At 40.1% G+C, this 144,179-nt stretch overlaps 1 protein-coding gene and 1 pseudogene across 2 annotated transcripts; both read left to right on the top strand.

Moving 5' to 3' along the window:
• Nucleotides 1-62,792: 62,792 nt before the first annotated feature.
• Nucleotides 62,793-62,944, top strand: LOC112447632 (uncharacterized; annotated as a pseudogene).
• Nucleotides 62,945-65,425: 2,481 nt separating this feature from the next.
• On the top strand, nt 65,426-138,124 carry PJA2 (praja ring finger ubiquitin ligase 2). Of its 2 annotated transcripts, XM_059888080.1 has the most exons (12): nt 65,426-65,520; nt 66,452-66,539; nt 67,424-75,161; nt 85,709-85,826; nt 88,859-89,059; nt 90,734-91,784; nt 104,226-104,411; nt 114,013-114,198; nt 120,178-120,289; nt 131,825-131,939; nt 132,300-132,421; nt 134,987-138,124. In XM_059888080.1, the coding sequence occupies exons 4-12, from the start codon at nt 85,796-85,798 to the stop codon at nt 135,110-135,112; spliced, it is 2,130 nt and encodes a 709-aa protein (XP_059744063.1). In that variant the 5' UTR covers nt 65,426-65,520; nt 66,452-66,539; nt 67,424-75,161; nt 85,709-85,795; the 3' UTR covers nt 135,113-138,124.
• The last annotated feature ends 6,055 nt before the right edge of the window (nt 138,125-144,179 follow it).

The raw sequence follows: 144,179 nt of genomic DNA, 5'->3' as shown, positions 1-144,179 counted from the left end.
CATGGCTACAGAGACCATCCACAGTGATTTTGGAGCCCAAGAAAAGAAAGTCTGTCACTGTTTCCACTTTTTCCCCATCTATTTGCCATGAAGTGACTGAACCGGATGCCATATCTTCGTTTTCTAAATGCTGAGTTTTAAGCCCTCTTTTCCACTCTCCTCTTTCACTTCATCAACAGGCTCTTTAGTTCCTCTTCAGTTTCTGCCATTAGAGTGCTGTCATCTGCATATCTGAGGTTGTTGATATCTGCTTAGGCTGAGCGTGGGTGACTTAAACTACAGATGTTTTCTCGTCGTTCTGGAAGCTGACAGCCCAGATCACGGCGCTGGCCAGTGCAGCTCCTGGCGAGATCTCTCTTCCTGACTTGCGGAAGGCCTGCCTTCTCTCCGTGTCCTCATGAGGTGAGCAGAGAGAGAGAACCAGCAAGTGCGGGGAGCGAGCTCCGCTCCTGGCAAAGGTCATGAGGAAGGAGGCTTGGCATACGCAAAGGCGGGATCAAGCCTCAGGAGTCTCCCTGGAAATTCTCGAGCAATCTACCCCCAAAACCAGAGTCTGCCTACTTTCTGCTTTGTGCTTTCACCTACACCTCTGACTTTACGGGGGGCTGTCCCCCACTACCTCTCTGAAAAAAGAGTTAGCTTACAGCTCCAGTTAATAATTCCTGGGTGTGACAGTGTTTCAACCTACAAACTCCCTTGGAAGTCCTCTAGCCTGCCTGAATAGGTTTTTCCGGCCACATGTGATTGCTCAGAGCCTCCAAACTGAGAGGCATGAGATGTTCTAAACTGTCTAAATACAGATTCCTTTGAGCAGTTAAAAGATTGATTAGAAATTGTATTGGTGAAGGGATTTTCACTTGTTGGGCCAATGTTTGCTGCTAAGTCTCCATATCCCCTACCTGCTGTGTCCCTGGCAGTGTATTGATTAATATAATTGGTGTAAATAGTAGCTTTAATGTTTGTAACCTGGGACCCTTGAGTTAATTCTTTTTCTTGTTGTAACCCACCACACATTTGCTCTGTAGGAATGCAACTTTATCTAATGCTTTTGGAGGGTGGCTCCTGACCAATCACCTTTAGAGAAAAATAAGTTTTCTGAAGAAAAGGTCTTAAAATGTTAACAGGCCTCCGGGCCAGAAGATGATGCAAATCACCTAAGCTTTTGCATATGATAAGTTTGCAGGAAGAAAGCCTGGCTTGCTGCCTGACTCTACCCCTTCCCCCATTATCCTCTATGCATAACTTAAGGTATAAAAACTACTTTGGAAAATAAAGTACGGGCCTTGTTCACCGAAACTTGGTCTCACCATGTCGTTCTTTCTCTTACCTTCTGGCTGAATTATTCAGCCTCTTTTCTCCACTGAATTTCTTCACTGAGCTATCCTCATTCTATTACTCTTTATATCCTTAATTAACGTTTAATTAAGCAGTTGTTTCCTGATCCTTGCCGACGCCGTCCCCGCTTCGAATACCCTGGATCCACCGGGGCTGGTCCCTGGCAAGCAAGCTCCCTGCTGTCTCCTCTTACCACCCCAGAGGCCTGCCCTGTGACCTCATCTAACTTTAAATTACCTCCCACAGGCCTCATCTCCAAATATTTTCACACTGATATATAAGGTGGGGGTACACATCACAGTTCAGAATATAACTCCTGTTGAATATTTAAATTCTGGGTTTTTTTCCATAAGAACAAGAAAGTTTGAGGAAAATGAAAATGATTGATAAGTCTCTGCTTGTCATTTAATACTATTCTGAGAGTATCTCCCCTTTTGTGTGATTATATAATTAAATATATAAAAATATTTCAAATATCTTCAAATGTTATTTTGTAGCATTAGGGTTAATAGTAACATAAAATTCTACTTTATGTATATATTCTAATTAGTTTCTCAATTCACCTAACAGACATTTATTTTTTATAATCTGAAAATATTTTAAATACTGCTATAAAGAATATTCTTATAATCATTTCTATGTTGTATGCCTATAATTATTCTGGGTAGTATAATTTCTGGGGTAAAGGTTTCTAATGCTTTGTCAAATTTCACTTGAGAAGGTTTATTCCAAATATATTCTCCACTAATAATATAAGGAAAGCCTGTTTTTGATGTTTTCATCTTTAACCGGTATTAACACAGGGAATCATCATTTTAAAGATTTTACCAGAGATATGACAGTGTTGTTTTCATTTTTTATTTTCTTATAAAAGGTTTTAATCAACCTTTTCTCGTAGAGGTTCTGTCTATCATTAGAAAGGTCTTCTCTACTTCAAACTTAGTTCTCACAAGTATTTTAATGTTACACTTTAAAAATGTTATTGTGTGTATGTTTTCATTTTAAATACATCTTGAATTCATTTGAGTTTAAAATACTTTTTTGAATTATTAGCATGTTGTCTCAGTGTTTTCTGAAATTGAGTACAATTATGCATAAAATTTTGTTATGTCCTACAGAAAGGAAAAATTCTAATTAGTGATATATAAAACTAGGCCTCACTTTAAAGGGTCCTTCACTATAAAATAGTCCTTTTATGGGTTAGACTCTGAGGATCAAGTTATTATGAAGGTCATATGGATTGACACTAGCCAGCTGTTGGCAATGTCATTTTTAAAACATTATGTGAATGTGACCTATGATAATCCCCTGAAGAGCAATCCTGAAGATTAAATCCCCACATATACTATTTGGCTCCAGCATGGGAGGTTGTGCATAATTTTCTCTGTAAGCCTACCTCATTCTAATCTTAAAATCAGCAATACAAGACTACAAGCATAATTAGTTTTGATGTCAAATTAATCTTTGTTATTTCTTAGCATTTACAGCTAGGATATTGTTGCTATTATAATTCTTTAAACAAAAATAGCTATCTAATAAAATATTTAAGTGCTTTTTCCAGTTCACTTAGAATTTCAAACTGCCACTAGATGGGGTCATTAAGTCTTACCAAACTGGGTCCAATATAATGTAATGATCTTGAAGCAAAAGATGTGTAATGTTTTAGCACTCCAATGCAGGTAATTACTAACTCATCTCCAGATAACCATGATTTTAGCTGAATTGGAATGAATGCCAAATTTATTTCTTTTATAAAAAGTTATGCTAGTAAATGTTACAAGTTGGCTTTAAAATCTTTCATCTTAAGATGAACATACAAAAACCACTAACATGGTTATATATATATTCACAATAACCAACTGGAAAACTTTATACATGAGATAATCCCATTCACAATAGGTACAAAGACTATAAAGTACTCAGGAATAATGCTAAGAACAGATATGCAAGGCCTTTATACAGAAAATTATCAAGCATTATTAAATAGCATTAAAAAGTCCTTAAAAAATGATGAGATATACAATGTTCATGGATGGAAAAACTAAATAAGATAAAGATGTCAGCTTCCACAGATTGCTCTATGTATTATCAATATATTACAGTTTCGATCAAAATACTAATACAATTGCTTGTGTAAGTTAAGAAACTGACACAAAATCTGCATATTATAATACATGACTTGATACATAGTCTGTTCAATTTGAAAAAGAACCATATGGGAGTAACTTGCCTTACATGACTAATGGAACAAAATAGAAATCCAATTTTTAAAAAATCCATGGTGACATCCAGAAATCAAAGAAGAGAAAATTCATATTGGAAAATATTAAATCTAAATAAAATAAAAATTTTATTTTACATGAGTGAGATAAATTCCAGGACAACTAAGAACCTAGGATAAGGAAAATTCTTTTTTAAATAAGATACAAAAAGCACAAGACAAAATGTGATAAGTTTTCCCAAATTAACTTCTGTGCATTGAAAGATAACACAAAGAAAAAGGAAAGGAAAGCCCTGAACTGAGATATTTGCAATGCGTACACAAATGCATGTATTCTTCCTACAGATAAAGTTTTTAAAAATAAACAATCCTACCTGCTTATTTAACTATATGCAGAGTACATCATGAGAAATGCTGGACTGCAAGAAACACAAGCTGGAATCAAGATTGCTGGGAGAAATATCAGTAACCTCAGATATGCAGATGACACCACCCTTATGGCAGAAAGTGAAGAGGAACTCAAAAGCCTCTTGATGAAAGTGAAAGTGGAGAGTGAAAAAGTTGGCTTAAAGCTCAACATTCAGAAAACAAAGATCATGGCATCCGGTCCCATCACTTCATGGGAAATAGATGGGGAAACAGTGGAAACAGTGTCAGACTTTATTTTGGGGGGCTCCAAAGTCACCGCAGATGGAAATTAAAAGACGCTTGCTCCTTGGAAGGAAAGTTATGACCAACCTAGATAGCATATTCAAAAGCAGAGACATTATTTTGCCAACAAAGGTCTGTCTAGTCAAGGCTATGGTTTTTCCTGTGGTCATGTATGGATGTGAGAGTTGGACTGTGAAGAAGGCTGAGCGCTGAAGAATTGATGCTTTTGAACTGTGATGTTGGAGAAGACTCTTGAGAGTCCCTTGGACTGCAAGGAGATCCAACCAGTCCATTCTGAAGGAGATCAGCCCTGGGATTTCTTTGGAAGGAATGATGCTAAAGCTGAAACTCCAGTACTTTGGCCACCTCATGTGAGGAGTTGACTCATTGGAAAAGACTCTGATGCTGGGAGGGATTGGGGGCAGGAGGAGAAGGGGACGACAGAGGATGAGATGGCTGGATGGTATCACTGACTCGATGGACGTGAGTCTGAGTGAACTCCGGGAGTTGGTGATGGACAGGGAGGCCTGGCTTGCTGCGATTCATGGGGTCGCAAAGAGTCGGACACGACTGAGCGACTGAACTGAACTGAACTGATGTAAGTATGACAATTTACAGAGTAGGAAACCTGAGTGGCCAATTAACTTAGGAAAAGATGTTTAAATTCACTGTTATTGTGGTTTTGTTGCTAAGTTGTGTCCAACTCTTTGCGACTCCATGGACTGTAGCCTGCCAGGCTCTTCTGTCCATGGGATTTCTCAGACAAAATGCTAGAGTGGGTTGTCATTACCTTATCCAGAGGATCTCTCCAACCAGGGATCAAACCTGGGTCACTGTTGTTAAGGAAATGCAATTAAAACTACAGAAAGTCGCTTGTCAAACTGGTGAAAGTTTAAAAAGCTGTTAGCTTTGTGATAATGTGTAGAAACTGTACCTCGTATGCATTCAGTTTACATCCTAGTAGGATGTAACTTGGTCATTATTTTCTAGGACAACTTGTGAATATCAAGTAAATGTCAAGATTCTCATCTTCTACTACCCTGCAATTTCACTTCAAAATGAACATTATAAAAGCAACATATTTCATAAAAACAAAAATTTGGAAAAAACTAAACATACTATTGGTAGGTGAATGGATGAATAGTGTGGTTTTTACTGTGTTACATTGTTTAACAGTTCACATGAATTTAGCAATGTGACAAGCAAGCAGTTGTTTGTGAATAGTTATTTATTTATAAAACTATAAAGAAATTCAGAGCAATAAATATTAAGCTCATGATCATGTTATTTCTGGGGAGGGTGGAAAGGGAGACACAAGAAATGTCCACTGTTTCATTCCATTTATAAAAAAAATTAAAACAAATAGGGAAAATGTTGAGATTTGATAAGATGGGTAACAAATACATGGGTATTATTCACTTATATATTTAAAATATATCATAATATAAACAAAGCATTTTCCTTCAACATTCAAGTTTTATTTTTAAGGGAATAAGAGGATTCTGACATGTCAGTTCAGCTATCTTACAGTTAGACCTGCTTTTCAATGCCAGCTTATTTTGGGGGTGGTAGTGATGCAGTATGAGCACTCTAAGCCCCCTGATGGGGGTGGGGGCGGGATCAAACCCATGCCCCTGCCGTGAAAGTCCACATTCTTAATCACTGGACCTCCAGGAAAGCCTTATTTGTTTTTTGCTTTTTAATGATTACTTCCAGCGTTTTCTCACAAGAACTAAAATTTTCTTTCATTTTGGTCTTCCTTTTTGAGAGGCAGTAACATATCTTTCTATCTCTAGAGGCATGCAACCTATTAAAATTTTGTTTCCAGAGCCCTGAAATATCACTGGAAGCTTTTTACCCAGTATATTTTCTGTTATCTGCTTGGTTAACAGAGCCACTCATCTTGCCCTACTTTAGCCCAATCAAAAAAAGAGCCAAAATAAAGAAATTATAATTGTATCCTTTGTACAACAAAGATACAGTCCGTATAATATCTGTTCTGTATATCTGTTCTGCTGAGCAGATTCCTCCATCTCACGCTTCATTCTCTTTCACACCACTACCTGCCATTTTAATGTAGTAAATTTTGAACCCCATTTACAAATAATCTTATTAAATTATACACTGAGTAAGTAGAAAAAAATTTTAACCACAGTTCTTCAGGAACTTGGATCAGATGGCAAGAGCTACTTCTCTCACGTTGTCATCAGTCTTCACCAAACAAAATTAATTTGCAAAAGGCATTTTTCAGAATTTTTTAATCGGTGGAAAATTGCTTGACAACGTTGTGTGGATTTCTGCCGTGCAGCAATGCACGCCAGGCGCGATCCTCTGCGTCCCGCAGGCTTTGAGCTGTGTCTCTTCATCGTCATTGGTTTCCGGGCACTTTTTCTTTCCTCTTTGATTTCTTCGGTGGCCTCTTGGCTATTTAGAAATGTATTGTTACCCTCCAGGTGTTTGTGTTTTTTATAGTTTTTTTCTCCCTATAATTGATATCTAATCTTACAGCTTTATAGTCAGAAAAACTGCTTGGTACAACTTCAATTTTCTTAAATTTACCAAGGCTTGATTTATGACCCAAGATGTGATCTATCCTGAGAATGTTCCTTGTGCTCTTAAGAAAATAGAGTGTTTCTGGATGGAATGTCCTAGAGATAACAATTAGGCCTGCTTCCTCCAGTGTGTCATTTAAAGCTTGTGTTTCCTTATTAATTTTCTGTCTGGATGATGCGTTCATCGGTGTCAGTGGGAGTATTAAAGTCTCCCACTGTTCCTGCGTTGTGGTCAGTGTCCCCTTTTACAGTTGTTAGCATTTGCCTTGTGTATTGAGGTCCTTCTATGTTGGGTTCATATATATTTATATTTATATCTTCTTCTTGGATTGATATCTTGATTGCTAGGTAGTGTTCTTCCTAGTCTTTTGTGATGGTCTTTATTTTAAGTCTGTTTCATCCGATATGAGTGTTGCTACTCCTGCTTCCTAATTTCCATGTGTGTGGAATAACTTTTTCCAGCTCCTCACTTTCAGTCAGTATGTGTCCCTAGGTCTGAAGTGGGTCTCTGGTAGACAGCATATATAGAGGTCTTGTTTTTGTATACATTCAGCCAGTCTGCATTTTTTGGTTGGAGCATTTAATAACTTACATTTAAAAGTAATTATTGATATGTCAGACTTTATTTTTGGGGGCTCCAAAATCACTGCAGATGGTGACTGCAGCCATGAAATTCAAAGACGCTTACTCCTTGGAAGGAAAGCTATGACCAACCTAGACAGCACATTAAAAAGCAGAGACGTTACTTTGCTGACAAAGGTCCATCTAGTCAAGGCTATGGTTTTTCCTGTGGTCATGTATGGATGTGAGAGTTGGGCTGTGAAGAAGGCTGAGCGCCGAAGAATTGATGCTTTTGAACTGTGGTGTTGGAGAAGACTCTTGAGAGTCCCTTGGACTGCAAGGCAGTCCAACCAGTCCATTCTGAAGGAGATCAGTCCTGGGTGTTCATTGGAAGGAATGATGCTAAAGCTGAAACTCCAGCACTTTGGCCACCTCATGCGAAGAGTTGACTCATTGGAAAAGACTCTGATGCTGGGAGGGATTGGGGAAAGGAGGAGAAGGGGACGACAGAGGATGAGATGGCTGGATGGCGTCACCGACTCGATGGACATGAGTTTGAGTGAACTCTGGGAGTTGGTGATGGACAGGGAGGCCTGGCATGCTGCAATTCATGGGGTCGAAAAGAGTCGGACATGACTGAGCGACTGAAATGAACTGAAGGATCACCAACCTCAGATATGCAGATGATACCACTCTAATGGCAGAAAGTGGAGAGGAACTAAAGATCCTCTTGATGAAGGTGAAAGAGGAGAGGGAAAAAGCTGGTTTAAAACTCAACATTCAAAAAACTAAGATCATGGCATCCGATCCCATGACTTCATATTAAATAGATGGGGAAACAGTGGAAACAGTGATATAATTTCTATTCTTGGGCTCCAAAATCACTACAGATGGTGATTGCAGCCATGAAATTCAAAGATGCTTGCTCCTGGGAAGAAAAGATATGATAAACCTAGACAGCACATTAAAAAACAGAGACATTACTTTGCCGACAAAAGTCAATCCAGTCAAAGCTATGGTTTTTCCAGTTGTCGTGTATGGGTGTGAGAGTTGGACTATAAAGAAAGCTGAGTGCCGAAGAATTGATGCTTTTGAACTGTGGTGTTGGAGAAGACTCTTGAGAGTCCCTTGGACTGCAAGGAGATCCAACCAGTCCATCCTAAAGGGGATCAGTCCTGGGTGTTCATTGGAAGGACTGATGCTGAAGCTGAAACTCCAATACTTTGGCCACCTGATGTGAAGAGCCAACTCATTGGAAAAGACCCTGATGCTGGGAAAGATTGAGGGTAGGCAAAGAACGGGGCAGCAGAAGATGAGACGGTTGGATGGCATGAGTTTGAGCAAACCGCGGGAGATAGTGAAGGACAGGGAAGCCTGCTGTGCTGCAGCTCACGGTGCTGTAAAGAGTCAGACATGACTTACAGTGACTGAACAATGACAACACGATCTTACTACCATTTGCTTTTTGATTTGGGGTTTTTTTTGTAGGTCTTTTCTTTCTCTTGTGTTTCCTGTCTAGAGAAGTTCCTTCAACATTTGTTGTAGAGCTGGTTTGGTGGTGCTGAATTCTCTTAACTTTTGTTTATCTGTGAAGCTTTTGATTTCTCTGTCAAATCTGAATGAGATCCTTGCTGTAGAGAGTAATCTTAGTTATAAGTTTTTTCCTTTCATCACTTTCAGTATATCCTGCTCCTGCCTTCTGGCCTGCAGAGCTTCTGCTGAAAGATCAGCGGTTAACCTAATGGGAAGTCCTTTGTGTGTTATTTGTTGCTTTTCCTTTGCTGCTTTTAATATTTTTTCCTTGTGTTTAATATTTGTTAGTTTGATTAATGTGTGTCTTGGCGTGTTTCTTTCTGGGTTTATCCTGTATGGGACTCTCTGGGCTTCCTGGACTTGGGTGGCTATTTCCTTTCCCATGTTAGAGACGGTTTCAACTGTAATCTCCTCAAATATTTTCTCATACCCTTTCTTTTTCATTTAAGTTCAAGCACATTCTGAAAGATCTACATTTTTTACTCCCATCCCCACATTTTGTGTTTTTGACGTGACATTTTACATCTTCACGTTTATCCCTTCACTGTTTATCGTAGTTATAGTTGCCGCTACAATTTTTGCATTTTAATTTTCATACCAGCTTATGTTAGTGATTGAGCCTAGCCTTTACTATTTATTTGCTTTCCCTGGTGGAATTTTCACTTTCCTATAGATTTTTCCTTCTTGTTATAGCCTTTTCTTTTCCACTTATAAAAGACCCTTTACCATTTCTTTTAGGGTAGGTTTAGTATCGATGACCTCTTTTAGTTTTTGCTTGCTTGAGAAGTTCTGAATCATCTTTCAGTTCTCAGTTGTAATCCTGCTGAGTAGAGTATCCTAAACTGTATGTTCTTTGTCCTAAACTGTATGTAGCACTTTGAATATGTCATGACAGTCCCTTTACTCTTGCAAAGTTTCTGCAGAAAAATTAGCTGATAGCCTTATGGGAGGTCCCTTGTATATGACTTTGTTCTTCTCTTGCTGCCTTTAGAATTCTCTTTAACTCTTGTCATTTTAACTGTAACATATCTTGCTGTGGGTGTGTTTGTGTTCACCTTGTTTGGGATCCTCTGTGCTTCTTGTACTTGGAGATATATCTTTATCTATATATAAGTGTATATATCTTTACAGGCTTCCTTGGTGGTTCAGATGGTAAAGCATTTGCCTGCAGTGCACGAGACCCAGGTTTGATTGCTGGGTCAGTAAGATCCTCTGGAGAAGGGAATGGCTACCAACTTGGTATTCTTGGAGAATTCCATGGATACAGGAGCCAGGCAGGTTTTTATATATATGTGTATATACATCTGTGTGTGTGTGTGTGTCTCTGTGTGTGTGTCTGTGTGTGTGTATCTGTGTGTGTGTGTGTGTGTGTGTGTGTGTGTGTGTGTGTATCTGTGTGTGTGTGTGATTCTTCGGATTTGGGGAGTTTCAGCCATAGTTCGGCAAATGCATGTTTGATAACCTTCTCCCTCTCTTCTTCTAGGATTTCTATAATGCAAAGATTCATGTGTTTGCTATTATCCCATAGATTGCTTTGAATGTAACTATTTTTTAATTTGTTTTTCTTTTGCTATTCTGATTCAGTGATTTTCATTATTCTGTCTTCCAGATCACACGCATTCTTCTGTGTCACTTGCCCTGCCTGCGTGCTTAGTCATATCTGACGCTTCACAAGACTTTGCACTGTAGCCCACCAGGCTCCTCTGTCCATGGGATTTTTCAGGCAAGAATCCTGGAGCGGGTTGCCCTTTCCTTCTCTACGGGATCTTTCCAACCCAGGGATCAAGCCCACATCTTCTGTGTCTCCTGCGTTGCAGGCAGGTTCTTTACCTGCTGAGCCATCAGGGAAGCCTCAGTCAGCTATTAATACCTTCTAGTTTGTTTTTGTTTCAGCGTGTACTTTTATTTTATTTATTGTATTCTTAGCTCTGACTGCTTCTTTTGTCTTAGTTCTGAAGCTAGTTCTTTATATCTCTTTCCCTGATACCATTCTCACTGTGTTCACCTGTCTCTCCTGTAATTTACTTAGCATCCTTATGACTAATGCTTTGAATTCTTTATGTAGTAAACTGTGCATTTCTGTTTCATTATTCATTTTTTTCAGGAGTTTTCTGTTGAGCTTTCAATTGAGATCAGTTCCTGCATCTTCTCATTTTGCTTAACTTTCTCTGTCTTTCTGAATTTAGGTAAAACAGTTACCTGTTGCGGTCTTGAGGGCGTCTCTTTTTGTACCCTTCTCACTCCCCAGTGCCTTTGGTGGGAGACCTGGATTTGACTTGAAAATAAGTCATGTCTTTGGTCAGGGCTTACTGGCATCCGTCATGTTGGTAGGAGGCGAGGCTGGCGATGGGCTAGGGCTGAAGCCAAGTGTGGATCAGGGTTTGTCCGCTGCTCGGTGGTCATGACTGCTTTACCGGGGGTAGGGTCTGATCCCAACTTGATGGAACAGAATCTCTGAGGGTCAGGTTCGGCCCAGCTCTGTTCCTTTTGTTAGGTAGTTAGAATAGGAAAAAGAAGTCCAGAATGGCAGTGGCTAAAAGTTAAGGAAGGGAAAAGCCTGCAAAAATAGAGCAAACAAGGACCAGAGTGAGGACTTCAGGTAAACAGCACTCCTGGCCCAGTCTACACAGGGCAGGCCCGGGGTGGGGGCGGGAGCGGTGGTAACCTAAAAAGAGGAGCCAAAGTTGGGCCAGGGCCTCTTTCTTCTCTTCGCATCTTTTGGGTCAGCATGCCCTCAAACCTCAAGGATGTATTTTCCTTTATTTTTGAAATAAAACTGAGCTGTAACACTGGTCCATCGCTTCAAATTTTTGTCATGATGAGACAGAACCGAGGAAATTACACACTCCCCCGACACTTTCAAATGCATGCTCTCCCCTCCCCCAGTGCCCTTGCCCCTGAGGAAGCGTTATTGGAGCGAAAAGGGTGTGTACCGCTCTTGGCTGATTAAGGGGTGAGGGCTGTCGTGGGCCAACAGCAGACAGAGGTCCAGACTGGCTCCAGTGTTTCACTTGTGCAAGTGCCAGCAGTGGCTGCCCCTGCCCTGCTCACACACGGCGTGAGGTTGAAGTGTCCTTTGCTGCTCACGAAGGATCACTTCCCCAGCTTGTCTCTGCTGCCCCTGCGCTGAGGGACAGGGGCCCTGCACGGGCTCCCAGCGTGTATGTGGTATGGACTGCCTGCAGAGAGGGCAGCCGTCTGCCCTCCCTGCATCAGCTCCAGCAGTGGCTGCCCCCATCCCGTCAATGCCTTCCCAGGTCTCAGCCACCTCTGCGTCCCCTGGCCAAGCTCCCCCCGAGATGCTATAGCCCTCAGCCCAGTGCTGAGCTGTGATGTGAAGTAGGCAGGGCTGGAGCACTTGCCCAGCTTAGGAGGGGCATGTGCTGGGGCTGGTACAGGACGCCGGCAGCCCCTGAAGCAGTCCACAGTCTGCCCTGTATGCTCTGCCTCAAAGACAAGTCAGGGCAGAGTCCAGGCCTCCCCCAGCCCTCCTGTTATTCCCAGAACCCTCCCAAATACCTAGGGGAGGGTTCCAAATACTCATCTTCCCTCAGTGAAACCCCAGGAATCATGGGCCCACTATTTGGCTCAAACCACTCCCTCTCTGGGCTGGATCTCCTGCTGTGTAATTTCACTTTCCTTCTAAGTCCCCTCCTGGGGCAGATGTCCTGACGGGATCACCTCTCTTCCCTCCCCACCCTTTGCCTTGTGGATCTTTCCTACAGCCTTGTTTGTACAGGAGCCTTTCAGCCAGTTTCCAGTTTAGATTTCAGTGAGAATTGTTCCACAAGTAGATCTGTTTTTGAGGTGAGTTCCATGTCCTCCTACTCTGCCCTCTTGATCAATCTCCTTCAATTGGTCTTGATGAAGTTCAGTAATCATTTATTGAAAATTAAGACTCAAATTGTTCTTGCCCTTCCTGTCCTCTCCAATTCTTTCTGTCACAGGATTGAGGAAAACAATTAGCCCCCTCTAGAAGACTTCCCTTGTGGCTCAGACGGTAAAGCGTCTGCCTACAATGCAGGAGACCCGTGTTCGATCCCTAGGTCAGGAAGGTCCTCTGGAGAAGGCAATGGCAATCCACTCCAGTACTCTTGCCTGGAAAATCCCATGGATGGAGGAGCGTGGTATGCTACAGTCCATGGGGTCGCAAAGAGTTGGACACGACTGAACGACTTCACTTGGTCTTGATCTAGAGACGTAAAGAAAGGGAAGTTAGGGAGCAATATGTCAAACTCCATTTAGCGCTCTTCCCCAGGTTCTATTAGAACCTTCCCTTGTCTTGTGCCCTTATGCAGTGCTTGGCTGCAGGGTGCTTCTCGACGTTCCCTCAGATGTGTAGTTGTGTTGTTTTCTCTTCCTGGAACAGTACAGACTGTCCCTGTTCCTGTCCACAGTGCGTTCCTGGAAACCTTTCCATATAAGGCTCTGTGCTAACACAGATCCCTCTACCTCATAAGATTGGCATCGTTACTGAGGGTCATAGTCCTAAAGGGCTTCCCAGGTGCTTCGGGTGGTAAAGAACCGGCCTGCCAATGCAGGAGATGTAAGAGACTCAGGTTTGACTCTGGGTCGGGAAGATCCCCTGGAGAAGGAGATGGCACCCCACTCCAGTATTCTTGCCTGGAGAAGCCCATGGGCAGAGGAGCCTGGTGGGCTATAGTCCATGGGGTTGCACAGAGTAGGACACGACTGAGTGACTAACACACTTCAGAATAGATTCAGCAGAACTTGGATAGAGACAGGACATGGTAGATTAAAAGTACCTTCAAAATCTTTGTTACTCCTTCCATTAAGAGACTCCGGCCTCTCCTTGAATCTCAAAAGTCTTAGTGCCTTGCTTGATCAATGTGGCAGAGGTGTCTTACTGAGACTCGTGAAGCCAGCTCATAAAAAGTCTTGCAGTTTCCTCCTGGGTCTCTTGGAACAATCCTTTTTGGTACTCAGTGTCTGGGCTGTGATGAAACCCAAGAAACCCTGCAAAGAGATTCACATGGAGAGGAACAAAGGCAACCCCCGCCCCCCGCAACAACCAACAACCCAGCTAAGCTTTCAGCCACCAGCCCGCGCCAGCAGCGTGACTGAATGTTCAGCATGACCGGACTGCCCTGAGCCACACCAGTTGACACCAGGTGGAGCAGAGAAAAGCTGACACTCTTAGGTCTTACCCGTGTTGCAGATTTGAGAGCCATTCATAAAGTAATGATAAATTATTGTTGTCTTATTAAATTATTTATTGAGGTATAGTTGATTTACAATATTGTGTTAGTTTCAGGTATACAGAAAAATGATTTAGTTATATATTTTTTGTCCTTTTTCATTAAAGGTTAGTTGAATATAATTCCCTGTGCTATACTTTGTAAGTCTAATCAGTGTTCTGAAGAGGTCATTTTTATGAGAATGTGCAATCCCAAAAATAAATCTCAAGGGAGAATTCTTTTATTTCAGATAAAGCATTATATATTATCTATAAACAAGTGATATATCTATTTAAAGTGTTGGCTAGAATTATGCTATATGTAGATTGCATTTAAACACTTTATTTAGTCTTACAATGTAGCATATGAAGACCTCTTTTTTCTCTAAAGTAGGTAAACTCCTAAGCAAATTGTCACTTTAATCAATAAATTTGGAGATAAACTATTGCTGGAAAAGCATGAGCCTACTAGCTTGGTAGAAGTACAATTTTACACTTACTTTTAGGTCACTGCTGCTAAGTCACTTCAGTCGTGTCTGACTCTGCAACCCCAGAGACAGCAGCCCACCAGGGTCCCCCATCCCTGGGATTCTCCAGGCAAGAACACTGGAGTGGGTTGCCATTTCCTTCTCCACTTTTAGGTCACACTGTTAAATAATTTTGAATACATAACTTTTATCAACTCATTCCTTTTGCATTCCATCCATTTCATAAGGGAGGATTATGGCAACTATTTTAAAAAGATTTCAGTAAATAGACTCTGAAGTTGAAATTGGAATTATTTATGCTTAGTCTTTTCATGCATCAAAAAGTTTTAAAGACATAACTCATGGCATTTCTTTAGTGACTCAAGAGTGTGTATTTTTACAGCACTTAACGTTTCATGCGATGGCTTTCGTCTTTTCCTGAGTAGCTCAAAATAGAAAAAATACTGGAATCCCTTTTGTCTGCTATCCAGACAACTGTAAGTGTTCCTTATACGCAAGGTGCCTGGCAAGTCTTCAGGAGGAAAGGAGAAATGAAGGGGGAGAGGCAGGGAGGGCTCCCTTGGAGACCCGCTTTGGCATCACATTAGGAGACAACATGAGACTGCTCCGCTCAGCCTCTGCTGTGATTTACAAAACGCAAACACAAACTTGTATGTGTAGCACGATACGTCCTAGACTGGGGAGATGTCGTTCCAGCAGGGAAGGCATGGTTTGAATTACAAGCACGCCTCTTCTCCCACCACCATTAATGCTGCCTCGGGCAGCCACACCAGTCTCATGGCATGACTTTTACTAGCCATCTCCCATTAGCTAGGTCCTCCTGCTGAAGATATGATGGAAAAAGGAACACCATCTGCCATTCTGCAACACCGATGAGCATAGCACTGGGCAGAGTTTGTCTTTAACTTACTAAATTATAAAGTTTGGGCTTATATGTAACATTTATATATTCTGACCCTGGAACGGGGTCTTTTCCAGTGAGTCAGTTCTTTGCATCAGGTGACCAAAGTATTGGAGTTTCAGCTTCAGCATCAGTCCTTCCAATGAACACCCAAGACTGATTTCCATTAGGGTGGACTGGTTGGATCTCCTTGCAGTCCAAGGGACTCTCAAGAGTCTTCTCCAACACCACAGTTCAAAAGCATCAATTCTTCAGCACTCAGCCTTCTTTATAGTCCATCTCTCACATCCATACATGACTGCTGGAAAAACCATAGCCTTGACTAGACAGACCTTTGTCAACAAAATGATGACTTTGATTTTTAATAAGCTGTCTGCGAGTTACCACAAATACCATGCACTTGACTAAGAATGTTTTTATTATTGTGCTCAATTTATTACAACAACCTTGCATGGTAGTATTGTTCTGCCCATTTTGAAGATAGGGAAATCTAGGTTAAATAACTTTGTAAGGAGTGAATCCAGAATTTCAACTCCATCAGTCACCAAAGCTCCTTCTCTTTCGACAACCCCCACACTTATATTCAAAACCAGTATGTTTACTGAAATGTTTTTGAGTGGCCTCTACTGTAAGTGGTATTTGGTGGGGATTACATGTGAGCTCCCAAATTTATTTAGAGAGAACGTCTCATCGAAGTTTTCCTGTGGAAATCCAAGCCTTAGAACTTACTTCTTCTTTATCAAAGTCAACGTTATGGTGTTATGATTTATGTAAGACTATTCAAGATGCCTGAATTTGAAGACTCTAGAAGAAAGTGTTGGATCTCAGAATTTCAGGACGGGATTGATCCATTCATTCTACACGGACTGTGTAAGCACTGACTTTGACCCTTAGAATATGGCAGTACTGAAACACAGACAGCCGTGACCTTGACGAGCCCACAGTGGCACCTCTCCTTTCGAGTCCAGTGAGACCGAGTGCGGTGAGGTTATGCGGGTGGGGAACGCGTGCTAAACAGAACAATGACGGCGCTCACTGGGAGGCCCTGAACTGCTGGGTCTGCACGTGGCCGAGCTGCTAGATTCAGCCCCAGACTATCTTGGAGCAGGTAAAAGTACTGATCTCTCCCAGGACTGACCCTTAGGCTCCCTCTTTCAAAACAAATGTCAAAATATCTTTCTGTTATGAATTCCCAGACAGAGATGGAAGCTCACTGATGCACATTAAATTCCATCAAAGGATTAAAAAGGAGAAAAAATGTAAGAGAAGTTTTGGACATGGTTGGGTACCGTTAAATATGGTTAACACATCTTAATTCCGCTTGCAAACCCTCTTGATGTTGAATAACAAGGAGAAATTAAGATGTGGCATAGTGCAGCATGCTTTGCCAGAGGCTGTTTAACCCGTAACCTGTGACATGGACTTTCTCGTCTAGTACTTCTTTTTGAAGCCTTTCTCTGCTGTACCCCCAGAGAACTATAATGCGTCACGCTAGTTATTCCTCCTGCTCTGTGCTTCCAATCACATGTCTCCTTCACGTTAAGGAAGTAGGCTTCCCCTGGAGGAAAGAAGCTGCTGACAACTCCAAAGTGAAGACTGTTCCAATGGAAGTGCCTCGGCACCATTGCGGGGCTGCCAGTGCGGCTGTTTCTGGCGATCAGTTAGGAACTGGCAGATGTTAAATTGACATATGTTGGGAAATAGCTTTCAGAGACTCATGTTTCAAAACGTATAAAGAAAAAACAGATGATACCACTTTTTTTTTTGGCTTAAACTGGATATCTAGAAAATTACACCAGATGTGTTAAGATGTTTCTCTTTAGAAACATTTTCTGTTTCCTGAGAAGGAATGAGCAAAAGCAGAAGTGAGATATATGCTCCTCAAAGTGAGCTTTGGTCTTCTTTTATAAATTTTAAATTTCAATTGTGATTAAAATATTTGAACAGAATTAACAGGGGGGAAAAAACCAATAAATTCAATATTTTTATAACTGATATAGATTTTATAAGCTGATGAATTATTCAGTTCTTCATATAGATGGGTCAGTGGGGGAATCTAAATAGAATCCTAAGGGCAAACACTTCACGGAGAAACCTGAAATATGAAAAACAATTGAATGAGATAACTTATTCAGCTCAATAATAACTGAAATGTTAATCTCACCTCCCTGACGTTTTTATCTTAAATGATTCGTTCTCACATAGGAAAGGTATTAACACAGAAAAGCATGCTTAGGAGGCTGGGTTCTCACTGCACAGATTCCAGTTTGACAAGGACATGGATTGTTCCTGCCTGTCTTGTCAGTCTTCTCCTTCAGGTGACAGCAAGTGTGACATATATTTGAGGAACCATCCTTTTTCCAAACTCTGTGTAGCTGCTCTCCACAACTGGGCTGGCTGGTCTCCAGGCTGAGTAGTGATCTTCGATTGGCCAATCAGTGGGTTCTAATCTCATAGCTGCAACGACTAACTTAGTGTTGGGCACATGGCTCGAGTTAGGCCAGTGAGACACACTCTTGGAACGCTTGGGGGTGCGTGTGTGTGTGTGTGTGTGCGTGTGCGCGTGTGCTAGGCCGCTCAGTCGTGTCCGACTCTTTGCGACCCCATGGACTGTAGCTCACCAGGCTCCTCCGTCCATGCGATTTTCCAGGCAAGAATATGGAGTGGGTTGTCATTTCCCTCTTCAGGGGATCTTCCTGATCCAGGGATCGAACCCACATCTCTGGGACACATGGCGGGTCATGAAAAAAAATGGACTTCTCCTCCTTTAGGAATTCAACTTGTTGGATAAAACCATTGATCTCCTAAAAGACATTTCACCACCATGAAAGCAGGGTCTATTTAAGAATTAAGCAAAAACAGAGGAAAGCAGGGGGTGGAAGGGGCAGAGACTGAGAGACTGAGTCCTGATGGTATCTTTTTAGCCTGCGCACCTAACCTGTTCTTAAACCTCTCAGTTAACTAAGCTAATTCCCCCTCTTTAACACCGCTGTTTCATTCACTTGCCATCAAGAGAGCATGGCAGCTACATGAGAAACTGCCTTAGACTGAGGGGATTCAGACCGTCCCTTGGAAGAAGAAGTAGTTCTGGGCATGGACTTGAAGGAAACCAGACCGGAGCGAGCAGAGGTGGAGAGAAGCGCCTTGCTGAGTGCGGCGGCACTGGGGTCACTCTGAGATGGGAAGTTGTTTCAGGGTCACCGTCTCAGGTTCCACGAAGAACTCCAGGTTGGATCTCGGTCCCAGTTACCCCGTGTAGACTCCAAACAGCCCTGCTGATGGCTCGGCGTTTCGTGAGGTGGGGTGTGCTCTGCTAAAGAAAGCAGATGTGCTTCCCTGTGAGCAGACACACAGCCTGGCAACAGACCTGTGTACAGCAGTGATGGAGACTCGGACAGAGGGACCAGCCTGTGCGGCTGCGGAGCCCACACCCATGGTCTGAGAATCCTGCCCCACCGGGGGGAACTTCTCTGCAAGCATAGTGGTTGCTCAGGAAGAACTGGAAATCTAAACTAGCTACAAAAAGGTCACCTCTGAGGATGGTGGCTTTGTAACATTTTTGAACAGAGGAAGAAAGGTATGTTATATCAGACCACATATACAGAACACACACACACACTCATACAAACATATACAGATAAAAGAAAACAAAGATCACAAAATAGGACTTATCTTTGCTGCTGCTTATGAAGTCTGAAGTTTTTTATTCTGTCATTCTACATTCTATTTCTTTTTCTATTTTTGAGTGCTAGTTGGGCCCACTAAATTGATCTCATAGCCCACTTTCCAACTAACAGTTTTAAAAACACTGACCTAAAAGAGCTGTTGGAAAGGACCAGCCAGTGTCACTCTAGGTGACCACAGCAATGTGACGGCTGCAGCAGGTGACCATGGCAACCGCATCTCCTGGCCAGGAATTGTAGCCTCCTGTTTATTGTTATTTACTTTTGTGTAGGCCATGTAGTCATGAGATTCGACATTTAAAAAATGTGAAAGAACACGCGGTGAAAACTGTCTTTCCCACTCCTGCCTCTCAGCCACCCAGCTTCCCACCTCAAGGGCAATCAACCTTACTACTTTCTTCTGTCATCGTCCAGAGATATCCTCTGCATATACAAGTATCAGACATTATTTTCCCCTTATTTTACATATAGAATAGCGTAATTACAACATTGTTCTATACCTTTCTTATCTCCCCATAGCATATCTTGGTAATTATTACACCAATAAAAAAAGTAATATTTCACTGTACCTTACGCCATTATTTACTGAACCAGACACCTGCTGACTACATATTTAGATTGTTTCCAATGTTTTCCTCTTACAGACACTAATGTATTGAATAACTGACTCATCGTTTGCTGACGCATCTTTTTCCACATATGAGAATACCGATACTAATATCCTTAGAAATAGAATTGCTTAGTTAAAGGGTACATATATTTGCAATTCTGATATTGTCAAACTGCCTTCCAGAAACTGCTGTTCTAGTTTGTACTAGTTTTATACTCGCATGTTCTTAAAAGTAGTGTTAATAAGTTTCCCAGCGTTTGCCAATGATTGGAGGGAAATTGACATCTCAACATGGTTTTCATTCCATGTTTATTATGAAAAAGACTGAGCATTTCTGTATGTGCGTAAGAGCCAGTGGTGTGTTTCCTGCCGCCCTTTTTTCACATCCTTCGCATCTACTTTGAAGAGCAACCATCAGCTGCCAAGTAAAGTGAGCTCAGGTACTGGGCTTAGCAGGTCTAAATAGCAAGTAACTGTGTGCATATGTAACAAAAGGTATACCCTTGCAGAGCACTGTGCCACGTACTATGGGGTAGAAGAAAATGTATCCTAATTATCATTAATCTATGTGGAGGCAACCTAATTATTTCAACTGCTTTCACAGCTGACATACCCTCAAAGTCCAAGCAACCTCTAGTTCCATGTCAATTTAGATTGTAGATGAAATAACCTGCAATCCAAATCCCAAACATACTGCACTGCGTGATGCCGATGCGAAGATGAATAAGACAGAGCTTCGAGGGGAAAAATCAAGCAACAAAATTAAAGTTGTCTACTGCCCCTGGTACAACGAAGGATAAAGTTGGAAGTGGCCAGGAGTGCTGGGCTGAAAACTTCACTCAAGGAGTCATGACGGATCAGCTCTCAGAACCTCTCCTGAGGGGGCTCCTTGGCTACAAAACCCTCTCCACCTCACCATCCTTGCTTGAGTTCTTGAAACTTACCGATTTTCTCACCGTGGATCCTAACTCCGCTCATTCCTTCAGATTGCTTGCCCCCTTTGCTTTGCACTGGTCACTTTTCGTCCTTCTAAGTTGTAACCATCTGAAAGGCAAGAATTAGGTCTTACTTATACCCAAGTCTGTGCAAAATAGGCTTTCAGTAGATATTCTTGAATGGATGAAAGAAAGAGTGAACGGATGAGTTCATTCCTTCCAAAACGTCTGGTCTCGTGGCATTTATCCTACTCACCACATTATTGATCAGCCAGAGTCATTCTCTTCAGGTACAACACTCCACAGATGTCAAAGCCGGGCCTGAGCTCCACTCAAGCCACCGAGGGGCTTGCTCCCTGCAAGGGTGTCTACAGAACAACCCTGACTAAGGCATATTATCAGGACCCTAGATTATCAAATGAAATGGCTTTATCTGGGTAAAGGAGGTATTTTAGTTTTTATAATGTCTCAGAGTTATTTAATTCACAGTTTTGGAAGACTGCTAAATAATAAAAATGCTTACTAAACTGCCAGTTTAGATATATGGTTATGTATGCATGTGTATGTGTAATCAGTCACTCAGTCGTGTTCAGCTCTTTGTGACCCCATGGACCATAGCCCACCAGGCTCCTCTGCCCATGGATTTCCCAGGCAAGAATACTGGAGTGGGCTGCCATTTCCTACTCCAGGGGATCTTCCCAACCCAGGGATCGAACCCGGGTCTCCTGCACTGCAGGCAGATTCTTTACTGACTGAGCTACAAAGGAAGCCCAATTATACAATTATATTTTAGTACATTGCAAAAATATCTCTTCTGCCCATGTTTTGAGACTAGGAAGAAGAAAACTACTTTCTTACAGAAGAAAGCTAGTTTCTCTGAGTTTTTTCCCTCTTCTCTGTAAAAATTCCTTTTAGTTGCGTGATCCAAGTTATGACTTGGCAACTAAGGCTTCCATCAGGAATTAACAAACAGAAATCTTTATCTTTTGGCTATTTCTGAGTCAACGAGAGCTAAAAATTCAAAATGTCCTTTTTTCCCATGTTTCTCATTATAGTTAGATTTTGCCATCAGTGTTGTTAATGGCAATGTGAGATAAGAAATCTCTTATATGGAAATTTTTAAAGCTTTATTTCCTTGCTTCTTTGTTTTCCTATTTATTTATTATTTTGGCTAAAGTAAGTTTGCCTCACTTCCAACAATGAAGTTACTTTTCAGACTTTCACTTGTTACTTATTTGAGACTATAAAGGGTCCAGGAACCATGCTGAAACTCATAAATATTACACCAGTGCTCAGACCTGCCAGGCCAGCTACCATATATAACCCTCATGTTGTACCCAGTAGGTCAACCCACAGACCTCAAATGACAGCTATATGGTCTGTTCCAAGTGCCCTGTGTGGCAAGGAAAAGTCTAGGTGTGCTAGATATATGGCCATTGATTCTCTTCTGTACTCAGGATGTCTTCACATTAATAAAGCAAGCCAACAGCAAATATTTCAACATTCTTTGACTGCACTTCAAAGTGTGGAAGAGAAACTTTTGTTTAAAAAAAATACTCATTCTGGTGAAACTCAAAATAGCCTGAAACCATAAACTTTGGGGAAATTTGGGCTCTTATTTTAGGTTAAAAATGCTCCCAGATGAAAGAGAATTTGGGGTTATAAAAACACCTCATTTATCTCTATGACATTTATAGAGTATTTTTATTAGATATAATTTCATTTCTGTTAATGTAGGTTCTCAACTCCATCAAATGCTTAATGCAATAAAACTTTTAAGGCCATATTTATTATCAGAGGTATGCAAACCATTTTTGATGGTAATATTTTTAAAAGCTTCCCTAAAGTCACGATGAGAGATGCTCTCTGCTTGACAATACTAAAAACTGATATACTCTTACATCTGCAGTCCCATATCCAATTAAAATAAAACGAATTATGACATTAAATCTTGAAGGCAATAAGACACCGGGGATGTTCATAAATCCCAGGGTTGGAGCGTCAGTTATACGTGAGGACATGTTTAGTTGAAACATTTGCATCATAAGCACAAGGAATAGAGAGGAGGAATGGCTCTAATTTGGTTTCAGTCATGCAGCTTCTCCTTTTCCAAGAGTATTCGGTACTAGAAAAAGTACTTTCAAAGGGTTTATACTTAAAACTGTGGCAAAGGCAATGCTTTGTGTTCACCCGATCTATTTGGTTCTCTCTCCTGAACATGGCAGAACATAGCATCTTACAGCTCCTTGTGGTCAGCTGTGGCCATGCAGCCCATGCTGGCCACCAGCCCGTAACTGGGGTGGACGGTGCCTCTGACACAGCACTCAAGGCCACCTGTTGAGATGACAAAACCACAAGAGGGGAACTGCCTGAGTCACAACACAGCAGATAGTATTATTCTTGCATTATGAACAGGAAATAAACTTTTGTCGTGTTTATGGGGATTTCAGGATTAATTTGCCACTGCAAGATAACCTAGACTGTTCTAAGTGTCCTAATCAGAGAAACAAATTTTTGGTATAAATAGTGGAAAAAATTATTTGATTGGGACTTAATCTTAAAAAGAAAAATTATGGAAATCAGTTTATTTTCTCCTAATGGTTAATAAAGTATAAATTATAATGTTATATTGGGCTTCTCTGGTGGCTCAGACAGTAAAGAATCCGCCTGCAATGAGGGAGACCTGGGTTTGATCCCTGGGAAGATCCCCTGGAGAAGGGAAAGTTATCCACTCTAGTCTTCTTGCCTAGAGAATCCCATGGACAGAGGAGTCTGGCAGGCTACAGTCCGTGGGGCCGCAAAGGGTCAGATATGACTGAGCAAGTTTTACACACACAGTGTTATAGCACTAATCGTGCTTAGAATAGAGAATGGATCAAATGTTGGGTTACTGCCATTTTTCCCTTAAAGCACTCATATGTGGCTGCTAGTCTTCAAAATCTACTCTAAGGATGGAGTATGTCCCTTTATAATCTTTTAAGCTTATTAAATTGATATATAATACACATCCTAAGGATTTCTCTTAGGTAAAAATGTGAAATTTAACCATTGGAGGAATGTTTTATTTTTTAAAAGTTAACAAATGTTTAAAGTAAGTTCTTGGAAAATTCTTTTGGAAGTTTTATAAAACTTGGTACATAAGTATTTTACATATTTTTTAAAAAGAATGGGTATTATCATTTTTATTTAACTTCAGGGTATTTCTTAATTCTAATTAATTTTAATTGAGTTACAAATAAATTGGAATTTATTTCAGGCTGCTCAGCTAAAAACAGTGAAAAGCAACCTCTTGTTTAGCTACAAATCAGCCCAGAACGCAGGGTCTGACAGGTTAGATTTCACTCCATGATCCCACACAGGGGGTATGATACAGAACGAGAAAAGCAATGACAGCAAATGGCATAGAGACGTGAAAGCTTAATACACAGAGATTATAATATATAATCAATACATTAAACAAGTATCTTTACAGACAGCACTAAAAACCCATAATGATAGAGTCCTTGTTTATATGTGTTTCACGTTTCATAAAAAAGTTCTAGCCTATCTGGTGGCATATTTTGGATGCTAATACTTTGACAAACATTCTTTGGCAAGTGGAATTATTCTGTCATTTTCATTATTTCATTTCCCCAAAGGAAAGTTGTTTTTTTAAACATTCTTCATTCTTAGATAAACCTCATGACGAACACAAAGATTTTATCCTTCATTGCTGCTGCTCGTGCTGCATCACGTCAGTTGTGTCCGACTCTGTGCGACCCCATAGACGGCAGCCCACCAGGCTCCCCCGTCCCTGGGATTCTCAGGCAAGAACACTGGAGTGGGTTGCCATTTCCTTCTCCAATGAGTGAAAGGTGAAACGGAAGTCGCTCAGTTGTGTCCGACTCTTAGCGACCCCATGGACTGCAGCCTACCAGGCTCCTCCGTCCATGGGATTTTCCAGGCAAGAGTACTGGAGTGCGGTGCCATTGCCTTCTCCATTATCCTTCATTAGTTATACATAAATCTTGTATTTCTGGTGCATTTCACTTCCTTTAAAGGATTCCAGAAGTTTTGTGAAATAAGAAAATGCCTTATACAATTTTAGTATATTTTGATTTTTAATTCAAATGGATTGGAAAGTATCCTCTATTTTCCAAAGCAGTATAATTAGCAAATGCAAAAGGATTTATTGTACAAATTTCATGCAAATGTTGATTAGATCATTTGACCCATTCAACTCAATTTTAATTTCACATAAAAATTTTAAAAGTTTGTATATTTTGCTAATTTGTTATGAACATTAATGAGTTACAATTAAACTAAGTAAGTAAGTGAAGTTGCTCAGTCGTGTCCAACTCTTTGTGGCCCTGTGGACTGTACTCGGGATTCTCCAGGCAAGAATAGTGGAGTGGGTTACCTTTCCTTCTCCAGGGGATCTTCCCAACCCAGGGATTGAACCCAGGTCTCCCACATTGGAGGCAGACGTTAATTTAATATATTGAGTATGTATTACATTAACATAATTTAAAACTCAATAACTTTAGAAGGTATGCAAAATGTAACAGTCAACCTTCTGTCCATATTCCTCATCTGCCAAGAGCCTGCTGTCCTCTGTAGGCAACTACTGTTCCTAGATTTTATGAGTCATTCCAGTGTGCTGTATATGCATTGTTGCTCTTTTATTTAGTCGCTCAAATCAGCCTGACTATTTCGCAACCCCATGGACGGTACCCTGCCAGCTTCCTCTGTCCATGGGTTTCTCCAGGCAAGAATACTGGAGTGGGTTACCATTTCCTTCTATGGAAGATCTTCCCAACCCAGGGATCCAATTCGAGTCTCCTGCGTCTCCTGCTTTGGCAGGTGGATTCTTTACCACTGTACCACTACGTGCACTGAAGCAGATACGAATACAAACCAACCAAAGTTTTCACTTCTTGGTTGACTTGTCTTCTCTGCAGCAGTGGGCAAGCCTCAGTAGCCTCTGTCTGGAAACAGTGGTCCTTTGGCGTCTTTCCTGGTTTTCCCCTCTCTCTCTGGCTACTCTTTTGTTCTCACCTGCAGGCATGGCTCCCCTTGCATGTCTATTACAAACCACTTCTGTGTTCACATGCTGTATTCTTCTCCAGTGAAGATTATCTGTACCCATTTGGGTGTAAATGAAAGTATTGGCATCAAAGTAATTTGTGGACTAAGAAAGCCTTTTCAGAAGAGCTGAGTCTGCAGGATAAGGAGGATTTAGCTAGAAAAGAAAAAGAATCCCTGGGTCAGGAAGATCCCCTGGAGGAGGAAATGGCAACCCACTTACAGTGTTCTTGCCTGAAGAATCCCCTCTTGCTAGACAGAGGAGCCTGGCAGGCTACAGTCCTTGGGGTTTCCAAAGAGTCGGACATGTGCAAAGATATTTCTAGATGGAGGGAAGAGCATATAGAAAGAAATACAGATAAAAGAGGGACAAAATTTGCAAATAGTGATCAGCTCAATGTCTAACAATAAATATTTGTTGTGAATATTGATTGAAAGGATGAATATCATAAAAGGCATTTTTAACAGAAAATGAGGAATTATTTTGCTAAATCATCCATGCAAATTATACAACCTGAATGAAATTAAACAGAACCGATAAGAACTGGATCTGTGAGAAAATTGAATGGATAAAAGGGAAACCACTTGAATGTTCTAACTGGTGAACTAGTGTCTCAATCTGCTGGTCACTGTCAACATAGCACCCTGCTTTAGGTCACCTCGGTGTGTGGGGAGCTTGTCACAGCTTTGCAGAGTCTATGAGCCTCTCTCCATACGCTATAGAAGATTTTGCAGCAGAACCTTAAAGTATACTTCACCAGAGGGGAAGACCTTCATTGTTAATTGTACGGCTTTTTAAGTCTATCAACCGTAAGGGCATGTCAAAGTCCAGTTGCTTTCTTTCAGCTGAGAGAATAGAACAGTCTCCCAAAGTTACAAATTCATGTCCAAAAGCCAAAATGAAAAGAAGCCATTCAGTATCTCTGCCTCTGTGAGGACAGTATTTTGACTGCGTGAAGGTGAAGTGAAGGTGAAAGTTTCTCAGTCGTGTCTGACTCTTTGCAACGCCATGGTCTATAAAGTCCATGGGATTCTCCAGGCCAGAATACTGGAGTGGGCAGCCTTTCCCTTCTCCAGGGGATCTTCCCAACCCAGGGATCGAACCCAGGTCTCCTGCATTGCAGGCAGATTCTTTACCAGCTGAGCCACAATGGAAGCCCAAGAATTCTGGAGTGGGTAGCCTATCCCTTCTCCAGCTGATCTTCCCAACCAGGGATCGAACTGGTCATGGGAATTTTGTCTTTAACTGAATACTTCCAGTTGTTTAATCTTTTTTAAAAACTTAATTTATTTAATTGGGGGATAATTACAGTTTTGTGATGGATTTAGTCATGCATCCACCTGACTCAGCCACAGGCATATGGGTGTTCCCCATCCTGAACCCCACTCCCTCCTCCCTCCCCACCCGACCCCTCTGGGTTGTTCCGGACGGCTTTGGGCGCCCTGCTTCAGGCATCAAACTTGGACTGGCCATCTATTTCACATATGGCAATGTACATGTTTCAGTACTGTTCCCTCAGATCCTCCAAGCCTTGCCTTCTCTGTTGTTTAATCTGGATTTTTTTAACTGATTGTCTCCATGTCTGTAAGATCCCTCTAGCTGCATCAGCAATGATTGAGAGCCTGAGGAGCAGGTCCCCGAGCAGAGTCAGCACTATGACCAAGTCCTATTGCTTCGTTTCTCTGGACCCTGTCATCCTCCTCTGTGCTAATATCACAGAACTGGTAAGAGAATCATATAAAATGAAATTGCTTCTTTAAATAGAATGCTGTCATAGAGTTGCTGTAGAAGTCTCCTAAACTTGGACTTACCTCTGTTTGGGTTAAATTTCTTCTTATTGCAATGAGAAAGAATTAACAATTTACATTGTTAATAACAAATAATAGATTGAACATTTCATACTGCCTTCATTCCCTGTGAATTCCATGTTCCCATAAGAAAAAGAAAATCATCAGATGGAAATGCCAGAGGTCTCAAGCCCATTTGGAAGTTTTTAGGAAGCTCTTTCATAACAAGTAGTATGACATGATTGCCAAGGTAAGGAGGGCTGGATTCTACATCCTACTTGTACTGTGTAACGCTGACAAGTCACAGCCTTTGCAGGGTATGTTTCTTTACCAGCAAAACAAGTCCATATGATTTCCAAGACCCCTTACAATTCCCCAAAAAAACCATGATTTTTCTCATGACAGCTGTCTTTAAATGTACAAATGATGTCATATATTGGAGGGCATAACAAAATAGAATTTTAATTTCTCAGTCTATCTATTTCAATGACTTAAAAAAGTGCAGTTTTTAATTGAAAAGGCAAAATCTTTAGTGGTGCTAATAAAGGACCAATAACGATTTCTCTTCTTCACGCAGATGTATTTAGAAGGATGCTAGCCACACGGAGGCTAATTTTGCACTGAGCCAGAGCCGATCCAGTGACTAGGCCTGAACATCCAGCTCAGCGAGATTGCAAAGGGCATTGATAGGAGAGGAGGTGAGAGGGGATGAGGTCTCTGTATCAAGTAAATTATCGATTTGCATCTAAAAGCCAAGGTGTCTATTCAAAGGCCATGTTTTTGAAAAGGACAAATATTCCTTGGCTAGTTCAAAAGCTATGAAGCCATTTTGGGGTTTCTATTCAATAGACTGAAAGGGAAGAACCGAGAATTCTAAGTTCAGTTCAGTATTGAAATATTCCTGAATGTCAGCTTGCTGCTAAATATATGCTAAATGCGTAATTTCTCAGTTATCATAGACATAGAGAAAACTGACTACGTTTCTCAGTTTTCCGTTAACTTTGAAAAATTAATTTGATTCGGCATCCGACGTTGTCAATACATAATTTTAAAGTAGTGAGATCAGGGCTTTTTAAGGGAAAGTCAGCTTAGAAATGTTGAATTTAACAACAACAAAAAATAAAACCCTTGATGTCCTCCATACAAAGATAATCTTAATAAATTCAGATAAATAAAAATTTAAAAATTAAAACCACTTTCAAACCCATCAGTCCATGAATATTTTCATGTGTGTTCCTATGTATTTTTTTCATATGCAGGTGGGGTTGCTTGTTTTAATTTGCTTTTCTCACCAACACTGCATGTTGAACACCCTCATACATCCCTGAATCTCACATGTATAAACAGCCAGTTTCACGCTGGTGCTCTGAGGAGGCCCAGCGCTTTTCCTGAGGTTCCTCAGGGGTTTCCAGGGTTTGGACTGTGGCCAAGTGGACAGAGGGCCTCCACACCCCTGACCCCATCCCGAATCCAAACTTCATCAATAGCAGGCTTTCAAACACATGCTTTACTTTAAAAAAAAAAAAAAAAAAAAGCTTTTCTGTTTAAAAGATTCTGCTGCTAAAAAGAAAAATTTTTAATCACTGCTGTCTATTTTTTTTTTTCAGTTTTGTTTTATTTTTGGCTGCACTGGGTCTTCATCGCATCTTGCGGGGTTTCCCTAGTTGAGGTGAGCAGGGGCTACTCTGCCGAAGTGCATGGGCTTCTTATGAGGCAGCTTCTCTTGTTGCAGAGCACAGGCTCTGCGTGCACGGGCTGCAGGAGTTGCACCAGCTGGGGCTCAGTAGGCGTGGAACACAGGCTGAGTTGCCCCACGGTATGCGGGATCTTCCTGAACCGGGGATGGAACGTACGTCCCCGCTTTGGCAGGCAGATTCTTAGCCACTGGATCACCAGGGAGGCCCTGTATCCGTTTTAATGTCTATAATTGTGAGCATGTATGTATGTATCATGGGATTCCCTGGTGGCTTGGGTCGTAAAGAATCTGCCTGCAAAGCAGGAAATGTGAGTTCAATCCCTGGGTCCCTGGAGGAGGACATGGCCACCCACTCCAGTCTTTTTGCCTGGAGAAGTCCATGGATGGTTGAGTCTGGGAGGCCACAGTCCATGGGGTCACAAAGAGCTGGACGTGACTTAGTGACTAAGTAACAGCAGCATATGTATCATATTCCGATTAATAGGTTCCTTTTGACACAGTAGGTAAGAGTCACACTTCCTAGATCTGAACCCCAAGTCTGTCACTATGAGCTGTAACAATGTGCTTGTCTTAAAGCGCCCATAAATTCTTTGACACTCCTGCCACAAATATACATATTAATCAAGAACCTGTATTAATCAGAATGCATTCAGCTTCAACGACAAATAATCCAATCCAAAATGATTTTTGCAAAAAGAAAAAAAAAAAAAAGGATTTATCTACTTCCATAGGTATTCATTGGAGAAGGAAATGGCCACCCACTCCAGTGTTCTTGCCTGGAGAATTCAAAGGACAGTGGAGCCTGGAAGGCTGCAATCCATGGGGTCACAAAGAGTTGGACACGACTGAGCAATTTTCACAATTTTCACGTGTAGGTATTCATATTAGCTTCAGGAAAGGTCGGATCCAAGTGAAAGTGAAGTCACTCAGTCATGTCCGACTCTTTGCAACCCCATGGACTGTAGCCTACCAGGCTTCTCCATCCATGGGATTCTCCAGGCAAGAATACTGAAGTGGGTGGCCATTTCCTTCTCCAGGGGATCTTCCCAACCCAGGAATCGAACCAGGGTCTCCCACATTGGAGGCAGACGCTTTAACCTCTGAGCCACCAGGGAAGCCCCTGGTGGGATCCAGGGACTCATCAAATCTGTTTTTAACTCTTGACCGCTCGGCCATCCTTTCTTTCATGATAACTTTATTTTCAAATTTACCTTCACATCAGGGCCCCTGAAATTTCCAGATTTATATCTAGAGGTTTCACATTATGATCAGAGTTCTTACTTGTAGCTCTACACTCTGACTCTGAGGATTAAACAGAAAATGAGTTTATTAAAAGACTACTTTGTAAGCTACAGAATTGTAAAGGCAAGAACCACACCTGTAGCCAAGCTTCCAACAAGAATGGTCTAAAGAAACCACCACGAAGCTGCCACGGGCTCTCCCAGCGCCAGACGCTCTCTGTACACTGGTGTCAGAAGCTCAAATACTGATGGGAGCAAAGCCAGTCCCAGTCCAGAAACTCATCCGTGCAACCACTGCCACCCTCAAAGCCATTCATCTTAGTCATTATACTCGCCAGCCCAGCAGGACCCCCGCGCGTCCTTCCTTGAGCTGTTGACTTCCCAGTCAAAGCTTCACACGACAGAGTGACTGATGAAGGCACGTAGGTCGTATGCCAATGTCTTCACTGCTAAAGAGACTGGATTTTCTGTCTTTTACTTTGGTGAGGCAGACCTCATACAGCAGAAATTCTGTGAAGCTTGGGACTTTGGTTCAAATATGCTGGGCCAAAACCATGACAAATACCCCGAAGAACGGCTCCAGGGGAGAGTGACTGCAGAAGTTACTGGCTTAAATACAGACCCGGTTGCCCTGTTATCCGCATGCAGAGCTTCGTTTGACTTCAGCATTGCCTGCCTCCTATCCAGAGTTGAAATATTAGCCCATATGAACCAAAACCAAGCTGGAACAGTAGGCTCCTTCCCAGAATCCTTCCGGCAGACAAGCTGTTTCATACAACTAACATATTGTGAGCTTTAAAAATGCTCTAAAATAAGGGCCACGTGAGAAAGGAAGTTAACTTGGCAAATAGTCAAAACATAAAACTGCAAATGAGTTAATGACATTTCATAATTTTTAAACTTTGCCTATTTGAAAAATAATTGAGATGTATCACTACCTCATATGAATAGTTTAAGGAAAGGAGAATAATGTGCAGATGGCAGCATCTGAGCAGTTTATAGCTGATGACGTAATTCCTTTGGTATTGTTAACATGTTTCGGTCTTTCATTCAAATACGCACTATGGTCTTCACAAAAGGGTTTTAACGTTAATCACTCATTCTAGAAACAAATTTACCCTCATCTGATGCTGATCTCTATTATACAGTTAATAAGATATGAACGCATCAAATATTAAAAATCAATTATGTTACAGAAAACATGATGAATGATCGGAAAGGACTGCATGCCATTTAGACTAAGAAAAATCTTCTGCTGTGATTATTTTAAGGATACGTCTTTTATAACTGATTTAACTTGTAACTCAACATTTTCGCACCTGTCTATTGCGTTTCATAAGATAAAGATAAATTTCTAAACTATTATCTGTCAGTTTCTTACATGTTTTTCTCCATATGGCAACAAATTGAAAATACTGTGCTTGTCAGAAGCTAGATGTAATGTGAACAGAGAAGTATATATAGAGGTGGCCCTCAAGAACTTAGAAATGAAGGAAATGGATTGCTTTATGAGACAAACTGTAAAATAAGTATAATTACCATATTTTGATGGACAGGTTCTCCTACAAAAGGGATAACTTTCTACGTCTTCAGAACTATAAAGTGCAGATGATGTTTATAACCTTACCTGTCAGATCAGCCAAGAAACCCAGAAAAAAGAGGGCCATGGAGGGTGGTTTGGGGTCCTTCCCCACACACACAAAGGAGAGTTATCAAGGATAACATTGGCCATGTCCATTTCAACAGATTCTTAATGAGACAGGGTCTTAGGCATCACGTTTTGAATACCGTCCCTAGGGCAAAACTATATCCATGGAGTTTTGGACACATCAACCCTGTTAGTAACAGACCTTTGATTTATGTAATTCCTGTTATTAAAATCTTTATGTGTCGGTAAACTTTTAGTCACATAATCTTGATTGTAAGAAGGGAAAACTCTTCATTCTGACTGTGGGTCTTCTACTTCTTGTGACAGTTATTTTTCATTTTAAGCTAATAAATTTACATTCTGATACCTTCCAGATCTCCTGGGCAGCTTACCTTTAGTCAGTGTCACAGGACTTGTAGAAATTGACCATTATCAGTGGCCTCTCCCTAAACCCACTTGCAAGCGCTGATCTATCTGGGGATTTTATACTTGATCCTAAACTAAGCTATGGCTGCAATACTAGAAACCACACCAAGGTCTGTAAACAAAGAAACCACAGTTTGCTAAGAAAAAAGAACTGGGGATGAGTGATATCTCAAGCTGGATTTCAGCAGCCACCACTGTGTAGGTGGTCCAATCGACTGAAAGATGATGCTGCAGATGAGCATCTTTTCAGAGGCCGGGATAGGCGAATGTGGGACAGGAAGGCCTTCAAGTGAGACGTTCCTCCTCGCATAACTCTTTTTTAAATTCATTTACTTTTGACTGGAGGATAATCTGCTTTACAGCATTGTGTTGCTTTCTGCCGCACATCAGCATGAGCCAGCCACGGGTATACCTGTGTCCCCTCCGTCTCCAGTCTCCCTCCCGACTCCCACCTCAGCCCACCCCTCTCGGGTATCACAGAGCACTGGGTTGAGCTCCCTGTGTTATACAGCGACTTCCCACTGGCCATCTATTTTACTCAGGGTAACGCATGCTTCCATTCTACTCTCTCAGTCCGCCCCCTCTCACCTTCCCCCACTATGTCTGTAAGCCTGCTCTCTCTGTCTCCATCTCCACTGTTGTTAGTCTCGGAGTTGTGTTCAGTTCTTTGAGACCCCAGGGACTCTAGCCCGCCAGGCTCCTCTGTCCATGGGATTCTTCAGGCAAGAATTCAGGATTCTTCAGGAGTGGGGTTGCCATTTCCTTCTCCAGGAGATTTTCCTGACCCAGGGATTGAACTCAGGTCTCCTGCATTGCGGGCAGATTCTTAACCGTCTAAGCCACCAGGAAGCATGTCCACTGCTATTCTGAAAATAAGTTCATCAGTACCGTCTTTCTGGATTCCACGTATACCTTCATCGCTCTTAGTTTCATAGTGAACAATGTGTGTGTGTCCACGTGCAAGTGTATGAGAGAGAGAGAGGCTAGTAGACTTTCCCGATGTCTGGCCTAGAAGTCAAACTAATACCAAGTCAAAATCGTCACTGTGGTAGCCAGTATGGTAGATATCGAGCATCCGAGTGAGAAAGGAGGAGCAGACTCAGAGTGCCCTCCACGTAACGGTGTATCCTGGGCCTGACCTAGGAGAGGATCCTGATATATGCGTTGCTGCCTCCATAATGCCCACTGTGGTCACAATTACCCTCCTTCCAATCTCCAAGACCCAGGAAGGAACTGTGTTTCAATTTCAAGCTGTCCATGAATGGAAATTTTCTCAAACATGGATTTTGCCAAAAGTCAAATAACAATTTACTAGCTGACATTAATCACCTCACCCCAGTATTCTTGCCTGGAACATCCCATGGACGGAGGGGCCTGGCAGGCTACAGTCCATGGGGTCGCTGAGAGTCGGACATGACTGAGCGATTTCACTTTCACTTTTCACTTTCATTCCTTGCAGAAGGAAATGGAAAACCACTCCAGTGTTCTTGCCTGGAGAATCCCAGGGACGGGGGAGCCTGGTGGGCTGCCCTCTTGGGGTCGCACAGAGTCGGACACAACTGAAGCAGCTTAGAAGCAGCAGCTAACATTAATGGAGTGCTTCGTATGTATCAGGTAGTTATGACTGACTGGGTTAACTAGAACTGCAGGGATACAGTGGGGTGGAAGAACACTTTTCCACAAAAGGGAGCATTGTCTCCAAGAGAAGAAAGATATTCTGCAAAAACAAAATAAGAAATGTTTTAATTTGAGTTTCTCAGTCCCTTGGTCTACAAGGAGATCAAGCCAGTCCATTCTAAAGGAAATCAGTTCTGAATATTCATTGGAAGGACTGATGCTGAAGCTGAAACTCCAATACTTTGGCCACCTAATGGGAAGAACTGACTTATTAGAAAAGACACTGATGCTGGGAAAGATTGAAGGCAGGAGGAGAAGGGGATGACAGAGGATGAGGTGGTTGGATGACATCACCGACTTGATGGACATGAGTTTGGGTAAACTCCGGGAGTTGGTGATGGACAGGGAGGCCTGGCGTGCTGCAGTCCATGGAGTCGAAAAGAGTCAGACTTGACTGAGTGACTGAACAACAACAACAATATAATATAAATGAAATTGAGCAACTTTTCACACCTTTATGGGCAATTTTTATACTTTTTTAGGGAATTGCCTGTTTCTGTCTTTCCCCATTTTCCTAATGCTTTTTGCTTCTCTCTCCCTCTATTTTTGTGATCTTATTTCATTTTTAATATAGACTTTGTTTTAGAACAGTTGTAGAACTAGTCGGTATTGCACATGATGTCTCACTATTGGCTTCCAGAAGCTGCACACATTCATTGGCTTATAGTCCCTCTCGATCTCTGAAGCCAGCAATGGCAGATCATGTGTTTCTCAAGATGTCTTCTCTTTCTGATTCTTCTGCTTCCCTCTTCCCCATTTAATGCTGTGTGATCACATTGGGTCAATTGAAATAGTCTCTTCATCTTAAAATCAGCTGATTAGCAATCTTAATTTTATCTGCAAGCCTAATTCCCCCTTGCTGTGTAGCAGAATATATTCATGGGTTCTGGTGATTCAGATCACTTCAGTCATTCAGTCATGTCCGACTCTTTGCAACCCCATGAACCACAGCACACCAGGCCTCCCTGTCCATCACCAACTCCCAGAGTTTACCCAAACCCACGTCCATCAAGTCGGTGATGCCATCCAACCATCTTGTCCTCTGTCGTCCCCTTCTCCTTCTGCCCTCAATCTTTCCCAGCATCTGGGTCTTTTCAAATGAGTCAGTTCTTCACATCAGGTGGCCAAAGGATTGGAGTTTCAGCTTCAGCATCAGTCCTTCCAATGAGCACCCAGGACTGATCTCCTTTAGGATGGACTGGTTGGATCTCCTTGTAGTCCAAGGGACTCTCAAGAGTCTTCTCCAACACCACAGTTCAAAAGCATCAATTCTTCAGTGCTCAGCTTTCTTTATAGTGCAATTCTCACATCCATACATGACCACTGGAAAAACCACAGCCTTGACAAGATGGATCTTTGTTGGCAAAGTAATGTCTCTGCTCTTGAATATGCTATCTAGGTTGGTCTTAACTTTCCTTCCAAGGAGTGTCTTTTAGTTTCATGGCTGCAGTCACCATCTGCAGTGATTTTGGAGCCCAGCAAAATAAATTCAGCCACTGTTTCCACTGTTTCCCCATCTATTTGCCATGAAGTGATGGGACTGGATGCCATGATCTTAGTTTTCTGAATGTTGAGCTTTAAGCCAACTTTTTCACTCTCCTCTTTCACTTTCATCAAGAGGCTCTTTAGTTCTTCTTCACTTTCTGGCCGTGTAGCAGAATATATTCATGGGTTCTGGTGATTAGCTTGTGAACATCTTTGAGGGACCATTTTTCCCTTTACAAAGATCATCAGTATTCCTTGTTTACAAGCAATAGAAATTGTCTCCAACTTAAGCAGATAGAGAATTTATTAGGCGAATAAAGGTTTAGCTCATAGAATTACAGAGAAGCTGAATAACTTTGTGTTGGAATGGATGTGAAACAGAGCAGCTCTGGATCTCTAGAAAGTAGGGGATGATTGACAATCTTTTTAATAGACAATACTATCTTGATGAATAGCTCTAACTATGCTTTATTCTTATGCTGCTCAAGATTGAAATTCCAGGGAGAAATAGACTCTGACTGGCTTTTCATAAGTAATGTATCCACTCCTAAGCCAAAATTGGGATGAACACCTTGATTAATGAACCGACAAAGATTGTGTGCAATGAGAGGAGGTTCTTCCCCAATGCCAGTTCCAGGCATCATTACCAGAAGAAGAAATGTGTGTTAGGCAGGCAAAATAAGAGCTATCTACTGTGGTATGGGAAGGATTCTGAGCAATCATAGCAGAGTCAGTTAGGCTGTAGTGGCATCATAATAAAGTGTATATGGTATGAACTAGTTTCATTTGGCTAGCATGGGGCATGTAAATAGCCCTCCCCAGACAACAACAGGAAAGTAGACTCAGCTGGTAGGACTGTCCCTGAGTGTGCAGATGAGAGATTTTACCCAATGTCACAAGGCATAGGCAGCTATCAACTGCTTTAGCATTGAAGAATACTAATAGCAACTGCAGTTAAGGAAACTCAGGTCAATGGATCTGGGAGCAAACGGAGTAGGAAGTTAGATTCAAAATGTAGTTATCCCACTAGTAGGTAAGAGCAAAGCTTACCTAGCTATTTCCATTCTCTCCTTAGTGAAAGACAAGTCTGATTTCCTAGAGGTCAATTATTTCTTCAGATCTTTGCGGGAAGGAGGCAAGACACATGATTTTCAGTACTGTGCTTAGTCACTCAGTCATGTCCAACTCTTTGTGACCCCATGGGCTGTAGCCCGCCAGGCTCCTCCATCCATGGAGATTCTCCAGGCAAGAATACTGGAGTGAGTTGCCATGTCTTCTTCCAGAGGATCTCTCAAATCCAGCTCTCCTGCATTGCAGGCAAATTCTTTAGTCTGAGCCACCAGGGCAGCCCAAGAATACTGGAGTGGGTAACCTAACCCTTCTCCAGGGGATCTTCCTGACCCAATAATGACATATCTAAAAACTCCTACACAGTGACTCAGCATAACCTCTCATAATGACAACCATAGAAGCAAGAATACACAAACCTTCTTTATCCTACTCCATTCGTTTTTGTCTTTCAAACCCTGTAATTATCTGCCTCATTGTTCTTTGTACCCAGTAGCCATTCTTTCACAGTATTCAGTAAAGAAATTTATACATTCATCCTAGCCAAATCCTTGACAAGAATGTGCTTCACATAAAATTGCCAGATGATTTTCAAAGAAACTAACTTTAAAAGTCACACATTTGAAGGTTGATGTTTAGGCTTCACAAAGAGAAATCACTGAAGTAAAATGATGCTCAAAAATACTTGCAACTTACATCTATGACAAAGATAAAAAGGATTCCTGGTCAGAACTACTACTCGTCAGGAATCCTGAAAGCAATATGAGACTCAAGCTGTGAATCTGAAAAGGAACGTAAAGTATTAACAAGTACTAGCAATGTACCATCATCATTGCCTAGAAATATTTTCCCCTTGCTTCTTAAATATCATCCATTTTTATCTGGATTATAACAGCTCCTCTTCTGTCTCCCTTGTTTTGCTGGCCAGTGGAATAGATGAGTCATCTCACCATCTGGGCTGGAGGAAAGAGAGATGTATGGCTGAATAAAGCTGAATATTATCTACATAATGATGGCCCTGCAGTCCAAAATATCTCTTTCTCAGTGTCCTCATCTACACTTAGTTTTTCTTCAAAACAAAATTAGGGGGTATTCTACAAAAGCAATTTCTGGCTACTTCTTCCCACCTCTAAGTCAACATTTCCAAACTTTTGGCAATATAGACTCCAGGCAGCACTGACTTTTCAAAGGCTTGGTAATGGCTGAAAAGCCTAGATTAAATTAATTAAGCAAAATATTATAGCACCATGTTTTTTGAGGTGCCATTCAAAACTCTTCATAACGCCATTCCTCAAAAGTAAAGTCAGCACCTGAAGAGACAAATGTCTGTCTTTGCTTTGAGATAAGATTTAAGGTTGCACAAATGTTGCAGGTTTTCAGTTTATCATGTATGCCTGTCTCTCTGCGTGTGTATGTTTATATAGTCTTTGCTAAATGCCAGGATATAGTGGAGAAAAAAAAGCCGTATATCTTGCCTTCACAGAGTTTACAGATGAGTGTGATCAAACATACAGGCTATCTGTAGAACACACATGGATTTCCAAGCATATAAGACCTGTGTTTAAAACACTGCTGCTGCTGCTGCTGCTGCTAAGTCGCTTCAGTTGTGCCAGACTCTGTGTGACCCCATAGATGGCAGCCCACCAGCCTCCCTGTCCCTGGGATTCTCCAGGCAAGAACACTGGAGTGGGTTGCCATTTCCTTCTCCAATGCATGAAAGTGAAAAGTGAAAGTGAAGTCTCTCAGTAGAGTCCAGCTCTTCGAGACCCCATGGACTGCAGCCCACCAGGCTCCTCCGTCCATGGACTTTCCAGGCAAGAGTACTGGAGTGGGGTGCCATTGCCTACTCCGGTTTAAAAAACAGGTAATCAAATTCTGTTTATGTAAGATTACTTTCTTTTCATAAAGAGCTAATGCAAGCCATATGGTTCAGAGCTTTATATTGTTTATATATGTATACATATATACACGTAGGCTCCAAAATCACTGCAGATGGTGACTGCAGCCATGAAATCAGAAGACGATTGCTTCTTGGCAAGAAAGGTATGACAGACCTGGGCAGTGTGTTGAAAAGCAGAGACATTACTCTGCCAACAAAGATCTGTATAGTCGAGACTATGGTCTTCCCAGTGGTCACGTACAGTTGTTAGAGCTGGACTATAAAGAAGGCAGAATGCCAAAGAATTGATGCTTTTGAACTGTGGTGCTGAAGAAGACTCCTGAGAGTCCCTTGGATAGTGAGGAGACCAAGCCAGTCAATCTTAAGGGAGATCCACCCTGAATATTCACTGGAAGGACTGATGCTGAAGCTGAAGCTCCAGTATTTTGGTCACGTGAGGCGAACAGGCAACTCATTGGAAAAGTCCCTGATGCTGGGAAAAATTGAGGGCAGAAGGAGAAGAGGGCGTCAGAGGATGAGATGGCTGGACGGCATTACCAATGCAATGAACATTAACTTGGACAAACTCCAGGAGATGGTGAGGGACAGGGAGGCCCGGCATGGTACAGTCCATGGGGTCGCAAAGAGTCAGACGTTATAGATATAGATATAGATATAGATATAGATATAGATATAGATGATATAGATATAGATATAGATATATCCTTATGCTCTCTTTTCAGTTTCTGAAATATAACTAAGAATCTCAGTTATCTGAAGAAACAAGTCTACTAATAAAATAATAGTCTGAGTACTGGCAAGCACTGCTGAGGAGAGGGAACCAAGGCCGTGCTGAGTTTGTTAGCTTATACAAGGCACAGCTGAGGGAACTGGTAATGTTCAGTATGGAAAACAGTTGGCATGTGTAAATCTCAGAAATTTAGAGCTGAAAAGGATTTTATTAGGATGGTGCTGGTTTAGTTGCTAAGTCATGTCCGACTCTTGCGACCCCATGCCTTCCAGTCTCCTCTGTCCACAGGGTTTCCCAAGCAAGAATCCTGGAGTGGGTTACCATTTTCTTCTCCAGGGGATCTTCCCAACCCAGGGATGGACCCCGACCTCCTGCATCACAGGTGGATTCTTTACTGACTGAGCTACCAAGAAAGCCCAAGATAATTTAATCCAAATATTTCATTTTGCAGGAAAAAAATGATACAGTAACTTCTTTTAGACTATGAAATTGGCCAGTGGTAGAATAAGGTTTATGACTGGAATCTCACAAAGTTCAATGTTCTTTCTTCAGTTTCGTTCTGTATTTCCACGCACCTGACTTTTAACTTCAGAAATGCTATTACCATCAGCATCAGTGATTGATTGATCAGCCAGTCAGTCATTGTCATCACTGATATTTGTTGAATGTTCACTCTGTTGGTTACTGATCTACGCACTAAATTATTGCATTATATCTCACAGTAACTCTCCAGGGTGGATACTGTTATAATCCTCATTTTTCAGTTGTAGAAAACAAGAATTAGAGCAGTCACCCAGCTAGAAAGAAACAAAGTCAGGAATCAAATATTGGTCCGAGTCCAGTAGTTAAAATAAACTTGTACTTCACTCTATTCTGAATAACTAGAGTCATCAGATCTAGGATTCATGAGCGGATGTTGTAAGAGAGAAAGTTCATCCTATATAAAGAGGAAACTTCCCACATTACACTATTAACATGTCAGAGTTGGAGTGAAACCCTATTTCAATGAGCTCCTCAAATCCTACAAGTATTGAAATGGATCATGGGGAAAGATTTCTGCAATGACTAGGAAGCTGAACCATTGATATCAACTCTTTCTTCTAAATCCTTCATTTTTTATCTTTCAGAAATCATTTGATATAGTATTGTAGATCTCACAGCCTATTTATCTCTGCATTTTGCTGTTACTGTAATTAGAAAAATCTATTTTCTAAACACATTTAAGCATTCACATTTCTAAAAGTCATGCTGAATGTTGGTTCTGAGTATCAGCTATGTGCTTGGAGGTGGCCATGTATTCTGTCTTTTGGCTACCTAGAATGCAAACCTCTTTGCTGTTTGAGGAATTTCCTACTATACAAATCCTAAGTGGAGGCAAAACTTTCCATTATAGCAGCAGAAAATGCCAGATACCTGCCTTCCTACTCTAGTGGCACATGACTTAGGCTCTGGCAATCAGATGCCCCCTTCAGGGACTTTGACTCGGAGCCGGTGACTAAAGCAGCATAGTGAAAGAAGAATTCTTTTGGCAACAAGGACAATCAGTTTTCCAATGCAGAGCTGCCAAGAGCAAAATTCAGCACTAGTGCAGGCTGTATCATCCAGTGCTCAGTGGGACGGCATGTATCCACAACACATCTTCTTTATCCCTTCATTTGTTGGTGGACACGTAAGTTGCTTCCACATCTTGGCTATTGTGAATAATGCAGCTCTCAATGTTGGGTTGCATGTATTTTTTGGAATTTGTGTTTTTACTCTCTTTGGATATATACCCAGCAGTGGATTTGCTAAATCTTATGGTATTTTGAGAAAATCTCTGGTGGCTCAGATGGTAAAGAATCTGTCTCCAGTACAGGAGACCTGGGTTCAATTCGTGGGTCAGGAAGATCCCCTGGAGAAAGGAATGGCAACCCACTCTAGTATTCTTGCATGGAGAATCCCTATAGACAGAGGAACCTGGCAGGCTGCAGTCCATGGGGTCGAAAAGAGTCAGCACATGATATTTTGGGGCTTCCCAGGTGGCACCACTGGTAAGAAACCCATCTGCCAACGCAGGAGACATAAGGGATACAGGTTTGATCCCTGGATTGGGAAAATCTCCTGGAGGAGGGCATGGCAACCCACTCCAGTATTCTTGCCTGGCAAATCCCATGGACAGAGGAGCCTGGCGGGCTACAGTCCATGGGGTTGCCAAGAATTGGACACGACTGAAGTGACTTAGCACCCCCCCACACACACATGGTATTTTTAGTTTTTTTGAGAAACCTCTGTACTGTTTACCACAGTGACCACACCAGTTTACATTCCCACAAACGCAGTATACTAGGGTCACTTTCTCCCCAACATTTGTTATTTGTAACAAATAACAGGCATGAATTGGTATTGCAATTGGCTTTGATTTGCATTTCTCTGATGATTAGTAATGGTGAGCATCTTTTCATGTGCCTGTTGGCCATCTGTATGTCTTCTTTGGAATAATGTCTTTTCTTGTCTTCTGCTCATTTTTCAACTGGGTTGTTTCGGATTTTTTTGATATTGAGTTATACAAGCTATTTATATATTTGGATAGTAACCCTTTATTGGTCATATCATTTGCAAATATTTTTCCCTTATAGTAGGTTGGCTTTCCATTTTGCCAATGGTTTCCTTTCCTGTGCTAAAGTTCTTAAGTTTAATTAAGTCTCGCTTGTTTAATTTTGCCTTTGTTTCCTTTGCCTTAGACTTATCCAAAAAATTGCTATGATTTATGCCAAAGACGCAGGACTTCCCTGGTGGCTCAGATGGTAAAGTGCCTGTCTACAATGCAGGAGACCTGGGTTCGATCCCTGGGTCGGGAAGATCCCCTGGAGAAGGAAATGGCAATCCACTCCAGGACTATTGCCTGGAAAATCCCATGGACAGAGGAGCCTGGTAGGCTACAGTCCATGGGGTCGCAAAGAGTCGGACACGACTGAGCGACTTCACTATACTATACTATACTATGCCAAAGAATGTTCTGCCTGTTTTCTTCTAGGGATTTTATGATTTATACTCTTATATCTTTAATCCATACTGAGTTTATTTTTCTATATGGTTTGAGATGTTGCAATCTCATTCTTTTACATGTAGCTGTCCAGTTTCCCCAGCACCATTTAGTAAATGAACTGCTTTTTTTCTACTGTAATACTTACCTCCTTTGTCATAGACTAATAGAATAGGTGCGTGGGCTTATTTCTGGGCTCTCTATTCTATTTTATTTGTCTGTATGTCTGTTTGATGCCAGCACCATGGCGTTTTGATTACTATAGCTTTGTAGTATAGTCTGAAGTCAAGAAGTATGGTATTTCCAGCTTTGTTCTTTTTTCTCAAGATTACTTTGGTTATTCAGGATCTTTTGTGGTTCAATATAAACTTTAGGATTATTTGGCCTAATTCTGTGAAAAATGTCATGGATATTTTGATAAGGGTTGCATTAAATCTGTAGATTGCTTTGGGTAGTAGTGCCTTTTAACAATATTAATTTTTCCAATCCATGAACATGAACATAAGTTATATTTCCACTTATTTGTATAGTCTTCAATTTCCTTCATCAATGTCTTATAGCTTACAGCATATAAATCTTTTGCCTCCTTGGTTAAATTTGTTCTTATATTTTATTATTTTTGATGCAATTATAAATGGGATTTTTTAAAAATTCTCTTTACCATAGTTTATTAGTGTACAGAAAATCACAGATTTCTATTAGTCTTATATCCTAAAATTTTACTGAATTCATTTATTAGTTTTCAGTTTTTTGGTGGAGACTTTAGGGTTTTCCATATATATTACCGTGTTATCTGTAAAGAGTGACAGTTTTATTCTCCCTTTCAAATTTGGATGCCTCATATTTCTTTTTCTTGTCTAACTGCTATGGCTATGACTTCCAGTATAGTAAGTCCCCTACACATGAGCCTTCAAGTTGTGAACTTTCAAAGATATGAGCGTATATTTGTGGATCCAGTCACATAAGTTAGTTCACGTGTCTGGCGTACACTGTCATGGTATGTGCCTCCTCTACAGGTGGCTGTGCTTTGGTGTGACTGCGCAAAAGCGTGCCGGCTGCGACGGACCGCACAGAAGCGTGGCCAAGAGGAGCTACCACTCGCCCAAGGTCAGGGGCGGCGGCCGGGAGGAACTACCCCACGTCCAAGGAGCGGCTGCTGTGCGCGCGCAGGAGGGCCGAGAGGAGCTACCACTAGCCCAAGGTCAGGGGCGGTGACTGAGAGCTCTAGGCTGCGATGGTGCAGGATGGGCTGAGAGGAGCTACCCCACGCCCGAAGCGAGGGGCAGAGGCCAGGAGGAGCTACCCCATGCCTGAGGTCAGGGGTGGCGGCCGAGAGCTCTAGGCTGCGATGGTGCAGGATTGGCCGAGAGGAGCTACCACTCGCCGGAGGTCAGGGGCAACGACCGAGAGCGCTAGGCTGCGATGGCGCAGGAGTGGCCAAGAGGAGCTACCCCACGCCAGAGGCCAGGGGCAGCGGCCGGGAGGAGCTACCCCATGGTCCAAGGAGCAGTGGCTGCGCAGGCGCAGGAGGGCCAAGAAGAGCTACTCCACGTTCAAGGTCAGGAGGGGCGGCCCTGAGGAGATACCCCTCATCCATGGTAAGGAGCAGCGGCTGCGCTTTGCTGGAACAGCCATGAAGAGATACGCCACTCCAAGGTAAGAGAAACCCAAGTAAGACAGTAGGCGTTGCAAGAGGGCATCAGAGGGCAGACACACTGAAACCATACTCACAGAAAACTAGTCAATCTAATCACACGGACCACAGCCTTGTCTAACTCAATGAAACTAAGCCATGCCCTGTGGCGCCACCCAAGAAGGGCGGGTCAAGGTGGAGAGGTCTGACAGAATGTGGTCCACTGGAGAAGGGAATGGCAAACCACTTCAGTATTCTTGCCTTGAGAACCCCATGAACAGTATGAAAAGGCAAAATGATAGGATACTGAAAGAGGAACTCCCCGGGTCAGTAGGTGCCCAACATGCTACTGGAGATCAGTGGAGAAATAACTCCAAAAAGAATGAAGGGATGGAGCCAAAACAAAAACAATACCCAGTTGTGGATGTGACTGGTGATAGAAGCAAGGTCCGATGCTGTAAAGAGCAATATTGGATAGGAACCTGGAATGTTAGGTCCATGAATCAAGGCAAATTGCAAGTGGTCAAACAGGAGATGGCAAGAGTGAATGTCGACATTCTAGGAATCAGCGAACTAAAATGGACTGGAATGGGTGAATTTAACTCAGAAGACCTTTATGTCTACTACTGTGGGCAGGAATCCCTTATGAGAAATGGAGTAGCCATCATGGTCAACAAAAGAGTCCAAAATGCAGTACTTGGATACAATCTCAAAAATGACAGAATGATCTCTGTTCATTTCCAAGGCAAACCATTCAATATCACAGTAATCCAAGTCTATGCCCCAACCAGTAATGCTGAAGAAGCTGAAGTTGAACGGTTCTATGAAGACCTACAAGACCTTTTAGAACCAACACCCAAAAAAGATGTCCTTTTCATTATAGGGGCTATAGTGAGGACAGATGGCACCCCACTCCGGTACTCTTGCCTGGAGAATCCTATGGATGGAGGAGCCTGGTAGGCTGCAGTCCATGAGGTCGCTAAGAGTCGGACATGACTGAGCGACTTCACTTTTCACTTTCATGTACTGGAGAAGGAAATGGCAACCCACTCCAGTGTTCTTGCCTGGAGAATCCCAGGGACAGAGGAGCCTGGTAGGAGGCCGTCTACGGGGTTGCACAGTTGGACATGACTGAAGCGACTTAGCAGCAGCAGCAGCGGCAGTGAGGACAGGGCTATAGTGAAGTTGCTCAGCTGTGTCCAACTCTTTGCGACCCCATGGACTATAGCCTACCAGGCTCCTCTGTCCATGGGATTTTCCAGGCAATAGTCCTGGAGTGGATTGCCATTTCCTTCTCCAGGGGATCTTCCCAACCCAGGGATCAAACCCGGGTCTCCCACATTGTAGACAGACACTTTACCGTCTGAGCCACGAGGGAAGTCATAAAAGTAGGAAGTCAAGAAACACCTGGAGTAACAGGCAAATTTGGCCTTGGAATACGGAATGAAGCAGGGCAAAAGCTAATAGAGTTTTGCCAAGAGAACACACTGGTCATAGCAAACACCCTCTTCCAACAACGCAAGAGAAGACTCTACACATGGACATCACCAGATGGTCAACAAAAATCAGATTGATTATATCTTTATAGCCAAAGATGGAGAAGCTATACAGTCAGCAAAAACAATACTGGGAACTGACTGTGGATCAGACCATGAACTCCTTATTGCCAAATTCAGCCTTAAATTGAAGAAAGTAGGGAAAACCACTAGATCATTCAGGTATGACCTAAATCAAATCCTTTATGATTATACAGTGGAAGTGAGAAATAGATTTAAGGGACTAGATCTGATAGACAGAGTGCCTGATGAACTATGGATGGAGGTTCGAGACATTGTACAGGAGACAGGGATCAAGACCATCCCCAAGAAAAAGAAATGCAAAAAAGCAAAATGGCTGTCTGGGGAGGCCTTACAAATAGCTGTGAAAAGAAGAGAAGTGAAAAGCAAAGGAGAAAAGGAAAGATATAAGCATCTGAATGCAGAGTTCCAAAGAATAGCAAGAAGAGATAAGAAAGCCTTGCTCAGCGATCAATGCAAAGAAATAGAGGAAAACAATAGAATGGGAAAGACTAGAGATCTCTTCAAGAAAATTAGAGATACCAAGGGAACATTTCATGCAAAGATGGGCTCGATAAAGGACAGAAATGGTATGGACCTAACAGAAGCAGAAGATATTAAGAAGAGGTGGCAAGAATACACAGAAGAACTGTACAAAAAAGATCTTCAGGACCCAGATAAACACAATGGTGTGATCACTGACCTAGAGCCAGATATCCTGGAATGTGAAGTCAAGTGGGCCTTAGAAAGTATCACTACAAACAAAGCTAGTGGAGATGATGGAATCCCAGTTGAGCTGTTTCAAATCCTGAAAGATGATACTGTAAAAGTGCTGCACTCAATATGCCAGCAAATTTGGAAAACTCAGCAGTGGCCCCAGGACTGGAAAAGGTCAGTTTTCATTCCAATCCCAAAGAAAGGCAATGCCAAAGAATGCTCAAACTACCGCACAATTGCACTCATCTCACACGCTAGTAAGATAATGCTCAAAATTCTCCAAGCCAGGCTTCAGCAATATGTGAACCGTGAACTTCCTGTGTTCAAGCTGGTTTTAGAAAAGGCAGAGGAACCAGAGATCAAATTGCCAACATCCATTGGATTATTGAAAAAGCAAGAGAGTTCCAGAAAAACATCTATTTCTGCTTTATTGACTATGCCAAGGACTTTGTGTGGATCACCACAAACTGTGGAAAATTCTTCAAGAGATGGGAATACCAGACCACCTGACCTGCCTCTTGAGAAATCTGTATGCAAGTCAGAAAGCAACAGTTAGAACTGGACATGGAACAATAGACTGTCTCCAAACAGGAAAAGGAGGACATCAAGGCTGTATATTGTTACCCTGTTTATTTAACTTCTATGCTAAATACATCATGAGAAACGCTGGGCTGGAGGAAGCACAAGCTGGAATCAAGATTGCCAGGAGAAATATCAATAACCTCAGATATGCAGAGGACACCACCCTTATGGCAGAAAGCAAAGAGGAACTAAAGAGCCTCTTAATGAAAGTGAAAGAGGAGAGTGAAAAAGTTGGCCTAAAGTTCAACATTCAGAAAACTAAGATCACGGCATCCGGTCCCATCACTTCATGCAAATAGATTGGGAAACAGTGGAAACAGTGACAGATTTTATTTTGGGGGGCTCCAAAATCACTGCAGATGGTGATTGCAGCCATGAAATTAAAAGACATTTGCTCCTTGGAAGAGAAGTTATGACCAACCTAGACAGCATATTCAAAAGCAGAGACATTACTTTGCCAACAAAGGTCCATGCAGTCAAGTCTATGGTTTTTCCAGTGGAAACATATGGATGTGACAGTTGGACTATAAAGAAAGCTGAGTGCCAAAGAATTGATGCTTTTGAACTGTGGTGTTGGAGAAGACTCTTGAGAACCCCTTGGACTGCAAGGAGATCCATCCAGTCCATCCTAAAGGAAATCAGTCCTGAATATTCATTGGAAGGACTGATGTTGAAGCTGCAACTCCAATACTTTGGCCACCTGATGGGAAGAACTGACTCATTGGAAAAGACCCTGATGCTGGGAAGGATTGAAGGTGGCAGGAAAAGGGGACAACAGAGGATGAGATGGTAGGATGGCATCACCAACTCAATGGACATGAGTTTGAGTAAACTCCGGGAGTTGGTGATCAACAGGGAGGCCTGGCATGCTGCAGTCCATGGGGCTGCAAAGAGTCGGACACAATTGAGCAACTGAACTGAACTGAGCTATGGGTTTTTCATATATGGCTTTTATTATGTTCAGATATGTTCCCTCTATACTGACTTTGATGCATTTTTATCATGAATAAAAAAAATTTTATCAAAAAATTTTTCCACTTATTGAGATGATCATATAGTTTTTATTCTTCAGTTTGTTAATGTGGCATATCACACCGATTGATTTGCAGATACTGAAGCATCCATGCTTCCCTGGAGTAAACCTCACTTGATCACAGTGTATGATCGTTTTTATATATTGTTGAATTCAGTTCAATAGTACTTTGTTGAGGATTTCTGCATGTATATTCATCAGAGATATTAGCCTATAATTTTCTGTGATGTCTTTGTTTACAGTATCACAGTAATTGTGGCCTCATAGTATGAATTGGAAGTCTGTCATCCTTTTCAAGTTTTTGGAATCATTTGAGAAAGATAGTATTAGCTCTTATTTAAATGTTTGGTACAATTCCTCTGTGAAGATGTTCAGTCTTGGACCTGTGTTTGCTTGGAGTTTTTTAAATCACAAATTCTGTTTCACTACCAGTGATTGTTTTATTCAGATTGTCTATTTCTTCCTGCTTCAGTCTTGGAATATTGTATGCTTCTAGAAATGTATGTCTTCTGTTTTGCCCAGTTGTTAGCATGTAACTGTCATAGTATTCTCATGTTATTATTTTTGGATCTCTGTGATATTGGTTATTTCTCTTATGTTTAGGTCCTCTTTTCTTCTTGATAAGCTTAGATAAAGGTTTATCACTTTGTTAATCTATTCAAAAAAAACAGCAGTTGTTTTCATTGGTATTTCTATTGCTTTTGGAATCTGTTTTATTTATTTCTCTAATTTTTATTATTTCCTTTCTACAGATGATTTTGAGCCTTGTTTGTTCTTTTCCTAAGTCTTTCAGATGATACATTAATTTGTTTATTTGAGACTTTTCTTGTATCTTGAGGTGCACTTGTATCACTATAAATTTCTCTCTTAAAATTGATTTTGCTGTTTCCCTCAGACTTTGGAATGCTATGATTTCATTTTCATTTTTCTCAAGGTATATTGATTTCCTCATTGGTTTCTTCATTGACCCATTTGTTTCTTAGTAACCTACTATTTCAGAGAAGGCAATGGCACCCCACTCTAGTACTCTCGCCTGGAAAAATCCCATGGACGGAGGAGCCTGGTAGGCTGCACTCCATGGGGTCGCTGGGAGTCAGACATGACTGATCGACTTCACTTTCACTTTTCACTTCCATGCATTGGAGAAGGCAATGGCAACCGACTCCAGTGTTCTTGCCTGGAGAATCCCAGGGACGGGGGAGCCTGGTGGGCTCCCGTCTATAGGGTCGTACAAAAATCCTGACTGAAGTGACTTAGCAGCAGTAGCAGCAGCAACCTGCTGTTTAATCTCCACATCTTTGTGTTTTCCCCATTTTTCTCCCAGTTATTGAATTCTAGTTTCATAAGGCTGTGGTCAGAGAACATGCTTGATATAATTTTTAACCTCTTAAATTCATTGAGACTTGTTTTGTGCCCTAGAATGTGATCTATCTCTGAGACCATTTCCCACATACTTGAAAAAAAATTGTGTATTCTGCTGTGTGGGGATGGAATGTCATGTAGATATCTTTTGTATTAATTAAGACCGCTGTTGCCTTAATGATTTTATGTCTGAACGACTTCTCCTTTGATGTAAGTGGGGTGTTGAAGTACCCTACTATTGTCATAGTAGGCTTCTCAGGTGGCAGCGGTGGCAAAGAACCCGCCTGCTAATGCTTCAGGAGACAGAAGAGATGCGGGTTTGATCCTTGGGTTGGGAAGATTCCTTGGACAAAGAAATGTAAACCCACTCCAGTATTCTTGCCTGGAGAATCCTATGGACAGAGGAGCCTGATGGGCTACAGTCCATGGGGTCATAGAGAGTCAGACATGATTAAGCACACCTCTAGTAGTAGTATCATATTATTGGTGATTTTCCCCTTTATGTCCATTAATATTTGCTTTATGTATTTAATTGCTTCTGTATCTGTTACATATGTGTTAATAAATTAAAAATTCTCTTCTTATACTGATCTATTTACCATGATATAATACCCTTCTTTGTATTTTTTAATAGACTTTGTTTTTGGTTCTATTTTATCTTATATGTTTGCATGAAATACGTTTTTCCATCTCCTCGTTTTCACTCTCTGTATGCTTTTAGCTCAGAATTGAATATCTTAAAAGCAACATATAGGTGAGGTTTATTTTTTATTTTTTTCTTTTTTACTCAGTCACCATATGCCCTTTGTTTGGAGCATTTACAACTTTGACATTTAAAGTAATTATTGGGGACTTCTCTGTAGTCCATGATTAAGAATCCACATTCCAGGCTTCTGGTTCAAGATGGCGAAGTAGGAGGCCATGTGCTCATCTGCTACTATGAGAGCACCAAAATCATACCTAGCTGTTGAACAACCATCTACAGGAGGATGCCAGAACCTACCAAAAAATGATACCTCACGTCCAAAGACAAAGAAGAAGCCACAGCGAGATGACAGGAAGGGCACAATCATGATAAAATCAAATCCCACACCTGCCAGGAGGGTGACCCACAAAGGGGAGGACAACAATATGAAAAAGTTCTCCCAAGGCTATGGTTTTTCCAATGGTCATGTATGGATGTGAGAGTTGGACTATAAAGAAAGCTGAGTGCCAAAGAATTGATGCTTTTGAAGTGTGGTGATGGAGAAGACTCTTGAGATTCCCTTGGACGACAGGAGATCCAACCACTCCATCCTAAAGGAGATCAGTCTGAATAAAAACTGATGTTGAAGCTGAAACTCCAATGCTTTGGCCCCCTGATGTGAAGAGCTGACTCATTTGAAAAGACCCTAATGCTGGGAAGGATTGAAGGCAGGAGAAGAAGGGGACAACAGAGGATGAGATGGTTGGATGGCATCACTGACTCAATGGACATGAGTTTGAGTAAACTCCAGGAGCTGGTGATGGACAGGGAGGCCTGGTGTGCTGCAGTCCATGGGGTAGCAGAGTCAGACATGAATGAGCAACTGAACTGAACTGAACTGAACTGTTGTGAAGGTTTGGAACCTCATGTCAGGCTTCACAGCCTGGGGACCCAACAAAGGGACTGGAAATCCCCAGGAAATCTGACCATGAAGGTCAATGGGATTTGTTTACAAGACTTCCCACAGGACTGGGGGAAGAAACAGAAATTCCAGTCTTGGATGGTACAAACAAAACTTTGCATGCACCAAGACCCAGAGGAAAGGAGCAATGACTCCACAGGAAACTGGACCAAACCTACCTGCTACTGTTGGAGGGTCTGCTGTGGAGGTGTGGGTAACCAGGGGCTCACCACAGGGACAGGGGGACTAGCAGCAGCTGTCTGGGAAGGTCCCCTTTGAAGTAACCTACCATAGAGCCTGTAGACCTAAGGGCTAGGTTGCCTCAGGGCAAAATCTACCACCTATGTCAACCCTACCCATCAGCAGATAATTGGATTAAAGCTTTTCTGAGCAAAGACCTGCCCACCAGAGTAAGAACCAATTTTTCCCACCACCATCAGTCCCTCCTATCAAGAAGCTTACACAAGCCTCTTAGCCTCCTCTATCAGAGGGCAGACAGAAGAAGCAAGGAGAACCACAATCCCACAGTGACTGAAACAAAACCACATTACATTTCATCACGATGAAAAAGCAGGTGGTTACATCCCAGATGAAGGAACAAGATAAACCCCCAGAAAAACAACTGAATAAAGTGAAGCTAGGCAACTGTCCAGAAAAATAATTCAGAATAATGATAATGAATATGATTCAGGATCTTGGAAAAAGAATGGAGGCATGGATTGAGAAGATATAAGAAATGTTTACCAAAGACCTATGAGAACTAAAGAACGAATAAATAGAGATGAATAATACACTATAAGGAATCCATAGCACAAAAACTGAGGCAGAAGCACGGAAAAATGACCTGCTGGACAGAATGTTGGAAATCAATGCCACAAAACTGAATAAGAAAAGAGAATGAAAATAAATGAAGACAGCCTAAGAGGCCTCTGGGACAACAGTAAACACACCAGCATTCTCATTATAAGGGTAGCAGAAGGAGAAGAGAGAGAGAAGGGCCCTGAGAAAAGATTTGAAGAGATAAGAGCTGAAAAATTCCCTAACATGGGAAAGGAAATAATCAACCAAATCCAAGAAGCACAGAGAGTCCCAGGCAGGATAAACCCAAGGAGGAACACATCAAAACACAGAGTAATCAAACTGACAAAAATTAAAGACAGAGATAAAATATTAAAAGTAATAAGGGGAAAAGGAAAAATAACATACAAGGGAACTCCCATCAGGATACCAGCTGATTTCTCAACAGAAACTCTACAAGCCAGAAGGGAATGGCATGATATACTGATGTAAGGAAGATATACCCATTTGAACGCAGAGTTCCAAAGAATAGCAAGGAGAGATAAGAAAGCCTTTCTCAGTGATCAGTGCAAAGCCATAGAGGAAAACAATAGAATGGGAAAGACTAGAGATCTCTTCAAGAAAATTAGAGATACCAAGGGAACATTTCATGCAAAGATGGGCTCAATAAAGGACAGAAATAGTATGGACCTAACAGAAGCAGAAGACATTAAGAAGAGGTGGCAAGAATGCACAGAAGAACTGTACAAAAAATATCTTCACGACCCAGATAATCGCGATGGTGTGATCACTGACCTAGAGCCAGACATCCTGGAATGTGAAGTCAAGTGAGCCTTAGAAAGCATCACTACAAACAAAGCTAGTGGAAGTGATGGAATTCTAGTTTCGCTAGTTCAAATCCTGAAAGATGATGCTGTGAAAGTGTTGCACTCAATATGCCAGCAAATTTGGGAAACTCAGCAGTGGCCACAGGACTGGAAAAGGTCTGTTTTCATTCCAATCCCAAAGAAAGGCAATTTAAAGAATGTTCAAACTACTGCACAATTGCACTCATCTCACATGCTAGTAAAGTAATGCTCAAAATTTTCCAAGCCAGGCTTCAACAATACATGAACTGTGATTTCCAGATGTTCAAGCTGGATTTAGAAAAGGCAGAGGAACCAGAGATCAAACTGCCAACAGCCATTGAATCATTGAAAAAGCAAGAGAATTCCAGAAAAACATCTATTTCTGCTTTATTGACCATGCCAAAGCCTTTGACTGTGTGGATCACAATAAACTGTGGAAAATTCTTCAAGAGATGGCAATACCAGACCACCTGACCCGCTTCTTTAGAAACCTATATGCAGGTCAGGAAGCAACAGTTAGAACTGGACATGGAACAATAGCCTGGTTCCAAATTGGGAAAGGAGTACGTCAAGGCTGTATATTGTCACCCTGCTTATTTAACTTATATGCAGAGTACATCATGAGAAAGGCTGGACTGGAGGAAGCACAAGTTGTAATCAAGACTGCCAGGAGAAATATCAATAACCTCAGATATGCAGATGACACCACCCTTATGGCAGAAAGCAAAGAGGAACTAAAAAGCCTCTTTATGAAAGTGAAAGAGGAGAGTGAAAAAGTTGGCTTAAAGCTCAACATTCAGAAAACTAAGATCATGGCATCCAGTCCCATCACTTCATGGGAAATAGATGGGGAAAGAGTGGAAAAGTGACAAGCTTTATTTTCTTGGGCTCCAAAATCACTGTAGATGGTAACTATAGCCATGAAATTAAAAGACATTTGTTCCTTGGAAGAAAAGTTATGACCAACGTGGACAGCATATTAAAAAGCAGAGACATTACTTTGCCAACAAAGGTCCATCTAGTCAAGGCTATGGTTTTTCCCGTAGTCAAGTATGTATGTGAGAGTTGGACTATAAAGAAAGCTGAGGTCTGAAGAACTGATGCTTTTGAATTGTTGGAGAAGACTCTTGAGAGTCCCTTGGACTGCAAGGAGACCCAACCAGTCCATCCTAAAAGAAATCAGTCCTGAATATTCATTGGAAAGACTGATGCTGAAGCTGAAACTCCAGTACTTTGACCACCTGATGTGAAGAATTAACTCATTTGAAAAGATCCTGATGCTGGGAAAGATTGAAGGCAGGAGGAGAAGGGGACGACAGAGGATAAGATGGTCGGATGGCATCGTCAACTCAATGGACAGGAGTTTGAGTAAGCCCCAGGAGCTGATGATGGACAGGGAGGCCTGGCATGCTGCAGTCCATATGGTCGCAAAGAGTTGAACATGACTGAGCAACTGAACTGATTGAAGAGAAGAACCTACAACCAAGAATACTCTACCCAGCAAGACTCTCCTTCAGATTTGTTGGAGAAATCAAAAGCTTTCCAGAAAAGGTAATGTTAAGAGAATTCAGCACCACCAAACCAGCCTTACAACAAATGTTAAAGTTCTCTAGGCAGGAAACACAAGAGAAAGAAAAGACCTTCAGAAAATAAACCCAAGCTATTAAGAAAACAGTAAGAGAATCATACATATGGATAATTACCTTAAATGTAAATGTATTAAATACACCACCAAAAGACATAGACTAACTGGGCAGAAGAAAACATGTGCATGTAGGCCTTACCACAAATTCTACTTGACCCCCCAAAGTGTATGTAATTATTTTATATTGTTAAGTTAATCATGTTCCCATTATGGACTCCAATTGTAATTATCTTTTATTTTTATCCTTTCTATTGATTGTGAAAACTGATAAACATCTTTTACTATTGTAATTATGTAACTATTACTTGGTACCATTGTATCATGTTTGGTCAAGAGAAAAATTATAGAACTCTATATCACCAAAACTACCATTTAAAAGAAAAACCTGTCATCAGTTTTTAAAATCCATATGCACACCAGAATTATTTCAGAATTTTTTGAAAAATACAAATACCCAGTGCTTTTTTTTTTTTCTAGAGCTCCAGATGTTTCTAATGAGCAGCCATGTTTAGAAACAGCTGGACCATATGAGGATCTTTTAATTTTATCTGGTTTGTTTCACTTTTTCTGTTTCATATTCAGTGTTCCCGTTTCATTTAGTTTATGTTTTCCAATTTCTCCATCTCTTTTTTAAAATTTTTTTTCTCAAGCCTTTATCAAGCATAGTAGAAAAACTTTTGTATACATATATATAAATAATATGTATAATATATATATTTTAGAAAATGTATGAATTTTTGCCTAACCAAAAAAGTTATGACATTTTGATTCCACCTGTTTGACTTAGTACGAATAGAATGCTAGATTTTTAGTTATAAAAAATAGACATATAACAGGCAACAATGGTTTACTATGTAGCATAGGGAACTGTAGTCACTATCTTGTAATAACTTATAATGAAAAATAATTTTGAAAATATTATGTATGTTTATGTATGACTGAATCACACACACAAAAAATAACTTTTTGAAATTTAGTAATGTTTATCCTTTTGCCAGTTTTTCTAAATGTCCTATGGATAATAACATATACAGAATTTTAAATATACTTGTATAGGATATGATTAATATAAATTAAATATAAATCTATTATATTTAAATTATTAATGACCTCATTCAAGGTGCTCCTATGCTTATTTTTTCTGCACTTGAAAAAGTATTCTCAGAGAAATGTTAATATGTCTCACTATGATAGTATATTTTTACTTTTCCCTTATATGTCTTCTGATTTTTGCTTTATGTAGCTTTGCTTTTTTCAAGGTGTCTAATGGTTCATGCTGTCTATCTTCTTTGTGAACTGTAGCCTTTATCATTAAATATATTCATCTTTGTTTCATTTTTAAAATAAATAAAATTAAATTTGAATTGAAAAACAAAAAAGAATCCCCCTTCCAATGCAGGGGACAAGGGTTTGATGGCCGGTTGGGGAACTAGGATGCCTAAGATGCCACCTGCCAGGAGAGCACCTGCGTGCCGCCGCACCAGAGGAAGGCAGCCTGCGGACTGGAGCCAAGACCTGACACAGCCCAGCGAGCGCCGAGAGCACTCAGTGGCTGCTGATAGGCAGATCTGCTATTTTCCCTGGTTTCCTGGTTATGTTTGTAGTTCCTGGCTGCTGATAGGCAAATCTGCCATTTTCCCTGGTTTCCTGGTTATGTTTGTAGTTCCTGGCTGCTGATAGGCAGATCTGCCGTTTTCCCTGGTTTCCTGGTTATGTTTGTAGTTCCCTGTCCATCTCTTTTCGCTTCTTTCCTTGTGGTTTGATGTTTTTCTCTAGTGGTGCACTTGGTCCTTTTTCTGTGGTTTTTTGTGTATCTATTATAAGTTTCTGTTTTGTGGTTACCAAAGGATTCAAATATGTTGACCTAGAACAATATCTGCTTGTTTTAAACTGGTAGTCATTTAGGGTCAAAAATAATTGAAAACATCTATTATATCTATATTTTTTACTCCTCTCCCCTACATTGTGTGTTTTTTTATGTCATACTTTGCATCTTCATGTTTACCCTTCTGTGTTTATGGTAGTTATTGTTGATCTTAATTTTCGGTCTTTTAATCGTTGTACTAATTTATTTAAGTGGTTGATTCATAGCCTTTGGTATACATTTACTCTACTAGTGGGATTTTTTTATTTCCTGTAGATTCTTACTTCTTGTTGTAGCCATTTTTTTCCCACTTAGAGAAGACTCTCTATATCTTTTAGGGTAGGTTTAGTATTGATGAACTCCTTTCATTCTGAGAAATTCATTGCCACTTCTTCAATTCTAAATCATAATCTTGTTGAGTAGAATATCCTGGAGTTCACTGTTGGCAAAAGCAGACTTTGAATGGACCATGATAGACCCAGGATTGGGGGAGAATTGGACCAGAGCCCTGTGAGCATCAGGGTGGAAAGCAGGTTGATTGCAGCCTGATCTCAGCTTGGTTCATTCTGTCCTGTAACAGGAGTTTCTCAACTGTGGAGTTGGAATGCAAGGCCTCTTGAAAAAAATTGACCCTGTTCTTTACTGACAAAGTATGAAAGTTCTGGTTGAATCAATGCAACAAAGTTGTTGTGTAACCTGAGTGTTCAAAGCTAAAAACCTTGTGGCTGTTGTGAGGAACCAAGTATTGTATTAAATTTTGGTAAAAATTTCAAACTTTTTAGTTTTCCTATTTGGAGAAAGTATAATCCTTGAAATAAAAATATTATCAATATAGAAATTATATAGAACTCCTAAAATTCTGTTCAGTTCAGTCACTCAGTCATGTCCGACTCTTTGCAACCCCATGAATAGCAGCACGCCAGGCCTCCCTGTCCATCACCAACTCCCGGAGTTCACCCAGACTCACGTCCATCGAGTCAGTGATACCATCCAGCCATCTCATCCTCTGTCATCCCCTTCTTCTCCTGCCCCTAATCCCTCCCAGCATCAGAGTCTTTTCCAATGAGTCAACTCTTCGCATGAGGTAGCCAAAGTACTGGAGTTTCAGCTTTAGTATCATTCCTTCCAAAGAAATCCCAGGGCTGATCTCCTTCAGAATGGACTGGTTGGATCTCCTTGCAGTCCAAGGGACTCTCAAGAGTCTTCTCCAGCACCACAGTTCGAAAGCATCTAGGCTGGTAAAATGTTGTTAGTTGTATTTCTAGTAATTATCTTAAATTGTAACCTGCCTGCCAATGCAGGAGACATAAGAGACACGGGTTCCATCACTGGGTCCAGAAGATCTGCTGAGGGAAACCATGGCACCCCACTCCAGTATTCTTGCGTGGAGAATCCGCATGGACAATGAGCCTGGCGGACTACAGTCCGAAGGGTCGCAAAGAGCTGGACGCCAGTGGCTGAGCGTGCAACACGCTGTATGTCATACCGGTAACCAAGTTCCTTTTCAACTGCACTGCAATTAGATCTTTAAGCTTGACTTTTTAAAAAGTCTTTTGCCATTTATTGTTATACTCTGATGCTTTTGCAAAATTCTTTATCTTCAAGAAGACTCATGGAAAGGACTTTGTGACAAGTGCAGGTTTCTGAGAACTCTCAGATCATACTATTGAATTGGATAAGAAATTAAAGAATTCTAATGGAAAATCCGATGGCTTCATAAAACTATTAACAGAAGATTAAGATCAGGGATTAGTTAAATAGGATTGAGTGAACCTATAAGTATGGTTATAATTTTATTTTCAGTTTTGTCTGAAATATTACTGTTTTTTTACCTGTGTTTTCCAGATATAAGGAAGGCTTTAAACTATACCCCTACAAATAGAATTGAAAATATCTTTTCTCTCTACCTGATCTCTCCAGAATTTGGAAACTCTTAGGCTCCCAGAAGCTTTCTCAGATATGCATGTGTACTCTAAGTCTCTTTAGCCATGTCCAGCTCTTTGGGACCCTGTAGACTGCAGCCCACCAGGCTCCTCTGTCTGTGGGATTCTCCAAGCAAGAATACTGGAGAGGGTTGCCATGCCCTTCTCCAGGGATCTTCCCGACCTAGGGATCGAACCCATATCTCTTACATCCCCTACACTGGCAGGCATGTTCTTTACCAGGAGTACCACCTGGGAAGCCCTTTCTCAGGTATAAGGAAGGTCAACTTCTAACAGGTGCCAGAATCTCAAGGTATTTCAGGACCTCCAGATGAGAAGAAGTCACTTGAATCTATCATCCAAATTTATAGATATCACAGGTGAAACCTGTAACACATCCCTGTTGTGACTTTCCTGGCCCTGAAAGGTTTTTTTTGTGTGTGTGTGTGTGTTTTTTTTAAGTTCAATCTGATTGCTTATGAAAAGCTTCAACACAACCAATTAAAAAGCCTGTGTGATCAATTTACCACAGACTTATTTCACAAACAGATTAGTCTTAATTTGGCCATATACGGTAGAAGCAAGGGTAATTTTAAAGAGAAAAAGATGTTTTAGTGAATATTAAATTCTAGCTTTATCCATGGAGGTCTGTATTTACTGGCTAAGACTCACTTTCTAGACAGTTACTTATGACGTTTAGTTTTTAAACAGACACTCTAAGTTTGTTTCTGAAGTTTATCAAAGTAACCTAACTTTGGATAAAGATCTGATTCACCCTGACCTGCAACTGGGAGATGATGCACCCTGGAAAAGATATCAGGCAAAAGACTTTTTATAGCCACCTTGGAGACCATGCCAGGCCTCTCCTGGATGAACTGCAACTCCTGTTTTTGACGCCTGATTACAACTCAGATAGGCGCGACCACACCAGGGTGAGCAGATGGCGACATCTGAAACAGACAGACAACTCAAGATGCGGGACTAGGCCTGTATGCTGACCTTGACAGTTGCTCACACTTGTGCTTATGAACCAAATGTATTTTGTCTTTGTGCTCAATCTTAGGCAAGTTTCAAAAATATATCAAATTGCTGTTTATGGCCAAATACCTATGTTCATTACTCCTCGATCGCCTTGTTGGATTTTTCCTCTCCAGGGCCCTAACTGGATGGCTCTTGGAAATGTTTAAAGAAAAGAAACTCTAGCACCACACAAGCTAATGTTATCACCAGGATAACTGAGACTTTCTGATCCAGCCAATTAATAATGCCTATTCTCAACCTGGCCATAAATACTCCTTTTCATTAGGTGTTATATTTTGGGTAGCTCCTAACAGACCCCAGTGGATTTTTGCAACATGTTTATGACATTGACTCTCCCCAGGTTGTTCAGGAAGATATGTAATTGGTTTCCCTTGGGCTCAAGGTCACCTACAGGTAACCTTGGAAACAGCCCCAGCCAATCTGCCAATCTGCATTTAATACAGGCACACTGGGCTCAATCAGTTTTCCAAAAGTATGATCATTTGATCACAGTATTTGTTCCTTACTTGGAACAGAAGGTATTATTCATGTAGAGGCTTTAACAAAATTCACTCAGCAAGCTTTGAATGATAGTAATTAACCCATTAGGTTCTCAGTTTGGAAGTCTCCATGATGAGAAAAGCAGTCTCACAGAATTTCGTGGCCCTCAATATTTTAGCTGCTTCCCAAGGGGGAATTTGGCACGCTGCCGTCCATGGGGTCGCAAAGAGTTGGACACAACTGTGCGACTGAACTGAATGGGGAATTCGTGCTGTAACATGTACTGAATGCTATGTCTTTACACCTGATGAGTCTTCAAATGTAACTAACCTTATAACCATGTGAAGGGTCACATCTCTGCTCTGAATGATTCTCTTCCCAGTTTAGAGGAAGCACCAGGAAAATGCTTTGGTTTAGAAGGATCTTGGCTTAAGTTTTTGCTAATGATGTTGTTGATACTACAGGCGATTTTAATTACACTTTGTGGAACTTATAAGGTAATAGTTTCTTTTATGCTATGTGTCACTTGCTTATACTAAGATAGTATATTTATAGTTTCAATCAAATGAAAATATAGATTATGCCAATAGTTCTCCATAAAATAATAGGCATACACAATGCACATGTGAGAAAAATCGGTTTAAGTCTTATTGGACAACCTAGAATTGACTGTCAGTCCTTGCCAAACATTCTGCTGGTATAAGTAACCCCATAAAGACAGAGAACCAATGTATTAGGACTTGGTATCAAGGGATATGACAGACCCAGGGCAGGAAAGCAACTACCCTAGAAAATATCTGCTCACCTACTGCTTTCTATCAAATGATGAATGATCAAAAGGGGGAAACTGTGAAATAAAATTCATATTTTATGACAAGACAATAAACATTTAAATATAAAAAGGTTTTCTTTACCGTTTGGTTTCCTCTCTCCCCTCTACTGCACATTACACATTGACCAAACCTCCCCCATCAGAAATACCTGCTCAGCCAGAAACAGCAACATTTTCCTGGCATCAGTAAGACAGCTCCTTAAAAGGTAACATTGCTTCTAGACTTGCAAGGGACCATGATGATGCTTAGACATGGATTATGTAAACTGTCAATAATATGCTATTTAATGCATATCCCTCTGCCTCAAAAAACTTATATTACTGTGCCTTGAATTCAAATGGGCAGAATACTTCTCAGAGCTTTTTTTATCAACTAAAAATAGATGAGATTTTTTATCAACAGTGGTGTGCGGCCACTGAAATTCTGTTTGGTTAGCTTAGTGCTTATCTAATGATTAGACAGAGATTTCTTTAAATGCCTGGAATCAGTATGCCTCCCAGGGTTTGTTGAGTATCTGGTGTATGTGTTTGGGTCACGGTTCAACACCCAGCCAGGCAGTTGACAGTTTCCCCTTAGTCTTCATTTCTTACTTATGCAAAGCCTCAAGATCAGCCTTTGCTGTTGTTCAGTCGCTCAGTCATGCCCGACTCCTTGCGACCCCATGGACTGCAGCATACCATGCTTCCCTGTCCTTCACCATCTCCTGGAGCTTGCACACGCTCATGTCCATTGAGTCAGTGATGCCATCCAACCACCTCATCCTCTGTCATCCCCTTCTCCTCCTGTCTTCAGTCTTTCCCAGCATCAGGGTCTTTTCCAATGAGTTGGCTCCTCGCCTCAGGTGACCAAAGTATTGGAGCTTCGGCTTCAGCATCTGTCCTTCCAATGAGTATTCAGGGTTGATTTCCTTTAGGATTGACTGGTTTGATCTCCCTGCAGTCCCAAGTACTCTCAAGAGTGAATGTTTAGGGCCTTCTCAAGTCTTTGCCAAGCTTATGCACTGCTTAGCATAATCTTTGGCATGTGTGTTGGTTTCTGGATTCTTATGAATGTGTTGGAGCTTACAAAGCTCCTACAGACATTCTCCAGCCTTTCCTTTTAAGCTTTCTGTTTAACCAATTTTGCTGCTCCAAACTGTTTCCACTGCCTAAAGTGTGGCAGAATTAATCAGTTCCCTCTCAGTGTTTGTTGGTTTGCTTGTTTTTTGACAAACGCTTCTGGGGAAGAAGCTTTCCCAGGCTTGCAAGTGAGATTTTTCTGGGGAACCAGAAGATAGGTCAAATGATGACTCTTCTCTTGGAAATAGGCTCTGAAGGAGTTACAGCCTCATTCTACCTTGTCTGGACCTGCCACGATGCTCCTTTTCACCATGATTGCCAGCTATTATTTTTCAGTGCAACAGTGGAGCTGGAGGTGAGATTGGATTAGAGTAAGCTGTTTTCTTGAATAAATGCTTCCTGGGTTGCTGCAGGCCCTTGGTTGGTTTGCAGAGTTCTGAAAAAGTTGACTCTGACAATTTTGCCAGCTTTCTCATCACTTTTATGGAGAAAATAATTTTCAGAGGTGCTTGCATCTCCATTTTTGGGATGTCACTCTAAGGATATAATTCGAATTCAGGTCCTCTCCCTCATTAACCAATCCTCCACCTATTATATCTGTGGTTCTCAAACTTTACATGCATCAGAATCACCTCAAAGGCTTGCTAAAATACAGATTGCTGGACTCCACACCTAGAGTTTCCAAGTCAGGTCTGAAGTTGGACCTACCTGAGAATTTGCATTTTAAAAACATTAATGCTGATTCTGTTGCTTTGGGGATCACACCTCAAGAACTACTGCATTACATCCTGTAGAAATGAAAAGTGGTGCCTTCATTTCATTGCCATAGGCAGTGCTTCCCCCCTCTGAAGTCAACAATAATACATATAAATCATTAATACATATCTGAACTGAGGTGTTCAAGAAGACTCTTGAGTGTCCCTTGGACTGCAAGGAGATCCCACCAGTCCATCCTAAAGGAAATCAGTCCTGAATATTCACTGGAAGGACTGAGGCTGAAGCTGAAACTCCAATACGTTGGCCACCTGATTTGAAAAGACCCTGATGCTGGGAAAGATTGAAGGCAGGAGGAGAAGGGGATGACAGAGGATGAGATGGTTGGATGGCATCACTGACTTGATGGACATGAGTTTGAGCAAGTTCCAGGAGTTGGTCATGGACAGGGAGGCCTGGCGTGCTGCCGTCCATGGGGTCACAAAGAGTCAGACACCACTAAGTGACTGAACTGAACTGATATACCTATATCTATCTATATATCTATATATATAATACAATACATAAGTATTTAGTACTTACTACATGCTAGGTATTGAAATAGGGGGAAGGGGACATGGCACAACCTTTGAAAAAATGACATAGCCCATATTTACCTGACAGGGGAGATACAATGATCACAAAGGTAGTTTTTCCAAAGTGAGGCTCATCCATTGCACTCCAGATGTGCTGACCCCTGCAATTTCCCTAAATGTGGGAAACTCGACTGCATAATTTGTGGTAATGGGGAACTTTCCCCCCAGGGGGAAAAAAAAAGAATAATATAGCCCAAGGACACAACATAAATAGATTATAACCAAATGGGTCAAAGATGTCAGATAAGTCAATTTCGACTAGACCTTAATCCTCAATATATGCTCATTGTAACACATCAACAAGCTAAATGCCAAACCCAGAGGCACCATGACAGTTCCACAGGAGCAAGTATATAGTGAGTGTAGCCTTTTGATTCTAGAATACATGGAGTGTTTCTCAAAGAGTAACACAGATCAAATCTGATGCCTTGGGACATGCATGCAGGATTAAAAAAAAAAGACTCACATAGTGAGAGAGTGATTCCTATTTTGGTTCTATTTTTCTCTCCTTTGATTACATCATGATAAAAATGCCATTTCCCTGCTTGCTTTTAAAATGTTTCTAGTGCTTGGTAACCTGTTTTTTACAGGCAGTAGGCTTTAGGCTTAGAGACTTTAGTAGAAAAAATGCTCTTTAATTCCCAGATTTTAAAAACTTTGCTTTATGTTCACTTCTCCTTCAGTTGCTTTCAACTTGGGAGAGGTGATACACGGTTTCAATTTACAGTAATTTACAAAGTCTCCCTCTTAAAGAAATTGAAGGAAAAACAGATTTATTTAAAGAAAATAAATACTACTGTGAATGTATACACAGATACAATATGGAAGAGATTAAAATTTGGAAAACCCTGCCCTAACAAACAGGTTAGTGTATCCAATTGGATCAGTATACAACATCCTAAAAGGAGACAAGGGAAATGTGACTCAAGTATCAGTTCTTCAAAGAGGAAGAGACTTGGGTGGAGAAAGAGCAACACCTGTGAAGCAGAGAAATATCAAGCAGGAAATGGTTTCTTGGTAAGAAATGTACTACATCAGTGGGCTGAGAGTTTTGTTCCACAAACTGCCTAGCCAGTTCTCACAGTCTAACTTTTATAGTAAATTTGGGATAATTTTGTTTTCATCAACAGCAAAAAAAAAAAAATTAGTCTGGGTTCACTGGCAGGAGACTTTGCAGTTGCCAGGGACAGCAAGAGAAGTGGGGCTCTTAACTCTTGGTGCAGGTGATAAGCTACATGTATCCTGGGCATTGGGCATGTGTGTGGTGGGGGTGAAGGGGCTCGTGGTAAGATGGGAGGAGAGTGGGCCTGTAATTACAGAAGCAGACAGGTTCAGCATGAAAAGGGGAAACGTGCAGGGCGAAGAAACAATTCAGCATCAGGGACACGACTGACTAAACTGTTACCCATGTTTAAATTAAGCAAGGTGTCCAAGGACTACAGCTGTTGTATTTATTTTGGTTTCAAGTGATGGGACCTGGTACTTACCAGCTTGACAACCCATCAGCCCCAAGGTGCAAACTGGAAGCCTCTGGTCAGGCCATGGCTATACAGAGGAAACGCAGGCATCCCCATATGACCCGCCCCCACCCCAAGAGAATCAAAAATGAGGGGACAGACGACTGCCTGCTGGACTGCAGGGTGGGAGGGGAGAAGGCTAAGGTGGGCAGGGAGGGGGAGCTGCCCTTCCTCCTGCTATCTTCTCTCGGCCTACCCATGACGCCGGGAGACCTTCATCTTGTTAGTTAGGTCTACAGTCAAATTAGGATTGATTTTGGAAACTGTGGTGCTGGAGAAGACTCTTGAGAGTCCGTTGGGCAGCAAGGAGATCCAACCAGTCCATCCTAAAGGAAATCAGTCCTGAATATTCACTGGAAGGACTGATGCTGAAGCTGAAACTCCAATACTTTGGCCACCTGATGCGAACAACCGACTCATTGGAAAAGACCCTGATGTTGGGAAAGATTGAAGGCGGGAGAAGGGGACGACAGAGGATGAGATGGTTGGATGGCATCACCGACTAGCAAGCTCAGGGTGTTGGTGATGGACAGGGAAGCCTGGCGTGCTGCAGTCCAGGGGGTCGCAAAGAGTCGGACACGACTGAGCGACTGGACTGACTGAGGATTCATTTTGACACCTCCGTCTCGCGTGCTGCGCCTTCATTTCTCAAAGCCTAACTGCGCCAGTCCTCCAGATCTCCGCACGGCGTCCCTTCCCCTGAGACCCCGCCCTTGTCTCCCGGCTCAACCCACTGAAGGCCTTGCGGGCCCGGCCCGGCCCGGCGCCCCGCCCCCTCAAACGTCGCAGTGCTGCAGGGAAAGGGGGCGGGGCTTGGCGGGGGTGGGATTTGTCCTTCCGCTGTAGGGCCAATCGGTGAGGCTCCCCCTTGCCGAAACAGGGGAGCGGGGCGCAAAGACAGGACAAGTGTTTTCCCCTTCTCCGCCACGTCCCAACTACTGACGCGCGCCCACTCCTCAGGTTCCGATTGGGCAGGAGGCTTACCCCCGCAGCGGTCTATTAAGCCTATTGGTCGAGCCCGCTTTGGGGGCGGGGCTTGCGCGCTCCCCGCCCTCGCCTGCGCCGCGGCGCAAGGGGCGGGGCGCGCCGCCGCCGTCCGTGTTTCCGCCGCCGCCGGCTCCTGCGCGTTGGGCGGGGGAGGAGTCGGAGGCGGAGAAGAAGGCGGCGGCGGCGGCGGGTGGAGGACCGAGCGCCGTCCTCGCTCCGGAGCCGCTTCTCAGCTCGGTGAGGGGATTGCTTTCCTTTCCTTTAAATGAGGCTGGTCCCGGTGTCTGGTGTGCGAGGGTCACGGCCGGGAAGCTGCCGCCTCCGCCGCCGGCGTCTCTCCGTCCCGGCCCTCGAGCGGGGCCCGTCCGCGGCCCGCCGCGCCGGCCATGGTGGGTGGGGTCGCTGGCTGGGAGAGGCCGTCTTCGCCGCCTGGGCCCGTTCCTCCAGCGGCGGCCGCGGGGCCTCCGCAGGCCGCTCCCCCTCGCTGCCCTTGGCGGCTGGGCCCGCGAGCGCTGCCTTTCTCCGTCAGCGCGGCTGTGTGAGGAGAGCGTCTCCCCCGGCGCGCTCACCGCCCCCCGCGCCCCCGGCACCCGGTGTGGAGACCCCCGTCACCCCGCTCACGCACCCCGTGTGGAGACCCCTGTTAACCCCGCTCACCCCATTCAGTCACCCCGTGTGGAGACCCCCGCTCATCCCACACAGTCCCTCATTCATTCACCGCGTGTGGAGCCCCCCCCCACCCCGTGTGGAGACCCTCGCTCACCCTTGGAGACCCCCCACCCCGGTCAGGCACCCCGTTAGAGCCGAGCCGTCGGACGCCGCGGGCCTGCGGCAGCTCCGCGCCCCCGAAAGCCGCCGTGGCCGTCGTCCCCTGCCCCGCGGTCGTCCCCGAGGCTCGGGCGCGCAGACCTCCGCCCAGGCCGCGGCCGTCACGCGCCCCGAAAGCAGCCCCGCTCCCCCGTCAGCGCGGCGGGTCAGGGCTGGCCCCGGCCCCGGCCCGGCCCGGCGGTGACGGCTCGTCAGCGGCTCTGCGCGCGTCCAGGGCCTGAGCGCCGCTCGGACCGAGGCGAACGGGAGAGGGGCAGCCTTCTTGACTGCGAGGAAGAGCTGTTGAGAAGACTCCTCTCTCCGGGCCTTTTTTTTTTTTTCCTCTTTTTTTTTCTAACAGACGCATAGGCACTGCGTTGAGTCGGCTGCTTCCGGGAAAGTTGTTTTTTTAAAGGCCTAATATAATCTTTTTAATCATGACTTGTTTGGTAAGTTAAATTTATTTACATTGGCAGCCCCAAGGCAGTGGCACCCCACTCCAGTACTCTTGCCTGGAAACTCCCACGGACGGAGGAGCCTGGTGGGCTGCAGTCCATGGGGTCGCGAAGAGTCGGACACGACTGAGCGACTTCACTTTCACTTTTCACTTTCATGCATTGGAGGAGGAAATGGCAACCCACTCCAGTGTTCTTGCCTGGAGAATCCCAGGGACGGGGGAGCCTGGTGGGCTGCCGTCTACAGGGTCGCACAGAGTCGGACACGACTGGAGCGACTTAGCAGCAGCATAGATCATTTGCAGAGTGTGTAAATAAACACGAAGATAAACATTTAAAAGATTTTTAACGAACGTTTGGACTTTTCCCCCCATGTCTTCTGGAATTTATTATTTTATATGAAATTTTAATTTTTAAAATTCAGTTACAAACATGCAAACTAGATGTAAAATTTCAGCAATACAGAAAATGAACCATTAACTACAATGTGAACATTCCTTTTTATCCTCCAGTCTCGTTCCTGTGTCTAGAGTTAACAATACTGTACGTCTTCTAACGTACACTTTTAAACACATATGCATACATGTAAAGTTGGGAGAGTTTGGTGGGAATACACTAAACACCTTGATATATCACTTGCTTTTTTCGCCAAATTATGTATCTTGGCCATCTTTCCTTGTAAATTATAAGTCCCCTTGGTACTTTTTAAAAGCTAAATATTTAAATAATTTCAATGGGCTGTAATTTACTTAACTGTTCCCTTACAGAAAGACATTTAAGTTAGTTTCTTTTTCTAATCACAAATAATGCTTTATTTGAAGCCAAGTTTTACAGTTACTTGTTTTTATTAATATCCTTTAAATTTTCTTAAATTTTAGAACTTCAAACAGCATGGAAGGACTAAGGTGAAAAGTGCATCTCCCACTTCCCCTTCTAGTTCTGCCTTCGTTCTGAGAGTCAGCTGTTCAGTAAACTTCCTCTTTATGTGATTATTTCTGGAGCATGTATTCCTAGAAATTGAATTGCTAGATTAAAAACAGTATGCATTTAAGTTTTGATAACCTATTAAATTTCTCCCTACTTAGTACTCTTTTCCAAGTTAATCTTATGCATTCTACAAATGAACTTTAGACTCAACTTGCAAATTAGATAAAAGATCCTTTAGGTGTTTTGAGTGAGGTTATATTGAAATTTTAGATTAATATGGAGCATATTGTACTTTGTGATACTGAATCTCTCCCCTCTGATAGATATGTATAGCATGTCTCTTAATTCACATCTTGCTTAAGGAAAGTTTTATAATTTTATTCCATAAAACTCTATGGCATTCCATCTTGGTAGCTCTGGTGGATAGAAACTTTAAGTAACATTTATTTCTCACCCCCCAGTTATACCAAAGCTTTTGAATTTTTTTCTGCTTATCATGTATCTAACCACAACTGATTATCTGCAAATATTCACAGTTTTGTGGCTTTTAAATTTTATAATTTTGTGTTTTCCTCATTACATTAGGACTTCCCTGGTGGCTCAGCTCGTAAAGAATCTGCCTGCAATGCAGGAGAACCGGGTTTGTTCCCAGGGTTGGGACAATCCCCTGGAGAAGGGACTGGCAACCCACTCCAGTATTCTTGCCTGGAGAATCCCCAAGGACAGGGGAGCCTGGTGGGCTGCAGTCCTTGGGGTCACAAAGAATCTGACTGGACTGAGTGACTTAACACTTTCACTTCTTTCTCATTACTTTGGCTGGTATACATATTTCTTTCTCATTACTTTGGCTAGTAACATTTTTATACAATGTTAAATAATAGCAGTGATAGTTCACAACTTGGTGGTGTTTTAGACTTTAAGGGGATCTGATGTTTTAGCATCAATTATGATGTTTACTGAAGCTTTCTGATAAATGGAGAGTATAATAGGTTAAAATATTTTCTTGTATTCTTAACTTTCCAAGTGATTTTATTGTTGTTTTTAACTTCTGATGATATTTTAAAAAATCATAAGTGGGTATTGAATTTTATTGATGTTTTTGATACCTTTTGAGTATCTGTATAGGGCATCACCAGTATTCCCTGCTTAGTATTCTCCCAAAAGAGCTGTTTTTTACAGAATCAATTTTATTGAGGATAATTTACTTACAATAAAATACATAGATTTAAAATGTATGGCTCCGTGTGTTTTGACAGATGTATATACAGTCATGTCACCACTACCACAATCAAGAGTAGAATATTTTCATTACTACAGTCAAGATATTGAATATTTCTCTCATCCCCAAAACTTACCTTCTACCCTTTTTCAGTAAGTCACTCTTTTACCCTCGGCTCTAGGAAACAGTTTGTCCTCTTTTTCGCACTCTAGATGGGTTTCATTTGTTCTAGAATTTTATATAAATAAATTATGTAATGTATATTCTTCTGTGTCCATGTTTTTTTCTTTCACTGTGTTGTTTTTGAGGATAATCCGTGTGTTTGTATGTTTAGCTGGTTCATGGCTTTTGTTGCTGAGTAGTAGTTTATGGTGTATAGATTTACCACAATAATTGACCATTTCACCTATGTATAGGTATTTGGATTGTCTCCAGTTTGGGATTCTTATTAATAAAGCTCTACGAACATTCATTCATGAATGTGTGAACATATATTTTCCTTTCTCTTGGTTAAATACTTATAAATGGATTTGTTGAGTTGTATTGTAAATGAATGTTTAATTGTAAGAACCTGTCAAACTGTCCCCCATTTTACAGTTCCAATTGCTCTATGTTCTTATCAAACTTAGTTAATGTTAGCCCTTCTTGTGGGTATGTAGTAATATGACACTATTTTAAATTTGTATTTATGTGATGTCTAATGATGCTGAGAATTTATCATTTATTATGGATCATTTGTATGTCTTCCTTTTAAAGTATGTGTTCAGATATTTTGCTGTTTTTAAACACTGAGTTGCTTGTCTTACTGAGTTGGAGGAATTCTTTATACAGTTTTCTGTAGAAGTCCTTTGACCCGGACAGATGCATACATACTCAGTGCAATCTGAAGCTTACCTTTCAGTTGGCCCAGAGGAGCTTTTAATTTTGATTAAATTCATTTCATCAATTTTTCCTTTTATAATTTGTGTTTCTGTGTTCTAAGTTTGCTCAGTACAAAGTCAGGCATATTTCCCCTTACATTTTCTTCTTCAAATGTTACTGTTTTTATGTCGAGGGGTAGCAGTCTGTTTTGAGTTATTTTTGTATATGGTGTGAAATAAGGATTAAGTTTATGCTCCCAGTTCCAGCACCACTTAGTCAAGTCAGTTTGACCATGTATGTGAGTGTGTTTCTGGACTATCCCCTTGATCTCTGTTATCTTTCGTTTTGCCAGTGCCACTTTGTCATTCATGATAATTGTTGCTTTATAATAAGTTTTAAAATCAGATAGTGTAAGTTCTTCAACTTTATTTTCCAAAATCATCCTGGATATTTTAGTTCCTTTTGCTTTTCTGTAAAATTTTTTAGAAGTAACTTGTTGGTTTCTACAAAAAATACTCGGGATATTACATTGAATACATTGATCAATTTGATAAAAATTGACATCTTAATATTGAATAATCGTGTAAGCACATGAGCTATCTCTGGTTTTAATCAAAGGTCTTCATTTTCCTTCATTAATATTTTATGGTTGCAAGATACAGAAGTTGTTGCTCTTGTCAGATTTATATCCAGGTATTTCATCACTTCTGATAATATTGTAAATGATAATATTCCAAAGTTTCCATGTCCAGTTGTTCACTGACAGTATGTAGAAATACAGTTGATTTTGTATACTGATCTTGAACCTTGCAACCTTGCTAAACTTACCTGTTCTAATAACTTTTTTTCCTTTGTGGATTCTTGTGGATTTTCTCATGTAGAAAGTTCGCATCATTTGTGAATACAAAGCATTTTTGTTTCTTTTGTTTTCAACTTGTATGTAGCCACCTCCACTGTACCTTTTTTCCCCTTATTGCCCCGACTAGGACCTCCAGTATGATGTTGAATAGGAGTGGTGAGAACAGGTATCTTTGTCTTATTCGTAATCCTAGGGAAAGAAATCTTTCAGTCTTTGATTAGTAAGGCCACTAAGGCCTTTTATCAGGTTTTATTATGTACTACATGTTATAGTTAAGTAAAATAATCCTTTAATCAAGTTAAGGATGTCCCCATTCTGTTTTTAGATGAGAATTTTTTAATCATGATTGGACATTGAGTGTGCTCAGATGTTTTAAGTGTTATTTGTTTAGATGATCTTCTGATTTATCTTCCTTGGTGTGTTAAGATGAATTACATTGATTTATTTTCAAATGTTGAGTCAACCTTGCATTCTCTAGATATGCCTCACTTGGTTATGATGTATTATCATTTTCATAAGTTAGTAGGTTAGATTTGCTAATATTTGTTGAGTGTTTTTTTGTATCTGTGTCCATGAAAGATACCTTTTTGTGTAATATTTTTGTACCAGGATAATGCTGGTCTCATAGACTTAAGTGTTTCTTCCTCTGTATTTCCTGAAAAATTTTAGATATTTCTTTCATAAATGTTTATCAGAGTTTGCAAGCTAACTTATCTGGGCCTAGGTTTCTTTGTTGAACAGAGATGGATTTAGTTACCTTAATAAGTATAGGATGGTAAGGATATCCTAATTTTGTCTTAAAAACATTGTCAGTCTTTGACTATGTGAGTCACCTAATATATGAGTTTTAGTAGTTTGTGCATTTCAGGGAATTTGTCTCTTTATTAATTGCCATGAAGTTGTATCTTATTGTCCTTTAATAGCTATGGCATCCGTAGTGATGTCTTTTCTTTTATTCCAGATGTTGTCAGTGTGACCTCTCTCTTGTCTTTATTAGTTCATTTCCAGGTTTATCAATTGTGTTAACTTTTCTAAAGATCCAGCTTATTATTTTATTACTTTAAAAAAAGTTTTGAGTTACACTGACTTTAACTCTTTACTGTTGCTTAAGTGCTTTGGATTTAAATCCACTCAGTTTTTTCAGGTGTAAGCTTAAAAGGCTGTTGATTTGAGACCTTTCTTCTTTTCCTTCTAAGTACTACATCACATGGTCTCACATATTTTTATGTTGATATTTTCTGACTTCTTTTGTGACTTTCACATTCACCCATGGGTTATTTAGATGTATATTGTTTAATTCCCAATCATTTGGTGATTTTTGCCCATCTCTTTCTGTAACTGATTTCTATGCTTAATTTTATTGTAGATGGAAAACATACTTTGTATAATTTTGTTTGACTTCTTTGAAGTTTTATAAATCAGAATATGGTCAGTCTTGGTAAATGTCTGTGCAATTCAAAATAATGTATGTCATGCTGCTTTGGGGCAGGATATTCTATAAAGTCTGCATTCCATTTTAAATACTAAATTAATCATTTGTATTAAATATTCTGTAATTGTTAGGTCAAGTTGACTTGTGATGCTTGTTAGGTTTTCTCTTTCCTTACTGAGGTTTTGTCTACTTGTTTTTGTTGGTCATTGCAAGAAAAGTTGAAGCCTTTAAGTGTAATTGTGGATTTGTCTATTTCTGCTTCATCTTCCAACTGTTTTTACTTCATATATTTTGAATCTCTGTTCTTAGGTACATATTTGTTTAGGAGTGTTATATCTTCTTGGTGAATTGACCCCTTTATCATTATGTAGTATCCTTGTTTATCTCTGGTAATATTTCTTCTGCAGACTACTTTTCTGATATTGATAGTGCTATTCTATCTTTTTTTTGATTAGTGATTGCATGATTAAAAAACTTTCAAAGGCATTTATTTAAAAAAACACTTTGAAGACACCCATAATATGAAGATAAAAAGACTGAGTAAGTATCCAGTACTTTGGCCACCTCATGCGAAGAGTTGACTCATTGGAAAAAACTCTGATGCTGGGAGGGATTGGGGGCAGGAGGAGAAGGGGACGACAGAGGATGAGATGGCTGGATGGCATCACTGACTCGATGGATGTGAGTCTGAGTGAGCTCCGGGAGTTGATGATGGACAGGGAGGCCTGGCGTGCTGCGATTCATGGGGTCGCAAAGAGTCGGATACGACTGAGCGACTGAACTGAAGTATTGTTTGCAAGTACTCACCAAAAGTAAACTGATATGCCTGCATTAGTCATAATATTATTCAAAATAGACATAAAGGAAGAAATATTACAAGAAATAAACAGGAAAATACCATAATAAGTAGGTCAATTCATCAAGACAATATAATAATCCTAAGTGTATGTGTATCTGATAACATAGCCTCTGAATATAGAAGTTAATATAATTAGTAAAGATAGGTATGCATTCATAACTGGAGATTTTAAATATACATATGGTATAACTGATAGAACAAATATATGAAAATGTCAGTAAGGAAATAGGAAATTTGAATGACATGATTAATCATCATGATATAATTGACATTAATAGAACATTTTATCTAACAACTGAAGGCTATGCTTTTCTTTTCAAGCACATATGGGACATTTGTCAAAATATTGTGGTCCTTAAAAAGTATCGTCAAATTTCACAGGATGGAAATTATATAGTACATGTTCTTTGAACCCTGTGGAATTAACTACAATTCAGTCTTGCCTGGGAAATCCCTTAGACAGAGGAGCCTGGCAGGCTACATACAGTCCATGGAGTTGCGAAGGAGTTGGACATGACTTAGCAATTAAACACTTTAAAGACGCACATAATACAAAAGTAAAAAGCGGCCGAACAACAACAGCAACATAAAAGTAACTAGCTAGGTCCATGGGGTCGCACAGAGTTGGGCACAACTGAAGTGACTTAGCATGCATGCATGCATTGGAGAAGGAAATGGCAACCCACTCCAGTGTTCTTGCTGGGAGAATCCCAGGGATGGAGGAGCCTGGCGGGCTGCCATCTATGAGGTTGTACAGAGTCAGACACGACTGAAGCAACTTAGCAGGAGCAGCAGGCTCCAAATGTTTGAAAATTAACCAAGACATTTTAAATAGCCCATGAATCAAAATGAAGTCACGATGAAAATTAGAAAACATTTTTTATCTGAAAAATAACAAAAAGATTACATCGGAGCTTGTTGAGTGCAACTGAAGCAGTGCTCTGAGAGCACTCTATATACAGGCATACTTAAGGTTTTATTGTGTTCTGCTTCATTGCACTTCATGGATACTATGTTTCTTTACAGATTGAAGAATTCATTAGTGCTACTTGTCCAGTAGCATTTTCTCACTGATAAAGTTTGCATATCCTTATCAATTTAGGAATAGAAGAAAAACAGTGTTAATTTTCTGTATAGTATCAGCAACAACAAAATGTTACAGCGGATACAATACTCAGTGAAAAACCTTGTTTCATGTCCCCTATCTTTTTCTCTATTTAACTACATTGGAATCCTAACCAGTGCCCTCAGGTTAGAAAAGGTTAATTAAAAAAAAAATGGAAAAAAAATTTTAAAGTGTTTGCCAGTAAAGATTTAGAATATGTGAATTTAAAAAGATACAAGGGTACAAAGACAACTTGCAAAAATGTAAGTGGTGTACTAGCAACCAAAAAGTATAAAATAAAATTAGAAAAGTACTTTTAGCAAAGCATCAGAATATGTAAGATACCTAAGAATAAATCTAATAAAAACTTTGGCAAAACTTCTACACTGAAAATTATAAAACAGTGCTGGGAGACATTTTAAAATACCTAAGTATGTGGAGAAATACTTCATCTTTATATAATAGGAACTCACTATTGTTAAAATGTCAGTTTCCTCCAAGTTGAGCTATAGGTTCAATATGATTTCACTTAAAATCCCAGAATTTAAAAATTATGATGAAATGGATTGCAAAATTTATATCAAAATGTGAATGTCTCAAGACTTGGTATAAAGTTAGAGTAATTAAAATAGTATTATATTTGAACAAGATGGACAAAAAGACCAGTGGAGGACTGTGAGTGTCTAGAAGTGGAACCTTCACATATGTAGTATCTTGGATTATGACAAAAGCTCCAGTGAAGTTAAGAAACATGTTTAATAAATTGTGTTAGGTAAATTGGATATTGAATATTTGGGGGAAAATGAACCTTGATTTCTACCTGATACTGTATTCATATGAGTTGGATCTGTATAACCTAGAATTATCAAGGTTCTAGAAGCAAACCTAGAATGTCTTCATCACCTTGGATTAGACAAAAATTTCTTAAATAAAACAAAGTTGGTAAATTAGACTACACTAAGTTATGAATTTCTATTCATGAAGATGTCATTAAAGAGAACAGGCAAGCCACAGACTACAAGAATATACTCACATTAAGTAAATCTGGTGAAAGACTTGTATCCAGAAAGTATAACTCTTAAAAATAGAAAAAGGCAAACAACACACTTTTTAAAATTTGCAAGAAAGCAGGCAGGTTCTTCACAGAAGATATCCAAAAGGTCAGTGTGCGTAGGTAAAGGTACTCTACATTATTACTCATCAGGGAATGTCACAATGAGGCACCATCCCATCACACCCCCACCAAATGGCTGAAATTAGAGACTGACAATATCAGGTGTTGCCAAGGATATGAATCAATATCAAGTGTTGCCAAGGATATGAAACAACACTCTTACATATTGCTGGTGGGAATGTAAGTCGTTTCAGCCGCTTTACCAAGCCGTCAGGATCTGTTATAGCCAAACGTACCTCTGTACTGTTACCAGTAATTCCAGGTCATGGATACTCAAGAAAAGTTGAAAAAAAAAAGTCCATACAAAGATGTTTATAACAGCGTGAATGAATCTCAGAAACATTGTGTCAAACAAAAGTAAATAGACACAGAAGAGTTTATGATGTATGATTCCACTTCGAGGAAGTTTAAAATCTGAAAAACTTAACTGGGGTAATGGAAGTCAGGAGAGTGGTTGCCTTTGGGTTGAGAGGAGTCAGTGTCTTAGCAGGGATGAGAGAAAACCCTCTGAAGTGATGATAAATAATTTTTATTTAGGTGAGTAGCTAGATATATATGTAAAAATTATTTGGATTGTAATGTATGCTTAAGAGTTTTGTATGTGAACAATTCTTCAATAAATGATTGCAAAGAAAAGGGAAATAATGTCAAAGTTTTCATGGAAATTTCCAAACATGTCTGTAGAGTACAAGGAACCCCCATGTACATACCATCTTGCTTCAGCATTTTGCCTTGCTAGGTTTTTTATATCTCCTCAACCTTCACTCATGTTTCTCTTTTTTTTTTTTGATAGTGCACACATCTCAGGATCTATCACAGATACATTATTCTGAGCATATTTTGTGTTTTTTAGCATCAAATGACATTTGTTACCTTTTGGTATGCATAACATTGAATTTTTTATTTTCTTTGTTTTCTGTACCCTGGTTTTTCCTTTTTCTGGTTTATTGACATGAAAATAAATCTCTACAGCTTTTTTTTTTTAATTGAGGTGTAGTTCATTTACAATGTTATGTTAGTTCTTCCCAACTTTTCTGCTTAAAGCTGATTAATTTGTGTATCTCGAAGGAGGGTCGGTTGAGCAGAAATCTTCTTATTTGTGACACTTGAATCAGAGATCTTCCTATCTAAATGAGAGGTAAATTTGAGGAATATTCTTCATCTCTTTTAAATGAATTAATATTTTATTCTTTCATCTCGCTTTTCTTTGACTCTAATCTTCTCCTGCCTTAGCCAATTATACTTTAAGGTAAACCACAGAAATTATTGTTCTAGTGTGTTGAGAGTTGTATTTCACTTCTTTCCTCAAAGATTGCTATTGATAGTCTTAAAAAATCTTTTTTTACAAGACTTTTCTTTAACAGAATGAGAAGTTTATAAAAACTTGGTGAGATACAAGCTTTGCCAGAACAGAATTTGAAAATAGTTTTTTGTGTTATGTTTGAGTTACATTTTGTAATGTAATTTTCACTGTACCAGTGCTCAACTTATTGTTCCTTTTTTACAATAGTTTGCAAAACTATCTTCAGAGAAGAGTAGTAGTTAAGAGAAGAGTAATAGGTAAGGGAAGAGTAGTAGATAATCAAGTATAGCCTTCTGTCTTATCTCTTGTTACTAGGGATAACAAACCCGTTTCATCTCAGAAGTTTTAACAGCTGTCCCTTAAAATTTCTCTCTGATTTAGGTATTATTATCGTTTCTAAAGTTGTTCATTTGCAGAGTTTGCTAATCATACCTTGGAAGTTTTCTTGTGATGGTGGTGGTGGTCATTCACTTAGTCATGTCTGACTTTTGCTAGCCCATGGACTGTAGCACGCCAAGCTTCCCTGTCCTTTACTATCTCCCTGAGTTTGCTCAAACTCATGTCCATCAAGTCAAACTCCTGTCCATTTCATTCTTCATCCCTTGTCCTCTTACCCTCAGTCTTTGCCAGCATCAGGGTCTTTCCCAATGAGTCAGCTTTTCTCATCAGGTGGCCAAAGTATTGGAGCTTCAACTTCAGCACCATTCCTTCTAATGAATATTCAGGGTTGATTTCCTTTAGAATTGACTGGTTTGATCTCCCTGTTGTCCAAGCTACTCTCAAGAGTCTTCTCCAGCACCACAGTTGAAAAGCGTGAATTCTTTGGTGCTCAGCCTTCTTTATGGTCCAAGTCTCACATCCATACGTGGACTACTAGAAAAACCATAGCTTTAACTATACAGACCTTTGTCAGCAAAGTGATGTCTCTGCTTTTTAATACACTGTCTAGGTTTGTCATAACTTTTCTTCCAAAAAGCAAGTGTCTTTTAATTTGGTGGCTGCAGTCACCATCTGCAGTGACTTTGGAGATCAAGAAAATGAAATCTGAGACTGTTTCTACATTTTCCCCATCTATTTGCCGTGAAGTGATGGGACCGGATGCCAAGATCTTAGTTTTCTGAATGTTGAGTTTTAAGCCAGCTTTTTCAGTCTCTTTTTTTTCACCTTCATCAAGAGGCTTTTTAGTTCCTCTTTGCTTTCTGCCATAAGGGTGGTGTCATCTGCATATCTGAGGTTATTGACATTTCTTCCCACAGTCTTGATTCCAGCTTGTGCTTCATCTAGCCGGGCATTTCACACGATGTACTCTGCAAATATGTTAAATGAGCAGAGTGACAGTATACAGCTTTGATATACTTCTTTACGAATTTTGAACCAGTTCATTGTCCTTGTTCAGTTCTGACTATTGCTTCTTGTCCTGCATACAGGTTTCTTAGGAGGCAGGTAATGTGGTCTGGTATTCCCATCTCATTAAGAATTTTCCACAATTTGTTGTGATCCACACAGTTAAAACCTTTAGCCTAATCAACGAAGCAGAAGTACATCTTTTTGTGGAATTCCTTGCTTTTTCTATGATCCAGCATATGTTGGCAATTTGATCTCTTGTGTAGCAGCCTGTAGCTTTAAGTCTGTGGTTGGTTGCTTGATTTACTACAATTAGTTGTAGTAATATTTCCAGTTGCTTAGTGATATATGGAATTAATACCACTTTACTCCTCATTTATTGTGTGTATACTAGTTAGATGTACTGAATATTTTGCAGTTGTAAATACATATAAGCAATCATTTGTGCTTGTTGATAGAAAACATGAAAAATCTAGAGATACATTAAAAATAATATATAAGTGTCAGACATAATTAAAGTATAAGCTTAAGTTGCTAATAGTGGATTCTTTAGTAATCTCTTGGGATATTTACTTTGCCTTAGCCACTGAAAATGGAAGGATGAGGTAATGTTAGGAAGCTAGGTTTAAATGTAATTGGTTCCAGCATATATGAAGCTGCTTTCTGGTGGCATTTGTCAGCGTTTGTCATAAACCTATTTTGTCATGGAGTTTTTATTTTTGAATTTATAGCTTAAGTGTGGTAATAATTACAAAGCTTTGTGTGACTAAAAAATTATTTTACTGAAAGGAAATATGGGCTAGGTAATTATAAAAGTTTGTTTTAAGAGAAATTTTAAAAGCCATTTCTAGGGCACTTTGATATATGTAAAGCTAAATATGGGAGAATACAAAATAAATATTTCAGTGAGCTTGGAAGAGTAATTAAGACTTCCCCCCCTTAAAATAGTTGGATCAAGCTGTATTTGTTTCTGAACTATTGTTTGTTTTGTTCTTTTTTTTTTTTTAATATATAATGTTATCTGAGCTTTAGGTGTTCAACATTGTGATTCAACATTTGTGTTCATTACAAAGTGATCATCACCAGAAGTCTGGTTACCATTCATCATCATTTACTTGACCCCTTTCACCCCTTGTGCCTAGCCCCTTAATTAGCTTTTCTGTTTCTAAAAGGACACTTTAAAAGTAGATTATTTCTAGGCAGTCTAATGAATGGGCTTCCGTGGTGGCTCAGACGGTAAAGAATCTGCCTGTAATGAGGGAGACCTGGATTCGATCCCTAGGTTGGGAAGGTCTCCTGGAGGAGGGCATGGCAACCCACTCCAGTATTGTCTGGAGAATCCCATGGACAGAGGAGCCGGGTGGGCTTCGGTTCATGGGGTCGCAGAGAGTCATTTCTCAAAGTGATCATGACCAAAAGTCTAGTTACCGTTCATTACCATATACGTGACCCCCTTCACCCATTTTGCCCACCCCCTTAATTAACTTTTTTGTTTCTAAAAGGACACTTTTAAAGTAGATTATTTCTAGGCAATCTATTGAATAGGAGAAAATATTTGCAAATCATGTATTCGATAAGGGGTTAATATTCAAAATGTATAAATAATTCATGCAACTCAATAGCAAATACTAAGTAGATGTTTTTCCAAAGAAGACATACAGATGGCTATCAGACACATGAAAAAATGCAGAGCGTAGGTGCTAAGCAGCAGTGCAGACATTGTCAACAAGCGAATGACGCATGTAATTCATTTTACACTGTCATCCCCAACATGGTGCCTCCCAGGTTGAGAATAAGTAGGTCTCTTACAGGGAGAAAATGCACTTTTGTGAGCTGGTATTAGAGAATCTTTATGGTGGTAGATGGACGCATAACTTCAGAATCTAAACACAGGTAATTTAAATTGGTTGTATTTATTATCTAATACAGGATAGTTTTGTGCAGTAATAGACCTGGCAGCTCAGGATGTGTATTATATCATAGTTTCTGTGGGTCAGACACTCAGGAACAGACTGACTGGATGGTTTTGGCTCAAGGCCTCATGAGGGTTACAATCAAGATGGAGCTGCAGTCATAAAAAGCCTTGAATGAGGCTGAAGAATCTGCTTCCTAGATGGTTTATTCTCATGGCTATTTCCAGAAGACCTTGGTTTCTTCTGCCTTTTGGCAGAAACTGCCAGTTCCTCATCACATGGGCCATTCTGTAGGACTACTGAGTGATCTTACGGTACAGCAGCCAGCTTCTCTGAGAGAGTGTGAGCCGAGAGAGTGAGGAGGAAGCCACAGTATCTTGGGCCTGAGTCTTGAACATCACATAGTCACTTCTATCACTTTGTCTTCATTAGAAACAAGTTACTGAGTATAGCCCACACTTAATGGGAACAAATTAGGTTCTGCTTTTTTAAGAAGTATCAGAGGATTTGTGGACACGCTGTAAAACCACTACATTATTCTAACAGGTATGGTGATATTGCACAAATGAGTAGCCTACATTACAAAAATAATAGTAATAAATGTGAACTTTGAATATTATACAGGCTGGAGTATTAGTTGACTACTCTGGTGTGTGCGTGCATGCATGCATGCCAAGTCACTTCATTTGTGTCCGGCTCTTTCTGACCCCATGGACTATAGCCTTTCAGGCTTCTCTGTCCATGGGATTCTGGACAGAGTTGCCATGTGCAGGAGTGGAGTTGCCATGCAGAGGAGAACTGATCCTGAAGGCGGTTCACGGTGTAGCTTGGTGTGTGTGTTCAACGTCAGTGGGTATTGTGGTCATTTAGGTATGAGCACGCATTATTCTGTGTGCTGAAGTCTGTTGCTTTATTACTATTTTAGATTTTTAGTTTTCTGAATTACTTCTACTACTAGCTTTCACTTAATGTGTGTGAGTTGAAACTTGAATCTAAGTATTCCCAAGTCTTAGTCTCTTCTAACTATATTTCCGTATTTCCATCAGAGAAAGGGGATTGTCATGCATTCATTCATCCCTTCATTGACAGCTGTTTAAATATGCATCATTATGTTAGTATACCGACACAGTTCATTTAATAGACATAACACACTTAAAGCAAGGCCTTTGTCTTTAAATTCACTCTTTCAGCTCTGCCGTGGGAGGGTAGAGCCCATATTCAGGCTTTCCCTTGTATTCTTTTGAAGATTGTTCCCATTACCTATCTAGAACTGCTGGCATATTATCCTAGTTAAGGGGTAAAATGATGACACCTAAGTCAATAATTGGAAGATCTAGAATTAATACTTCCCTGATTAATTCCTTTAATTCTTAGACAACAGCACATTTGTATAGTTTTTTTTGTTTTTGCAATTAGGAAGAAGTATGTGAGCACTCTTAAGAATTTGAAATGAATGATTGTCACAAGTAGAGAGGAATCATATGTTATTATTAGATGAATAGTACTAGCAAAGGAAACATTTCTTTAGAGAAAACTGGAGAGACCAAATGTTCCCAATAAACTTTACATACAAATCTGCCACTGATGAATTAATTGTTTTAATCTTGACGTATAACTATGGTTTTTATTGTTCATCTTCTGTTCTGTTTTCTTTTCTCTTTCATACTTCAGAGATAGGAATGAGTAGCCCTGTTGTAGGACTTATCTATGGGAGAAGGCAACGGCAACCCACTCCAGTACTCTTGCCTGGAAAATCCCATGGATGGAGGAGCCTGGTGGGCTGCAGTCCATGGGGTCGCGACTGAGTGACTTCCCTTTCACTTTTCCACTTTCATGCATTGGAGAAGGAAATGGCAACCCACTCCATTACTCTTGCCTGGAGAATCCCATGGATGGAGGAGCCTGGTAGGCTTCAGTCCATGGGGTCGGTGAGTCGGACATGATTGAGTGACTTCCCTTTCACTTTTCACTTTCATGCATTGGAGAAGGCAATGGCAACCCACTCCAGTGTTCTTGCCTGGAGAATCCCAGGGACGGGGGAGCCTGGTGGGCTGCTGTCTGTGGGGTTGCACAGAGTCGGACATGACTGAAGTGACTTAGCAACAGCAGCAGGACTTATCTAAACAGCTGGCCTAGATAAAATAGAGATAATTGATATCCACAGAGAGATTCAAGTTTACATTTTATTTGTAAGACAAGAACCACTATTGAAAATGACAATGATGATAGAAGAAGCAGGGAACAAGAAACACAAGAAATCTGAAAAATTATTGTAGAGAATATTAGAAAGCCAGAAATATAAAAGTACATGAAATCTATCATTTTGTACATTGAAAATGAGAAAGAAAAGTTTAGAGACAAAGAATTAAACTCTGTGGGCCAAATACAGAGAAAATAAGGAAAGAAAAAAAAATGAGAAAATTTTATGTAAGTCTTTAAAGCAACCCTACTATGCTATGTGATAGAAATTTTTTAAATGGCCAAAGAAGGTCCTTGTGAAATATAGAATACCATTTCTTGAGAGAAGATCCTAGTTATTCCATAAAGAAAAATTGCTTTACTTACAAAAGAATGAGAAATAAACTGACAGGGCAGTTTCTTAACAGCAACATGGGCCTCTTAGAAAGCAGTGCCCTTTAGAGGTTGGAAAAATGATTTTGTTTTGAACAGAAGTCAAGAGTGTGATGGAAAGAGGAAATATTTTGATATGCAAAGACTCAACTTTTACCTACTTACATAAAATTGCTAAAACAATTACTTGAGAATCTACTAATAAAGACAAAAGGAACACACCCCTGTTCCTGAAACAAGGTAAAGAGGAGAGAACGTGGGTTTCAAATCAGGGGACCTAACTCAAACCCAACCAGAAGATAGCCCAGAAGTAGTCGGGTCTTGAAAGCAAGCAGACTTAGTTTCTATCAGGCAGTTGGAGGGCTCCAAAAACAATCTTTTAGAAAGAAATGGATTTATGTTGAAAAAAAGTATGATTAAGAAACAGGGAGCTTTTAATGATTTCTGTACTCTTAGCACTTCTCTCTCTCAACGGCATGCTTTGACGCGGCTTCTGTGTTCAGCGTTCTACCAAAGACGCCATTGTCAAGAGCTCCAGTGACCTTCCCTGTGGCTCGGTCTGGGGTCAGTTACAGATCCTCGCCACGCTTTTCTTGTAGCAGCAGTTTGGCCCAGTGGATCAGTTCTCTGGTCTGAAGTGCTTTATTCATTGGCATCCACACTCCTAGAGTTTTTTTGTTCTCTCACCTGCCTCTCTCACTGGTTGGTTAGTTTTCCGGGTACTTCTTTTCCCCTGACCTCTTAATTTTAGGGGCCATCTCTAACAAACCCTTTTTGAATATTAATCTATATCCTGATAACTCCCAAATTATACTGGCAGTTCAGAATTCTCCAGTCAACTCCAGCCTCTTATTTAACATTTCTACTTGGATATCTAGTAGATACCTCAGATTTGACACATCCAGAAGTAAACTAAGTATACTTTCTCCAAACCTGCTTCTTCCACAAATTTCCTACATCAGGTAATGGCCTGTCTGTTTTTCTAGTTGCCTGGGCTGTAAAACTTAGGAATCAACCTCAGATTCTGACCTTACTTCATAACCTATATCAGAAAATTTTGTTGCCTCTGCTTTCAAAATATATCCACAATCTGGTAAATTCTCACTGCCTCTATTTTTACCCTGGTCCAAACCACTGTGATCTCGTGTCAGTATTTTCATAGCTTTCTAACCAGTCTCCTACCTTTGACCCTGTTCCCCTTCAGTCTAAACACAGTAGCCAGAGTGTTCCTTTTAAAACAAGTTAGGTAATGTCTCCTCTGAGAACTATTTGGTGGTTTTCCATCTCACTAAGAATAACACCTACATTTCTTATATTGGGCTTCCCTGGTAGCTCAGCTGGTAAAGAATCTGCCTGCAATGCAGGAGACCCCAGTTCAATTCCTGGGTTGGGAAGATCCCCTGGAGAAGGGAAGGGCTACCCACTCCAATATTCTGGCCTGGAGTACTCCATGAACAGTCCATGGGGTTGCAAACAGTCAGACATGACTGAGTGACTTTCACTTTGACTTTCTGGTCTTACCTTGTAAAGACTTATGTGATCAGTTCCATTTCACTCCCCCATCCATAATTTACTTTCTGACCTCATCTGTTACTTTCTTGCTCATTCCACCCCAGACCTTCTTGCCATGGTCACTTCTGGGAATCTTCACTTCAGAGTCTCCTTTTATACTGCTGAGGATGTTCTTTCCCACACATGGGGATCCCTCTCTCACGGGTATTTGCCCAATGATCCCTTCTTGGTGAAGCCTTCCCTAACTATGCTGTTTTAAACCACATACTCCTAGCAGTTCTTGAGTCCCTGCTCCGTTTTGCTCCATGGATGTTGTCTGTGGGCTTCCCAAGTGGCTCAGTGGTAAGGAATCTGCCTGCCAATGCAGGAGACACAGGTTCAATCCCTGGATGGGAAAGATCTCCCTGGACGAGGAAATGGTGGCCTACTCCAGTGTTCTTGCCTGAAAAAGTCCCATGGACAGAGGAGCCTAGTGGGCTCCAAGTCCATGGGGTCACAAGAAGACTGACACCACTGAGTGCCTGAGCGCGCACACGCACGTGTACGGTCTAACATTTATTTCTTGTTTGTTTTGTCTAGTATCTGTACCCCGTACTACAATTTTAGGAGGGCTTAAGATGGCAGGAGTATTTGTCTATTTTGTTCATTTTTATATCTTCAGCACTGAAAATAGTGCCCGGAATATTGCCTTATTTCAAAGGAAAGGCTTTGGATAAAATATCCATGAACTTAAATCCATGGCCATCCTTTAAGTCTGCCATGTATTGTAGTGTGAATCTGTGAAGATGCACGTTATTGCAGATTCTTTTTGTTATTAAAACAGTATTAATCAGTTTGTATTTTTGCCAGTATGGCAGGATTATTGTTTGATATTCCTTTCCCTTTTAGGTATTGTTAACAATCTGACTTGATTCAGCAATATTAGAGCAGTACACAGCCTATTGCTGGGGTATAATTTATATGGAGAATGTGTATGTATACTTTTATATGTGTTAATTTATAGCTAGCTGTATGGCTAGACAGATAGCATACAGATTGAAACTAATTTTCAGAGCTGTCATCTTCTAATAACTTTAAGTTGGTGGTGGGCAGTTAGCAGTAGCTCAGGTGTTAAGGTGTTGAAATAAAGAATTAAGCTCTTGCCAAACTTTAAAAAAAAAGCACAGGTTGTAACTTTTAAAATACTAAATAAATGGATTAATTTGAAAACATGAAGTTTTTATATGTTACATGGTAAATTTTGTTTTCCTGATTTAGAATAGTTTCTTCTTTGGCATTAAAATATCTGGTCAGTTGACTATTCTAATAGTCAATTTATCATTTTTTACACTTATTGTCATAAGCCATTATACACTTTTAAATGAAGTTTGTGTTCTTAGGGTTGACTTCTTTTAACAGTGGCAGAGCTAAGGGAACTTTAGTGTTTGATGGAGAAGCAAAGATAGCATAGTTTGTATTAGATGCCCAAAGTACCATATAACATAAGTTTGGTCACATACCCCAATCCACACTTCTAATATATTTGCTTGCTGCTGCTGCTGCTAAGTCGCTTCAGTCGTGTCCGACTCTGTGCGACCCCATAGACAGCAGCCCACCAGACTCCTCTGTCCATGGGATTCTCCAGGCAAGAACACTGGAGTGGGTTGCCATTTCCTCCTCCAATGCATGAAAGTGAAAAGTCAAAGTGAAGTCACTCAGTCGTGTCTGTCTCCTAGCGACCCCACGGACTGCAGCCCACCAGGCTCCTCCGTCCATGGGATTTTCCAGGCAAGAGTACTGGAGTGGGGTGCCATTGCCTTCTCCAACATATTTGCTTATGTACTTATAAATTATTCATGTATTATCATCATTGTCTTTCTTAAGGATGATATGTACTTAAGGCAAGGTTTTCTGAGAGGATACTAAATGTTTTCAAATAGCCATCTTCATAGTTTTGAGATTTTTTTGATTGCCTTATCAAATCCAGTATATATTATTGTGTTGTTATGGGCAAGTTAAGAACTTCACTAGAAGTGTTAGTTTTGGCATTTTGTTTTGTGCTTCTGCTTTATTAATGTTGTATTTAATCTGTGGTTTCTTTGTAGGAATCTTCTGCAGCTTATCCATTGTGTGAGTAAAAACTAAATCACATCCATAATTCCACTGAACTGGGCACACGGAAACTGCCATATATGTCACAGTACATTGAAAAAGAGCCAGCAGGTAAGCAAAGTCTGTGTTGGTTACTGTAGATTGAGGACTTCATATTTTCCCCTCTGGATTCCTTGTGTACTGTATATGATGTTTAATTTTGGTATTATTTAAGGCCAGTTTCAATCCATGTACTGAATATTTATAAAGCTTAATTTCTAATTTTTTATACAGTCAGATCAGATCAGATCAGTCGCTCAGTCGTGTCCGACTCTTTGCAACCTCATGAATCGCAGCACACAAAAATGAGTATAAATAGAAATTGTTATATTTTCTTTTCCTACCCCCTTGGCATCTATTGTGGTTTACACTTTGGAGACTATTTATTTGGAGATGTTGTTAAAGATACTGGTTCTGGAGTCATCAGTTTAGTTCACTCGCTCAGTCGTGTCCAACTCTTTGTGACCCCATGGACCGCAGCATGCGAGGCCTCCCTGTTCATCACCAACTCCCGGAGTTCACCCAGACTCATGTCCGTTGAGTCAGTGATGCCATCCAACCGTCCCATCCTCTGTTGTCCCCTTCTCTTCCTTCCTTCCATCTTTCCCAGCACCAGGGTCTTTTCAAATGAATCAGCTCTTCGCATCAGGTGGCCAAAGTATGGGAGTTTCAGCTTCAGCATCAGTCCTTCCAGTGAACACTCAAGACTGATTTCCTTTAGGATGAACTGGTTGGATCTCCTTGCAGTCCAGGGGACTCTCAAGAGTCTTCTCCAACATCACAGTTCAGAAGCATCAGTTCTTCAGCGCTCAGCTTTCTTTATAGTCCAACTCTCACATCCATACATGACTACTGGTAAAACCATAGCCTTGACTAGATGGGCCTTTGTTGGCAAAGTAATGTCTCTACTTTTTAACATGCTGTCTAGGTTGGTCATAGCTTTTCTTCCAAGGAGAGTGTCTTTTAATTTCATGGCTGCAGTCATCATCCGCAGTGATTTTGGAGCCCAGAAAAATAAAGTCAGCCACTGTTCCCACTGTTTCCCCATCTGTTTGCCATGAAGTGATGAGACTGGACGCCATGATCTTAGTTTTCTGATGTTGAGCTTTAAGCCAACTTTTTCACTCTCCTCTTTCACTTTCATCAAGAGGCTCTTTAGTTCTTCTTTACTTTTTGCCATAAGGGTGGTGTCCTCTGCATATCTGAGGTTATTGATATTTCTCCTGGCAATCTTGATTCAAGCTTGTGCTTCATCCAGCCCAGCGTTTCTCATGATATACTCTGCATACAAGTATGACAATATACAGCCTTGACGTACTTCTTTCCTCATTTGGAACCAGTCCGTTGTTCCATGTCCAGTTCTAACTGTTGCTTCCTGACCTGCATACAGATTTCTAAGGAAGCAGGTCAGGTGGTCTGGTATTGCCATCTCTTGAAGAATTTTCCACAGTTTATTGTGATCCACACAGTCCAAGGCTTTGGCATAGTCAGTTAAGCAGAAGTAGATGTTTTTCTGGAACTCTCTTGCTTTTTCTGTGATCAAGCAGATGTTGACAATTTGATCTCTGGTTCCTCTGCCTTTTCTAAATCCAGCTTGACCATCTGGAAGTTCACGATTCATGTATCGCTGAAGCCTGGCTTGGAGGATTTTGAGCATTACTTTACTAGTATGTGAGATGAGTGCAGTTGTGTGGTAGTTTGAGCATTCTTTGGCATTGCCTTTCTTTGGATTTGGAATTTGTGCTTAGAAGCAATTATATTTTTTATTTTAATACCCTAAAACAGAAATATGTAACTTTAATTTACTGATTATTCCATATACTGTGAGGAAATATTTTGTTTATTAGTTCCTGCATTATATAGGTAAAGTCCAGGTGACTAAGCAAATTTATTATATGTGTAGATGTGAGATAATGGCCTACTTAGTAAAAGATACTAATCTTTGCTGTTATATATCCCTTAGGCATCAGAACTTAGTACTTGAGTTGTTCAGATGTTTTTGACTTTTCTTACCATGCGTATAACATTGGTAGTTTTGAAAAGTTTGACTTGGTTCACCACTGTTTTCTTTTGGAGAGTTTTACTTGACCCTGATCTTTGGGATATATTTTATAGTGGTCCAGTTGGTTCTTTGTAATAGTACAGATAGCATTAAAGAAATTACTTGTGAGAAACCTAGACAGCATATTAAAAAGCAGAGACATTACTTTGGTCCGTATAGCCAAAGCTGTGGTTTTTCCAGTAATCATGTGTGGATGTGAGTTGGACTATAAAGAAGGCTGAAGGCTGAAGAATTTGTGCTGCTTTTGAACTGTGGTGTTGGAGAAGACTCTTGAGAGTCCCTTGGACTGCAAGGAGATCCAACCAGTCCATCCTAAAGGAGATCAGTCCTGGGTGTTCATTGGAAGGACTCATGTTGAAGCTGAAGCTCCAGTACTTTGACCAGTTGATATGAAGAGCCATTAGAAAAGACCCTGATGCTGGGAACGATTGAAGGCAGGAAGAGAAGACGATAGAGGACGAGATGGCTGGATGGCATCACCAACTCGATGGACATGAGTCTGAGCAAACTCTGGGAAATAGTGAAGGACAGGGAATCCTGGGGTGCTGCAGTCCATGGGGTCACAGAGAATCGGACACGACTGAACAACTGAACAGCAATTTGACTGGATTTTATTCACTTTTAATGTCATTGAAACCATTATATTATATGCGAGTAATTCACTCAACAAATTTGTATTGAGCAGTTATACATAAGGTATTTAGATAATTTGAAGGATCATTCTCCAATCCTTTAGCAGCTTTTACAGTATAGTAATTTGGCATGTGGAAAAAATTTGGAGTAGGTTATGTTGTAAAAAGCTGCAATACCTTAAAGGAATCAAGAAAAGATATTTGGGGGAGGGATGAAGGGGGTCACATAACTCAGAAAGTAATATTTCATGCTTACTTTTCAAGTTAGTTTTATGTTACTCGTAAGGGGCACTTGGTGTTCAGTAGCATGTGATTTGACAGATAATAGCATGCATATATGTTGAAACAGTACCCCAAATGTCACAACGAAAGCCATTGCTGTGCCTCTTATTTTTAACTCTGTTTTTCAGCAATGGATCAAGACTCTAGCAAGACTGCCTGGCCGAAACCAGCAGGAGGATATCAGACAATCACAGGCAGGAGATATGGCAGAAGACATGCATATGTCAGTTTCAAACCGTGTATGACCAGGCATGAAAGAAGCTTAGGTCGGGCTGGTGATGACTATGAAGTGTTGGAACTGGATGATGTTCCAAAAGACAATTCCTCAGGTATGCAGCCTGGAGTTATTTAAAAGCTGTTAATAGCGATGTAAACATTGATCTTGTGATGCTTGAAATAGTAAGTGGATTTTACGTGTGTCTTGAGTATAAATGCTGTACATTTCCTATCAAGAATTTCTATTTTAAATTTTCTATAAGCTTAATAGTATATACATAGAAGAAAGTGGAATATGGCCAGTCGTTAATCTGTAACTGCATTGTCATTGCAGTGATTACATTGTCACATCATTTCGCCAGTGGAAATGTTCAAGGAAAAAAAAATTTGTTTTTTTTAAATGTGCACTGAGTATATTCTCCCCTGCATATTACATTTAAATAGCTTTTTTTGTTGTTTGGTTTTATTTGTATCTCTAAATAATTTAACTTGGTTATTTTGATATTTTTAGAATCATTATATAAAATACAAAATTATATAAAATCATTATATAAAATACATTATATAAAATACAAAGGTTATTTAATTAAAATGCCTTAATTATTCATTACTCAAAAAGTATTTTGCAGGTATCCATGTACTGTGGCTTCCCGGGTGGCTCAGTGGTGAAGAATCCGCCTGCCAGTGTGGCGAGGCGGGTTCGATCTCTGGGTCGGGAAGATCTGGAGTAGGAAATGGCAGCCCACTCCAGTGTTCTTGCCTGGGAAATCCCATGGACAGAAGAGCCTGGTAGGCTGCAATCCACGGGGTCGCAAAGAGTTGGTCACACTTAATAACTAAAGAATAACAACGATCCATGTACTGTAACTACACATTTTTGGACTGGAATGTCAGTTTCTTTTTATCCTGAGCAAACTTGATAATTCTAGGGTTGTTTTTTTTCTGTCATTTATGTTCAAGAATATGAATTATTAGCTAAGGTCATTCTGCTAAAGAAGCCTTTTTGTGATATGACAGGACAACTTTATTTATAATTTGTAAAATTTTGTTTCGACAGGTCTTGGTGTCTTTATTTTTTCTAGTTATACATTAGTGTAAAAGATAGTTGTGCTGGAAGTAATTTGTAAGGTATATAGCATTTTACTCTTGTCTCATAGTTCTTAGAAACTATGACAAAGAGAATCAATATATTGACTTTTTTGTTGTTTTTCAGTCATAGCTGTAACATAACTGAAGTTAACTCATTGTAGATATGTTATAACAGTTCATTTTGGGGATAGAAATTTTAATATTATGTATCTAGTGACTGAGATATAATTTTCTGAATTGACATATAACACAGTCTCATTTCTGTTAGATCTGCCGTTCTTATAGCTATTATAAACACTTTAAAGAAATCTGCATGTAATAAAATAATTTTAAGTTTGAATTGCCCATTCCAACAACTGGAAGAGTAGATTGATTACCCTGTGACTTCTCTCAGGTCTCTCATTAGTTTGTCTTTTAAATATCTTGTTTAGAACGTTTTAAGTATTAGGATTTGGGTGAAAAACCTGCAGAAGATGTCCGAGAGAGAGGATATTGAGAGGCTATACAATGGCATAAATGAACTCATAGGGTAACCAGTCTGCCGCTCCCGGTTAAGTTAGGGAGTGTAGAAGCACCAGTCAGAGAAATTCACTCATATTCTCAAATAGGTAATAATTGGTATGGTTTTTAGTTAAAGAGTCATTATTCATGTTATCTAAATTAGCCCCTCTAAATATGTTTTCTTTTGTTCTGTGAAGGTTCCAGTCCACTGGATCAAGTTCATTCTTCTGTACCCAGTGACCCTTTATTTGAAAAAAGTGAAGCAGAAATTCCCATTTGTGATACAGCATTGAACCAAACCATTGAGAGCACTCCATCCTTTGCTGCAGTGCGTCATAGCGAGGAAGGCAGGGAGCCCTTAGGGAGCAGCACAGATCTGCACAGTCACTCTGAGGGAGAGTGTACTCCAGGAGTCTGTAATGCTTCAGGCGTCCAGCATGGAGTTACATTGGCTCATACTGACTCTTACGATCCAGACGGCAGACACGGAGAGGATAATGGCCATCTTCAGCTCTCTGCAGGCGTTGTGGAAGGTGGCAGCTATCAGGCAGCACTGGGTGATATGGTATTTGAGCTGGAAAATGGAGAGGCAGAGGCATACACTGGTCTCTCACCAACAGCTCCCTCTTTCAACTGTGAATTAAGAGATGCGTTTGGAGAGGTAGATTCAGCACCTTTAGTGGAAAGGTCTACTGATAATACTGAGTTTGTCAGTCAGAACAACCAGGAATTTCAGACGTCCTCTTCTGAAGATGAAGTGGTTAGAAAGAAACAACAAAATAATACTAGCCAGGAGAGACAAAGAGAAAATTCAACTGAAGATTCAGCCTGTGCTCCCAGGCATATTTGCAGTGAACAAAACACCACTGATAGGGGCAAAAACCAGGGCAATTCTCTTGAGCAGGTGGTGAGGCCCAAAGTTAGGAAAGTGATAAGTTCAAGCCAGGTGGACCCAGAATCAGGTTTGAATAGGCATGAGGCCAAACAAAGAAGTGTTCAGAGGTGGAGAGAGGCTTTGGAAGTTGAGGAAAATGGCTCAGATGACCTCTTAATAAAATGCGATGAGTATGACGGAGAACATGACTGTATGTTCTTGGATCTGCCTTTCGCAAGAGTCACGCAGAGGGACACAGAGGATCGCCAGCTAGCAGCAGAAAGCGGAGCCCCAGCGAGGCAAGGGGCTGTGGAGAGCACGTTTTGGAATGGCTGTGGGGATTATTACCAACTGTATGACAAAGATGAAGACAGGTGAGTTTTGTGCAGTGCTTTGTGAGATTGTATAGTGAGCAAAGTGGTTTATTTTCTAGTACCACTTACCATTGGAAAAGACCCTGATGCTGGCAGGGATTGGGGGCAGGAGGAGAAGGGGACGACAGAGGATCAGATGGCTGATGGCATCACCAACTCGATGGACGTGAGTCTGAGTGAACTCCGGGAGTTGGTGATGGACAGGGAGGCCTGGCGTGCTGTGATTCATGGGGTCTCAAAGAGTCGGACACGACTGAGCAGCTGAACTGAACTGACTGACCATTTATGTTTGGTGGATGGGCTCTCTGGCATGGTCATGGAATTAGCTATTTTGACTTAACACGTATTTTTATTTACCCATTGCTAACCATGCATACTGGTTAGTTTTTCACAGAAACGCTCTCTGAGGTGTTTCAGTAGTTTATGGATCTTAAAAGTTCAGGTAATAACTATTCATTATTAAAAAAAGATAGTGATACTAATTATTTCAATTCGTGGTATTTCAGTTAATACTGATAAAATGCAAGGTAAACATTTGTTGTATTTTTAAAAATTTCTAAATGTTAAGCCAGTCTGGATTTAAAATGTGGTTAAGATCAAGGAAATTTTGGTTGATAATATTGTGTTAACTTTGCCAATATTTATTAATATCACCTGTTTATTCTTCCTGTTGCTGTTCCTATCAGTTTATTTTTTATTTATTTTTATTTGGCGTTTATTTTTCATTAGTAACTTTATGTGGTACATTTGTTATTTTCCACATTTGTAGATGAAACTGAGACATAAAAGTATTTACTAACTTCCTAAGGTCACAAGCTAGTAAAAGGTGGACCTGGAATTTGATTGTCTACTTACTAACTCCAGGCCCTCTGTTCTTCACCACTGTAGTTTACTGTTTTGAAGAGAACATATAACTTTTCTTATAAGAAGCATTCTGATTCCTCTTCCATAGATTCCTTTTTTTCCCATACTGTAAGACAACAGAAAGAACAGAGAAATGAAGAATTTCTTTGTCCAGCTGCTGACTTTTCAGTACCCCAGAGTCTAGACTTTTATCTATTCTTTTACGCTTGTGATAACCCTTGGAATGCTCAATTGCAGTGTAATTTCAAGATTTTATCAATTTAAAAAAATAGTTTTTTGTTTTTTTTTTTTTAACTAGAAAGTTCTGCAAAGGAAGAAATTTATCCTTGTGAATATGAATGCATTTTATATATTTTCTTTCACATCATAAAATTAATAAAATTGTCTTGATTTTTTTGGGGGGGATGTATAAATTAAGCTTCCATAATAAAGCATATGTAACTTGTAGAAATAGTTGAAATATTTCTACTGTTGTCTTGAAGTTAAGAACTTGTGCGTGACTGACTTCTGCTTTTTCAGTTTAGGTGCAGTCTTCTATCCAAAATCCATAAAGTTCTAAAAACAGAAATTGACCACAAAACCTGACTAGTCTTGATTGCAGATCTAGATCTGAACTAAAATTAGGCCCTTTTTCAAGTATTCATACATTTTACTGCAGAAATATGAAAACATTTGATTTCTGGTGCTGGCTTAGACTCCATTGGTAATGTTAGGTAGTATTTCTAAATCTTGCGGAGGGGAGGTTGAAGTTCTAAATTCTGAAGCGTACTCAGCCCTAAGGTTTTTGGATTGGATTGTGAACATCTGTTAGACCTTTAGATTACTGTTAAAAACAACTTAATAATCCTAGATATCTTATGATTTGAAAGTATAAGGTTGGTGTACTTTTTTTTTTTTACCACATTTTTGCTTTTTTGAAGAAAATCATTTAGCTTGGCTATGCTTTCTCCACTATAGACACATTAATCAAAAATAAAAACCTCTTTAGTTTGCATTTTGTAGTCAAGCCTAATGTCATCTAATGAAGTTGCTGAAATATTTATGCTATTTGCCAACCACCAGAAAAAGGATAGTTTTGAGTCTGCGAGGTTTTTGTATTTTCTCTGCTTTATAAAACTTAAAGATGATATACCTGAAGAGTTTTCTCATCATGTTAATAGTATAATAGCTACAAGTAGAACTCTTTTATCAATAAGTAAACTAAAATTTACTGTGACATTTTAAGGTATAGGATTTTTTTGGCCATTTAAAAATACATAGTTTATTCTTTATAAGTAGAAAATATTTTAAAGAATGTATGTTTGCTTCCCTGAAAAATTCTAAATGATCATTTAATCACATGTGAAATATTATACTTTATGGGATAAGCATTGCAGCTGGTAGAGTTGTTCTGAGCTGTTTGACAGGAACTGAACACCACCTTATTAAATTAGAACTGCAAGGGGAATTTTAATAGGCAGCGTATAATTACCAGACTTGGAATTAGACCAAAGAGCTAAGGTTCATACTCGGCTTTTTTGAAACATACCCTGAGAATGTTAATAACTGTTTGAGCACAAGATCTTGAGTTTAAAAGAGCCTTTTGCCCATGGCAGCAGATTTTAACCTTGGGACTAATTGTTCTGAAAAGAGGTGTGCCATCTCCTGACCACTTCTTATAGTACTTAAGTTTTTTTTCAGAGTTTTTCTGTCCCTAGGCCTTAACCTTGCTTAAAAGGTAAGAAACCTTACCTTATCTAATGTAAACATGTCAGGACAACTTTTTGTTGTTGATAACTTGGGGAGAATGAAAGGAATATTACTTAGAGTTGATGTCGATTTGATTCATTTAAAAAGAATTTATTGAATTCCTCCTAAAGGTCACATTTTGTTCCAGGTACTCTGTAAATACAAATAATAATGATCCCTGTTGCCTTGATCTTCATCAGCCTTATGAGAAAGACAGAATATACAGATAGTTACCATGAGGCTAAATTAAGCTCCTTTCCTCTCCTATGTGTTAGTTGAAAGCTGTGAAGAAAGCTCCTCTGATCATACTATCTCCCAACAAGTGAAATATCTATGAACAGCCAAAGCAAAGATCTGTAAGCGCATACTCTAATATTTTAGTAAAACTTTTTATCTTGTTTCCAAGTTCATAGTTTAAAAGGAATAAATCGGGGATAAATAACTTTGTTCCTCAGGCATACCTAGGGAGTCGTAGATTACAGTATTTTGCTATTAAGGGAAAAGACCAGAAAGTTGTAAAAGGCAGACACAATTCAAGAAGAAACCTAGGGACTTCCCTGGCAGTCCAGTGGTTGCGACTGCACACTGCCAAGGGCCAGGGCTTGATCCCTGGTCGGGAGACTAAGCTCCCACAAGCCCCACGATGAGGCCAAAAAAAGAAGAAACCTAACTATTGGGTTTTATTTATTAAATGAAGCAGACTTATAGATTTGAACAACTTCTATCGTATCATTTTATCACAACATAGTTCAGTGTTAATACTAATAAAAAGCCCCAAACTGCTTAGATTATGTTTAGTATACTATTTTTGAGAATGCCAAGAATTACATAATCAGTTCAGTCACTCAGTCATGTCCGACTCTTTGCCACCCCATGGACTGCAGCCCGCCAAGCCTCCCTGTCCATCACCAACTTCCAGAGTTTATTCAAACTCATGTCCATTGAGTCAGTGATGCCATCCAACCATCTCATCCTCTCTTGTCCCCTTCTCCTCCTGCCTTCAATCTTTCCCAGCATCAGGGTCTTTTCCAATGAGTCAGTTCTTGAATCAGGTGGCCAAAGTATGGGAGCTTCATCTTCAGCATCAGTCCTTCCAATGAATATTCAGGACTGATTTCCGTTAGGATGGACTGGTTGGATCTCCTTGTAGTCCAAGGGACTCTAAAGAGTCTTCTCCAACACCGTACTTTTTAATATAGTTTCCTTCTCACGTATTTCCAATAAAATTTGAAAAGTGTTTTTGATCCACAGCCGGTCAGATAAGAAAACTATCTAAAATTTCATTCTTCCCGAAGCTTATATATAGTTTAATTTTTTGGGGTGATATAAATATATAAATATAAGAGAAGACAGATCAATTCCTTGTGAGATTTAGGGACTCAGAGGTTGATTAGGGCTGATTTTGCTGCTTCTTTCTAACTAGGATTTGTACATAAAGTATTTTGTCTAGAAACCACATATAATTTTTTTTAATTGGAGGATAATTGCTTTATAATGTGTTGGTTTCTGCTGTATAATAGGTGTGAATCAGCTGTAAGTATACATATATCTACATTTATCTCCTCCCTCTTGAGCCTCCTCCCCACCACCCCCATCCCACCCCTCTAGATGGTCACAGAGCACCAAGGTTGAACTCCCTTTGTTACACAGCACCTGCCCACTAAGTGTCTGTATATTTCAGTGCTGCTCTTCTCAATTTGTCCCACTTTCTCCTTCCCTCACAGTGTCCACAAGTCTGTTCTCTGTGCTTGCATCTCTGTTCCAGCCCTGCAAATAGGTTCATCAGTACCATTTTTCTGGGTTCCATATATCTGTGATTTTATATTTGCTTTTCTCTTTCTGACTTGCTTCACTGTGCGTAATAGGCTCTAGGTTCATCCACCTCAATTCAGCTGACTCAAATTTGTTCCTTTTTATGGGTGAGTAATACTCCACTGTATATACGCACCACAACTTCTTTATCCGTTCACCTCTCAATGGATGACCAGTTGCTCCTGTGTCCTGGCTGCTGTAAACAGTGCTGCCGTGAACGTTGGGGTACATGTAGCTCTTTTGAATATGATAGGAAAACCACTTACATGCAAAGTCCATCACGCCAGATGCCATAATGAAGCACCAGCTGGAATCAAGATGGCTGGGAGAATTGTCAGTAAGCTCAGAGATGCAGATGACACCACCCTTATGGCAGAAAGCAAAGAAGAACTATAGAGCCTCTTGATGAAGGTAGAAGACGAGAGTGGAAAAGCTGACTTAAAACTCAGCATTCAGAAAACTAAGATCATGACATCTGGTCCCATCACTTCATGGCCAATAGATGGGGAAACAGTGGAAGCAGTGAGAGGCTTTATTTTCTTGGGCTCCAGAATCACTGAGGACAGTGTCTGCAGCCATGAAATTCAAAGATGCTCCTTGGAAGAAAATCTACGACACACCTAGGTGGTGTTTTAAAAAGCAGAGATATTACTTGGCTGACGAAGGTCCATATAGTAGTCAAAAGTCATGGTTTTTCCATTAATCATGTACGGATGTGAGAGTTGGACTATAAAGAAGGCTGAGCATGAAAGAATTGATGTTTTCGAACTGTGGTGCTGGAGAAGACTCTTGAGAGTCCCTTGGACTGCAGGGAAATCCAACCAGTCAATCCTAAAGGAAATCAGCCCTAAGTATCCACTGTAAGGACTGAGGCTGAAACTGAAGCTCCAGTACTTTGGCCACCTGATGCAAAGAACTGACTCATTGGAAAAGATCGTGATGCTGGGAAAGATTGAGGGCAGGAGGAGAAGGGGGCAACAGAGGGTGAGGTGGTTGGATGGCATCATCGACAATAGACGTGAGTTTGAGGAAACTCTGGGAGGTAGTGAAAGACAGGGAAACCTGGCATGCTGCAGTCCATGGGGTGGCAGAGAGTCAGACACGACTGAGCAACTGAACAACGAACAGCAACGGAAACCACATATAATTTTATTTATATGAAAAACGGTTCTTGGTTCACAATTAAATCTGTAAAGAGCGTAGTATTTGAGTAAGTTACAGTTTTCTGCTTTTGAGTATGGTTCTGAATCTTGATGGAAGACAGTACTAGTGGAAGACTATGTGAAACGCACAGTGGTGTTTTCATTTTTACATTGAGAAATTTAAAGTGTTTGACTCGTGTGCTTTTATAATCAACAACAAATGAGTGCTCACTAGTCCAAGATGAATCTGTGTCGTGTTTGTTCTGTTGCTTGTTCTTGAAAAATTATTTTATAATCTTTTTCTTTTAGTTACTTATCGTCATGTCACTCAGTCGATTAACTGTGTCTCTACTTTCCCGGAGATACTGAAATAGTAGAATGTGATCCATCTTGTTTTCCGCTCCTCCATAAGAATACATATTAGCATACTAACATAATATCTTGGTATTGGTTCCTATTTTAAATTTCTTCCGAAATTTTTTCTTTAGCAGTTGTGCCTGATACCTTGCTTATTTAAATTGTCTTTATCCCTAGTTTCCTTCAATTTTATAAATCCTGGGGGCAACGTTCATTGATCTTGCTTCCTCTTTTTATTACTTGCCTGTTTATGTTTTCCACTGCTGAGTTTTCAGAATAAATGTTTCACACCCACTGCTTCTTTTATTTCACTATCTACTCTTATTAAATGCCTCAAAATTTTAATTCCCTTTATTATTTCTATATTCTCTAGTTTCCATAGCTAATTGATTTTTTACTCTGTATACATCTTCTGTGACTTCAGTGCTGCCACTGAGCTGTTTGCTCACACTTTTCTGCTCCACGGTTTCTCTTCCACTGATCTATGTTGGATGCTTCTTTGCTATGTCTTCTTTGGGGTCTGCAAACTTTTTTTTAAAGATTAAGTAGATAGTAAATATTTTAAGCTCTGTGGACCAAAAGGCAAAATTGAGAATATTATGTGGATACTTACATGAGCGTTTTAAAATGCAAAAAACCCCTTAGCTTCCATGCCACCAAAAAACAGACGGGTGGGCAGATTCTGCTTTTGCACTGGGGCATAATTTGCTGAGCTCTGGTGTAAAGCTGTCAGGGGACCCGGAGACTGACAATACCGTCAGTTTGTCTATTCAGTAAGACAGACCAGAAGGTATTGAGCAGATTTCCTTTGGTAGAGAAAGGAGGAAAATGGTGGTGTGCTGGCAGGAAATCCTATTGAAATTTCTAAGCAGGTAGGTTATACAATGAAAGAAGTAACTACCACTTTTATTAAATGTTTGCCATTTTCTGAAAATTGTGCAAAACATTTTATCTGTTTTTCATTTAAACATCACTGTAGACTTGAAAGGGAAACATTAATATCCTCATTTTACAGATGAGGAAAAGTGAACTCAGGGAAGTTCATTCATTGTCCAGGCCTGTCCTATAAGTACTGAGCAGATCTTAAGCTAACTGTCAGACTTCAAAGCTTGCTCTTGCCATCATCGTATTCCACTATTAGGGTGAAAAAGGCTGTCATACATCATAGATGGAACTTTACCTGATGTTAAATACAGTATCTTGTTTCTTCAGTAAAGAAATAATCTGTGGTAGGTTTTTTGCTTTTCGTAGTAAAAAATCTTAATCATAGTTAAATTTCCTTTGACTAGCTCTCTGAACCAATTTGGATTTTTAGAGCTACAAATTAGTAACAGACATTAAATTGTGAAATTTGTCATAGATAATAATGTTCAGAATGAAATAGTAATAGGAAATTATCGATATTACTCTTTACCATTTATATCATCCATGTGTATTAATTTCTAGAGAACGTATACTAAAGAAGATTGTTGGTCCTTTTTAAATAAACTGATATCACTGAAAATTCACTATTTAAAATCATTTGATAATACAGTCTTAGTTAACTTCTAAGAGCTTACAGATACTTGACAATACAAGCAGATCTCCTTGGATGCTTTTCTGGGAAAAGAAACTGAGTTTGCACTTAAGAAAGATGCCTTTAAATGCAGCGCTACAGAAGCAGCTGCATTTCAGTGGTTCAGACTGAATTGTACCTGAAGGTGAAGGGTAATGTGTTCAAAAACAAGCGGATCCTCATAGAACATATCCACAAGCTGAAGGCAGACAAGGCTCGCAAGAACCTTCTGGCGGACCAGGCTGAGGCCCGCAGGTCTAAGACCAAGGAAGCCTGCAAGCGCCGTGAAGAGCGGCTCCAGGCCAAGAAAGAGGAAATCATCAAGACTCTGTCCAAGGAGGAAGAGACCAAGAAATAAAGTTCTCCCCCTCTTCTCTGTACATAGTGGCCTCGGCAATTGCATAGATCACTCATTCAATAAAAGACAAGCCTTTATCTGCCTAAAAAAAAAAAAGAAGGCTAGTCTATGGATCAGTTGAAAAACAAAAGAAGCAGTGTTGTAGGGGAAGGTCTTGAAGGAATGATCTGGCCCTGAAATGAAAAAAGAAGGTGAGGTGATGGTGAAAACATTTGTGGTGGTGGGAGCAATAGTTGTGATGAAAATTCATATTTGAGGGACAGTATTTGGAATAGAGCATATTGGAAGGAAAGTGTTGCATGTGAGAATATACTCATAACTGGGATCAGATTGTAGTATATCATCAGTGCCATTCGAAGTTAAAACTTTTTTTTTCCTATACAGTAGTATTTTTTCGAGTGGCTAAAATATTAAATGGCACAAAGTTTTCGTAATTTTATCATTATATATTTATTTTGATGTGAATTAGAAAAAAATAATAAAGCTGGCACATCACATTTGGAACTTTACCAATATTGCTTAGGAGATAACTAAAATGTATTTAGGTAACAAAAAAAAGTATTGTTTAAAAAATGATTTCTTAATAGTTGCTGATGATACTTTTACCAGGCCCTGTTAGAATGTTTTCTGTATATTAACCCATTTACTCCTCAAATAAACTCAGTGTGATAGTGGATACTATTATTATATTCTTCTGATAGGTGACGCAGTGAAGGCACAGAGACATTAAATAACTTTTCCACAGCAAATAACTGGTGAATTCAAATCCAGGCCAACTGACTCCATAACCTGTGTTCTCAGCTGCATTACCTTAAGGCACAGTGTTACTGGACACCTGTAGCAAGAGTTGTGAGGGCTGTAGGCAGATGGCTTATGTGTGTGAAATAAGCCTTAGTGGAGAGGAACTGTTGAAGTTCCTATATTGTTTTAATATAAATCTATTATTTATAATATTTTATTATAAAATATAATATTTTGGAGTAACATTATAAATGTACTGTTTGATGTAAATTAAAGTGATAGGAATATTCAGAATATGCTTTTTAATTGAGTTGAGAGAGTTGGGGTTAAATTTAGGGACACTAGCTAGTAAAGTAATGCTTAAAATTCTCCGAGCCAGGCTTCAGCAATACGTGAACCGTGTTCAAGCTGGTTTTAGAAAAGGCAGAGGAACCAGAGATCAAATTGCCAGCATCCTCTGGATCATCTGAAAAAGCAAGAGAGTTCCAGAAAAACATCTATTTCTGCTTTATTGACTATGCCAAAGCCTTTGACTGTGTGGTTCACAATAAACTGTGGAAAATTCTGGAAGAGATGGGCATACCAGACGACCTGACCTGCCTCTTGAGAAACCTGTATGCAGGTCAGGAAGCAACAGTTAGAACTGGACATGGAACAACAGACTGGTTCCAAATAGGAAAAGGAGTACGTCAAGGCTGTATATTGTCACCCTGCTTATTTAACTTCTATGCAGAGTACATCATGAGAAACACTCGGCTGGAAGAAGCACAAGCTGGAATCAGATTGCCGGGAGAAATATCAGTAACCTCAGATATGCAGATGACACCACCCTTATGACGAAAGTGAAGAAGAACTAAAGAGCCTCTTGATGAAAGTCAAAGAGGAGAGTGAAAATGTTGGCTTAAAGCTCAACATCCAGAAAACTAAGGTCATGGCATCTGGTCCCATCACTTCATGGGAAATAGATGGGGAAACAGTGGAAACAGTGGCTGACTTTATTTTCTTGGGCTCCAAAATCACTGCAGATGGTGACTATAGCCATGAAATTAAGACACTTACTCCTTGGAAGGAAAGTTATGACCAACGTAGACAGCATATTAAAGAGCAGAGACATTACTTTGCCAACAAAGGTCCGTCTAGTCAAGGCTATGGTTTTTCCAGTGGTCATGTATGGATGTGAGAGTTGGGCTGTGAAGAAAGCTGAGTGCCGAAGAATTGATGCTTTTGCACTGTGGTGTTGGAGAAGACTCTTGAGAGTCCCTTGGACTGCAAGGAGATCCAACCAGTCCATCCTAACGGAACTCAGTCCTGAATATTTGTTGGAAGGACTGATATTGAAGCTGAAACTCCAATACTTTGGCCACCTCGTGCGAAGAGCTGACTCATTTGAAAAGACCCTGATGCTGGGAAAGATTGAAGGTTGGAGAAGGGGACGACAGAGGATGAGATGGTTGGATGGCATCACCGACTCGATGGACATGGGTTTAGGTAGACTCTGAGAGTTGGTGATGGACAGGGAGGCCTGGCGTGCTGCTTTTCATGGAGTCGCAGAGTCGGACATGACTGAGTGACTGAACTGAACTGAGTTAATAATTGTCTTAAGTCTAGGTTTGGAGAAAACACTTGAGCCAGAGTTTTTTAGGGGAAATGGAGAAAAGGGAGCTAGGATATAAGAGCCATTGAACAGAAAAAATGGGAAGTAAGAGAGGACTTAATTGTGAGGAGTTTGTGAAGAGTCAGAGATCTATCCAGCTTAAGGGCAGGATAATACCATTAGCAGATAAAAAATCAAGAAAGGGACTTAAATAGCAGATGAATTTTGTTATACATACATAATTTTTAAAAGGAGTGTGAAAAATCTAAAAAATATTTGGTGGGAAATTAGTGGTTATGAAAGCTTAGTATGTGGTCAGGGCTGGTGATACATGTTTAAAAAGTTACCTACTTATAGATGAGCGTTATATATATTGAGTAGCAATGATGTCAGCCAGGTGTCTACAAACTTTCTTAAAGGGTCAGATATTAATTATTTTAGGTTTTGCTGACTAAGAGGCAAAATCAAATATAAAAACCATTTTTGGCTCACATACCATTAAAAAGTAAAACAGGCAGCAGGGCCAGATTTGGCTAATGAGATGCATAGTTTGCCAGTCCTCAACATAAGCGTCTTAAATAAATTGATAGTTGATCTTAGACATCCTTTTTATACTGAAATTTAGAGGTATTCCATCAGTTATTTCACTAATTGATAAAAGTTCAGAAGTTTCATATGTTATCTTTCTGGACAGGACCTTACTCTGAGAGAAATGTTTAATAATGAAGTTTGCTTTTAAGCAAGTGTGTTAAAAATTGCCACAAACTAATGTAGAAATCTTACCCTGCTTCTTAAACCAAAATTGGAGTTGGTAATTCAGCTATAAATTTGAGAAACTTCATATTCAAGGAAAGTTAGTTCAGTAAGCTCCTTTAAAACTATTTCTTTGTTCGATTTTGACACTGATACAAGTCTGAAAATGATTTACTTGATCTTAGGATATTCTTTGGACCAGAGAGGGTTTTACAGAATAGAAGCGGTTTTGGTGCATACCAGTGAAGGCCCGCCTGTTACTCGCTATGCCAGGGCTTTGTTCTGTCCTTCCCCAGGATATTTGTGACCTGCTGCCCATTGTTTTCTGAAAACTGGAAGTTGATTTTATTTCTTTTCTTCTGTTAATTTCTCAGAGCTCAGATCAGTGCTTCTCTTTGTTAATTGCGTCTTGATCTCTTGGGTTCATCTGCCTATAGAAGAAGACAATACCAATTATCACTTCCTTTCAAAAACATAAAGTTTGTTATTTTTTTGTTTTCTTAAAAGTCAGTCAGTGCAAAAAAGGTAATCTTTTAAGGGAATTCTTGACCAGAATGATTGATATGACTGGAAAGAGCATTTATAGTTTATATTCAACACTGTTAAGTAATATTGTAGCTTTTGGTAATATAAGATGTGGCTTCCCTGGGGGCTTGGTGGTAAGCCAAGAATCCGCCTACCAATACAGGAGACACAGGTTCGATCCCTGGGTCAGAGAGATCCCCTGGAGCAGGAAATGGCAAGCTGCTCCAATATTCTTTCCTGGGAAAACCCACAGACAGAGGAACCTTGGCGGGCGACGTCCATGGGGTTGCAGAAGAGTTGGACACGACTTAGTGACTAAACAACAGCAAATTTAAGATGACTAATGCTTCGCAAGTTGTTGAATGTAAACGAACTAACCAGTTAAATACGCATAACTAAAAGTAATTTTTCTGAAACTTTTTCATTAATTAACCCTTTTATCACTTATTTCATTCCTTATCTAAATATTCTGTTGAGATTTATTTTGTGTTCATAGTCCTACCAAAGGACTTCAGAAAAGATTTGTCAGTGCAGTTTTGAATGAATTTGAATCTTTCTCCATTGAACATGGTAATAGTGAAAATTTATTCATAGAGGATATGATATCAGTTGTCAATAGGTAATTACAAAGTTGTTGTGGATAGATCGAGTGAGTAACAACTCTCATTATATATTCCAGATACCATTTAAATTGTGATTACTGAATAAATTAAAATTTTGTTTAGAATATGTCTAAAATATAAAGAACCTATATCTAAGCACCATGGAATTAGTTACTTTAATGAAGAAAAAAATAAATTGATAATTTTATAACTTGCCATATAATATATTCATTTGAAAATGTTACATTCTGCTGAATATTTATCTCTATTTTAAAATGTGTTAAAATTGAATCGTCTCCTGATGAAACATACAGAGCATCAGTAGTCCATTCTCTACCATGATGCCCGGTTAACACTCCAGATGATAAACACACTTGTAATGACAGTTTTTTTCTGTTCTAAACTTGCAGTTCAGAATGCAGTGATGGAGAATGGTCTGCTTCTTTGCCTCATCGATTTTCTGGTACAGAAAAAGATCAGTCCTCAAGCGATGAAAGCTGGGAGACTCTGCCAGGGAAAGATGAGAATGAGCCTGAACTACAGAGCGACAGCAGTGGTCCCGAAGAAGAGAACCAGGAGTTGTCTCTTCAGGAAGGGTGTGTACCAGTAGGATTTGTGATTTTTATGTGCATTGCATGAAGTGTTACGCATCACATGCAAATGTTGGGTATGCTGTTAATCACATTTGCAAGCCCTATGTAGGACCAGTAGATCCTGCTGAATTTTGTTATGCTTTTGGTTATTTTCCAAAGAACAATTAACTTGAAAATACTGGTAATTACAGTGTCTTCTCTTGAAGTACAGTCTGTGTTTCCATTTTGCTTTATTAAAAGAAACCGTGGGCAGTTAAACGATTGTTTTGGTTAAGTCAGGTATGAGTGAATCAGAGCCACCTGCTTCTCTGGAGATGCTGACGAGGTGGAAGGGACGGCCGTCGGGGGAGTCAGTGGTTGTTCCTGGGGACACAGGCAGTTGTAAAAGCGGAAGTTTTACTGTTGCTGTCTGATTGCATTGGATGAGATCTCCAGTCAGTGGGTTGATGTTAAATATCTTTGTGTTTTCCTAACTTTAATGGGAATGCTGTAGTGCAGAGCTTGTCAGGTTTATACTCTGAAGGGCTAGATAGTGAATATTTTCAGCTTTGTGTGTCAGTCTCTATTGGAGCTGCTCAGTTCTGTTGTTGCAGTGTAAAAGTAGCCATAGGTAATATGTAAATGAATGGGTGTAGCTGTCTTCCAGTAAAATTGTTTTATGGAAACAGGTGGCAGGCTGGAAATAAGCTGTGGGCCATTGTTTACCAGCTCTTGCTCCACTAGTATTTCCTGGGTAAGAGAGACTCTGGTGTTTAGATTGATTTCATACATATACGTTCATACACAAAGAATTTTTTTTGTTTTAAATCACATTAAAGAAACTTTCCCCATTTTGTATTTTATAGGTTTCTGGTAAGAATATTTGTTGAATTTTAAAGTCTTGTTAGCACCAATGGAAATGACATAATGATTTTTCACTTTTGGCCTAGTAATCGTGAGCAGTTATTCTGTTACTCAATTTCCTAATATTCAACTACCCTTACTTCTTATAATTAGCCCAGCATGATCACATAGTCATGGTTTATTGTTGTTTTAATGAGCTGCTAGATTCTTTTTGCCAGCATTTTACATAGGATTTTTATATTGAGAGCTGTGTGAATTTTCCCTATTTGTGTGGTGTTTTTTGGTCTTGGTAAGTTTGATACTCGCTTTGCTAAAAGAGTACATAAATATATATATATTTATATACATTGTATCTCCTGGTGTTTAAATAGCTTCTTACTACTTTAAAGGCTGTTGGTATTTGTTTGTGAAACCTTTCTGGCTTGGTGTTTTATTTTGAGGGAGTATTTCTTTGATAATTAAAATTTCTTTATGATGATAATTGGTTCTAATTTAGTCTCATGAAATCTATTTTGGTAAATATATTTTCTTAGGAAAAAACTATTTCAACTTGGACAAACATCAAATTTTTACTTTTCAAAAAATATAAATTTCCAGTTTGAGATTAATTCTATAAGAAAATCTAGAAATAAAAAACATTAGAAAATTTGTAAAGAAAGGAATTTACAATTGGTTTTGATAATGGTAGGTTGAGGTGTTTTTTTCCCCTCTTCCTGACTTTGATCATCTTTAATTATTATTAGTTTCAGTTCAGTTGATTTCAGTTGCTCAGTCACGTCCGACTCTTTGTGACCCCATGGACTGCAGCACGCCAGGCCTCCCTGTCCATCACCAGCTCCTGGAGCTTGCTCAAACTCATGTCCATTGAGTCAGTGATGGCATCCAGTCGTCTCATCCTCTGCCGTCCCCTTCTCTTCCTGCCTTCAATTAGTTAGTTTGGTGCTGCTGCTAAGTCTCTTCAGTCGTGTCTGACTCTGTGCGACCCCATAGATGGCAACCCACCAGGCTCCACCATCCCTGGGATTCTCCCACTAAGTATTAAATTTTTTGTATGTAATTGGTAAAAAATTTCGTATGTAATGTTTGGTGTGTAACTATCATGCAACAAATATTTACTGAGCGTGCAGTGTGTGCCATGTGCTGAGCGTGCAGTAAGCATTGTCCTGGACCCTGGGATTGTATCAGTGAGCAAGGCCAAGCTCCTTCATGAAGCTTACGTGATGGTGGGGGTGGCAGGCAATATGTAAGATGGAAATAATTGTAAATCACAAACTGATAATTACGGTGAAGGGAATGAAACACAAATGTAATAAAGCAACTGACAGGCGCTTATATATAGAATGGTCAGGGAGGACTTCTCTTAGGAATTGACTTCTGAACTGAGTTCTAAAAGATGAGAATTGGCAGTTGAGGGAGAGCTCTCTAGAAGTAGGAATGATGAGAGCAGAGGTGCTGAAAAGGAAAGGGCATGGCATGCCAGAAGACATTGGGGCTGAAGCAGATGAGTGACAGAGAGCAAGATGAGAGGGAGTGGGCGGGAACCAGGCTGAAGAACACACAGCAGCTGGAATTATTCAGAGAGCAATGAGAGTTTAAGTGTGGAGAATTAACTGATTTAACACACATTTTTAAAAGATCAAACAGCTTTGTGGAGATTGAATTGGAAAGGGACTAAAGTAAAAAAGAAGGTAAGAGTGAGTTAGGCTGTGAGGGGATATCTGATAGTGAGAATTTTAAAAGGTAAACAAGTTTGGGACTATTTTTGAGTTATAAATATTAGAATGAATTGGTGTATGAGATGAGGGAGAAATCAGTCAATTATGACTGGGTATTTTGAGCAGTAGGTAGACATTAATGTCATTGACTAGGATGAGGAAGCCTGGGGAGAGAATTGGAAAGTAGGAACCCCTTTATGGAATTTTAAGTGTGAGTTAGACATGCATTGTAGATGGCAGGAGACATGTGGATATTTAGCTTATAAGTTTAAGGAAAGTGTCCTGAATTGTAGTTAGATGTACAGATACATGAGCACAAACAGAGACACATAGGAAGTCATCTAGTGCTTGCATCAGTATCCTGTAATAAAAAATGCAGTAATTTGATTTTAAAAAACAGAAGGCAGTTGGTGAGAAGGGCAGAGCTAATACGCTGTACAGCAGTAGTGTTTCAGTTGATGGAAAAGATCAGCATTGAAGTGTATAGTTTGGGAGAGGTCTGAAAGTTAGCTTTTGACATAAGGTAAATTTGTACGGTAAAATTTTAAGGGTAGCCATTATAAGAATAAATACAGAGTATATGTGTTAGAAACCTGTATACAAGGAAAAAAGAAACTTGAGACATGGAAAAATAACATTTAAAGTCAATCCAAATAACAATAAAGAAAGGAAAAAAAAGCCTTAAAACATGGAAGAAAAATAGAGATTAAAAAAAGCACTTGAGAAAAAGTTCTGTAACAAATATAAACTGTTTACTCTCTGCTTGTGGAAGATAAAGCTTCAAATCAGTTAGATTTTTTAAGTTAAATGTTGTTTATAAAACCCACACTTAAAGCATTAGCATACAGAAAGATTGAAAGTTAAAGGACAGAAAATCATACTTCAGGGAAATACTAACTAAAAGAAAATGGACTAATCATACTAGCATTAGCAAAGTAGACTTAAAGACAGAAAGCATTATTGGGGAGGGTGACGGTCACTACGTAATAAGTCCAATTTTCCAGTAAAATGTAGCAGGTTTAAACTTGAATGTACCTAATAAAATAGACTCAAAAGATATAAATCAAAATTTAATCAAACTAGAGAATATTGACAGATTGTCTGTCATATTAGAACAATTTTAAATACCTTTCTGAATTTCTAATTAATGGATACAAAAAATTAATTGCAGATTTGAGCAACTCATTTAAACATGGTTTAATGAACACTGCATGCTGTGGAATACAAAAACACACAAAAAGTGAACGTGTACTATAGACTGCAAAGCACAGATTAACACATTTCGAAGAATCAGTATCCTGCAGACCATTTTCTCTGACCATAATGCAATTAATTTTATAAATAAATAATACATGTATGTTATATAAAACCCCCTTTGCATTTGAAATTATCTGTCCTTCTGAAAAACCAGTAGGACAAAGAAGAAATCATTCTAGAAGTTCAAAAAGCATGCAACTCAATGATAATGAAAATACCACCAATCAAAAACTGTGGGATTATAATGAAATTGATATTTACAGGTAAATTTATAAATACTTATGTTAGAAAAAAAACAAAAGCTGAAGATGGAGTAGCTATGCATAGAAAAGGATTATTAGAATAAATAAACTAAGGTAAGATAAGAATCAGAGTTAGAGAAAATAAGAACAAAAGTCAACGTAATTAGAAAACAATAACAGTAGAGAGAATTAAAGAAGCCAGAAGCAGATACAGACAAGAAGACATTGCACTAGGAGAATGAAGATGACACAGATGCATGATGTGGGCATGCAGATGGGGGCAGAGCTGCAAAACCAGTGAAGGTCGTATGGACCAAGAAGAACACTGTGAACTTAGATCAGTGCATTTGAAAACTTAGAAGTTGACAAATTCCTAGAAAAATAGAATTCATCACTGCCCTAAATAATATGGTAACTATTACAGATATGTAATCAGTGGTTTATAATCTTTCCATGGAGAAAACAACTGATCCAAATGGTTTTAGAGCTGAATTCTCTTAAATTCTCTCTAGACTTTCAAAGGTCATATCATACTACTCTTCAAGAGAATGAGAAAAGAACTATTTCTCCAAGTCGTTCAAATAAGGCCAGTATAACCCTAGTACCAAAAGAGTGTGTGAAGGAAATTATAAGCTTATTTAATTCATTAAAGTATACATCAGACTCCTAAACAGAATTATTGGAAATCTGAATTTGTTAAGTGTATTTTTTTAACAGGTGAAATTCAGTTACCAATTTGAGTTTATTCCAGGTATGTAAAAGTAGTTTCATGTAGAATACCTGTCAATGTTATCACCACATTAGCAAAATACAGGAGAAAATTCAAATGACAGATTCTGTAGATTTTTTTTTTCTGTAGGGGAAAAAAAAATCACTTGTAATGTTCAGCATCTCATCATGATAAAAATTCGGAAACTAAGATCAGAACAGAATTTCCTATGAGATAGATTCCTCATAAAACCTATCTAAAAAAATAGAAATGATTTTCAATAAAGAAGCATTAAAAAAAACTTCCCCCTTAAGATCAGGAGTAAGACAAGTGTACCATTTCTATGGCCAATGAGGAGGAAGTGTTAGCATGGCAGGATGGGAGATTAATAAAAGATAACAAAGATAGAAAAGGAGAGAACCAAATTAGGAAACTGTACGTACAGTATAAGGTCTTAATGTGCAGAGTGCATAGTGAGCTAGAAATCAGGAAGCAAGACTTAGTCTGATTGTAAAATGATCAAACCTTGAGCAAATAATTCACTGAAGGGAAATATTAACGGTGAATTAAAAATATCAAAAGATGCTTAGATCATTAGCAATCAGGGAGTGTGCACTAAGAACACAAGGAGGGGGGCTTCCCTGGTGGTCTTGTGGTTAGGACTCTGTGCTTCTAATGCAGGGAGTGCAGGTTCAGTCCCTGGTCGGGGCACTAAGATCCCACATGCTGTGTGGTGCAGCCAAAAAATAACAACAAAAAAGGGGTCACAAGGGGGCGTCTTCTTTTAATCACCTATTGTATCAGCAGCGTCGGGTGTTTTGGAGGATGTGAATCAGTTCCTACACACTGCTTGTTGAGGTGGATATTATTACCCAAGTATTAATAAGAAAAATTAATGTATTCATACATAGAGTATTACACAGCAGAGGTAATGAATGAGCCATAGTTACATATAGAAACATGGATGAATCTTAAAGATAGAATGCTGAGAGAGAATAACCATTCCTGGGAAAATGTGTATCATACCTATTTCATAAAGTTTAAAAACAGGCAGTAGTAAATATCTTATTTAAGTATAAAAAAATAGTGAAAACATCTTTCAGAAGCAATGGAATGAAAACAGCATTAACATGATGGTACTTTGGCATCTGGTCCCATCACTTCATGGGAAATAGATGGGGAAACAGTGGAAACAGTGTCAGACTTTATTTTTTGGGGCTCCAAAATCACTGCAGATGGTGACTGCAGCCATGAAATTAAAAGACGCTTACTCCTTGGAAGGAAAGTTATGACCAACCTAGATAGCATACTGAAAAGCAGAGACATTACTTTGCCAACAAAGGTTCGTCTAGTCAAGGCTATGGTTTTTCCAGTGGTCATGTATGGATGTGAGAGTTGGACTGTGAAGAAGGCTGAGCGCCGAAGAATTGATGCCTTTGAACTGTGGTGTTGGAGAAGACTCTTGAGAGTCCCTTGGACTGCAAAGAGATCCAACCAGTCCATCCTGAAGGAGATCAGCCCTGGGTGTTCTTTGGAAGGAATAATGCTAAAGCTGAAACTCCAGTACTTTGGCCACCTCATGCGAAGAGTTGACTCATTGGAAAAGACTCTGATGCTGGGAGGGATTGGGGGCAGGAGGAGAAGGGGACGACAGAGGATGAGATAGCTGGATGGCATCACTGACTCTATGGTCATGAGTCTGAGTGAACTCCGGGAGTTGGTGATGGACAGGGAGGCCCGGCGTGCCGCGATTCATGGGGTCGCAAAGAGTCGAACACGACTGAGCGACTAAACTGAACTGAACTTTGCTCTGGAGTGTCAGGCGAAGGGGATAGAGAAAGTATAGAACACAAGGTATGTGCTAGTCAGTGCTGATGTTCTAGTTCCTGGCTTGGGTGGCTGGCTCTGATTGTTCAATATAATATACTATATAACTAAAATAGGTTGTATATATTTTGCATTTGGGGAAAAAAAAGGAATTAAAAAATAAAGGGAATCGAAGACGAGGAAATGGAGATACCCAGTTCTTTACAAAAAGGAAGAGATTCCACGTGGATTTTAGGCCTAGAAAAGGGTTGTCCTCACCCCTAAAAACCTAGAAGCATGATTGTTTGCTTATAGAATGTTCAAGGAGAAAGTAACTTACTGATGATTAGAGCAAAGGTAAGTGAGATTCTTGAGAAGATGATCCAGAGCTCAGGAAGAGGGCCTCTAGGATCAGAGACTCCTGCATTGTAGCTCTGGGGAGGCAACAGCTGGTCCTGGGTACTTCTGGTGTCCTGTTGTTCAATTTTTTTTTTTTTTTTTAAGATCAAAATTCCTTTTGTTACACTGTCAGGCCAACTCCGTCCAACCACAGTGCCACTCTTCTAGCCTGATCGATCTTGTTAAATGGTGAATGGCCTTTGTGTAACATGTTGAGAGCATATGCCACATAGCCCTTATTTTCTGTTTCTGCAGCTGTTTTGTAATGAGTTGTGAAAGAGAGAAACAAATGTTTAAACAAAATATGTAGCCAAGGATTATTTATAAAGTTGAAAGAGTATTAATGACATTATCATTTAGATTCAGAATAATTTTTGTTAGTTTTCTTCTTTGAATTAAAAAAACTCATAAATTAATATTTCTCGTACTGAATAATTTTCAACCGTGTATTTGAGTTTTATGTTAGATATCTGAATTACAGCGTAACAGTCATTTTGATAGCCGTATAATAAAAAGAAATGTACTTCTTGTAGGTGTATATTGAAATAACAGACATTTCCAAGGACTATTCTAGGCTTAATCTCTAAATTATTTGACTTTTAAAATATTTATTTTTCAAGGGTTTATTATTATATTTGCAACACAGAGAGAGAACCTATTAAGTGTCAAGCACATGTTACAGGGAGTAAGGCTCTAACGTGTGCACTGGGCTCAGTTGCTCAGGCGTGTCCGACTCTGTGACCCCATGGACAGAAGTCCACCAGGCTCCCCTGTCCATTGGATTCCCCAGGCAGAAACACTGCAGTGGGTTGCCATGCCCTCCTCCAGGGTAATGAGGAGACACAACAACGTGTTATGCCCTTGAGAAGCTGCCAGTCTAGGGGGAGGCAAGTGAGTCCCAGGAGAGTTAGAGGACACTGTGCCAGGTACTCTCAGAAAGCTGAGAAGAGAGGTCTGCTGTGCAGGGATTTTTAGTTTGATCTGTACTTTAAAACTGTTTGAGGCTTAATTTTACTGAAACTAAATTATGCACAAGAAAGCATGTACTGTCTTTATGTATTAGACATTAAAACTTTAACAAAATAAGCATATTTTGGTATGCTCATTTCTCTCGTTTTATTAGACTGAATCATATAAGTATGTTATTATGAAGTGTAGTTGAGGAGCAGAAATTAAACATTTATGGATTTAGGTATAGAAGGAGATAGTTTCTTTATATTTAAAATGTGTTGTTTCTTATATGTGGGCATTGTCTACATCTCTTTCATAAATGTTTTTATCCCTAAAGTTAAATTTGCACGTTACAATGAATAGAGTTCTAATTAGCTGTTCTTCAAGTTGAGATACATAAATTGTTGTACAACATTTCTCATCTTGAACCCAAACTAAAATGAAACTTTGCTACGACTATATTATTTAACCTCCTTTTGGTATACTAAAAGGTATTTTTTGTCAAATAAAATGGATAAGAAAATTCTAACAGTATAATTGTCTTATTTGTAAATTTGAAAGTAGCTTTTGTTCAGTGTTTGCAGCCTTGAAATGCCGTTTTTTCTTATGTATTGTAATTATTAATTTTCCTCAGTTTGGTCTTCATGTCCAAGTTCTTTGTGTTTTGGCTTTTCCATGAGCATTGTCTTCAGTGTGTATGTTGTGAAATTTAGCAATCAGTTTATCTTTGGCTTCAAAATTTTGCATCATGTTTAGAACAACACTGAGATTTTTGTGGAAATTTCTCTTGTGGTTCTTCTAGTACTTGTGTTTTTTAGAGATATTGAAGGCAGGCATGCATTTTTATAAAATAGATCTGGAATTTATTTAAGGCTAAATAATGACATCAAAATGTAACGTCCCTCCCTCCCCCATGTGTGTTCCCAGTTGTCTCAGTGTCATTTATCAAGTGCTCTTTTCCCCTACTTTCATTTTCTTCTTTTCTTTATCTGTGTCGTTGATTTGTCTACCGCTGTTTCTGTTAGCTTATTTTCTAGTGGAAGAATGACTAATAGTAAATAAGAAAATGATAAGTAAAAGGAAGGTCTATAAGGAAAATAAGCAGAATGCTGTATCAGCAGTGGCTGGTGAGCTGCTTAAAATGAGTGGTCACGCAGGCTTCCCTTGAAGCAGCGACAGTGCCTATGGTCTGAGCAGCAGGCAGGGGAGTGGCCGTGCACATGCCTGGTGGAAAGCGCCTTTCACGTGGAGGGGGTGTCCGCAAGGCGGGCTGAGCTCCACAGCTCCAGGAGGGGAGAGAGCAGCGGGAGAGCAATGAAGGGGTCGGGGTGGCATGCCCAGAGGCGGGCTCCTGCTTTGCAGGGTTTGTAGGCCAGGCTGAGCAACGTGGCCTTACTGTAACTGAGGGGAGCTACTCAAGATTGGGACTTAATGATTCAGATTACCTAGGGTGAGTTTTTCTTTCTTCTCCTGCAAAAAGAAAATAGTGAGAGTATAGATAATATATATCAAATAAACAGATTCACATCTAAAGAAGGCAGATTTTTTAGAATCATGTAAGTACCAAGAATTTAGAATTCAAATGAAGTATCTACTTGCACTAAGAGAGCTCTTTAAAGAAAAAATTTATGATATGTTTTAAAATCATAATATTTTTTCTTCCATGAAAATGTTTGCATTAGGGAACAAACATCCTTGGAAGAGGGAGAAATTCCTTGGTTACAGTATAATGAAGTCAATGAAAGCAGCAGTGATGAAGGGAATGAGCCCGCTAATGAATTTGCACAGCCAGAAGCTTTCATGTTGGACGGTAACAATAACCTTGAGGATGACTCCAGTGTGAGTGAAGACTTGGATGTGGACTGGAGGTATGTAGCACAGTGCGTACCGTGCTCACTGTTGACTGAGTAGAATTCGTTCATGATTCTAAATTATGAAAACTGCATCTCTGATACCTAAGAAATATTTTGATTTTTCTCATCTGTCAGTCTTCCTCTCCTTCCAAGCTCATTTCAGATATTGCTTCCTACATGAACTCTAGTCATTGACCTCTTCCTTCTTTGACCGTTAACTCTACGGATGCTTACCTTGTATCCTAGTTATTTACATACTTGTTTGAGGTTTCTGACTTTTAAATTTGGTGTTAAGAAATTTTTTATGACAAATATATATTGTGTGTTCTGATCCCCTTAATATAGCACTTAATATAACCCTGTAAAAAATAAAAGTCCATGATGAATACTACTTGAATTTCGAAACCTGTGATTGAATCAGAAGAATCAAGACTGTAGTTTTCCTTCTGTATTTGCAAAATGTAGTTGTACCTTCCCAGAGATGTTGAATGGATTAAATTTACTTGATGCTGCAAAGAATAGTGAGCTTCAAATAAAAGTAACATATACATTAAATGGATTATAGAATTGTTACTGCTTGTGATAGAATGATCAGAATTTATCTATTTTGGTTTATAAACTTAGACTTTTTTTTCAAGTGTGCACAGCCCTCTGGAATAATGACTGAGATGTAGAGAGAATGTTCCAGCTACTCTGTTTTTGTTACTTTTTCTGGAAAAAATTATGGCTTGATACTACCCTTATTTTCTTCTCTGCACAGATATATTTTTAAGAATTTGTCTTATTTTTCCAGTTAAAATTCCATTACAGAAAATTTAGAAAAATAAGGTAAGGAAAGCTCATTCAGACCCCTGGTGATATGTTTTTAAGGCCTCCTTTGTGCCTTCAGTCTCTCTTTCTGAATGTTTTTCTTTGTACTTCTCTAAATTGTTCCAGACACGAAGCAGTGTCTCCATGATTCTCCTCGCTGACCCTTTTCTCCCTCCCTAGGGGAAGAGTCAGAGCAGACCTCAGTGACCTGTTACAGGAGCAGAAGTGGGGTTTCCTCACAGCCACACAGTTAGTTTGAAATTCATCCTACAGGCTCTCTTCTGAGACCTGTTTTCTGTCTTCCCGAGCAGAATGGAATCAATGGCCTCACCTGGTCCTCGTCTTGACCTTGAGCACCCCCTTTGCTTCTCCCCTCCTTCAGGTCTGCCCACTCCCCTCTTACTGAGCTTGCTCACCCTGACTTTTTTCCTGATGACATTATGCACAGTCATTTCTGACAGTGCTCAGCAGGATTGTCTATTCAGCATCATCTGAGCATGTTGGGAGACACTTATGGTTTCATGTGAGAAATACTGTATAAATGCTCCATCCTACAGAAGCATGAAAATTTACTTGATTATTTCCTTATTGAAATAGTGCAGTAAATTTTTCACCAATAAAACTTGATCTGTACATCAGATTGTTTCTTTAGGACAGATTAATAAGAGATGGTATTACTAACATGATATTTTTTAAGATCTTGATATATATATTTCTAAATAACCTTCAAAAAAGGTTTCCCATAAAAATTTGAAGAGATGATTGAGGTCTTTATTGAAAGCTTCTAATTCATTGACGACTGTTCTGGATATGGCTATTGTATTAAGAGGATATGGCTGTGGTATTAAGAGGATATGGCTGTTGTATGAAGCTTGTGAAGACATTACTGATTGCTCCCAAGTTGTGAAGCTTCAAAGTAGTTTGTTTTTTTCTAATATGGAAACCAATTTGCTACTGCTGCTGCTAAGTCGATTCAGTCGTGTCCGACTCTGTGTGACTCCATAGACGGCAGCCCACCGGGCTCCCCCGTCCCTGGGATTCTCCAGGCAAGAACACTGGAGTGGGTTGCCATTTCCTTCTCCAGTGCATGAAGGTGAAAAGTGAAAGTGAAGTCGCTCAGTCGTTCCCGACTCTTAGCGACCCCATGGACTGCAGCCTACCAGGCTCCTCTGTCCATGGATTTTCCAGCAAGAGTACTGGAGTGGGGTACCATTGCCTTCTCCAGGAAACCAATTTAGCCTTGATTTTTAAGACAAAATTTTTGAAGTTACTGCTTTTAATTTTGTCTAAATATGGCAACACCTCATTATTTGCTTTGGTGGTATTCTGTTCGATTTATGTTGTAGTAGCTAAATGTTGATAAGGTAAAAATATGGTTTGATTTTCACATTAAAATAGCATGTCATTTTGGCATCTTAAACGAATGGCCATGGTGAACAGCAGCAATTCTTATGTAACTCCAAAATTTAACGTTTGTTTTTTTTTTTTCTTTTCAGTTTTGCCTCTGCATAGAAAAAAAAATTAAAGTCTTTGGTTTTTTATTATAGCTTAAAGGAAAATGGAAAAAATCCTCTATCAAAAGTTGCTTGCTTGTTTGTTAATGTTCATTAAGTCACAGAAATGCTATAGGATAACCAGAGACTCTTTCATGGATTTGTGTGGTAGGAGTTGATGTGCAAAAAACATAGATTTTAGATTTAGACACATCCCAAATGTACCATTTATTCTTTGATAACAGTTTAAGCTTTCTCTTGGTTAGAAATTGGGTTACCATTATTATTTTTTAATAATTATCAACCTAATAAGAAATTGGGATGATAATTAACCTAATTAGATTGTGAGAAATTAATTCTTTATGGCTATGGTTTAAGAGTAGAATTTTTAAAACTCTTGAAATTATTTCAGACTTACAGAAAAACGGCAGACAGTAGTACAGAAAATTCCCATATACCTTTCACTAAGATTCTGTAAATATTAACATTTACCACGTTCATGTTGCCATTCTTTCCTTTATTTATATTTTTTTCTGACGCATTTAGTAAGTTGTAAACATGATTGCCTCTTTACTTATGAATCACCTAGAATGAATTTCATTAAAACGGGAAGATTTTCTTATACAGTAACATTATAAAAATCAGAAAATCAACACTAATACAAGTACTATTCTAATCTACAGACCTGTTCAAATATCTATAATTGTCCCACTAATGCCATTAGAGAAATTTTTTCTGATGCAATCTAAGATATATTACTTAACATGTTTTCTTTAATTTCTTTTAATCTGAAACATTTCCTCAGTCTTAGTTTTTTATGAATTTGGTATTTTTAAAAGTACAGGCAGCTTATTTTGTAGAATGACTTGTCGGGAGCCACGTTAGGCATTACTGACAAAATGGAGGCACCCAACCCCCTCTCCTCATCCCACAGGCACAGTTCTGGGATGAAGGAGTTAGGTTTTGTGAGTCTGACTTGTTCTTTCCTTTCTTCGGTTAAGTTGGCTGGAAAGAATGTTAAGGTGCTTATTGTTCTTGAGAGAAGCATGAGAAAGCACAAAGCCTTCTGCAGTTGTGCCCAGAAAATAATCTATAAAGTAACCATTGACATTTGTTCAAGGATCTTTACAAAGAATGTTCCAGGATGAGCACGTAGGCTGCAGCTTGAGGCCGTGGGAAGGATTGTTATCTGAGACCTGTTTGTGAGGGGAGTGTTTATGGCAAAGAAAGTTTGCTGAGTTTAGGGTTTAAGAATAATTAAGAATAGTTAGAAGCCTTTTTAGGAGATAGTGAGCTTAGGATACTAGGGGCAAGCAGGATTTAGAAAGATAAGAAATAAACTGAGGGATGTGGTATGCAGCCCAGACATAAGCATGAGTTACAATGTAATCACAAGTAAACATCATTCTGAGAATCCCTGAAGCAGGAACTCTGTTTGAAGGGCAACAATGAAATAATAAATCTGGGTGAGGTGGAACTGAAAGTGTCAAACCTCTGACCTAATGCTTTTGTCAAAGTATAAAAGAAGACCTGATGCTTGAAATAAACATGTAGCCCCATACCTCAAGTCAGAGGCTACATCATTCTTCACCAATGCTGCTCATCCCTTCAAGGCTGATTCCCTGACTGCTGGAGCTGGACTCCGGCAATGACTCTTAGGTTCATTTTGTCTGATGACATAGTTAGGTGTGAGTTGCACGGCGTTAGCAGGCAGACCATAGGAGCAGGGTTCTGTTCTCAGTGCGTGTCAGAAGGCACATGGTGTCGAATCGTCCCGTGATGGCCTTCATCCTGATCACTTGGTGAAGGTTCTCTCTCAGAGTTCATCACCATTTTTACCTTTATAGTTAAATGAGCATTGAGTGGGAAGACAACCTGTTTCCTCCCAAACTACTTGTTTTAATGTCCCTGGTGCTTCTTATCTGAGACAGTTGTTACCATGGTGTTTACCAAGTAAACAATACTGGAATTTTTAATGTTCACTGATCGTTCTTCAGTTACCAGATTACAAGCAAATTATGCTCTGAGTGTCTAGATTTGTTTAGCTTAGACAAGAAAAGAATTATTAGGGGATAATTAATTCTTATCATTTGAAAGAGGAAAGGGGACATAGTTTGTGTTGCTTCAGCAGGCAGAACTAGAGCACTTAATTCATATATTTCAAACTTCTAATGAGGGTTCTCCTATACCACATGCACCTGCTTAGAAAGCAGTGTGTTTCCTGCATGGAGGAAGTGGTTCTGCTGTTTCTTGAATGCCTAATCTGGTGCCATCTCTGCACAGCACCTGTGTGCATTTACTCATCTAATTTGTTTTATAGATAAACAGTAACAACCCAATAAAAATTTCATATTGTTTAACAATAATTCAGTTGAATGTGACATTAAATTCCTGTCTGACTCCAAGATTCTTCCTCTCTGCCCTATATCTCACTGATAGATGAAGGAGTTAATAGTGCAAAGAAGGTTGGATTCAGTAATCTAAGTTTTAATTCTAATTCTAAAATCTGTGATTGTATGAAAATGCCCATTCCTTTTGTACCGTATGATGTCTGGTGATTTCTAGATACTGCCAAGTTTTAATACATTCTTCATAGAAATACTTAAGATATTTGATATAGATTTGTCATTTTAATGGAGGCACATCATAACTATTCTGAGCTAGCATAAGTCACTGGGTGTTACTCACTGTGATAGTCAGTTTCTGATAAGAATGTGGAGGTCAACAGAAGCTTGTCTTTAACTAGACAAAATAAGCCCAGTTTTAGAGATGTTGAATTCAAGGTGGTAGGAGTTCATTGAGGTAAAGTGCCCCACAGAAAACTAAAAATATAGGTCAAGAACTCAAGAGAGAGTTTGGAATTAGGTAGAGGCTTAGGAATTATCTGCAGAAAGGATAATCGAAGGGATGGAATTCCAGCGGAACAAGATTTAGAAAGATGACTGAGGATATCTTATGTTTTCTGAATCTTGAAGTATTTAGTATTTCTAAGAACTAGAGGAAAGGGAGGAATCTGTGTATATATAAAGATGGAGGGGAAAAGATGAGAACCAGATTAAGACATAACATTTTCTTCAAGTGGCTTACAACCTTCAGAGTAATAGAAGTGAGCAGTTAAGAGCTCAGATCTTTTTCAAACTGAATGATAAGGGAGAAACCCTAGTCCTTAGAAAAATAGAAGGGAAATTAATGAGAAAAACTTGAGAAAATAAAGGATTCTTATGCCAGAGTGATTAAGCAGTACAAGGTAAGAGAAGAAAAAGAGGTTTTGACCAGTGATGGAATTAAAATAGATGGAGTAATTCTTATCATGTTCTCACCAAAATTCAAATTGGAAACCAAAATAAAGGGGAAAGACATGGGAAAGAATTAGTAGATAAAAAGTATTACCTTTATCCCAGCCATACACGGTTCCCAGAACTAGAACTAGAAACAGCAGAGAATTTTCTTACAAACTTTGTGCAGTGAGTGTGGCAGCCTGTTAGGGATGGGAATGGTATCTTAACTCCTTACACCCAGCATTTAATTTCCTGTTGGGTTCTTCTCGCCCCTCACCCCGTAAGGTTATATTAAAATACTGTAAGGTTTTCTGCTTGTGTGTTTATTGGCTTGTCAGTATGCTGATGTATAATTATGTCTTCACCATTAAGATTTCCCAAATCACGCTTGTACTTTTTTTTTTTTTCCCCAGCTTGTTTGATGGCTTCGCAGATGGACTCGGAGTTGCTGAAGCTATTTCTTACGTGGATCCTCAGTTCCTTACTTACATGGCACTGGAAGAGCGCTTAGCCCAGGCTATGGAGGTATTTTAGTGCTCTGGTACCCATACATGGTACATGGTGGGTGGGATGCACAGTGATAAAAATTAAAGATTTTACTAAACTGCTTTCAAGAAAAGGTGAATAATTTTCTTGCCAATATAATAACAATTACTGAGTAGTGGTTCAGTGTGTGTATATAAATTATACTTGACATCCTGCCCATTTGCCTGAAATTACAGTATTTTCCAATATCTACTGCAGAATATAGTATTTGTTTTGTTTACATTTAGGAAATACACTTCTTCTATTGAATTATACAGGTCTGTGAATCTGAATATTTTTTATACACATACACACAAGTATATTTGTTAAATGAAATTAAAGATATCTAAAGATACATTTCAAATTACTTCCCTTTTTTGGTTTGTATGGCTTCTGAATCTATCTGGCTGCTTAATGCAGTTGGAAAATTCACTCCCCTCGTCCCCACACGCGTGCACAGGCTCACACACATGCACACTGTGTGCCTCTTTGTCTTGCCTTCTTTGCCTTGTTTGACCAAAACACAAAACAGCTCTTCAAAATCGTATTTGCCTGTGGTTGAAAGCCCAAGCTTTTTCACGTTTGGGAACTTGCATTGCACCAGTGAATGTCGTTGTTAAGAAGTCTTTTAAACACTGTCTCCATGGTGATTTCCAGTGGAGGAATGGTAATTACACGAATGAGTCAAAAAGAGGACTTTCAGGAACACTGTTATGGTATCTTATCTTGAAACCCCATGAGACTAGATTTGAAAAGTAGGAAATAGAGACAGACCTGTTCACCTGCACACGACACACACACGCATGTGCACACACAGGTTCCCTCTGCTTTGGCGTCACTGAGGTGTGTGTTGTCATCCACGGAGATATCGCTCTTAGTTACTCTTTATAGTGTATGTTTTTCTCAAAGTGATTATGGGAGAAATACTGTGCATCGTGGTGCTCATTTTGAAATGTATAGAAATGCCCCATCACTGTGTTGGTAGTGTACTAGTGAACTAATACACTGTTGTAGGTCAGTTATACATTGAAAACAAACAAACTCAGGAAAAGAGATGAGGTTTGTGGTTACTAGAGGCTAGGGGTTGTGGGGAAGCAGGAATTGGATGAAGGCAGTCAGAAGCATAAACTCCCAGTTACACAATAAATGTGGAGAAGGCAATGGCACCCCACTCCAGTACTCTTGCCTGGAAAATCCCTTGGATGGAGAAGCCTGGTGGGCTGCAGTCCATGGGGTCGCTAAGAGTCGGACACGACTGAGCGACATCACTTTCACTTTTCACCTTCATGCATTGGAGAAGGAAATGGCAACCCACTCCAGTGTTCTTGCCTGGAGAATCCCAGGGATGGGGGAGCCTGGTGGGCTGCCGTCTCTGGGGTCGCACAGAGTTGGACACGACTGAAGCGACTTAGCAGCAGCAGCAACACACAATAAATGACTACTGGAGATGTGATGTACAACATGATAAATGTAGTTAACACTGCTTATACTGACATTATATGTGAAAATTGTTAAGAGGGTAAATCTTAAGATTTCTCATCACAAGGAAATAATTTTTTTCTGTTTCTTTAATTTTTCATCTATTGAGATGATGGGTGTTGACTAGACTTGTTGAGATAATGGTTTCATAATGTTATCTCTGTCAAATCATCATGCTATATACATCAGATTTACATGGTACTGTATATCAATTATATTGCAGTAAAACTGGAAGAGGGGGAAATACTATATACTAGAAGAAAAGTTAGAACATCATGAGACAGAATTATATATTCTTAGGACTTTTCCCAGGTTATATAACTTGCCTTGCCAAATTCTGACACGGAAATACTGGCACAGCATGATAACCTGCATCAGAAATAGAATACGTAAAGATTAAAGATTACTAACTTCGTTGAGTTAAACAAATTTTAAGTGACCACATGGAATATATCAGTATTGGAGTCTGGTTTTGCAGTGCTTAAATAGTTCTTTCCCATTATGCTAGTGGTTTATGATCTCATACAATGTGGTAATATCTTTAGAAAGAAGTTTTGAAAATTAAAAACTTAATTATTTGTTATTAATGAGAAATGTGACATTTGGCATCTTGAAAGAAGAGCCAGAGAGGCTTGTCACTAGGGTCATGCTGGGTAAAGGCAGTAGCTGCGCAGCAAAGACATGAGGCGGGAAAGAGCATCGCACACCCAGGGAGCTTAGACTCTCTCACTGCCGCCCTCTGCTTTCAGGGAAGCCCCGTGGCTGCACACTCTCAGTCGTTCTTACCCATCCGTCCTCCTGGTTCATTCAGATCAACGGCGTTAAGTGTCTCCCTTCTCCCCACAGCATAACCGCTTCTTCAGATCGAGTGCTCAGCTTTGTTTTATTTGGAGTTGACTGAGACATGTTTCACTCCTAGAGAACCAGCACACTTCCTTCTTCCTGTCAGTCTCGAGAAATCTCTACTTTCCTAGGTCTAGCGTGCACTTACTTAATCATTTTGAAAAATGAACTGATATAATGTATAATGGAGGATTTTTCCTTTTAAGTTTAACATTAACATTTTGTAAATAAGTGAAAAACAAGTATGAATAACAAGCAAACTGAGTGCTTTGCTTTTGTTTTTGTTGCTTAGCAACCCTGTCTCTTTTTGGCAGTGGTTGTTTTCATTTCTGTTATTTTTCCAATACTAGACTGACCTTTCTTTTTGCGTAGTAGCTATTGGTTAATACATTGGCAATAAACATTTGCCTCGTATCTTTCTCAGATTTGAGTGAGAAATAGAGCAAAATACTTAAAATTTTTAACTGTTTGAAACAGTGGTATTAAAACTTTTTACTTAGTCTCCCCAAAATTTAAGCATTCCTTTGTACATCTTGACATTGACATCTAAAGACTTTTAGCTAAAACCTAAGTAATATTATTTAACCTATTATACCAGTTTGCAGTAAAAATATCTTCAGGAATTTAAATATAAAAAAAAAACTGATGTAGATTGAGTTAAAGTTGTTGTGGTAGCTATTGATCAAGAACAAACTTACATACAAATTTTATATATAATTACTTAAACATAAAGTAAACTTTCATTAGAAATGCATCTCTTAATGACATGGAGGCTTTTTTTTCCTTTCTGATTGAGTGAATTTATTTATAGAGTGAGACGTAAGTCAGTATGAATTTTATTTCAGCTTTTCATCTTTATGAATGAAGGTTGAGAAACCTTATTCAGATAAATCAATTGGTAGGGATGGAAGGAGTTTATCATAGCATTGTCACTGAATTCTTCTAAGGTATTTGCCAAAATCCCCAAAACTTGTTGAGAGCCTCCTTCAGTTTTTTTTTTTTGAAAGTGGAAAATTGGAAGTCCTCCACAAAGGTTTGTTATTCAGTTATTATAGTTTAGTTTGACCCCAGTATTTCAGATTGCCCCTCTGAATGGGAAAGAAGTATGCTTTTATTTATAAAGTGGAAAAAAAGGTGAGTATAAAAAAGGAATGTAGAGTAGGAGAGCCAGCATGATACTGTGATTGGAGGTGCATTGTTAGGCAGATTCCTTTGAAGAAAGATTACATAAGAAAGTTAATGGAAATTTGGTCTTTTAAGACTCTCCATACCCATAAGCCCTGAGGAAAATCCTCACATATTTACAGAGCACTTCATATACACTGGGGTGTAGGCCTTAGAAAGGTGGTAGATGAGATAAACGCAGAGACTTTTGAGTTAGAGTGACTCTTTTAGGCAGTGTGACCTTGGATAGTTGACTTAACCTCTGTAAGTTGTAGGTCCTTATCTACAAAATGGGAAAAACAAAGTTTTGCACTTAGAAAAATACCTGGTATTGTCATAAGCTCTCAGTAAATGGCTGTATTCAAAGATGCCTTCAGATGATCAGCCAGCCAAATGGTAATCATCTAACATCATGAATTAGTGGTAATCACTAATCTGGAATTACTGGTCATTCAAAGTCCATAATAAATGATTTGGTATAAGTCTCCATTCTTTAAAAGCTAAATTATTTTATTCTTTAGAAACTAGATTCTGTGCTGACAAAGGATTGTGCTGCTTTAAGGCTGTTTAGGCCATCTAGTTGCGTTTCTGACACTTGGGCTAACATTTGAATATATATTGTACTAAGGTGTAGACAGATTTTTATGGATTTTCGTAGCAGTGGCTGTAAAGTGGTCTTTCTTGCACTTGTTGCTTATAAGTGACCCCAGATCATCTTAAATATATGTAAGTGCCAAGACAATAAATTATTTTTACATATATTGAAATTTACAGATGAGTTCTTACAGAGTTTACCTTGAGAAGTAGATAGGGAATTGAAGGACATTCATGACTGCAGCTGTAGTTACTCATGAGAAAGAAGGGACAAGTAACAGGCTCTTACTTTCCATTTCCCTATTTCTTTATGGGAAAGTTTTAATATAAAGAGAGCTCATCTGTGCTACACATAAACAAAAAGAAGGGATTCTATTTATAGGAAGATCCATTTGGGGAGGTTATTCAGGTTAACTATGCTTTAATACACGTTTGTGTCACTGGGTTCATTATTCCTTTCTGATGACTGCAATTTGTAGTGCTAATAAATACCTGAAATTTCAATATGTGTAAAAACCACTGTAACAAGGGATTAGAATGAAAAGGGAGTGTTTAGTAACAAAGATCGTTCTACAGAATATAGAAAAAGCACGCACACGGAGCAGCCACCACCCAGGACCACCTAAGGGAGAGCTGGCACTTTGCTCCGTGGCTGGGATCCACACCTTGGTGGAGATGGCACAGCTGTGGCTCACTGAATAGCAGAGAAGTCACTGCGGTCCTCGGCTGGCAGAACTTGGGGAAGATCAGCCCTGGAGGGTGATGTCTGACTGGAACGCTGTGTCTGCGGTGGGGGCTGGAGGAAGCCTGATGGCTGCGTGCCCTGCAAGAGCTGGGTGCTGGAGAGGCTGTGTGCACTGTGGGAGTCTGCTGCTGGAGAAGGCTGTGTGTGCCACAGAAGCTGGTGGGCTTCTCACGAGGACCAGGAGCAAAGTGCTTTCCCTGCTGCTCCGTCTCTTTAGCAGTCGCTGTGAATGAAGCTTGACATCATGATAGCGTCAGGAGGGAACATATTTAAATGGCCCAAATCCATTTTCCCAGAGCTTACAAAAGAAGTGAATTTAGATCTGAGAAATGATCATTGGTCTTTGGAGCAGTCCATATATCTTTGACTGCTTGGATTCTGTATACCCCTTTCAACAAACATTTGGACTCCCATCCAGTACACAACAGTTATGTTTCTGTCTAACAAGATACAACAGAAGTTTTCAGTGTTTCCCCCGATGAGCACATGAAGAGCCCCAAGAGTCATTGCATTCATTGCTGGCTATGTTAATGACTCCACAGGTTAAGTCGGTCATACTGAATGTTCTTTTACATAAAGATTAAATTGTAAAGCTGACTGCTGTATAAAATAAAAATGGGAAAGATGGAAAAATGGTTAGATGCAGATAAACATAAACATACACCAAGCAGATGGAGTGCCTGCAGAGCCGCTGGTCCTCGTTTTTGTGTTTGGTAACAGGCTGTAATTGACAGCTGCAGTGTCCTTTTCCCTTATTCTCCCTGTCTTCAGCAAGGATCTGCCTGGTTAGGATTCTTTACTTGGTGGTGAGACCCACGCCTACCGCTCTCAGGAGTCTCATGTCCTTAGTCATCTTGCCTTTTCTGGCTGCTGTGGTCTTCTGGTAACTTTACTGTTGGGGATAGAAGTACTAAGAGATGTGGGCCTTGTACGCAGTTATCCCTCTACAGGATGTTCAAGTAGAGGAAAGAGGCTTGTGGATGGTCAGCCGCTCCTGCTGGTAAAGGAGACTTAAGAGTGAAATGGGGATTCAAAACAGTTACATCTGAATTCAACCACATATCCTCATTCTGAGTTTTAGAATCCTGTTTCTTAACCAGTTAGTGGTATAATTTTTGAGAAACTTGACAAGACTTAGAATTAATTTAAAATGTATGCTTGATTTTTAGAAATGAGAGATTTTTTTCCAGGGCTGTCATGGGCACACTCTGGTTCTCATACTGTGCTTCCCTTTGAAAGTTAGTGGGCTCGGGTTTGTGCTTTTCTCCCTGTCAGCCTGCAGGGACACTCGGAAGGATCCATCATACGTCACGGCTTTTATAGTCACCGTTATGCCGTAAGGTCAGGTGGGCAGACAGCTGGTTCCCCACACGCGCTGGGTTGGCTCGTGGTCGCATTCCACCAAAGATAGTTCAGTTCTGATGCTGCTGCAGCCTGTGCCTTGAGAGCATCCCACTCCAGTTGGTAAGGCTCTCAGCACTGAGCTCAAGCAGAAAGGTCCCACCACAGCAGTCCCATTCCTCCTTCATGGGATCGCGCCTGATACCAGTTCTGTGTCAGTCTGGGCTCAGTCACAAGAAAGAAAACAGTAATTTGAGTAGGATAAGAATTATGAACTACAGTTAGGCTGCATGTGTGCACACTTGTTTCTGATGCTGTGTGACCCCATGGACTGCAGCCCACCAGGCTCCTCTGTCCATGGGATTTCCCAGGCAAGAATAATGGAGTGGGGTGCCCTTCCCTTCTCCAGGGGATCTTCCTGACCCAGGGATCGAACCCGCTTCTCCATTGGCTGGCAGCTTGTTGACCACTGTGCCACGTGGGAGGCCCGGGCACAGTGAATTCTGAGGAATACAGGAATAGCAGATTTGAGGGATAGCCTCAGGGCTGAGACGAAGCACTCTACCACTCTGCCCGCAGGGTTAAGATCCAGACGGCGTTGTAAAGGACACAGCTGTGGTTCTTAGACAAGTGTTTGTACGGCTAGGCTGGCAGAACTTGCTGGAAATCTGCCCTCTGGTTTTTGGCAAAAATCTGGCTTTGGAGTGCTGGAGAAGTTGTTCCCAGGGAAGCACTCCTACTATAAAACCACCAAGATGAGTGCCAGGGGAGGCTGCAGGCACCTCCCCCTGCAGCTGTGAGGCACTGGGGAGAGTGCGTGTGCTTCTGGAGCCAGGTGCTAGGGAAGCCGCTCACGGGAGGAGCCGGGGCAGAAGCCCTGTGGTGCAGAGGCCAAGGTAGGGGTAGAGACAGGAAATCTTCTCCCTGCTGGGGGCAAGCCCGCTGGAACTAAGCAGCAGTCCTTTCCCCCAGTCTCTCCAGCACCCTCTACTGCCTGAGCCTAAGACAGAGGAGGAACACTTAAAAGGCCCAGATCTGTTTTCACAGAAAGGAAATGAAAAGTGAATTTGGAGCTGAGAGGCAACAATTCTGTTACCGGCACACTGTTTTTGTTTTTGTAATGTCTGTTTCAAATCCAGAGTCAAACTTGGGGTTCAGTGCTATTAACTGTGTTTATTAACTTTTACAAAAAACCTTCCTTTGCTTTTTCCTTTTTCAGTCCTGACTGTGGTTTGGCCCTATACTCTGTTGTAAGTCTTCTCAAATTCTTTTTGAAAAGATGGTTGCTGAAGTACCTAGGCTAGGTTATGAGGAGTATACAAAAGACTGTGCTTGCCATCCAAGGTGACACTGTTAACCATCAGGCAGAATCCTATTCCTACCTAGAAAGCCCAGTTTATTTTGTATTGTAACAGGCATATAATGTAAAATTTACCATTCTAACCATTTTTAAGTGTGTAGTTAAGGGGCATTAAGTACATAAACAGTAACCGCATCCCTCCTCTTCTCATTCTGTGGCAGCCTTCATTCTCCTGTCTGTCCTATGGATTTTACTACTTTAGCTACCTCGTGTCAGGGATACAGTGTTTATCCTTCTGTGGCTGACCTTTTCAGCGAGCATCATGCCTTCAGTGCTCACCCTTGCTTTAGCGTGTGTCAGGATTCCCTTATTTTCCAAGGCTCCGTTGTACTCCACTGTTTGTACGTACCCCACTGTTCCAGCTCTATTGGGGTATAATTGACATGTAACATTGTGTACGTTTAGGGTGGACCGTAGGGCTTCCCCGGTGGTGCTAGTGGTAAAGTCCCTGGGTCAGGATGGTCCCTGGAGGAGGGCATGGCAGCCCACTCCAGTATCCTCGCCTGGAGAATCCCATGGACAGAGGAGCCTGGCGGGCTGCAGTCCATGGGGCCACACAGAGTCTGACATGACTGAAGCGAGTTGGCACACAAGCATACAAGGTGTACAGAATGTGGATTTGATACACTTATATATTGTGCAGTGATTATCACAGGCGAGTTGTTAACCTCCGTCAGCTCACATAACTACTGTTTCTGTCTTGTGAGAGCATTTAAGATTTACTCCCTTACCTTATTTCAGGTATATAATGCAATATTGTCACCTATAATCAGTTTGCTACCGTGAATCCCCAGGACTGACTTGTCTTATAACTGGAAGTTTACTGTTTCATGTCTTAGGTGTAAGTCTTTATTCCGTGTCAGGTTAACTTTCTGTGAGTGGTGTAAGGTGGTTGTTGTTCAGTCACTGAGTCGTGTCTTGACTTTTTACAGCCCCATGGACTGTAGTGCACCAGGCTTCCCTGTCTTTTATCATCTCCCACAGCTTGTTCAAACTCATGTCCATTGAGCCGATGATGCCATCCAACCGCCTCATCCTCTGTCGTCCCCTTCTCCTCCCACCTTCAGTCTTTCCCAGCATCAGGGTCTTTTCCAGTGAGTCGGCTCTTCACATCAGGGGCCAGAGTACTGGAGCTTCAGTTTCAGCGTTGGTCCTTCCAATGAATATTCAGGGTTGATTTCCCTTAGGATGGACTAGTTTGAGTTCCTTGCAGTACACAGTACTCTCAAGAGTCTTCTCCAGCACCACAGTTCAGAGGCATCAGTTATTCTTAGGGGTTCAGTTTTATGCATGTGATGATCATCTGCGTGTGATTTTCAGTCTTCCCGGTACCATTTATTGAGGAGACTGTCCTTTCCCCCTGAGTATTCCTGGCTCCTTTATCAGGTCTTATGTTTTCCAGGGTTTGTTTCTGGTTCTTGATTCTGCTCCACTGTTAACGTGTGTCTGTATTTATCCCAGCTCCATACTGTTTAATCACTGTAGTTTAATAGTATCAGGAAATGTGATGCCTTCAGCTTTGTTCCTTGCTTTGGCTATTCATGATCAAGGTCTTTTGTGGTTCTATACAAATTTTAATGTGTAAAGTTAGGTTGCCTGAATAATTCCTCTTTTTTTTTCAATGTAGACTTTTTTTGTTATAAACTTCCCTCTTAGATCTGTTTTTGCTTCATCCTATAAGTTTTGGCATACTGAACATGTGAACAAGCCATTGGTTGTTCAGAAGTGTCTTGTTTAATTTCCACATAGTTATGAATTTTCCAATTTCTTCCGGTTGTTGGTTTTTTATTTCTTGCCATTTTGGTCAGAAACAATAGCTGGTGTGACTTCAGTCTTATCAAATTTGCCAAGACTTGTTTTGAGCTCGGATCTGACCTGAAGAATGCCCGTGTACATCCAAGAATGTGTGTTCTGCTGCTGTTGTGTGGGATGTTCTGCATCTGTCTGTTAGGTCTGTTTTACCTAAAGTAGAGTCCAAGTCCAGTGTTTCCTTTTTGTCTTGTCTGAGTAATGTATCTGTTGCTGAAAGTGAGTTACTGAACTCCCCTGATACTCCCTTATTGTTGTCTAATCTCACTTCAGATCTGTTTTTACTTGCTTACTATGCTTAGGTTCTCTGTTATTTGGTACATATTTTTTATGATTGTTACATCTTCTTGATGAGTTGATTCTTTATATAATAATCATCTTTACCTCTTACTACAGTTTTTGGCTTAAAGTTTCTTTTATCTAATACAAGTATAGCTGCCCCTGCTCTTTGATTTCTCTTGAATAGAGTGTCTTTTTGCATCCCTTCACTTGGAGCCTGTGTGTTTCCTGAAAGCTGAAGTGAGTCTCTTACAGGTAGGATATGGTGAGTTGAGTCGTCGTCTTTTTCTCCTTTTGCCACTGTATGCCTTTTGATTGGAGAACGGTAAGAAGTTACTAATTCTTTCTTACCCATTATTGTCTGGCTGTTTTGTAGTTCCCTTGTTCCTTTCTCCCTCTCCCATTGTTTTCTTTGTGACTTGATTTTCATTATCTTTTGTGTAGATAATTTAGATGTATTATCTACACAAAAATCTAATGTAGATTTTTGCTCTATGATTTCTGTGAGGTTTACATAAGACATCTTAATAGCTTATTTTTGCTGGTAACAACTTCAGTTGCATGCAAAAAGCTCTGCCCTTTTATTCCCCTCTTAGGTTTTTGATGTCCCAGTTTCTCTTTGTATACTGAGTATTCTTTAGCAAGTTATTGTAGTGTACTTATTTTTAATACTCTTATGCTCTAACCTTAATACTCAGTAAAATGGTTAATATACTGCCATATTATAGTATCAGAGTGTTCTGAATTTGACCATATACTTACCTTTACTAACCAGCTTGTTCATTCATTCATCAGTAGATATTTGGTTTATTTCTACCTTTTAGGTCTTGTGAGTATAGGTCCTGTCTGCAGTTGTAATTTAACTGTAATCAAAAGGGCTAATCAAGCCACAAAAGGATGAGGCTGACTCCTGCTAGATGGTTGTATGATCTGCTGGTCTTCCTGTCTTTCTTAGAATAGTGACTTTTTCCAGACATTTGAGTTCCTAAATAAGTTCACAGCCCAGGTAACTGGGAGTTCAGGCATATCTCAGTGAGGTTACAGATTTAGGCCAAGAGCACCACAGTGAAGTGAGTCGCACGAACGTCGGGTCTCTGAGTGCGTATAAAGCTATGTTTATGGTGTACCATAGTACGTGTATGGTAGCAGCATGTCTAAAGAAGTGTACGCACCTGCGTGTGAGAGTACTTCATTGCTAGGAGCACTGACCGCTGTCTTAGCCTTCAGTGAGTCACAGTAACAGCAGAGTTCACTGATCCCAGATCATCAAAACAAAGATGATGATAATAGGAAGTTTGAAATATGAGAATTACTAAAATGTGACAGAGACATGAAATGAGAAATGCTGTTGGAAAAGGGGGCACTGATAGATGTGTTTGAGGCAGGGCTGCCAGAAATCTTTGGTTCGTAAAAAATGCCATGTCTGCCAAGTACAGTAAAACGAGCTGTGCCAGTACTAGTGAACTGGTAACATGGGTGCATGGACTCTATGCCAGGAGTCAATGCTGCCATTCAGGGGCACAGTATTGGCTTCCCTGTCTTGAACATCATGTAACCTTGGCCATATTTTACTTTCACGAGTTGAACCTGTCCAAAATATTACTTTCTTTCATGTGATTGATCTCACACAGAAACTCACAAGTTAGAAGAGAACCACTGTTTTGAAATTATAAGTACGATAGTCAAGTAAATTATTGAGTTATTGAGACAAAATAGATTTTTGTTGTACTTGTGAGAAATAGGTTTGTTTGTTTTTTTCCCTGTGTTTATGATATTTTTGGTTCAGTGCAGAATCAAAGCAAAAGAAACCAACAGGAAGAGGGGTAATGTTGGATGTGATTTTAGATGACACCTTTAAACATGGCTCTCATTGCTGCTTAAAAAGCGTATCTAACAAAGTGTTGTGACTTTCCATTTTCAGACTGCCCTGGCACACTTAGAGTCTCTTGCAGTGGATGTTGAAGTGGCCAATCCACCAGCCAGTAAGGAGAGCATTGATGGTCTTCCAGAGACCCTTGTTCTTGAGGATCACACTGGTAAGTGCAACGTTTCTCTCTCATAAACGTGTCAGACGACACATTGCATATTCAAGTATGTTACCAGTGCACGTAGAAGATAAAAATACAGTCAGACATTTTCATTAGATTTTCTGTGAAACTTAGAAATTTATCGAGTGATAGGTTAGGACAAATGTTCTCCAGTCAACTTTTCTACAAAAGCAGTTTTTATTAAATTCCAAATTGTCATGCATTACGCAGAAATACATTTGCCAATTAATTGATCAAATTCTGGTTCTTTCATCTTCTGTAGTTATCATTTATGAGTTAATGTGTTGGATTTCAGTTTTGTTAAAATTGAACCTTGTGGGATTGTTAAGTCACATTCTTTGATTTCAGCTATTGGTCAGGAGCAGTGCTGTCCGATCTGCTGCAGTGAGTATATTAAGGATGACATAGCAACAGAGTTACCCTGTCACCATTTCTTTCACAAACCTTGTGTCTCAATTTGGCTACAAAAGGTGAGTTGCAGGTTTACTTTTTTAGAATTAATATTTTAATGGCTTCTTCTACAAGTTAATGATGATAGTAGTGTTTTTTAAGCCTGTTATACTTAGCTACATACTCAAAATATTTTTTAATTTAGTGTTTAAAATTGGTTACCCTTTAATGATTACAGATTAATGGTAATATCAAGCCATTTTACCTTACTAAAGTGTGAGTCTCTCAGTCGTATTCGTCTCTCTGTAACCTCATGGACTGTAGCTTGCCAGGCTCCTCTATCCATAGGATTTCCCAGGCAAGAATACTGGAGTGGGTTGCCATTTCCTTCTCCAGGGGATCTTCCTGACCCAGGGATTGAACCTGGTTCTCCTGCACTGCAGGCAGATTCTTTACTATCTGAGCCATCAGGGAATCCCTTTAACTTATTAACATTTTCTAAAAAAGCAATGTAAGAAAATGATGTTAGGATAAAACTAGTTAGATCTTTGATTGTATCTCTGAAATCTGTTGTTTTCAAAAATATCTTAAGCCAGGAAGTCTTTGGGACTACTCAGAGTACTGTAACATTGTACAGATATTCTGCTAACATGAGATGGTATCTCTAAAAATGAGGATAAACAAGGTCTTACTGTGCAGCACAGGCAGCTGTAGTCGATATCCCGTGATAAACCCTAACGGAAAGGAATATGAGAAAGAACACACAGATAGCGGAGTCACTTCGCCATATAGTAGAAATTAACATAACATTCTGAATCAACTGCATTTCAATAAAATATTTAAAAGGTAAAGTAGAAATGGTTTGATAAATATTTAATAACCTACCAAGTACCTCTGATGCAATTTTTATATACTGTTTTTTAATGTTTACCCAATAATTTTTAAGTATATTTGAATTACTTTAAAAAGTATTCTTTAAATCGCAGTGAGCTCTATTCTTGCATAAGGGATATTTACATGCAGTTCAGTAGAAGCTCCCAGATCACTCTCTCAGCTTGATTTCTTAGGGATACGGCTCTCTGTCTCCTCCATGACCGTTTCCTTTGATCTCTTCTCTCTCACTCCCACCCTCTCCGTCCTCCCTTTTCTTTCCTTTCTTTTGTTTTGTTCTTGGCAGTAGAAGTACTGCCACTTCATCTCTGTCAAAATTCTAGTTAATATCTGTCAGATCCAGTGCAGAAGTGTTCATTATGCCTTTATAATATCTAAAGTTTCTGTCTAGGCTTTCAAGGCCTTCTGGGATCTAGTCCGTCCTTCAGATTTACTCCTCTGTACCTTTACTCATGCCTAGCCTGGTGTGATCATCCCCTCACTGTAAAAATAGAGGTTCTGGGGAGGTCCAGCTTACATGCCACCTTTTCTATTCTTGGCACCCTCTTTCTTTAAACGCCCACAATAGTATCAGAGCCTCAAGAAGGGTCTCGTGTTGTCTGTGCCTGCCGTGTGTCACTCCTGGGTGGGACATGTGCGTTTCCCCACTTCATCCTGATAACAACTCGGGGGCATCTTGGTGTCCTTACTCTCGTTTCCTGGTAGTTGTCACTCACCAAGGTTCCATGGCTGCAGTGTGCTTGGCTGAGACTGGACTCCTATTTGACTCTCAGATGTTGCTCTTTGGCTCCATCTCTATGGCAAGTGCACAGTACCTGTTTGCTGAATTAAGTTCTTGAATTGTAAATATTGCTTATGTTGTACAGTCTTGAATTGTCAATGATTTTTGCCTTAACCCAAGGTCGTAGTTTCTTCAGTCTCTCTCCTGTCAGGAAGCAGCATAGTGTGAAGCCTTTCCTCTGGGGAGAAGGTTCCCAAGATACATATCTTTGTCACCTTCAACAGCATGATTTCTTCAACCTGTTTTCTATCGGGGAGATCTCTGGGGAAAAGACAGTTTGTGAGGGGATTATCTATTGCCAGATGGCAATCTCTGTAATCTGCCATGGGTCCTAAAATCATGCACTCCCAGTCTAACTGCTTTCCCTGTTCCACCTTCCCTCATTGATTTGTTTTATTATTCACAAGGCACCTAACTCTTCTTAACTTTCTGAAAAGGAAGTATATGGCTTTATAAAGAAGGGCTGCAGTCCATCTGCTTTGACGTATCTGTACCGCACTAGAGTGAGGTTTTACTATATATGTGGAAGATCCTAGGGGGGTGATTTGATGTAATAAATACATGAATTAAGTAGGTCTCTGGTTTCTCTTAATACATACATCATAGATTCATAATAATTCACTTCAGAGGAGGACGTACCCTGCGACTCCTAGCTCGCCCTTGTAGCGCCAGTGCTCAGTGGAGAGTACGGTAGATGCTCAGTGATACTCACTAAAGGAAAGATGAGTGACCTATAACATACAGAACTGATGAGGAAACATTGTTCCCTCAAAGAAATCAAGAGTCTGATTGGGATGAGGGGAAATCGCCTCAGAATTCTGCTTCTCTGATTTGTGGGTTGACGTTCATTTGTTGTTACAGTATTTGACTTTTTTAGGATAATGCTACTGTTCTGATACTTCATAGCAATTCAGACCTTTCCGTTTGTTGGCTGCCAACTTGCTCTTCTCTCCCTCCGTTTTTCTCCCTTCAGTCCGGGACCTGCCCCGTGTGCCGCCGTCACTTCCCGCCCGCTGTGATGGAAACGCCCGCAGCTGCTTCCGCTGAGCCTGATCGTGACGCGCCCCCTGCAGGCGACAGTGCTGCAGAAGCCCCCTAAGCCTTCCCACTCGAGTGAGATCAGTCTATCAAAGTAAATCTGCAGATTCCTTCTAAATCCGATGTGCAAATAATTATATATAAATATATTAAAAATGCTATATATAGTCTATGCCATAGTTTAGAAAGAGAATATTAACCTTTCTAAACTTAAGTTTAGGTTTGCAGAAAGTACTAAACGTTTTCAAGCTGAATGTTGAAGTAGTGCATCCGTTTTCTTTAGTTTAACATGTTATTAATTGTAAAGTCAAGCTTATCAATTAATTCTCTCCAGAAGAAATAATCATCTATGTGGCACACGTTGTTGATTTTGTCTGGAGTACTGCCACTAAGTGATTATAATTAAGCTTTCCTATTTGCATCAAATGTGAAGATTGTGATTACAACAGTAGTAAAATTTGGCTTCGTTGGAAATAAAAAGGAATTATAAAGCATGCTTTTTCTTTGGTCCCTTTGCTTCATCAAAACCTCTTGGTTGGTAATACTGAGTGGTTTTGTAAGAAGGTATATGTTCTTTCAAATTAAGACTTTTTAGAATGCCAAACAAAACTTCTAGCTAGAGTATCACAAAATGTTTATATCTTAATTGTAGTCTCCTTGAAATGGTTAGGTAGAAAATTATTATATTTGAACTGGTGGATGTGTGTAAAGTAAAGTTAGTAAAGAAAAGTACCGATCTCCTGTGCTCGGTGCTTGGTGCAGTGAGATTACTTAGATGGCCTTACGAGATCCTTCTGTTTGTCTAAAGTTACACTTGAAGGTCCAGAACACTTATGGCACATTTGTGAAATAAATACTGGATAGAGTTAAAGGTGATTTTCACTCTGTAATATTTTGGAAGGTCTGAAAAAAAAAAAGCATGAAGGGTTTTAAAACACTCATTCTGTTGTATCCCAAAGGAAAATCTGAATCCTTAAAAAAACTAGAAAGTTAATTGTACTATCTTGTATAAAGCATCAAATTGATGGAGTACAGGACAGATTTGACCACACCTTTTTACAACATATCTAAACCTTCCTGTGTTACAATTTATTATTTTAAAGTATTGCTGGACAGAGATTATTCATATTACATTATCAGCCTTTGTTTCTCTGCACTAATATATTTTGGTAAAACTATTCACCCAGAATTAAAATAGTGTCAAATGAAGCCGTAGATGAAAAAGGAATAGATTGTATGATTCCCTAGTAACTGTGTGAACAGAACTGATCAGGTAACACAGCTCTGGTGTTAATTTCCTTACCATAAAAGGAAAGATGCTGACCTCAAATTTAACCTCTGAAAGAGACCTGTTCACAAGCTTTTACACAAGAGAGAAAATCAGCTTTCCTCACATTTTTTTTTTTTTTAATGGGAAACCTGACCACAGAGTCATCTCTGTGATTATGAAACCAAACTAAGACTGCACAGCTTTCTGTTTAGGTTGTCCCACCCAGTAGGCAAGTATATATCAACATGGACATGATATTTAACTTAGGGATGCTTTAGATACCAAGACCGGAGAATGGTGATGGGTCTTAGAATGCCACATTTGAGCAAGTAAAATAGTAAAGCACATAGTGAGTGTACATCCATCGAAGTAGTACATCGATAATTTAGTTTGGACACTAAAACAGGAATGTTTATATGGCTTCCCAAATGCAAAGTTCGCGTTTTATTTGTGTAATTTCTCTGAGTATTTATATTCCATTTCTTTTCTTCATTCTTAAATGAATTTTCACTGTTGGCACATTTGAGGCTTAAATATAAGGAACACAAAACTTGCATTCTAATTTTTGCATATATTGTAAATGTGTCTGGTATTTACAGCAAAATACTGTGTATCCTTTTATGGGTAAAACAAAACTGAACATTGCATGCATGTAATGTGGTGACTTTGTAATTTAGAGGTTCTTCGGGGCGTCTGTGACTTTCAAAATGCTTACATTCAGCCTTAATGTTGCATTAGGTAGCATGTTTTCCTTCTGATGTATATAGTCACTGTTGTATAAACTAATCTTTGCTTGTTTTCTACTCCGTGATCTTTCCATACCATATTTCATTGATAATCAGTTAGTGTCAGCGGTCAAATCAGATTAAGGTTAATTCTCATGTGTATATTGTGGAAATTTGTGGTTAGTGTGATTTTTGTTGTTGTTGTTTGTTTCCTTTAAGTAATAATGATCAGTTGTGACACTTACTGGTTAACTGACATTGTTACAGGTTTTCTCTGTAATAAGCCACACGTTATATTTAGGCAGTATAATGGGACCTTGGTTTTCTTCTAGATAGCAGCTGTCAGAAGGAAAATATTTCCTCTTTGCCTATTAAGATTTAGCTATTATCTGCCAGTTGTTAAGAGGTTTTGGTTCCAAATTCAACCAGCAGTGTTGAGAGCTGAACTTAAGATAGCTGTTGTACTTTTTGCTTTCCATCTGTTTCCGCCCTTCATTCTTGGCTCCCTACTATCTATAAACATCTGCTGTGAAGGAGAAAAGTTCAATAAGAGTTGGCTTAAAAATTCTGTAAAAAATAAAATTGAGGTTTTAGAATTGTCATTGTAACAAGCTGATATAATCTGAGGCTGACAAGGCAACTAAATTTTGAAAATTTAGAAAATTTTGAAAAAGTAAAGAATATATGATGGTAAATTAGAAGTATTAGTATTAATTAAAATATTGTTTCTCTTATTTCTCTATTATATGTTAAGTGACTTGACCTAATAATTTTATTTTTTTTTTAAACGTGTTCTTCTTTCTTGTAATATGAATGGTGATATTTAAAGGTAAATCTATGTGGTTTTCTTTTGTGTTTCTTGTTTATCTCTAAGCTAAGTCTTTAAGATTATTTGTGATCTGGATTTATATATAAGCTGTTAAATATATATGAACTGTTAAAATGGAATGCAAGCTTTTCAAAAGCCCAGGTCTAAATGTAATGATTGGTTTATTGTTCTACAACCCCAGACCATCATTTTTCGTGTAAATCATAAACAATAAACAGGATATACTCAGTGGTCATTTCTAATATTTAATCATGTAGTCGTATCACTTCTATAACGTAACCTCCTCGAGGATTTAGTTTTAATAGCAAAGAACACAGGTCTTAACAGGAAGTCTGGAATAGGCTCCTGAGCACGTGATTTTATAGTCCTTCTGCTGTGATCCAAGAAGGAAGAGGCTAAAAGAGAACTCGGCTGTACGGAAGTGGTTGGTGGCCTTGCAGAGGGCGAGCCGCTCCGCGCGCCTGCAAGGGCTGGATTTCAGCATCACAGGAGTGTCGCCCACATGCGCCTACAGGTAGCACATGTGAAGCTAGGCAGAAAGGTCTTGTTCCTTCTACGTGGCCGCCTCTTCATGTCTCCCCTCAGGCTTCATACTTTTCTCAGATTTTGCATGATACCTATTCTGGACCAGCTGGCATTGACTATTTCAGTCTCTCACGTATAATGCATTGCTTAGAACTAGACACAGTTCTGTGGTCTGACTAAAGCAGGATCCAGAAGCATTATTGCCATCATCAAGGTGATTGACATATGACCATTACAACTAGTATATGTTGACATTATTATTATCATTAGCATCATTTTTAGGCACATGTATCACATTATTGTCTTTTGCTAAACCTCAAGGTATTGCTGGTAAGCCAGGCTGGTTCCTAATAATTACTTACCCAATTTCCCATTAACCTAATTGAAGGACTACATTCATCCTCACTAAAATTAACTTGTAAAGGTCTGTATGAACTCCTGATTCTTCTCCCAGCCTGTGTCAGTCCCAATTTTGATGAAGCATGCCTTTGGTGTTTAGAGGCTTTCTCCACGTTACTGATAAATACTGAACAAATCAGGATGAAATACAGGCCCTCCTGAGAACACCACCTTAGACAGCCTCTAGATTACCTTGACCCACCAGTCAATGCTTTGGGTACAGTTGTTGAAGCAACTGCTAGTCACTTAGATGCCTACGTTTGCTGAAAGGACACTGGAAGAATAAGAAATACTGTCCTGTTTGGTTGACAAGCACTATGGAAGTAGCCTAATCTTGCTAGTGTATTAAATCAGGAAAGCAAATGAAGTTACCTGGAAATGCTTCACTCTTAGTGAAAGCATGCTACCTCCTTTCTAACTGCTCACATGCCATCTGTTAACCTTCTCTAGAAATTTGGTAAGTGACCAGTGTCAACCTAATTTTTTTTAATTTTTGGAATCTATCTTTTTTCTTTCAAAAATTAATGATATTTGAATTAACGTGACCTTAACAAGTCACTTAATCATTCTGCTTCTGTTTTCTCTATAAAGTAAGGACTCTGAATTAAAGGTTCAGTACTACTGTTTGTGCATGGGTAAAAGTTTGAAAAAAATGTTCTTTGTTGATGTGCAGAGGGAGGGGGAAATACAGTTGCTTTCTATCATTGTTTGATGTTAGCACTGCCTTTTAGGATTGATGAACATTTTAGCTAAAAATCTTAAAAGCATCTTAATCACTTCTTAGGAGCTGAAAGAGTTTGACATGGGAACTTTATTAAATCAAAAGAAAGAAAATTAATGTCAGTTTTACTAAAAGGCTACATGCCTAGATCTGGGGTCGCAAAGAGTTGGACATGACTGAGTGGCTGAACTAAACTGAACATGCCTGGATATGGCAGTTTATTCCATTTTGTTTTTAATTTATAACCATATGCAGTTGTTTAGTGAATATTAGAGGGAGGAGGTCTAATGCAGGGAAAAATATACTGCTTTTTAGCCCTTCACTGTCAGAGACATTCAGTAAGCCACAATGATTTCTTTTTCTTTGATTATAAAACAGCAATTCTTCTTCAGATTAATTGAGAAAAATGCATTTTTACATTCTAAGAATAGTTCCAATTTATGAAGTATTAAATATTAGACATTGTTTTAGGCTCTCTGTTTTAGCTAATCTTCATAATGAGTCTGCAGAGTAGTTTTATGTTGTCACAACCTTCACAAATGAAAAAATTGAGTCCTGGTTCCAAAGCAGAAACCCCAGGGTTCTGGGTGGTTCATGCCACCTTTCTGGGTAGGAACAGTGTGATCAGTGTGAGTATTTAACCAGGTTGTTTGAAATGATGTCTGAGTTTTTAAAATGGGGAAGGAGGCCTGTTTAAAATTCTGAAAAATACTTTGTTAGTTTTTCCTTTTGCTAAATTGTTACAGAGAGACATGTTTGCCTTAAGTAATGTGCTGCTGACCAAAGTTGTAATGTCCTAGTTAGTGAAGTTTCTTAGTCACGGTTAAAATCTATGAGAACTTCCTCCCTTTGCCTAATTTGGAGGAATCCTTAAGTTATCCTGTGGAGGCTGTCTCTAACCCACAAGGTATGTAGCATCTTCTTGTCTCTTCAACCAGTGAAACCTCACTGGTGCAGGTATCTGTGTATAAGTGACAAGCCCTGCTCTTTCCAGGCCTCTGGAGTCCTTGCCTCAGAAGCCGTGGGCATTTATCTGCCCCCACACTTGCAGTCAGTGGGAACAAACATATGACACAGGGTTTCCTTCTGATTTTAGTCCTTAAGTGATATTTTAAATTCTTTCCAGGTATTTAATCTGTGCCCTAGTTTTCCTATTTTATTCCCGTTTTCTTGTTAAAAGACCTCAGATGTTACACCTATTATAAGGGGCCTCCCTACGTACCATCGTGCTGATTGGCCTTTGGCCTCCACAAGTACCTCTTGGTCTGGACCAAGGAGCCTTCATTCCTGGTGTTGCAGTGCCTTTGGTTTGGAGCCACGAAAGAATGTCAGAGTTTTCATTGTAGTTTAAATTCACATTTCAGGCAGATGAAGATAGAAATGGGGAGCTTACAAAATCCACCTTGTCTGGAAAGCAAGCTCTAGCCTAGATTGGATGGTGAATCACAAGTGAACTGTGATTACGGCCCACAGCTACTTAAGTAAATAGCACCTGAAAGGAGATGTTTAAGTTTTTTAGTAAAAATTAGTTGCCTTATAAAAATAATACATTAGACATAGCCTGGCAACGTCCCTGAATCTGTGGAAACAGTTTCATCAAATCCAACAAATGAACTCTGTATCTTGACCTGCTGTCTGTTCAGTAGATGTTTACCAGGTGCCTCCTCTAGCACTACTGTGAGCAAGATCGCCAGCCTCCCTGGCCGCCTCAAGTGTCTCGTACTGAGGAGACTCGACTACATGTTTTTCCCAAAGCAGCCGAATGCACCGTATGGGAAGGGGTTCGTCTTGGCCTGGGGTGTGCCTGGCTCATAGGGCTTCTCCGTGATTATCCAAGTGAGAAACAACCAAAGCAGGGAGAGAGACTAACACGTGCTGAGCCCTGCAAGGTACCCAGCTCCCAGCAGCTCCTTTCATTCCCCAATGACTTGCAGCTCTGTTATTGTGTTTATAAGTTGAAGATCTTTTAGGAGGTTATATGCCCGATGGCCTCCAAAAGGTCATGATGTTTCACAATCCAGGAAGCTGGGAAAAGCATTTCTCCAGAGATAGGGCTGGCTGAAATAGAAGCAAAGCATGACTGTCTCACCTTTCCCCATGCTGTGTTGTACTACCTTCTCCTACTGCCTGTTTTTGGGGGCATTTACACATAGGCATCCAGTTTGTTTTTCCCCAGAAAGTGGAACAGAAAGGCAATTCTGAGTCACCGGCTTCCTGCTGGCTGAGTTACCTCAGGTACAAAATACTGTGTAAGTTTTGGTCACGATGCTGCAGGACCAAAAATTGTTAAGATGTAGACTTAAATCTCCAAAGGCATCAAAAGGTTACGTAGCGGCTGAGGGTCACATGGCTGGTGAGGGAGCGAGTCGGGATTCCAGCCCAGTGCTTCTTGGTGCCTTGTTCTGCTGCTTCCTGCACAGGTCAGCGAGTTAACACTCAAGGTGAGCATAAAGGAAGTAAATTTCAGCTGATGTAAGGAGGGTATTAAAGTCCCTTAGACTCTGAATAGACTAACCTGCCAGTTCAATAGCCTAACCTAGCATTCGGAGGAAAAAAACTACTCAAGTTGGTAATTATCATTATTAGTAATTACAGAGAATAAGCCCAAAGAGGCTAAGGAGAGGAGCCTAAACATATTAAATTGATTTATAGTCTCCTACCTAAAATGGTAGGAAGAGTGAAATCATATTTAGAATCAAACCCCATTCCTACCAGAGATGCTCAGAGGGCTCAAACATACCTTGTGCACCCCACAGAGACAAAGACAGAACTGTCTCTGAGCATCTCCTGAGGAGATGCGGGTCAGCAGTGGACTGCCGCAGGGGCAGGGGCTCTGGGTGCAGCAGACCTGGGTCTGGCATAAGCCCTCTTGGAGGAGATCGCCATTAACCCCACCACAGAGCCGCCAGAACTTCCACAGGACTGGGGAAGCAGACTCCAGGAGGGCACAGACAAAGCCTGGTGTGCAGCAGGACCCAGGAGAAAGGAGCAGCAACCCCACAAGAGACTGACCCAGACTTGCCCATGCGTGTCCAGGAGCCTCTGGCAGAGACATGGGTGGTGGTGGCCTGCTGCAGGGCTGGGGCACTCAGAGCAGCAGTGTGTGCATGGGACCTTTTGAAGGAGGTTGCCGCCATCTTCATTACCTCCACCTTAGTTTGGCCTCAGGTCAAACAGCAGGGAGGGAACACAGACCTGCTCATCAACAGAATATTGGATTAAGATTTACTGAGCATGGCCCAGAACAAGACCCAGTTACCCCCTCAGTCTCTCCTTTAAGGAACCTTCCATAAGCCTCTTATCCTTCTCCATCAGAGGGCAGACAGACTGAAAACCACAATCATAGAAAACTAACCAATCTGATCACATGGACCACAGCCTTGTCTAACTCAATGAAACTAGGAGCCATGCCACGTAGGGCCACCCAAGACGGATGGGTCATGGTGGAGAGTCCTGACAAAACGTCCACTGGAGAAGGGGATGGCAAACCACATCAGTGTTCTTGCCTTGAGAACCCCTCGAACAGTATGAAAAGGCAAAAGGAAAGGATACTGAAAGGGGAACTCCCCAGGTCGGTAGGTGCCCAATATGCTACTGGAGATCAGTGGAGAAATAACTCCAGAAAGAATGAAGGGATGGAGCCAAAGCAAACACAGCACCCAGTTGTGAATGTGACTGGTGATGGAAGCAAGGCCTGATGCTGTAAAGAGCAATATTGCATAGGAATCTGGAATGTCAGGTCCATGAATCAGGGCAAATTGAAAGTGGTAAAACGAGATGCCAAGAGTGAACGTCAACATTCTAGGAATCAGCGAACTAAAATGGACTGGAATGGGTGAATTTAACTCAGATGACCATTATATCTACTACTGTGGGCAGGAATCCCTTAGAAGAAATGGAGTAGCCATCATGGTCAACAAGAGTCCAAAATGCAGTACTTGGATGCAATCTCAAAAATGACAGAATGATCTCTGTTCGTTTCCAAGGCAAACCATTCAACATCACAGTAATCCAAGTCTATGCCCCGATCAGTAATGCTGAAGAAGCTGAAGTTGAACGGTTCTATGAAGACCTACAAGACCTTATAGAAATAGCACCCAAAAAAAAAATGCCCTTTTCATTATAGGGGATTAGAATGCAAAAGTGGAAAGTCAAGAAACACCTGGAGTAACAGGCAAATTTGGCCTTGGAATACGGAATGAAGCAGGGCAAAGCCTAACAGAGTTTTGCCAAGAGAATGCACTAGTCATAGCAAACATCACTAGATGGTCAATACCAAAATTAGATTGATTATATTCTTGGCAGTCAAAGATGGAGAAACTCTATACAGTCAGCAAAAACAAGACCAGGAGCTGACTGTGGCTCAGATCATGAATTCCTTATTGCCAAATTCAGACTTGAAGTAAGTAGGGAAAACCACTAGACCATTCAGGTATGACCTAAATCAAATCCCTTACAATTACACAGTGAAAGTGGGAAATAGATTTAAGGGACTAGATCTAATAGACAGAGTGCCTGATGAACTATGGACGGAGGTTCATGACATTGTACAGGAGGCAGGGATCAAGACCACACTCAAGAAAAAGAAATGCAAAAAAGCAAAATGGCTGTCTCAGGAGGCCTTACAAATAGCTATGAAAAGAAGAGAAGCAAAAGGCA

Source organism: Bos taurus, chromosome 7 (genome assembly GCF_002263795.3).
Source record: "Bos taurus isolate L1 Dominette 01449 registration number 42190680 breed Hereford chromosome 7, ARS-UCD2.0, whole genome shotgun sequence".
Lineage (NCBI taxonomy): Eukaryota > Metazoa > Chordata > Mammalia > Artiodactyla > Bovidae > Bos > Bos taurus.
The sequence above is the reverse complement of the archived record's forward strand: the minus strand, read 5'-3'. Positions and strand labels throughout refer to the sequence as shown.

Excerpts from the sequence above, each read along its gene's own strand:
- PJA2 (XM_059888080.1), top strand. The coding sequence starts at position 85,796 with ATGTCACAGTACATTGAAAAAGAGCCAGCAG. Across the intron at positions 120,290-131,824 it reads GCTTAGCCCAGGCTATGGAG|ACTGCCCTGGCACACTTAGA; the intron begins GTATTTTAGTGC and ends TTCCATTTTCAG. Across the intron at positions 131,940-132,299 it reads TGTTCTTGAGGATCACACTG|CTATTGGTCAGGAGCAGTGC; the intron begins GTAAGTGCAACG and ends CTTTGATTTCAG.